The 144,179-nt window shown below is 44.4% G+C and overlaps 1 protein-coding gene and 1 long non-coding RNA gene across 2 annotated transcripts; both read right to left on the bottom strand.

Moving 5' to 3' along the window:
• Positions 1 to 16,576: 16,576 nt before the first annotated feature.
• On the bottom strand, positions 16,577 to 76,714 carry LOC110528689 (uncharacterized). The gene is made up of 4 exons (XM_021610821.3): positions 76,359 to 76,714; positions 67,944 to 68,220; positions 31,161 to 31,340; positions 16,577 to 22,309 (listed from the first exon to the last, which is right to left on the bottom strand). The coding sequence occupies exons 1-4, from the start codon at positions 76,426 to 76,428 to the stop codon at positions 22,294 to 22,296; spliced, it is 543 nt and encodes a 180-aa protein (XP_021466496.3). The 5' UTR covers positions 76,429 to 76,714; the 3' UTR covers positions 16,577 to 22,293.
• Positions 47,370 to 48,941, bottom strand: LOC149982697 (uncharacterized). The gene is made up of 2 exons (XR_016497471.1): positions 48,687 to 48,941; positions 47,370 to 48,410 (listed from the first exon to the last, which is right to left on the bottom strand). It is a non-coding gene; the product is annotated as an uncharacterized LOC149982697 (long non-coding RNA).
• Positions 76,715 to 144,179: the final 67,465 nt, after the last annotated feature.

Consider the following 144,179-nt stretch of genomic DNA (forward strand, 5'->3'; position numbering starts at 1 on the left):
TCTGTGCATTGATAACAGAGGTCTAAATTCCATCACAGTGGGGTTTAGTTACCCGCTACCTCTCATCACTACGGTGGTAGAATCATTTCACAGAGCGTGCTTTTTCACAAAACTGGACCTCAGGAGCGTGTATAACTTGGTGCGTATTTGCCAATTACTACCGGAGGTTTATCCAGGGTTTTGGCCAGGTGGCGGCTCCCATTACCTCACTGCTGAAGGGGGGGCCGGTGCGTTTACGGTGGTCAGCGGAGGCGAACAGAGCTTTTTGTCGTCTGAAGGCGCTGTTTACCGATGCTCCGGTGTTGGTTCATCCGGACCCTTCATGGTGGAGGTGGACTTGTCTGAGGCTGGGGTTGGAGCCGTGCTATCAAGCGAAACTATGATGTGGGGGACCGGGAGTTGTTAGCTGTGGTAAAAGCTCTGAAGGTGTGGAGACATTGGCTTGAGGGGGCCAAGCACCCTTTCCTCACCTGGACTGACCATCGTAGTCTGGAGTATATCCGTGCAGCGAAGAGACTGAATCCTCGTCAGGCAAGGTTGGCCATGTTTTTCACCAGATTTAGGTTCACCATCTCTTATAGACTAGGGTCCCTTAACTTCTTATGGCTGCAGGGGCAGTATTGACTAGCTTGGATGAAAGGTGCCCAGAGTAAACGGCCTGCTCCTCAGTCACAGTTACTAATATATGCATGTTATTATTAGTATTGGATAGAAAACTGGTTTCTAAAACTGTTTGAATGATGTCTGTGAGTATAACAGAACTCATATGGCAGGCAAAAACCTGAGGAGAAATCCAAACAGGAAGTGAGAAATCTGAGGTTTGTAGGTTTTCAACACAGGTCCCATTGAAATCCCCTTGAGATATGAATGAAGATGTCAACCGTCTTTGGAATTTGAATGAGGCTTCTACTGTGTTGTGGGACTGAATAATAACAGAATGAACAGGTGTCATCCATTTTCTGTTCACGCGCATTCCACATGATCCACTTGCATTCCGTTGCTCCTCAAGACACAAAGGAATTCTCCGGTTGGAAATTTATTGAAGATATATGATAAAAACATCCTAATGATTGATTCTGTACTGAGTTTGAAATGTTTCTTCCACCTGTAATATAACTTTTTGAAGTTTTTGTCCGAAGAAAAGGTCGACCAGCACCAGCGTTTGGATAGGTGTACCAAACGCTCAAACAAAAGTAGCTAATTGGACATAAATAACGGATAATTAAGCGCATAAATAATTAGTGTATTAACGACCTTTCCACAGGTGTATGTTCATTAATTGTTTATGGTTCATTGACCAAGCATGGGAAACAGTGTTTAAACCCTTTACAATGAAGATCTGTGAAGTTATTTGGATTTTTAGGAATTATCATTGAAAGACAGGATCCTGAAAAAGGGATGTTTGTATTTTTTGCTGAGTTTATGTGTTCTAACTGAGGTGGTCTATAGTATGTGTCCTAACTGAGGTGGTCTATAGTATGTGTTCTAACTGAGGTGGTCTATAGTATGTGTCCTAACTGAGGTGGTCTATAGTATGTGTTCTAAAATGAGGTGGTCTATAGTATGTGTTCTAACTGAGGTGGTCTATAGTATGTGTCCTAACTGAGGTGGTCTATAGTATGTGTTCTAACTGAAGTGGTCTATAGTATGTGTCCTAACTGAAGTGGTCTATAGTATGTGTCCTAACTGAGGTGGTCTATAGTATGTGTTCTAACTGAGGTGGTCTATAGTATGTGTTCTAACTGAGGTGGTCTATAGTATGTGTTCTAACTGAGGTGGTCTATAGTATGTGTTCTAACTGAGGTGGTCTATAGTATGTGTTCTAACTGAGGTGGTCTATAGTATGTGTTCTAACTGAGGTGGTCTATAGTATGTGTTCTAACTGAGGTGGTCTATAGTATGTGTTCTAACTGAGGTGGTCTATAGTATGTGTCCTAACTGAGGTGGTCTATAGTATGTGTTCTAACTGAGGTGATCTATAGTATGTGTCCTAACTGAGGTGATCTATAGTATGTGTTCTAACTGAAGTGGTCTATAGTATGTGTCCTAACTGAGGTGGTCTATAGTATGTGTCCTAACTGAGGTGGTCTATAGTATGTGTTCTAACTGAGGTGGTATATAGTATGTGTTCTAACTGAGGTGGTCTATAGTATGTGTTCTAACTGAGGTGGTCTATAGTATGTGTTCTAACTGAGGTGGTCTATAGTATGTGTTCTAACTGAGGTGGTCTATAGTATGTGTTCTAACTGAGGTGATCTATAGTATGTGTTCTAACTGAGGTGATCTATAGTATGTGTCCTAACTGAGGTAGTCTGTAGTATGTGTCCTAACTGAGGTGATCTATAGTATGTGTCCTAACTGAGGTGGTCTATACTATGTGTTCTAACTGAGGTGGTCCATAGTATGTGTCCTAACTGAGGTGGTCTATAGTATGTGTCCTAACTGAGGTGGTCTATAGTATGTGTTCTAACTGAGGTGGTCTATAGTATGTGTTCTAACTGAGGTGGTCTATAGTATGTGTTCTAACTGAGGTGGTCTATAGTATGTGTTCTAACTGAGGTGGTCTATAGTATGTGTTCTAACTGAGGTGGTCTGTAGTATGTGTCCTAACTGAGGTGATCTATAGTATGTGTTCTAACTGAGGTGGTCTATAGTATGTGTCCTAACTGAGTTGGTCTATAGTATTTGTCCTAACTGAGGTAGTCTGTAGTATGTGTCCTAACTGAGGTGGTCTATACTATGTGTTCTAACTGAGGTGGTCTATAGTATGTGTCCTAACTGAGGTGGTCTGTAGTATGTGTCCTAACTGAGGTGGTCTATACTATGTGTCCTAACTGAGGTGGTCTATACTATGTGTTCTAACTGAGGTGGTCTATAGTATGTGTCCTAACTGAGGTGGTCTGTAGTATGTGTCCTAACTGAGGTGGTCTATACTATGTGTCCTAACTGAGGTGGTCTATACTATGTGTTCTAACTGAGGTGGTCTATAGTATGTGTCCTAACTGAGGTGGTCTATACTATGTGTTCTAACTGAGGTGGTAGTTTCTACAGCACGTCCTTTAGCTCACCTCCCTACCAGAGTGTTTCACAGAGTGTCCCTGCCAAGTAATCGTTTATCACTCTGCAGAGCCACAACCACACGTCTGGAGCAGCTACAGTATATGAGGCATCATCCATGATTCATCCCACAGGACCTTTGTTCACCCTGTTTCCCCAGGCTTTACCCTGTTGGGATAATCATTTCACTGTGTCCTGCTGCAGAGAGAATCCTCCACACCGCTATCAACATGAGGGCTTTACCCTGTTGGGATAATCATTTCACTGTGTCCTGCTGCAGAGAGAATCCTCCACACCGCTATCAACATGAGGGCTTTACCCTGTTGGGATAATCATATCACTGTGTCCTCCTGCAGAGAGAATCCTCCACACCGCTATCAACATGAGGGCTTTACCCTGTTGGGATAATCATTTCACTGTGTCCTGCTGCAGAGAGAATCCTCCACACCGCTATCAACATGAGGGCTTTACCCTGTTGGGATAATCATATCACTGTGTCCTCCTGCAGAGAGAATCCTCCACACCGCTATCAACATGAGGGCTTTACCCTGTTGGGATAATCATATCACTGTGTCCTCCTGCAGAGAGAATCCTCCACACCGCTATCAACATGAGGGCTTTACCCTGTTGGGATAATCATATCACTGTGTCCTCCTGCAGAGAGAATCCTCCACACCGCTATCAACATGAGTTATTGTCCCAGCCAACCCCCTCCCCACTCTCGGCACACATCGGTTGAATCAACGTTGTTTCTACGTCGTTTCAATTAAATGATGTTGAACCAACGTGGAGTAGATGTTAAATTGCCACCTGTGCCCAGTGGGCCAAAGCTGCATTTCAACATGTTTTCATCGTTATGGAGGCATGGGGGGAAAAACAGCATGCCTTCAGAGAGTTGGCTGCTCTTCAGTCAGAAGCTTTAGACCCGGGATGGACAGATTAACAAGGCGTTGGACTGTTTTTAGGTTTTTAGAAGTGTAAGCCTCCTCAAACACATATAACGGCTTCGCGGGTCGTCCTTAAACGCCTCCTCCTTTATCTGCTCCTCCGAGGCCCTTAAACGTTACGTTTCTGTGTGTGAAATTAGAACCTGTCTTTTTTCCATTTTAACAGCTAGGCTTCCTCGTGCCAGTCCATCCAGATAACCTCAGAGACTGGAAACTGGTCCGGAGGGATATACAGACAGACATACCGTGGCTATACAACCCTATTCCCTCTATAGTGGTACTACTTTAGACCAGGGCCCTATTCTCTGTATAGTGGTACTACTTTAGACCAGGGCCCTATTCCCTGTATAGTGGTACTACTTTAGACCAGGGCCCTATTCCCTATATAGTGGTACTACTATAGACCAGGGCCCTATTCCCTATATAGTGGTACTACTATAGACCAGAGCCCTATTCCCTATATAGTGGTACTACTATAGACCAGGGCCCTATTCCCTATATAGTGGTACCACTATAAACCAGAGCCCGATTCCCTATATAGTGGTACTACTTTAGACCAGAGCCCTATTCCCTATATAGTGGTACTACTATAGACCAGAGCCCTATTCCCTATATAGTGGTACTATAGTGGCCTTTCTAGGGAGTTTTTCTAGGGAGTTTTTCCTAGCCACCGTGCTTCTACAACTGCATTGCCTTGCTGTTTGGGGTTTTAGGCTGGGTTTCTGTACAGCACTTTGAGATATCAGCTGATGTACGAAGGGCTATATAAATAAATTTGATTTGATACTATAGACCAGAGCCCTATTCCCTATATAGTGGTACTACTATAGACCAGAGCTCTATCTAAACCAGTCTGATCTGCAGCAGCATCTAGTCGTCTATCTAAACCAGTCTGATAAACCAGTCTGATCTGCAGCAGCCTCTAGTCATCTATCTAAACCAGTCTGATAAACCAGTCTTATCTGCAGCAGCCTCTAGTCGTCTATCTAAACCAGTCTGATGAACCAGTCTGATCTGTAGCAGCATCTAGTCGTCTATCTAAACCAGTCTGATCTGCAGCAGCATCTAGTCGTCTATCTAAACCAGTCTGATCTGTAGCAGCATCTAGTCGTCTATCTAAACCAGTCTGATCTGTAGCAGCATCTAGTCGTCTATCTAAACCAGTCTGATCTGTAGCAGCATCTAGTCGTCTATCTAAACCAGTCTGATCTGTAGCAGCATCTAGTCGTCTATCTAAACCAGTCTGATCTGTAGCAGCATCTAGTCGTCTATCTAAACCAGTCTGATAAACCAGTCTGATCTGCAGCAGCATCTAGTCGTCTATCTAAACCAGTCTGATCTGCAGCAGCATCTAGTCATCTATCTAAACCAGTCTGATCTGTAGCATCTAGTCATCTATCTAAACCAGTCTTATAAACCAGCCTGATCTGCAGCAGCATCTAGTCATCTATCTAAACCAGTCTGATAAAGCAGTCTGACCTGCAGCAGCCTCTAGTCGTCTATCTAAACCAGTCTGATAAACCAATCTGATCTGCAGCAGAATCTAGTCGGCTATCTAAACCAGTCTGATAAACCAGTCTGATCTGCAGCAGCCTCTAGTCGTCTATCTAAACTAGTCTGATAAACCAGTCTGATCTGCAACAGCATCTAGTCGTCTATCTAAACCAGTCTGATCTGTAGCATCTAGTCGTCTATCTAAACCAGTCTGATAAACCAGTCTGATCTGCAGCAGCATCTAGTCATCTATCTAAACCAGTCTGATCTGCAGCAGCATCTAGTCATCTATCTAAACCAGTCTGATCTGCAGCAGCATCTAGTCGTCTATCTAAACCAGTCTGATCTGCAGCAGCATCTAGTCATCTATCTAAACCAGTCTGATCTGTAGCAGCATCTAGTCGTCTATCTAAACCAGTCTGATCTGCAGCAGCATCTAGTCGTCTATCTAAACCAGTCTGATCTGTAGCAGCATATAGTCGTCTATCTAAACCAGTCTGATCTGTAGCAGCATCTAGTCGTCTATCTAAACCAGTCTGATAAACCAGTCTGATCTGCAGCAGCATCTAGTCGTCTATCTAAACCAGTCTGATAAACCAGTCTGATCTGCAGCAGCCTCTAGTCATCTATCTAAACCAGTCTGATAAACCAGTCTCATCTGAGGTGTTATTGTGAAGGATCGGTGACCCTGGGACTGAACTGTGTGGTTACGCTAGTTACACCCTCCCCTGACAATAAACAGCCTAGCTAGTTACACCCTCCCCTGACAATAAACAGCCTAGCTCAATACCCAGGCCAAAGCCAAAGCCACAGGCAACCAAGGCACTTTGGAGAAAAATGTGCAAATTGCATCTTTTGGCTGAAAGAAACCAGTGTTTATTTCTTTGAGCATTTATCTTTGGATTTGAGGCTTATTGTCAAACCTCCTGGAGGAAGACGAGGGCTGTCTCCCAAATGGCACCCCGTTCCCTTTATAGTGCACTACTTATCTATCGGGCCCTGGTAAAAAAAAAAAGTAATGCACTGTCTAGAGAATAGGTTGCTGGGCTGCTCCTTACATGCTTAACAAATATAATTAACTAACACACACAGCAACAAATGTCAATTCTGCATTCAACCACAACATACCGTTCAAATGTATATATTTGTTTTGTGTCTACAGACCTGAAATACATTAGATTAAAATGGAATATCCTGTGCTTTGGCTGAAAAATGTTCAGGAATAATAATAATAATAATGTGTTTTTCTTGTTCTTTTTCCAATGAACACGTTGACTTCACATGACATGTTATTACTGTGTTATAGGGGCCATTCTGTCTGTCTAAACTCATTTGTGATGTTATTAATGTGTTATAGGGGCCATTCTGTCTGTCTAAACTCATTTGTGATGTTATTAATGTGTTATAGGGGCCATTCTGTCTGTCTAAACTCATTGGTGATGTTATTAATGTGTTATAGGGGCCATTATGTCTGTCTAAACTCATTTGTGATGTTATTAATGTGTTATAGGGGCCATTGTGTCTGTCTAAACTCATTTGTGATGTTATTAATGTGTTATAGTGGCCATTGTGAGGGGCGGGGTGTGTGTCTATTTGTCAAAAACAGCTGGTGCAGCTGGTCTAATATTAAAGAAGTCTCGAGGTATTGCTCGCCTGAGGTGGGGTACCTTATGATAAGCTGTAGACCACACTGTAGACCACACTATCTACCAAGAGAGATCTCATCTATATTATTAGTAGCCATCTATTTACCACCACAGACCGATGCTGGCACTAAGACCGCACTCAACGAGCTGTATAAGGCCACTCAACGAGCTGTATAAGGCCACTCAACGAGCTGTATCAGGCCACTCAACGAGCTGTATCAGGCCACTCAACGAGCTGTATAAGGCCACTCAACGAGCTGTATCAGGCCACTCAACGAGCTGTATAAGGCCACTCAGCGAGCTGTATAAGGCCACTCAACGAGCTGTATAAGGCCACTCAACGAGCTGTATAAGGCCACTCAACCAGCTGTATAAGGCCACTCAGCGAGCTGTATAAGGCCACTCAGCGAGCTGTATAAGGCCACTCAACCAGCTGTATAAGGCCACTCAGCGAGCTGTATAAGGCCACTCAACCAGCTGTATAAGGCCACTCAACCAGCTGTATAAGGCCACTCAACGAGCTGTATAAGGCCACTCAACCAGCTGTATAAGGCCACTCAACGAGCTGTATAAGGCCACTCAGCGAGCTGTATAAGGCCACTCAACGAGCTGTATAAGGCCACTCAACGAGCTGTATAAGGCCACTCAACGAGCTGTATCAGGCCACTCAACGAGCTGTATAAGGCCACTCAGCGAGCTGTATAAGGCCACTCAACGAGCTGTATAAGGCCACTCAACGAGCTGTATAAGGCCACTCAACCAGCTGTATAAGGCCACTCAACGAGCTGTATAAGGCCACTCAGCGAGCTGTATAAGGCCACTCAACGAGCTGTATAAGGCCACTCAACGAGCTGTATAAGGCCACTCAACGAGCTGTATCAGGCCACTCAACGAGCTGTATAAGGCCACTCAGCGAGCTGTATAAGGCCACTCAACGAGCTGTATAAGGCCACTCAACCAGCTGTATAAGGCCACTCAACGAGCTGTATAAGGCCACTCAACGAGCTGTATAAGGCCACTCAACGAGCTGTATAAGGCCACTCAACGAGCTGTATCAGGCCACTCAACGAGCTGTATAAGGCCACTCAGCGAGCTGTATAAGGCCACTCAACGAGCTGTATAAGGCCACTCAACCAGCTGTATAAGGCCACTCAACGAGCTGTATCAGGCCACTCAACCAGCTGTATAAGGCCACTCAACGAGCTGTATAAGGCCACTCAACGAGCTGTATAAGGCCACTCAACGAGCTGTATGAGGCCACTCAACCAGCTGTATAAGGCCACTCAACGAGCTGTATAAGGCCACTCAACCAGCTGTATAAGGCCACTCAACGAGCTGTATAAGGCCACTCAACCAGCTGTATAAGGCCACTCAACCAGCTGTATAAGGCCTAAAGCAAACACGAAGAAGCTCATCCAGAAGCGGCGCTCCTAGTGGCCGAGGACTTTAATGCAGGCAAAAATTAAATCCATTTTCCCTCATTTCTATCAGCGTGTTAAATGTGCAACCAGAGAAATAAAAACTCGAGACCACCTTTACACCACACACAGAGACGCTCGCCACCCATTTGGTAAATCTGACCATAATTATATCCTCCTGATTCCTGCATCCAAGCAAAAACTAAAGTAGGAAGTACCAGTGACTCAGATCCGTGGTCAGATGACGCGGATGCTACGCTTCAGGACTGTTGCTAGCACAGACTGGAATATGTTCCGGGGTTCCTCCGATGTCATTGAGGAGTATACCATCTGTCATCGGCTTCTTCAATAAGTGCATCGATGACGTCTTCCCCACAGTGAATGTACGTACATATCCCAACCAGAAGCCATGGATTACAGGCAACATCTGCACTGAGCTAAATACTAGAGCTGTCGCTTTCAAGGAGCGGGACTCTAACCCGGAAGTTTATAAAAAATCCCACTACACCCTCAGATGCACCATCAAACAGGCAAATCATCCATTTAGGACTAAGATTGAATCCTACTACACCGGCTCTGACGCTCATCGGGTGTGGCAGGGCTTGAAAACTATTACTACAAAGGGAAACCCAGACGTGAGCTGCCCAGTGGTGAGAGTCTACCAGACGAGCTAAATGCCTTTTATGCTCGCTTAGAGGCAAGCGACACTGAAGCATGCAAGAGAGCACCAGCTGTTCTGATGAACTATTCAGGACGACTGTGTAATAACGCTCTCGGTAGCCGATGTGAGCAACGTTCACAAAGCTGCGGGGCCTGATGGCCATGACGTGTACTCAAATCATGCGCAGACCAACTGGCAAATGTCTTCACTGACATTTTCAACCTCTCCCTGACCGAGTCTATAATACCAGCGTGATTTAAGTAGACCACCATAGCCCAAGTAGGTGAAAGTAACCTGCCTAAATGATTACCGCCCGTGGCATTCCCGTCAGTAGCCACAAAGTGCTTTGAAAGTCTGGTACTGGCTCACATCAAGAGCATCCTCCCAGACACCCTAGACCCTCTCCAATTTGCATACCGGCCTAACAGATCCACAGATGATACAATCTCAATTGCACTCCACACTGCCCTTTCCCACCTGGACAAAAGGAACACCTTTGTGAGAATGCTGTTCATTGACTACAGCTCAGCATTTAACACCATAGTGCCCTCAAAGCTGATCACTAAGCTAAGGACTCTGGGACTAAACACCTCCCTCTGCAACTGGATCCTGGACTTCCTGATGGGCCACCCTCAGGTGTTGAGGGTAGGCAACAACACATCCACCACGCTGACCCTCAACACTGGAGCTCCCCAGGGGTACGTGCTCAGTCCCCTCCTGTGCTCCCTGTTCACCCACGACTGCGTGGCCAAACACGACTCCAACACCATCATTAAGTATGCTGACGACACAACAGTGCTGACCATAATTCTATCCTGATCACCAACAACGATGAGCCAGCCTATAGGGAGGAGGTCAGAGACCTGGCCGTGTGGTGCCAGGACAACAACCTCTCTATCAATGTGAGCAACACAAAGGAGCTGATCTCGTGTGTGCGTTTGTGTTTTATATCTGACCTATACAGTACCAGTCAAAAGTTTGGACACACCTACTCATTCAAGTATGATAGTATGGCAGCGTTGCAGTTGTTGACACAAACCGGTGCGCCTGGCACCTACCCAGTTCAAAGGCACTTCAATCTGTTGTGTTGCCCGTTCACCCTCTGAATGGCACAATCCTTATCTCAATTGTCTCAAGGCTTTAAAAAAATCCTTCTTTGACGTGTCTCTTACCTTTCATCAACAATGACTGAAATGGATTTAATAACAGGTGACGTCAACAAGGGATCAAGGCGTTCACTATGTCATGGAAAGAACACGTGGTTCCTAATATTTTGTACACTCAGTGTAGTGCACTACTTTGGACCAGAGCACTCTGAAGGAAATAGTATTTTGTGACACACCTTGTATGACAGGGTTTTTAAAATTGACAATAAACAAGACATCAGAAATACTACTGTTAACCTGGACTTTACTCAAGCCCAGATTGATAGAAGACAGATCCGTTGCAAGGGAGCATTAGTGTGACAGAGGTGGAATGCAGTGTGTGACGTGCCTCACCGCTATGATACACAGGATGAACAGAGATGTCACGTCCCTGTCTTTGAAAAGTGTTTTTTTCTTTTTCTTTCTGTAGCTGAGTGCAGATTGGCTTCTTGTGGATTATCAGCAATTACACCTAAATCATTCCACATATACTGAAATTACTCTGGGAGTGTGAGAGGAGAGCCCCACCCAGTGCTCTGGGACGGGGAGAGCCCCAGGGAGGTTGGAGGGGAAAGATTAAGATATCAGGTCATACGTCTTTTCTGGATTTAGTTGCTTTCACCACATCTTTCTTCTCTGACATTGAGTCTTAGTCTTGCCATTTTGACAATAACAAATAGAATTACTCCCAAAAATGTATAACCAAGCTTTTATGAGTTTCTCTCAGGAGAACATTATGGGAGTAGAAGAAAGGTTTAGATATCAGGTCATACGACCTTCCTACCTTGATTGTTTTCTATCACATCATTCTTTGCATATATATTTTTTTAAATAAATGCTAATAACATTGCTAATAACACCTAAAGGTCAGGTCGCAGTTGTAAATGGCTGGTTAAATAAAGGAGAAATATAAAATAAAGGTTGGTGTGTAGGGTTGTAGGATGGGGAAATAATCAGTAGTTTATATCCTGTAGTGTTTTGTATTCAACCAGGGCTGTAATGAAGGTGTTCATTAAGAGACATCAGATAATGTTGTTGGCATCAGTAGCAGAGAACAGAGCAGAGCAGCCGCCCGGGGGGGGGGCGACCTGGGTTCAAATTCTATTGAAAAAAATCATTTCAAATACTGTAGTTGGACTTGATGGAGCGTGCCTGATGCTATGTGCACACCCTGCCAATCTGGCACTCCAGGCAGGCTGAAGCAAAGATGAAAAGTATTTGAAAGATTGAAAATAGTATTTGAACCCAGGTGTGGTATCAGAGTGGAATGTACCTGAGATGCAAAGTAGCACACAGAAACAAACACGTCCATCCAACCCGCAGGATAATTACTGCGCAGATCTTAGCTAGTCTTTCACAACAGTCACCGCTGAATATCTAACTGTATTTACTGTGAGTGTAATGAAACACGATGGGAGACAGAAAGCTGGTTTCAAGCGCAGGGCACAGCAGGTGTTTATTTGTAAAGGACCACAGGGGGAGGCAGGTAGCTGGGTCCATTGGCAGGCAGAAGGTCATACACAGGAGGAGGCAGGTAGCTGGGTCCAGGGGCAGGCAGAAGGTCATACACAGGAGAAGGCAGGTAGCTGGGTCCAGGGCCAGGCAGAAGGTCATACACAGGAGGAGGCAGGTAGCTGGGTCCAGGGCCAGGCAGAAGGTCATACACAGGGGGAGGCAGGTAGCTGGGTCCAGGAGCAGGCAGAAGGTCAAACACAGGTAGCTGGGTCCAGGGGCAGGTTGAAGGTCATACACAGGAGGTCCAAAAGGGCAACAGTACAGGCAGGGAAAAGGCAAGTAACGTAGTCCGGGAGATCAGGCAAGAGGTTGACAACAGGACATCCAGGCATAAAGGCAGGGAATAGGCAAATGGCGTCGTTAGTGAGGCAGGCAAAAACTATCACACAGGATTATATCACGGGAGAACCAGCGCTCTGAAAGACGTGTGTCACAAAACAAACAATACCTCTCAGTGATTGGGTGCAAAGAACTGAACTAAATAGTGTGTGATAATGACACACAGGTGTGTGAACAGGTGATCAGAATTCAGGTGATTGGGATCTGGTGAGTGAGCTGCGTTCAGGGGATCTACGTGTTTGAGAGTTGGAAGCAGACGTTACAGTGCTGGAAAAGTGGAGGCAGCTCCTGTTTTCATTACAACTTGTGGTAATGTGTTTCTAAATCAATAGCTGTTAAGTGGTCTGAAAATGTCAGAAACATTAACTTGATTGACCATGCTGTAGGTCATTTAAATGTTTGTTACATGCAATATGCTTTTTATGTTGCTCTCCGGTTTTGTGATGAAACGAAGGTGTGGTTGAATTTATTCTTCTTATTGTCTCAGCCTTAGGCCTATATATCACAGTGGCAAGGCATGTGAACTAACAGATTATAGAACAAACAAACGAGTGTGAGCTGGAAAGTGAGCTGCGTTCAGAGGATCTACATGTGTGAGAGTGTGAGTTGGAAAGTGGGCTGCGTTCAGGGGATCTTACATGTATGAGAGTGTGAGCTGGAAGCAGACGTTACAGTAAGTAGCTGTTTCCATCTTATTCCCCACATTAAGTGTTTCCAAATGTGTTTTCAATCTACAAAGAAGAGCTCTGCTTAACTCATGTAACAGATTTGCAATCTGTGATATTCTGTTGATAAAGTGCATCCTACTGCCAAAACCAGCAGGGTTTTAACCACGAAGACACAAGAGGGAAACCAATTTATTCTACATGAACCTATGAAGCACGGAGGCCTACCTGAAAAGCTTGAGAGGTAACGGATTGTTGGGGAGATCCAGAAATAACATTCAATCCTGTTCAACCACTGAGAGGAATAGACCTGCTCACCCTCCTGTTCAACCACTGAGAGGCATAAACCTGCTCACCCTCCTCCTGTTCAACCACTGAGAGGCATAAACCTGCTCACCCTCCTCCTGTTCAACCACTGAGAGGCATAAACCTGCTCACCCTCCTCCTGTTCAACCACTGAGAGGCATAAACCTGCTCACCCTCCTCCTGTTCAACCACTGAGAGGCATAAACCTGCTCACCCTCCTCCTGTTCAACCACTGAGGCATAAACCTGCTCACTCTCCTCCTGTTCAACCACTGAGAGGCATAACTGAAACACTGTATGTGCTAGGAGCTATCATCTACCCCAAGGCCAACGTTTCCTTCCTTGATTCATATTTTTATACATTTATTTTTACAATTCACGATTGTTTACACCGATCTAAAATGACACACAAATCCGCCATTCTTTAAACAAGCGGTAAAATTCCAGAGGAAGATAAAAGAGAGAGCTACAGCTACAGGACAAAATGAATGAGCTACAGGACAAAATGAATGAGCTACAGGACAAAATGAATGAGCTACAGGACAAAATGAATGAGCTACAGGACAAAATGAATGAGCTACAGGACAAAATGAATGAGCTACAGGACAAAATGAATGAGCTACAGGACAAAATGAGCTACAGGACAAAATGAGCTACAGGACAAAATGAATGAGCTAGAGGATAAAATGAATGAGCTACAGGACAAAATGAATGAGCTAGAGGACAAAATGAATGAGCTACAGGACAAAATGAATGAGCTACAGGACAAAATGAATGAGCTACAGGACAAAATGAATGAGCTAGAGGATAAAATGAATGAGCTAGAGGACAAAATGAATGAGCTAGAGGACAAAATGAATGAGCTAGAGGACAAAATGAATGAGCTACAGGACAAAACGAATGAGCTAGAGGACAAAATGACTGAGCTACAGGACAAAATGACTGAACGAGAGAGGATCCTCATGTTGTTGCCCAGAGAAAACCTCCCTGGTCTTTGTGGTTGAATCTGTGGTTATAAGTTCACTGTGTTGGGTACAGAGATGAGGTAGTCATTCAAAAATCATGTTAAACACTATTATTGCACAAAGCGTGAGTCCATGCAACTTATTATGTGACTTGTTAAGCACATTTTTAGGTAGGCTATTTTATGATAATAATAATAGTAAGAATGATTTAAAAAAAATAATGATAATATTCATTCATAATAATAATAATAATGGATAAGGAAAATAAAGTCTAGAACTGACTATCAACTGATCGAGTCACTTTCTGTAATAAATAATATGTATAATAAAATTGAGGGTTCATATAAATAATAATATAAAAAATATTTTGTAGAGGAATAACATTTTGGGGAAATCAGTTCTAGACTTTATTTTCCTTATCCATTATTATTATTATCAATTAATATTATCATTATTATTTAAAAAAAAATCATTATTACTATTATTATTATCATAAAATAGCCTACCTAAAATATTTATTGAGTTAAACTACGTACAGGAAATGAGCTTTTCCCTAGGTCCCTCAAATGAAACAAAATCATATAATATCTCAATAAATAATTATTTGAAACAATTATGTGAAATGGGGGCCCTGGTGAAAAAAGTTTGAGAACCTCTGATGTACACCTCTGGGGGTAAATCTTTACAAATTAATAAAAAATGAAAAGCTGAAATGTCTTGAGTCAATAAGTATTCAAATCCGTTGTTATGGCCTAAATATGTTCAGGAGTAAAAATGTGCTTAACAAGTCACATAATAAGTTGCATGGACCCTGTGTGCAATAATAGTGTTTAACATGATTTTTGAATGACTACCTCATATCTGTACCCCACAAATACAATTATCTGTACGGTCCCTCAGTCGAGCAGTAAACTTATAAACACAGATTCAACCACAAAGACCAGGGAGGTTTTCCAATGCCTCGCAAAGAAGGGCTCCTATTGGTAGAAGGGTAAAAATACAGAAAAAGCAGACATTGAATATCCCTTTGAGCTTGGTGAACTTATTAATTACACTTTGGATGGTGTATCAATACACCTAGTCACTACAAAGATACAGGCATCCTTCCTAAACTATAAAAAGAACGTCTTCAAGTATAACACCCTAAAGCTTAAACAGCTTATTTTCATTGTGGATAAAAAGAGAGAACAGAGAAAAGAGCACAGGCACAATTCTTGAGGAAAACCTGGTTCAGTCTGCTTTCCAACCGACACCGGGAGACCTTTCAGCCAGAAAATAACCGAAAAGTCCAAAATACTCTGAGTGGACAAAACATTAAGAACACCTCCTCTTTCCATGACAGACTGACCAGGTCAATCCAGGTGAAAGCTATGAATCCCTTATTGATGACAGTTATTAAATTCACTTCAATCAGTGTAGTTGAAGGGGAGGAGACATGGTTAAAGAATCATAAAGAAGGATTTTTAAGCCTTGAGACAACTGAGACATGGATTGTGTATGTGTGTCATTGAGGGTGAATGGGCAAGACAACAGATTTAAGTGCCTCTGGTAAGGTAGTAGGCGCCAGGCGCACCGGTTTGTGTCAAAGACTGCAACAATGCTGGGTGTTTCACGCTCAACAGTTTCCGGTGTGTATATCAAGAATGGTCCACCACCCAAAGGACATCCAGCCAACTTGACACAACTGTGGGAAGCATTGGGGTCAGCATGGGCCAGTATCCCTGTGGAACGCTCTCGACACCTTGTAGTCCCTGATGACTTGAGGCTGTAACACTGCATCCTTTCAGTCATAGGTAAATTCATAGGGGGTAAACATCTCAGTCCCAAGGAAACAACAAACATAGAAAATACAGTCCTACATACCAGGACGATTCAGCCATACAAACTTGGACTATTCACATCCTACAAACGTGGACTATTTGCAGACCTGCAAACGTGGACTATTTGCAAGCATAGAAACTTATAATGTTAGACAATTAATTTAGAAAGGGATAGAGTTTTAAACATGATATCTGCCGTTCCTTGGCTTTGTGCTAGAAGGGCATATTGAGGGTACATTCCAAGACAACAACAATCCAGATGCTTAAGGACTAGATGAATTCTACCCCTTCTGTGGCAGACGGTAGCCCACATAGTTCCCAATCTTATTGAAACAGAGAGCAAATATTGGATAAGCTCAAAGATATTTAACTTGATTAAATTTCAGCCAGAAGTTGAGGGCTCTCAAAATTGTTCCCAGGTGTCTTAAGAAATGATTTGGCTATAGAACGAACTGCTGTGGTTGTTGTGTTTTCTCTAAGTTCTGGTTAGTTTTTTGTTCTGTAGCTACTGCTGATTCCTGTCCGTCTCACTGTACTGTAACAAATAAGAAAATTATTATTATTATTATTCAATTATTATTAAGAAATGAAAACATGAGTAAATAATCAAACTTTTTATTTGATTCACATACAGATGTCATTTGTAATTCTGGGTGCTGTATATATGTTCAGAACTTTTGTGAAACAGCACAGTTGAAAAATAAATGGCAAATAGAAACTGGATGGTCTTCAGAGATAGGGGTTAGGGGTTGAGGGTAGCTGAAGGATGGGACTAAAAACAAACAAAAGATAACTAAATAAAATATACTGCGTCTGTAAAATGTATATACTGTAGTATGTACAGGGCATTCGGAGAGTATTCAGACCCCTTGACTTTTTACACATTTTGTTACGTTACAGACATTCTACATTAATTTTTTTCCCCCTCATCAATTCACACACAATACCCGATAATGACATCACAATACCCCATAATGACATCACAATACCCCATAATGACAAAGCAAAAATGTTGTTTTTTTTTAGAAATGTTTGCAAATTTACTACAAATAAAAACTGAAATATGACATTTACATAAATATTCAGACCCTTTACTCAGTAATTTGTTGAAGCACCTTTGGCAGTGATTACAGCCTCCAGTCTTCTTGGGTGTGATGCTACAAGCTTGGCACACCTGTATTTGGGGAGTTTCTCCCATTCTTTTCTGCAGATCCTCTCAAGCACTGTCAGGTTGGATGGGAGTGTCGCTGAACATTTATTTTCATGTCTTTCCAGAGATGTTCGATTGGGTTCAAGGCTCTGGCTGGGCCATTCAAGGACATTCAAAGACTTCTCCCGAAGCCACTCCTGCGTTGTTTTGGCTGTGTGCTTAGGGTCGTTGTCCTGTTGGAAGGTGAACCTTTGCCCCAGTCTGAGATCCTGAGCTCTCTGGAGCAGGTTTTCATCAAGGATCTCTCTTTACTTTGCTCCGTTTAAACAATTTAAAATAAAATAAAATAAGGCTGTAACGTAACAAAATGTGGAAAAAGTCAAGGGGCCTGAATACTTTCTGAATGTGCTGTATAAGCTGTAAGTAGAAGCCTAAGTGTTGTTGTCCACTAACTTAAATTAGGCGGGGTGGTGGTAGGGTTAGGGAGAAAATAACAAAGGAAAATATATTTAAAAAATATACATATATTTTATATATACATTTACCCCAAAAATTGGAAATTATGCAGGCAATTACATTTATGGAAGCTACAACCTATCTGAAATATTAAAGCTGATTCAGTGTTTCCTTGTACGTGTATCTTTGAAGGTAGCTGTTGGATGTTTCAAAGACAATCTAGAATGCTCTTTCTGCTGGTAGTTATTTGGTCTATAGTTTTAAACATGTCTCATAGTCTGGTTGAACATGGTATTTATCTCCCGTATAGATGTTACATAATCTATACAATTATAACAAGCTAATATGTCGATGGCATGTGTCCCAAATGATTTCCGAATCCCTGTGTAGTGCCTTAGTCTTGACCGGAGAACTACGGGCCCTGGTCAGATGTCATTTGGGACATAGCCCATGTTAGTAACGCAAACATGCAAGTTACACAGATTACAGCAGCGTATCAATACTATACACAGTATATAAACTCACACGAGGTATTTCAGTACCTCCTGTAGCTTAGTCTCAAAGTTACATATGAGTTTTTTAAGGGAACTAGAAGTTTCCGCAGTCAACCCAAGCTTTAGTAGGATCAATCTCTCAAGATATACACCGTGCCATGCTTATAGATGTGGTCAAATATTCACCCTTGCATGATTCACAATTTCTTCTATAACAAGTTGAACTTGAAAATAACTTTTGGTGTTTATACATGCATTGTTTGATTTACCTATGATCAAAAATGAAATGGAGATTTTTCAATTAAAAGTTAAAAAATGACCTGAACTAAATTATACAAACGAATTTGGTTGGAGGCAGTAATTCTGGTTAAATGTAATTTTTCTCACCTGTGGTAAGTAGCAGGAGACTACAGGGTATAAATAGTCATTCAACCAGTTTTGAAAATAAGAAACGGAACATTCTGCTCCATTGTAAAGTGCAAGGGTGCTAATATATTTGACAGCATCTGTAACAATAATAATATCAGCACTAACGAAGCCTGGCGTGGAAGACGTTATTTCCACGAAATAAATGGACGACTCTGAGGGTAGTCCTGGTTAGGGTTTCTGAGGGGATCCATGGTCCTGGTTAGAATTTCTGAGGGGATCCATGGTCCTGGTTAGGGTTTCTGAGGGGATCCATGGTCCTGGTTAGAGTTTCTGAGAGGATCCATGGTTCTGGTTAGAGTTTCTGAGGGGATGGTTAGGTTTTCAAAATTCCAATAATTTTCCAAAAGTTCCAGTAACTTTGCCAAAATTACCAGGTTTTTCCCAAAATTCTGGTTAGTGGATTCCGAATTAACTGATTATTCCTGCCTGATTAGGAGATTCCAACCAGGATTTGGGGAAAATTACCAGAATTTTGCCTAGTGAACAGTAATCTGGTTTAAACTAAACGTGGCTTTGGTGAGTTAAGACCGAGTGAACATAACTAGTACATTTTTAAACATGGAAATTAATTTTGTAAAGTCCTGGCATTCATAACTTGAGACATTATTCGTTAAGACATGTGTTGGAATACAATAGGGACATAATATGGTTTCTATTGAATACGTATAGCATCCATACATTACAGGTCACAGCATGTAGTTCTGGTATTCGTTCTACAGGAAGAAATGATAAACTTTATATTAATGGACACCATCACTCCATTTCAAGTCTGTTTATAAAGCCACTTCCAACGCAGCGGTTAGTCATCAGTGGTTAGCCAGTCTCACTGTATCTCTGGATGAGCACAGATCAACCCCAGAGGTGCGTTCAACCAGGCGAACAGTTTGTGATTGTTAGCTAACAGAAGCTAACACATTCTATATGATTTGTGTAAGCAACAAAAATTAGCTAGCAGTCTGAAAAGATGTGGAGTGATGGAGCACAGATCCACACCAGGAGTCGTAGAGGATCACAGAGCCACACCAGGAGTAGTAGAGGAGCACAGAGCCACACCAGGAGTAGTAGAGGAGCACAGAGCCACACCAGGAGTAGTAGACGAGCACAGATCCACATCAGGAGTCGTAGAGGATCACAGAGCCACACCAGGAGTAGTAGAGGAGCACAGATCTACACCAAGAGGAGTAAAGGAAACAGAGGAACAAAGTCTTTGTGCTTATGTATCCTGGTAAAACCTCTGAGGTTGCAGTCCAGCCACTCAGATGAACATTCTGTGTATAGGTCTTTCAGCTCCAATGCCAGAGTTCTTCCCTGGATCTGACATTCCTGATTATGCAGGCCAGACAAATGACCTTTAAGTCCTAGATGTCTCTCCCTTACAGCTAACCAGTCCTCCTTCAGGTCAGCTTGTTGGGGTTGTGGACCAAAAAAAAAAAGTAGTAGTTGTCATTACATTAAAGTAGTAGTTGTCATTACGTCAGCTGGCTATAGGTCGGTTACAGGAAATGCTCACTACCACATATATCTGTGGAAATATATACGCTGGTCTGCTATATATTAGACATCTTGAGAGGAAGTTTTGTTTTTCAGGTTTCTTTCTGGAGGTATGCCAATTCCTCTAGCCGATATCATCAGCTGCAAAACAAGGCATTCAGTCCAGCAACAGGTGCTATATGAAAAATCCAATATGTCAGAAGAAATGTATGTACACTGTTCCGCCACATATCATTAAAAAGCCAAGGGTTTCCGGTTGTCTCTCTGTAGATATGTTGTTCCTTTGACTGATAGTCTGTAGTTGTGTTGTTCCTTTGACTGATAGTCTGTAGTTGAACTGTAGTTGTTGCTGTAGCAGGTATCAGTCTGTAGTTGATGCTGTAGCAGGTATCAGTCTGTAGTTGTTGCTGTAGCAGGTATCAGTCTGTAGTTGTTGCTGTAGCAGGTATCAGTCTGTAGTTGTTGCTGTAGCAGGTATCAGTCTGTAGTTGTTGCTGTGGCAGGTATCAGTCTGTAGTTGATGCTGTATCAGGTATCAGTCTGTAGTTGTTGCTGTGGCAGGTATCAGTCTGTAGTTGATGCTGTATCAGGTATCAGTCTGTAGTTGATGCTGTATCAGGTATCAGTCTGTAGTTATGTTGTTCCTTTGACTGATCGTCTGTAGTTGAACTGTAGTTGTTGCTGTATCAGGTATCAGTCTGTAGTTGTTGCTGTAGCAGGTATCAGTCTGTAGTTGATGCTGTAGCAGGTATCAGTCTGTAGTTGATGCTGTAGCAGGTATCAGTCTGTAGTTGACGCTGTATCAGGTATCAGTCTGTAGTTGTTGCTGTAGCAGGTATCAGTCTGTAGTTGTTGCTGTAGGAGGTATCAGTCTGTAGTTGATGCTGTAGAAGGTATCAGTCTGTAGTTGTTGCTGTGGCCGGTCTCAGTCTGTAGTTATGTTGTTCCTTTGATAGTCTGTAGTTGAACTGTAGTTGTTGCTGAAAGCTGATATCAGTCTGTAGTTGTTGCTGTAGCAGGTATCAGTCTGTAGTTGAACTGTGTTGTTGCTGTAACAGGTATCAGTCTGGAGTTGTTTCTGAAGCAGGTATCAATTTGTAGTTGAACTGTAGTTGTTGCTGTATCATGTATCAGTCTGTAGTTGTTGCTGAAAGCAGGTATCAGTCTGTAGTTGTTGCTGTATCATGTATCAGTCTGTAGTTGTTGCTGTAACAGGTATCAGTCTGTAGTTGATGCTGTAGCAAGTATCGTATCAGTCTGTAGTTGTTGCTGTAGCAGGTATCAGTCTGTAGTTGTTTCTGTATCAGGTATTAGTCTGTAGTTGTTCTGTATCAGGTATCATCAGCCTGTAGTTGTTGCTGCAGCAGGTATCAATCTGTAGTTGAACTGTAGTTGTTGCTGTAGCAGGTATCAGTCTGTCCTTGTTGCTGTATCAGGGATCTGTTTGTAGTTGTTGCTGTATCAGGTATCATCTATAGTTGTTGCTGTAGCAGGTATCAGTCTGTAGTTGTTTCTGTAGCAGGTATCAGTCTGTAGTTGTTTCTGTAGCAGGTATCAGTCTGTAGTTGTTGCTGTAGCTGGTATAAGTCTGTAGTTGAACTGTAGTTGTTGCTGTATCAGGTATCAATCTGTAGTTGTTGCTGTAGCAGGTATCAGTCTGTAGTTGTTTCTGTAGCAGGTATCAGTCTGTAGTTGTTGCTGTAGCTGGTATAAGTCTGTAGTTGAACTGTAGTTGTTGCTGTATCAGGTATCAATCTGTAGTTGTTGCTGTAGCAGGTATCAGTCTGTAGTTGTTGCTGTAGCAGGTATCAGTCTGTAGTTGTTGCTGTAGCAGGTATCAGTCTGTAGTTGTTGCTGTAACATGTATCAGTCTGTAGTTGAACTGTAGTTGTTGCCATAGCAGGTATCAGTCTGTAGTTGTTACTGTAACAGGAATCAGTCTGTAGTTGTTGCTGTAGCAGGTATCAGTCTGTAGTTGAACTGTAGTTGTTGCTGTAGCTGGTATCAGTCTGTAGTTGAACTGTAGTTGTTGCTGTAGCAGGTATCAGTCTGTAGTTGTTGCTGTAGCAGGTATCAGTCTGTAGTTGAACTGTAGTTGTTGCTGTTGCAGGTATCAGTCTGTAGTTGTTGCTGTAGCAGGTATCAGTCTGTAGTTGATCTGTAGTTGTTGCTGTAACTGGTATCATTCTGTAGTTGAACTGTAGTTGTTGCTGTAGCAGGTATCAGAAGTTGTACTCAGGTTGAAGATGTGTTAGGGCAGGTAGACACAAGACATGTGTTTCTCCTGTTCAGGTGACTACCGTAACCTCTGCCTGGGGAGAGGAAAGAAAGAATGGTTGATTAGATTAGTCACTTACAGTCTGTAATCATACAGTCTCTAGCTCTCCTAAATATAATAGTATCTTGCTGTCCTGGATAGAATAGTCTCTAGATGTCCTGGATACAATAGTCTCTAGCTGTACTGGATAGGATAGTCTCTAGCTGTCTGGGATAGAATAGTCTCTACTTGTCCTGGATAGAATAGTCTCTCCCTGTCCTGGATGGAATCGTTTCTAGCTGTCTGGGATAGAATAGTATCTAGCTGTCTAGGATAGAATAGTCTCTAGCTGTCTGGGGTAGAATCGTTTCTAGCTGGCCTGGATAGAATAGTCTCAAGCTGTCTGTGATAGAATAGTCTCTAGCTGTCTGGGATAGAATAGTCTCTACCTGTCCTGGATGGAATCGTTTCTAGCTGTCCTGGATAGAATAGTCTCTAGCTGTCTGGGATAGAATAGTCTCTAGCTGTCTGGGATAGAATAGTCTCTAGCTCTCTGGGATAGAATCGTTTCTAGCTGTCCTGGATAGAATAGTCTCTAGCTGTCTGTGATAGAATTGTCTCTAGCTGTCCTGGATAGAATAGTCTCTATTATCTAGATGTCCTGGATAGAATAGTCTCTAGCTGTACTGGATAGGATAGTCTCTAGCTGTCTGGGATAGAATAGTCTCTAGCTTTCTGGGATAGAATAGTCTCTATCTGTCCTGGATATAATTGTCTTTATTATCTAGATGTCCTGGATAGAATAGTCTCTAGCTGTCTGGGATAGAATAGTCTCTAGCTGTCTGGGATAGAATAGTCTATAATATATAGACGTCTGGGATAGAATAGTCTCTAGCTGTCTTGTTTAGAATAGTCTCTAGCTGTCTGGGATAGAATAGTCTCTAGCTGTCTGGGATAGAATAGTCTCTAGCTGTCTGGGATAGAATAGTCTCTATTATCTAGATGTCCTGGATAGAATAGTCTATGGCTGTCTGGGATAAAATAGTCTCTAGATGTCCTGGGATAGAATAGTCTCTATCTGTCCTGGACAGAATAGTCTCTATCTGTCCAGGATAGAATAGTCTCTAGCTGTCTGGGATAGAATAGTCTCTAGCTGGCTGGGATAGAATAGTCTCTAGCTGTCTGGGATAGAATAGACTCTACCTGTCCTGGATAGAATAGTCTCTACCTGTCCTGGATGGAATCGTTTCTAGCTGTCTGGGATAGAATAGTCTCTAGCTGTCTGGGATAGAATAGTCTCCACCTGTCCTGGATGGAATCGTTTCTAGCTGTCCTGGATAGAATAGTCTCTAGCTATCTGGGATAGAATAGTCTCTAGCTGTCCTGGATAGAATAGTCTCTAGCTGTCCTGGATAGAATAGTCTCTATTATCTAGATGTCCTGGATAGAATAGTCTCTAGCTGTCCTGGATAGAATAGTCTCTATTATCTAGATGTCCTGGGTAGAATAGTCTCTAGCTGTACTGGATAGGATAGTCTCTAGCTGTCTGGGATAGAATCGTCTCTAGCTGTCTGGGATAGAATAGTCTCTATCTGTCCTGAATATAATTGTCTTTATTATCGAGATGTCCTGGATAGAATAGTCTCTAGCTGTCTGGGATAGAATAGTCTCTATTATCTAGATGTCTGGGATAGAATAGTCTCTAACTGTCTGGGATAGATTCATCTCTAGATGTCCTGGGATAGAATAGTCTCTAGCTGGCTGGGATAGAATAGTCTCTAGCTGTCTGGGATAGAATAGTTTCTAGCTGTCCTGGATAGAATAGTCTCTAGCTGTCTGTGATAGAATAGTCTCCAACTATCTGGGATAGAATAGTCTCTAGCTGTCTGGGATAGAATAGTCTCTATTATCTAGATGTCCTGGATAGAATAGTCTATGGCTGTCTGGGATAGAATAGTCTCTAGATGTCCTGGATAGAATAGTCTCTAGCTGGCTGGGATAGAATAGTCTCTAGCTGTCTGGGATAGAATAGTCTCTAGATGTCCTGGATAGAATAGTCTATAGCTGTCTGGGATAGAATAGTCTCTAGATGTCCTGGGAAAGACTAGTCTCTATCTGTCCTGGATAGAATAGTCTCTATCTGTCCAGGATAGAATATTCTCTAGCTGGTTGGGATAGAATAGTCTCTAGCTGTCTGGGATAGAATAGTCTCTAGCTGGCTGGGATAAAATAGTCTCTAGCTGTCTGGGATAGAATAGACTCTACCTGTCCTGGATAGAATAGTCTCTACCTGTCCTGGAAGGAATCGTTTCTAGCTGTCTGGGATAGAATAGTCTCTAGCTGTCTGGGATAGAATAGTCTCTATTATCTAGATGTCCTGGATAGAATAGTCTCTAGCCATCTGGGATAGAATAGTCTCTAGCTGTCCTGGATAGAATAGTCTCTATTATCTAGATGTCCTGGATAGAATAGTCTCTAGCTGTCCTGGATAGAATAGTCTCTATTATCTAGATGTCCTGGGTAGAATAGTCTCTAGCTGTACTGGATAGGATAGTCTCTAGCTGTCTGGGATAGAATCGTCTCTAGCTGTCTGGGATAGAATAGTCTCTATCTGTCCTGAATATAATTGTCTTTATTATCGAGATGTCCTGGATAGAATAGTCTCTAGCTGTCTGGGATAGAATAGTCTCTATTATCTAGATGTCTGGGATAGAATAGTCTCTAACTGTCTGGGATAGATTCATCTCTAGATGTCCTGGGATAGAATAGTCTCTAGCTGGCTGGGATAGAATAGTCTCTAGCTGTCTGGGATAGAATAGTTTCTAGCTGTCCTGGATAGAATAGTCTCTAGCTGTCTGTGATAGAATAGTCTCTAGCTATCTGGGATAGAATAGTCTCTAGCTGTCTGGGATAGAATAGTCTCTATTATCTAGATGTCCTGGATAGAATAGTCTATGGCTGTCTGGGATAGAATAGTCTCTAGATGTCCTGGATAGAATAGTCTCTAGCTGGCTGGGATAGAATAGTCTCTAGCTGTCTGGGATAGAATAGTCTCTAGATGTCCTGGATAGAATAGTCTATAGCTGTCTGGGATAGAATAGTCTCTAGATGTCCTGGGAAAGACTAGTCTCTATCTGTCCTGGATAGAATAGTCTCTATCTGTCCAGGATAGAATATTCTCTAGCTGGTTGGGATAGAATAGTCTCTAGCTGTCTGGGATAGAATAGTCTCTAGCTGGCTGGGATAAAATAGTCTCTAGCTGTCTGGGATAGAATAGACTCTACCTGTCCTGGATATAATAGTCTCTACCTGTCCTGGATGGAATCGTTTCTAGCTGTCTAGGATAGAATAGTCTCTAGCTGTCTGGGATAGAATAGTCTCTATTATCTAGATGTCCTGGATAGAATAGTCTCTAGCCATCTGGGATAGAATAGTCTCTAGCTGTCCTGGATAGAATAGTCTCTATTATCTAGATGTCCTGGATAGAATAGTCTCTAGCTGTCCTGGATAGAATAGTCTCTATTATCTAGATGTCCTGGGTAGAATAGTCTCTAGCTGTACTGGATAGGATAGTCTCTAGCTGTCTGGGATAGAATAGTCTCTACCTGTCCTGGATGGAATCGTTTCTAGCTGTCCTGGATAGAATAGTCTCTAGCTGTCTGGGATAGAATAGTCTCTAGCTGTCTGGGATAGAATAGTCTCTAGCTCTCTGGGATAGAATCGTTTCTAGCTGTCCTGGATAGAATAGTCTCTAGCTGTCTGTGATAGAATTGTCTCTAGCTGTCCTGGATAGAATAGTCTCTATTATCTAGATGTCCTGGATAGAATAGTCTCTAGCTGTACTGGATAGGATAGTCTCTAGCTGTCTGGGATAGAATAGTCTCTAGCTTTCTGGGATAGAATAGTCTCTATCTGTCCTGGATATAATTGTCTTTATTATCTAGATGTCCTGGATAGAATAGTCTCTAGCTGTCTGGGATAGAATAGTCTCTAGCTGTCTGGGATAGAATAGTCTATAATATATAGACGTCTGGGATAGAATAGTCTCTAGCTGTCTTGTTTAGAATAGTCTCTAGCTGTCTGGGATAGAATAGTCTCTAGCTGTCTGGGATAGAATAGTCTCTAGCTGTCTGGGATAGAATAGTCTCTATTATCTAGATGTCCTGGATAGAATAGTCTATGGCTGTCTGGGATAAAATAGTCTCTAGATGTCCTGGGATAGAATAGTCTCTATCTGTCCTGGACAGAATAGTCTCTATCTGTCCAGGATAGAATAGTCTCTAGCTGTCTGGGATAGAATAGTCTCTAGCTGGCTGGGATAGAATAGTCTCTAGCTGTCTGGGATAGAATAGACTCTACCTGTCCTGGATAGAATAGTCTCTACCTGTCCTGGATGGAATCGTTTCTAGCTGTCTGGGATAGAATAGTCTCTAGCTGTCTGGGATAGAATAGTCTCCACCTGTCCTGGATGGAATCGTTTCTAGCTGTCCTGGATAGAATAGTCTCTAGCTATCTGGGATAGAATAGTCTCTAGCTGTCCTGGATAGAATAGTCTCTATTATCTAGATGTCCTGGATAGAATAGTCTCTAGCTGTCCTGGATAGAATAGTCTCTATTATCTAGATGTCCTGGATAGAATAGTCTCTAGCTGTACTGGATAGGATAGTCTCTAGCTGTCTGGGATAGAATCATCTCTAGCTGTCTGGGATAGAATAGTCTCTATCTGTCCTGGATATAATTGTCTCTATTATCTAGATGTCCTGGATAGAATTGTCTCTAGCTGTCCTGGATAGAATAGTCTCTATTATCTAGATGTCCTGGATAGAATAGTCTCTAGCTGTACTGGATAGAATAGTCTCTAGCTGTCTGGGATAGAATAGTATCTAGCTGTCTGGGATAGAATAGTCTCTATTATCTAGATGTCTGGGATAGAATAGTCTCTAACTGTCTGGGATAGATTCGTCTCTAGATGTCCTGCGATAGAATAGTCTCTAGCTGGCTGGGATAGAATAGTCTCTAGCTGTCTGGGATAGAATAGTTTCTAGCTGTCCTGGATAGAATAGTCTCTAGCTGTCTGTGATAGAATAGTCTCTAGCTATCTGGGATAGAATAGTCTCTAGCTGTCTGGGATAGAATAGTCTCTATTATCTAGATGTCCTGGATAGAATAGTCTATGGCTGTCTGGGATAGAATAGTCTCTAGATGTCCTGGGATAGAATAGTCTCTATCTGTCCTGGATAGAATAGTCTCTATCTGTCCAGGATAGAATAGTCTCTAGCTGGTTGGGATAGAATAGTCTCTAGCTGTCTGGGATAGAATAGTCTCTAGCTGGCTGGGATAAAATAGTCTCTAGCTGTCTGGGATAGAATAGACTCTACCTGTCCTGGATAGAATAGTCTCTACCTGTCCTGGATGGAATCGTTTCTAGCTGTCTGGGATAGAATAGTCTCTAGCTGTCTGGGATAGAATAGTCTCTATTATCTAGATGTCCTGGATAGAATAGTCTCTAGCCATCTGGGATAGAATAGTCTCTAGCTGTCCTGGATAGAATAGTCTCTATTATCTAGATGTCCTGGATAGAATAGTCTCTAGCTGTCCTGGATAGAATAGTCTCTATTATCTAGATGTCCTGGGTAGAATAGTCTCTAGCTGTACTGGATAGGATAGTCTCTAGCTGTCTGGGATAGAATCGTCTCTAGCTGTCTGGGATAGAATAGTCTCTATCTGTCCTGAATATAATTGTCTTTATTATCGAGATGTCCTGGATAGAATAGTCTCTAGCTGTCTGGGATAGAATAGTCTCTATTATCTAGATGTCTGGGATAGAATAGTCTCTAACTGTCTGGGATAGATTCATCTCTAGATGTCCTGGGATAGAATAGTCTCTAGCTGGCTGGGATAGAATAGTCTCTAGCTGTCTGGGATAGAATAGTTTCTAGCTGTCCTGGATAGAATAGTCTCTAGCTGTCTGTGATAGAATAGTCTCTAGCTATCTGGGATAGAATAGTCTCTAGCTGTCTGGGATAGAATAGTCTCTATTATCTAGATGTCCTGGATAGAATAGTCTATGGCTGTCTGGGATAGAATAGTCTCTAGATGTCCTGGATAGAATAGTCTCTAGCTGGCTGGGATAGAATAGTCTCTAGCTGTCTGGGATAGAATAGTCTCTAGATGTCCTGGATAGAATAGTCTATAGCTGTCTGGGATAGAATAGTCTCTAGATGTCCTGGGAAAGACTAGTCTCTATCTGTCCTGGATAGAATAGTCTCTATCTGTCCAGGATAGAATATTCTCTAGCTGGTTGGGATAGAATAGTCTCTAGCTGTCTGGGATAGAATAGTCTCTAGCTGGCTGGGATAAAATAGTCTCTAGCTGTCTGGGATAGAATAGACTCTACCTGTCCTGGATATAATAGTCTCTACCTGTCCTGGATGGAATCGTTTCTAGCTGTCTGGGATAGAATAGTCTCTAGCTGTCTGGGATAGAATAGTCTCTATTATCTAGATGTCCTGGATAGAATAGTCTCTAGCCATCTGGGATAGAATAGTCTCTAGCTGTCCTGGATAGAATAGTCTCTATTATCTAGATGTCCTGGATAGAATAGTCTCTAGCTGTCCTGGATAGAATAGTCTCTATTATCTAGATGTCCTGGGTAGAATAGTCTCTAGCTGTACTGGATAGGATAGTCTCTAGCTGTCTGGGATAGAATCGTCTCTAGCTGTCTGGGATAGAATAGTCTCTATCTGTCCTGGATATAATTGTCTTTATTATCGAGATGTCCTGGATAGAATAGTCTCTAGCTGTCTGGGATAGAATAGTCTCTATTATCTAGATGTCTGGGATAGAATAGTCTCTAACTGTCTGGGATAGATTCATCTCTAGATGTCCTGGGATAGAATAGTCTCTAGCTGGCTGGGATAGAATAGTCTCTAGCTGTCTGGGATAGAATAGTTTCTAGCTGTCCTGGATAGAATAGTCTCTAGCTGTCTGTGATAGAATAGTCTCTAGCTATCTGGGATAGAATAGTCTCTAGCTGTCTGGGATAGAATAGTCTCTATTATCTAGATGTCCTGGATAGAATAGTCTATGGCTGTCTGGGATAGAATAGTCTCTAGATGTCCTGGATAGAATAGACTCTATCTGTCCTGGATATAATAGTCTCTAGCTGTCTGGGATAGAATAGTCTCTAGCTGTCTGGGATAGAATAGTCTCTAGCTGGCTGGGATAGAATAGTCTCTAGCTGTCTGGGATAGAATAGTCTCTAGATGTCCTGGATAGAATAGTCTATAGCTGTCTGGGATAGAATAGTCTCTAGATGTCCTGGGAAAGACTAGTCTCTATCTGTCCTGGATAGAATTGTCTCTATCTGTCCAGGATAGAATATTCTCTAGCTGGTTGGGATAGAATAGTCTCTAGCTGTCTGGGATAGAATAGTCTCTATCTGTCCTGGATAGAATAGTCTCTAGCTGTCTGGGATAGAATAGTCTCTAGCTGGCTGGGATAGAATAGTCTCTATCTGTCTTGGATAGAATAGTCTATAGCTGTCTGGAATAGAATAGTCTCTAGCTGGCTGGGATAGAATAGTCTCTATTATCTAGATGTCCTGGATAGAATAGTCTCTAGCTGTCTTGGATAGAATAGTCTTTAGCTGTCTGGGATAGAATAGTCTCTAGCTGTCTGAGATAGAACAGTCTCTAGATGGCTGGGATAGAATAGTCTCTATTATCTAGAAGTCCTGGATAGAATAGTCTCTATTATCTAGATGTCCTGGATAGAATAGTCTCTAGCTGTCTGGGATAGAATAGTCTCTATTATCTAGATGTCCTGGATAGAATAGTCTCTAGCTCTCTGGGATAGAATAGTCTCTATCTGTCTGGGATAGAATAGTCTCTAGCTGTCTGGGATAGAATAGTCTCTATTATCTAGCTGTCCTGGATATAATAGTCTATAGCTGTCTGGGATAGAATAGTCTCTAGCTGTCTGGGATAGAATAGTCTCTAGCTGTCTGGGATAGAATAGTCTCTATTATCTAGCTGTCTGGGATAGAATAGTCTCTAGCTGTCTGGGATACAATAGTCTCTATTATCTAGATGTCCTGGATAGAATAGTCTCTAGCTGTCTGGGATAGTATAGTCTCTAACATCTTTGACTGAGTTGGGTTAACTGCCAGAGGCAGGGCAAGGGAGGAGAATGCACAACAAGCCTCTGCAGTATGTCTCTGCAGGCGCCGTGTTGGACAGATAAGACAGGGTAGAAGATAGATCTACTTACTGACAGCAGAATCAAAGAGATAATCTTGTCTCTAAAGCATTCAGAGGTTGGCTAATCAGTTAATATCCAAGTGTGATATGAAAAAAAGTGTCTGAAATTGAAAGGTAACATTGGATATGTGAACCCGCTGACCTGATGGGGCCTAAACCATCTAATATATAGCTGATGTGGTAGACCTAGACCTGTCAGCTTTAGCTGATGTTTGAAGACAATTTTGTAAATCTGTCATTTAAATCTGATAAAAGCCACATAAGTGTCTGTGTGTGTGTGTGTGTGCATGCGTTAAATCAATTGGCGAAGGAAAACGACATTCTAAAGTCTGCTATCCTCATTGAAACAGGCCTTGGTTGAGTGTGTGATCTGAATATCAATACTGCTGTACAGTGGAGTAGTACTTAGTCCTAAACTCTTCATTACAGCCACAGAGGAATACGAAATAAGAAATTATATCAAAACATGACTTGTCTGTGGTGTGTGTGTGTGTGTGTGTGTGTGGTGTGTGTGTGTGTGTGTGTGTGTGTGTGTGTGTGTGTGTGTGTGTGTGTGTGTGTGTGTGTGTGTGTGTGTGTGTGTGTGTGTGTGTGTGTGTGTGTGTGTGTGTGTGTGTGTGTGTGTGTGTGTGTGTGTGTACCAACCTGTCAATGCAGAATCTGCTGCACTCTATGTCCGTCTGCTCTGCACACACACAGCGCTGTGATTCCTTCCCTCCTCCTCCTCCTCCTCCTCCTCTTCCTCCTCCTCCTCCTCCTCTCTCACTGGAGCGACGTACACGCTGGGAGCTTCTGTAGCTGGACATACCGTACGGCACTGTACGCCTACACAAACACACACAGGCAAATCATTAGCATAGGGAGTGTAGGTAGCCTGGCAGTAATGTAGCTGTTAGAGCATTGGGACGGTAACCCAAAAGGTTGCTTGTTTGAATCCCCAAGGTGGAAAATTCTGCTGTTCTGCCACTGAGCAAGGCACTTAACAACTTCTCTCTGTGTGCCGATGACATCGCTTAAGGCAGCCTTCTGCATCTCTCTGATTCAGTTTCAATTAAAAGCATTCAGACTAGGTTCCCCATGTACCATACCCTACATATCAACAGGTTCCTCTTCCAATTGAACAGCTTTATTTAATTTGTTGCAAATCTATTTTTAAATAAATATTATTATATCTAGAATATCTACAACACAAGGGTGGAGGAGAAGAGGAGGGAGAGAGTGTGGAGGAGGAGGAGAGGAGGAGGGAGAGACAGTGGAGGAGAGGAGGAGAGGAAGGAGGGAGAGAGGATGGAGGAGCGGAGGAGGGAGAGGAGGAGGAGGGAGAGAGGGTGGAGGAGGGAGAAGAGGAGGGAGAGGAGGAGGACAGAGAGGGAGAGGAGGAGGGAGAGAGGATTGATGAGAGGAGGAGAACGGAGAGCGAGAGGAGGGAGAGAGGGTGAAGGAGGAGGAGAGGAGGAGTGAGAGAGGCTGGAGCAGGAGAGTAAGATGGTGGAGGTTGGAGGTAGAGAGGTGGAGGACGACGAGTAGGAGGGTGGAGGGGGTTGGAGGTAGAGAGTAAAATGCTTCCCAAGTGGCACCCTATTCTCTATATACCTGCACTACTTTTGACCAGAGCCCCATGTCCACTTTAATGAATAGGGTGTCATTAGGGACAAACCCTCTCTGCTTGCTGTACTTCACGTTACAGTCTCTGTCTTTCATTTGAATTAAATTCAAAGGGGCTTTATTGACAGGTGAAACATATGTTTACGTTACCAAAGCAAGTGAAATAGATAATTTAAAAAAAAGTGAAACAAACAATCAAAAATGATCAGTAAACATTAGACAAAGGAATAGAGACATTTCATATGTTATGTTATGTTGTGTTTTAGTGTTTTTAAAGATGTGCAAATAGTTAAAGCATGAAATGAAAATAAATAAACATAAAGATGGGTTGTATTTACAATAGTGTTGTTCTTCACTGGTTGCCCTTTTTTCTCTTAACAGGTCACAAATCTTACTGCTGTGATGGAGTGCTCGTACTTATCAACATTGGCTTTGTTTTCCAATTCTTTGTGGGTCTGTGTAATCTGAGGGAAATGTGTGTCTCTAATATGGTCATACATTTGGCAGGAGGTTAGGAAGTGCAGCTCAGTTTCCACCTCATTTTGTGGGCAGTGAGCACGTAGCCTGTCTTCTCTTGAGAGCCAGGTCTGCCTACGGCGGCCTTTCTCAAAGCCAGGCTATGCTTACTGAGTCTGTACATAGTCAAAGCTTTCCTTAAGTTTGGGTCAGTCACAGTGGTCAGGTATTCTGCCACTGTGTACTCTCTGTTTAGGACCAAATAGCATTCTAGTTTGCTCAGTTTTTTGGTAAATTCTTTATAATGTGTCAAGAAATTTAAGTATCTTTTTGTTTTCTCATGATTTGGTTGGGTGTAATTGTGCTGTTGTCCTGGGGCTCTGTAGGGTGTGTTTGTGTTTGTGAACAGAGCCCCAGGACCAGCTGGCTGAGGGGACTCTTCTCTAGGTTCATCTCTCTGTAGGTGATGGCTTTGTTGTGGAAGGTTTGGGAATCGCTTCTTTTTAGGTGGTTGTAGAATTTAGTCTCTCTTCTGGATGTTGTTCATTAGCGGGTATCGGTCTGATATGCATTATTTGGTGTTTTAGGTTGTACACAGAGGATGTTTTTGCAGATTTATGCATGCAGAGTCTCAATTTGGTGTTTGTCCCATTTTGTGAATTATTGGTTGGTGAGCGGACCCCAGACCTCATAACCATAAAGGGCAATGGGCTCTATAACTGATTCAAGTATTTTTTGCCAGATCCTAATTGGGATGTCAAATTTCACGTTCCTTTTGATGGCGTAGAAGGCCCTTCTTGCCTTGTCTTTCAGATCGATCACAGCTTTCTGGAAGTTACCTGTGGCGCTGATGTTAAGGCCGAGGTATGTATAGTTTGTTGTGTGCTCGAGGGCAACGGTGTCTAGGTGGAATTTGTATTTGTGGTCCTGGCGACTGGACCATTTTTGGAACACTATTATGTTGGTCTTACTGAGATTTACTGTCAGGACCCAGGTCTGACAGAATCTGTGCATAAGATCTAGGTGCTGCTGTAGGCCCTCCTTGGTTGGGGACAGAAGCACCAGATCAGCAAACAATAGATATTTGTCTTCAGATTCTAGTAGGGTGAAGCCGGGTGCTGCAGACTGTTCTAGTGACCTTGCCAATTCGTTGATATATATGTTGAAGAGGGTGGGGCTCAAGCTGCATCCCTGTCTCACCCCACGGCCCTGTGGGAAGAAACGTGTAACCAAACACTTGTTGTTTGTGTAAATGCATTTTATCATGTCATATGTTTTTCCCCAACACCGCTTTGCATCGATTTCTTATAGCAGGCCCTCATGCCAAATTGGTTCAAAGCTTCTTCTTTTTTTAAATCATCAAGGCACTTTGCCTTTGTTTTCTGTTTGTTTGTTTGTCAATTAGGGTGAATACTTGGTCTGCCGTACGTTCATTTGGTAGTACATTGTTTTCACTAAAGAAATTTAGAAGTCCGCTGTTAATGATAATGCAGAGGATTTAACCCAAGGTTTCTGTTTATGTATATCCCACAGTTGTTATTGGGGGCAAAAAGATGGAAGCTGTTTTTTCCATACAACTCCACTTTGTGTTGTTTGTTTAGTGTGTTCCAATTTTCCCAGAAGTGGTTAGATTCTATGGATTCTTCAATTATATTGAACTGATTTCTGACGTTCTATTTCTCTCAATCTCCCTCCCTCCCTCCCTCTCCCTCCCTCCCTCCCTCCCTCCCTCCCTCCCTCCCTCCCTCCCTCCCTCCCTCCCTCCCTCCCTCCCTCCCTCTCTCGGAGCTGCAGGCTGGAATGTTGTGATCAAGTCAAGACATTGAAGAGAACTGTTTTTGTTTCACACTAAGAGATTAACAATTACAACATTTTTGGTGTAAGAAGTAAGAGCTGGCTGTCTGATCGGAGAAGTTTTTATTATTTATGAACGTCCTGTTCTGACAGTAGACACCCTATACCCTCTTTAGTGCATTACTATGGGCCCTGGTCGAAAGTAGTGCACTCTATAGGGAATATGTTGCAATTTGGAACACTGCCCTAGTTGTAAGGATCTAATGAGAGGCCCCATTACTGGAACTAATAGCTGCTGAGTGGATCTGAGTGGATCTGAGTGGATCTGAGTGGATCTGAGTGAAGCTGAGTTTAGCTGAGTGGCGCTGAGAGGTGCTGAGCGGAGCTGAACGGATCTGAGAGGAGCTGAGTGGAGCTGAGTTTAGCTGAGTGGAGCTCAGTGGTGCTGAGAGGTGCTGAGTGGAGCTGAGTGGAGCTGAGTGGAGCTGAGAGCTGCTGAGAGGTGCTGTGCGGAGCTAAATGGATCTGAGAGGAGCTGAATGGAGCTGAGCTTAGCTGAGTGGAGCTGAGTGGAGCTGAGAGGTGCTGAGTGGATCTGAGTGGATCTGTGTGAAGCTGAGTGGAGCTGAGTGGAGATGAGTGGAGCTAATTGGAGCTGAGCGGAGCTGAATTAATCTGAGTGGAGCTGAGTGGAGCTAATTGGACCTGAGAGGTGCTGAATGGATCTGAGTGGATCTGAGTGGAGCTGAGTGGATCTGAATGGATCTGAGTGGATCTGAGTGGAGCTGAATGGATCTGAGTGGAGCTGAGTGGAGCTGAGTGGATCTGAGTGGAGCTGAGTGGAGCTGAGTGGAGCTGAGTGGAGCTGAATGGAGCTGAGTGGAGCTGAGTGGATCTGAGAAGTGCTGAGCGGAGCTGAGAAGTGCTGAGCGGAGCTGAGAAGTGCTGAGTGGAGCTGAGAAGTGCTGAGCGGAGCTGAGAAGTGCTGAGTGGAGCTGAGAAGTGCTGAGCGGAGCTGAGAAGTGCTGAGCGGAGCTGAGAAGTGCTGAGTGGAGCTGAGAAGTGCTGTGGAGCTGAATGGATCTGAGAGGAGCTGAGTGGAGCTGAGAAGTGCTGAGCAGAGCTGAATGGATCTGAGAGAAGCTGAATGGATCTGAGAGGCGCTGAATGGAATTGAGTGTAGAGATGTGTAGAGAGGTGAAACTTTATATACCGTAGAATCATAGCATCATTCACCAAGTAATTTCCTGTCACAAACTCCTGTCACAAACTCGGATAACTCCTGCGCCACAACCTGTTGCGTCAGCCTATTTTGTTCATAAGTGTTTGTGTTAACACCTGCTACCAATTAGCCAACTAGCTAGCTAGGTTTCAATGGAGACCGTTTCGCCTGGAATAGCTAACGAACGTTTCCAGCGCTGTAGAAGCTGTGTTTATTACGCTGTTGTCCGGGACATTATTGACAATCTGGAGATCCAATGCGGCAATTGTTTGCTGGTGGAGGATTACAGGAATGAGGTGGCTAGATGATTGTTGACTACAGGAAAAGGAGGACCGCGCACGCCCCCATTCTCATCGACAAGGCTGTAGTGGAGCAGGTTGAGAGCTTCAAGTACCTTGGTGTCCAAATCAACAACAAACTAACATGGTCCAAGAACAACAAGACAGTCATGAAAAGTGCATGACAACACCTATTCCCCCTTAGGAGAAAAGATTTGGCATCCTCAAAAGGTTTAACAGCTGCACCGTCGAGAGCATCCTGACTGGTTGCATCACTGCCTGGTATGGCAACTGCTCGGCCTCTGACCTCAAGGCACGACAGAGGGTAATGCCTACGGCCCAGTACATCACTGCCAAGCTTTCTGTCATCCAGGACCTCGACACCAGGTGGTGTCAGAGGAAGATCCTAAAGATTGTCAAAGACTCCAGCCACCCTAGTCATAGACTGTTCTCTCTGCCACCGCACGGCAAGCAGAACCGGTGCGCCAAGTCTAGGACCAAGAGGCTTCTAAATCAGCTTCTACCTCCAAGCCATAAGACTTCTGAACCTCTAATCAAATGGCTACCTAGACTATTTGCATTGCCCCCCACCCGCCCCATCCTTTATGCCTCTGGTACTCTCTGTTATTATCTATGCATAGTCATTCTAATAACTCTACCTACATGTACATATTACCTCAATTGCCTCAACTAACCGGTGACCCTGCACATTGACTCAGTACCCGTACCCCCTGTATATAGTCTCCACATTGACTCAGTACCGGTACCCCCTGAATATAGTCTCGCTGTTGTTATTTTACTGCTGCTCTTTAATCATTTGTTCCTTTTATTTCTTATTATTCTTATATTTTTTAAACTGTATTGTTGGTTAGGGGCTTGTAAGTAAGCATTTCACTGTAAGGTCTACACTTGTTGTATTCGGCGCATGTGACTAATAAAATGTGATTTGATTTGATTTATCCTTAGCACGCTAATTTTAATTATTTGTGAACTTACGGGGAAAAAGCTAATTAGAACTCTCTCCTATGGCTGAACGCCGATCGGGCCTGATGGATGTTTCCTCACCTTGTCATCTGTCCCTATCTGAATGGCCTGTGCTACCTGGAACTTGCCTACCTACGTAGTCGTCTCCATCTGCTTCTCCTCCTCCATCTTGTAGTGGAGTAGACAAAGAACAACAAGAGGTTTATTCAAATCAACGCAAAGTCGTGGAAACTGAAGGCGGCGGCATACTGCAAAGAAGACTGGAGTGTCTGCAAGAGGTTCAGAGCAGATTCACATGAGGAATAGCTTACTGCACTGGTGCCTGATCTACCTGAACCTTCATCACTGGGACTGCCTGTGTCTGCGATGGCGGTGCTGACTCCAACTACGCTCACTCCAACTACGCTGACTCCAACTACGCTGACTCCAACTACGCTGACTCCAACTACGCTGACTCCAACTACGCTGACTCCAGCAGCGGCTTAGAGTTTGGCTCCTTTCCCTCTATCTGGACCTGACGGGGCGCTGCCTGCTGTGGGATGAACAGATCAGTGGGAGCAATGGGCTTATATCTGCTTCTCCTGGTCCCTTGAAAGGTTACGTGAATTGTGTGAGGGTTAGGGTTAGGCAGATTGCTCTATCCCCTTCTCCGGCTTTCCAACGGTGAGAAATATTTCAGTTCCTGGAGCACAAGTACAGGACATCAATAAGCTGTTCCCTAACATTTTAAACCAGCATCAGGAAATTGAGTCTATCATAGTTAATGTGGGATTCAATGACATTATGAAGGGCAGCTCAGAACAGCTGAAGATGGATTTGAAAGAACTGATTGGTTCTCTGCTTGATACCAACAAACACCCCATAATATCTGGCCCTCTGCCCTCCCTAAATCGTGGCATTGAACGTTTCAGCAGACTTTTTGCCCTCCATAACCTACGAGATGATTGCAGTTCTGTGGGTGTAACATTTATTGACAATTTTGATACCTTCTGGAAACAAAGCTTGTTTTATAAGGAGGAAGTGATCCACCCAAATCATTTGGGCTCCTGGATCCTTTCACAGCATTATAAGGTTGTGTTGAGACAATGACTTATCAATGACCCAAACCCAGCTCAGTTAATACCTACCATTGTTTCGCAGAGTTGTCATAATGCTTCAGCAAATATACATGATCTCAGGTGTGCTGGAAGACAGAGTAAGTAACCTAATTGATGTCCCTTTAACTGCCCTGAATACATCTTTTGATACTACAGCTATTGTATGCAGTAATCATGAGCCAATGAACCAGAGTTATACTGTTAGCACTGTGTGCCCTAGTAGGAAGTTCAACTCACCTTGCACTAACATCAATAACGTGAGCATGTCTACTTCTGCTAAGCTTCCCAGTAAAGCAATGAAAACAACCAACCATCCCAGAAAAGTGCTACAAATAGCCAACGTAAACATATGTAAAATACTGTGAAATGTAGCTTAAAAATGGTATACAATGAAGCTAAACCTCTCTGGTCTGAAGCTGGTCTATACAGTAGAGCTACACCTCTCTCTAACTGGTCTGAAGCTGGTCTATACAGTAGAGCTACACCTCTCTCTAACTGGTCTGAAGCTGGTCTATACAGTAGAGCTACACCTCTCTCTAACTGGTCTGAAGCTGGTCAATACAGTTGAGCTACACCTCTCTCGAACTGGTCTGAAGCTGGTCAAATCAATGTGCTGTCTAACACAATGTTCTTTTTAACATTCTAAAATGTGACCATCTGCCGAACCCCATTTCTGCCTGATACCAGCTCACAAAGCCCCTTCATCTGAATTCATCTAACCTAGAAAAATAAATGGTCCATAATTTGTCCATGTTTTTGGTGAGAAAGTCTTAGTAGCCCCATTGTATATATAGCTATTGATTTGTGTGTTTCTCAAGATTGGACAGTTGGGCACTAAAGCTAGCATACATTGGTCCAACATCAGCAGCATTGTAGCGGATCCAGTCCAATGAGGCTGCTAACCAACCTACCTGTTTAGTGCTGCTCACAATGTTAAATGCTTTCAACACAACGCTAGTTAGCTACTTACTGTAGTAGCGCTAATGCTAACATTATTATGAGTTTTGATGAAGCAGCTGTCATTGCAGTAGCCTCCCTCACTGTGCTCAGCTGACCCAACAATACAATAGGAAGTCACTTTGTAGATAGAAAAATGGAAACATAGAAACATGATCTATGGACTGATGTCTGACAACAGTCCCTCCTAATGGTGGGTCTGCATGTCTTAATAGATTATAATTAAACGGGGCTTATATAGTCAGGGTAACCTGTAAAAATGACTAACCTGTACAAGTGGGTAATTTGTACAAGTGGGTACAGGTGTGAGGTGTGAAACGGAAATTTTGTTTTTATTGCATATCCTACTCCCCCCGAGACATCCTCAGGGGGATGGGCTCACAGTCAGGGGATCTGCCATTATTGACCGTAGCATTTATGGTTAATTGCCTTGCTCAAGGGCAGAACTACAGATTTTTAAAAACATAAATCATGGTGTCTTTCATATGAAGATGTCTGCAGGGTAGGACTGAACAGCATGCGTTAACTACAGTAGGCCCTGTCACATACCAAGGATGAAAACAGTCCTGGGAATGTGTACGGACTGGCAACTGGCTGATCCATAAATATCAAAGGCTGAGCTCTACATAATATGATCGAAGGAGAGAAGAGAGGGAGAGATGGAGAGAGAGAGGAGGCAGGTTCATATGTCGGCAAATCTAGAATCTGGGAGCACGAGAACAACTCAGGAGGAGAAGAAGAGAGAGAGGAGGAAAGAGAGAGAAGGAGAAGGAGAGGAAGAGAGGGAGAGATGAAAAGAGAGCGAAATAGAGGGAGAAAAGGAGAGGAGAGGGAGGAGAGGGAAAGAAGAGAGAGAGATAAGTAGAGGGAGAGGAGGAGAGGGAGAGAAGAGAGAGAGAGAGGACATGGAGAGAAGGAGATGGAGAGGGAGAGAAGCAGAGCAAGAGGGGAGAGGGAGAGAAGAAGAGAGAGAGGAGGAGAGGGAGAGGAGAGGGGGAGAAAAAGAGAGAGAAAGAAGTAGAGGGAGAGAAGGAGAGGGAGAGAAGGGAGAGAGAGGACATGGAGCGAAGGAGATGGAGAGGGAGAGAAGCAGAGCAAGAGGTGAGAGGAAGAGACAGAGGGAGAGGGAGAGAAGAAGAGAGAGAGGAGGAGAGGAGAGGGGGAGAAAAAGAGAGAGAAAGAAGTAGAGGGAGAGAAGGAGAGGGAGAGAAGGAGAGTAAGAGGAGGAGAGGGAGAGAAGGAGAAGGATGGAAGAAGAGAGAGAAAGAAGTAGAGGTAGAGAAGAAGTGGGAAAGGAGTGAGAGAAGAAGAGGGAGTGAAGAAGAGAGAGAGAGAAGGAGAGGGAGAGAAGGATAGGGAGTGGAGCGAGGGAAAGACAGAGGGAGTGGAGGACAGGGAGAATATGAGAGAAAGAAGATGAGGAGGAGAGGGAGAACATGAGAGAAATAAGATGAGGGAGAGGAGGAGAGGGAGAGATGAGAGGGAGAAGGAGAGGAGCATAGGGAGTGAAGAGAGGAAGAGACCGAGGGAGAGAAGGAGAGGGAGAAGAAGAGAGAGAAGAAGAGAGTGAGAGGAGGAGAGAGGAAGAGAAGGGGAGAGGGAGAGGAGAGGGAGAGTAGGAGAGGGAGAGAGGGCACGACAAAACCTATTCCCCCTCAAGGGACTGAAAATATTTGGCATGGGTCTTCAGATCCTCAAAAGGTTCTACAGCTGCACCATCGAGAGCATCACTGCCTGGTATGGCAACTGCTCATCCTCTGCCCTCAAGGCACTACAGCTGGTAGTGCGTAGGGCCCAGTACATCACCGGGGCCAAGCTTCCTGCCATCCAGGACCTCTATATGTCAGCCCCTAAATATTGTAAAAGACTCCAGCCACCCTAGACATAGACTGTTCTCTCTACTACCGCATGGCAAGCGGTACCGGTGTGCCAAGTCTAGGTCCAAGAGGCTTCTAAACAGCTTCTACCCCAAGCCATAAGACTACTGAACATCTAATCAAATAGCTACCGAGACTATTTGTATTGCCCGCCCCCCCCCCCCCAATCTGCTGCTACTCTCTGCTATTATCTATGCATAGCCACTTTAATAACTCTACCTACATGTACACAATTATCTCAATTACCTCGACACCGGTGCCCCCGCACATTGACACATTGACTCTGTACCGGTACCCCCTGTATATAGCCTCCACATTGACTCTGTACCGGTACCCCCTGTATATAGCCTCCACATTGACTCTGTACCGGTACTCCCTGTATATAGCCTCCACATTGACTCGGTATCGGTACACCCTGTATATAGCCACCACATTGACACATTGACTCTGTACCGGTACACCCTGTATATAGCCTCTACATTGACTCTCTACCAGTACCCCCTATATATAGTCTCCACATTGAATCTGTACCGGTACCCCCTGCATATAGCCTCCACATTGACTCTGTACCGTAACTCCCTGTATATAGCCTCCACATTGACTCTGTACCGGTACCCCCTGTATATAGCCTCCACATTGACTCTGTACCGGTACCCCCTGTATATAGCCTCCACATTGACTCTGTACCGGTACCCCCTGTATATAACTTCCAACATTGACTCTGTACCGGTAACCCCTGTATATAGCCTCCACATTGACTCTGTACCGGTAACCCCTGTATATAGCCTCCACATTGACTCTATACCGGTACCCCCTGTATATAGCCTCCACATTGACCCTGTACCGGTACCCCCTGTATACAGCCTCCACATTGACTCTGTACCGTAACACCCTGTATATAGCCTCCACATTGACTCTCTACCAGTACCCCCTATATATAGCCTCCACATTGACTCTGTACCGATACCCCCTGTATATAGCCTACACATTGACTCTGTACCGGTACCCCCTGTATATAGCCTCCACATTGACTCTCTACCAGTACCCCCTGTATATAGCCTACACATTGACTCTGTACCGGTACCCCCTGTATATAGCCTCCACATTGACTCGGTATCGGTACACCCTGTATATAGCCACCACATTGACACATTGACTCTGTACCGGTACACCCTGTATATAGCCTATACATTGACTCTCTACCAGTACCCCCTATATATAGTCTCCACATTGAATCTGTACCGGTACCCCCTGTATATAGCCTCCACATTGACTCTGTACCGGTACCCCCTGTATATAACTTCCAACATTGACTCTGTACCGGTAACCCCTGTATATAGCCTCCACATTGACTCTGTACCGGTAACCCCTGTATATAGCCTCCACATTGACTCTATACCGGTACCCCCTGTATATAGCCTCCACATTGACCCTGTACCGGTACCCCCTGTATATAGCCTCCACATTGACTCTGTACCGTAACACCCTGTATATAGCCTCCACATTGACTCTCTACCAGTACCCCCTATATATAGCCTCCACATTGACTCTGTACCGATACCCCCTGTATATAGCCTACACATTGACTCTGTACCGGTACCCCCTGTATATAGCCTCCACATTGACTCTCTACCAGTACCCCCTGTATATAGCCTACACATTGACTCTGTACCGGTACCCCCTGTATATAGCCTCCACATTGACTCGGTATCGATACACCCTGTATATAGCCACCACATTGACACATTGACTCTGTACCGGTACCCCCTGTATATAGCCTCCACATAGACTCTGTACCGGTACCCCCTGTATATAGCCTCCACATTGACTCTGTACCGGTACCCCCTGTATATAACTTCCAACATTGACTCTGTACCGGTAACCCCTGTATATAGCCTCCACATTGACTCTGTACCGGTAACCCCTGTATATAGCCTCCACATTGACTCTATACCGGTACCCCCTGTATATAGCCTCCACATTGACCCTGTACCGGTACCCCCTGTATACAGCCTCCACATTGACTCTGTACCGTAACACCCTGTATATAGCCTCCACATTGACTCTCTACCAGTACCCCCTATATATAGCCTCCACATTGACTCTGTACCGATACCCCCTGTATATAGCCTACACATTGACTCTGTACCGGTACCCCCTGTATATAGCCTCCACATTGACTCTCTACCAGTACCCCCTGTATATAGCCTACACATTGACTCTGTACCGGTACCCCCTGTATATAGCCTCCACATTGACTCGGTATCGGTACACCCTGTATATAGCCACCACATTGACACATTGACTCTGTACCGGTACACCCTGTATATAGCCTATACATTGACTCTCTACCAGTACCCCCTATATATAGTCTCCACATTGAATCTGTACCGGTACCCCCTGTATATAGCCTCCACATTGACTCTGTACCGGTACCCCCTGTATATAACTTCCAACATTGACTCTGTACCGGTAACCCCTGTATATAGCCTCCACATTGACTCTGTACCGGTAACCCCTGTATATAGCCTCCACATTGACTCTATACCGGTACCCCCTGTATATAGCCTCCACATTGACCCTGTACCGGTACCCCCTGTATATAGCCTCCACATTGACTCTGTACCGTAACACCCTGTATATAGCCTCCACATTGACTCTCTACCAGTACCCCCTATATATAGCCTCCACATTGACTCTGTACCGATACCCCCTGTATATAGCCTACACATTGACTCTGTACCGGTACCCCCTGTATATAGCCTCCACATTGACTCTCTACCAGTACCCCCTGTATATAGCCTACACATTGACTCTGTACCGGTACCCCCTGTATATAGCCTCCACATTGACTCGGTATCGATACACCCTGTATATAGCCACCACATTGACACATTGACTCTGTACCGGTACCCCCTGTATATAGCCTCCACATAGACTCTGTACCGGTACCCCCTGTGTATAGCCTCCACATTGACTCTGTACCGGTACACCCTGTATATAGCCTATACATTGACTCTCTACCAGTACCCCCTATATATAGTCTCCACATTGAATCTGTACCGGTACCCCCTGTATATAGCCTCCACATTGACTCTGTACCGGTACCCCCTGTATATAACTTCCAACATTGACTCTGTACCGGTAACCCCTGTATATAGCCTCCACATTGACTCTGTACCGGTACCCCCTGTATAGAGCCCCACTATTGTTATTTACTGCTGCTCTTTAATTATTTGTTATCTCTCACTTTTTGGGGGATTTTCTTAAAACTGCATGGTTGATTAAGGGCTTGTAAGTAAGCATTTCACGGTAAGGTCTACTGTTGTACCTGTTGTACTCAGCGCATGTGACAAATAACACTTGATTTGATTTTAAATAGAGGGAGAGAGAGGCAGAGGGAGAGAATGAGAGTTGGACAGGGAGAGAAGATTTGCTCCTGTAGCTCTAACTCCAACATTTTTTGGGAGGCTATAAAATCCATAGAGAATAAGAGCACCTCCTCCCAGCTGCCCATTGCTCTGAGGCTAGGAAACACTGTCACCACCGATAAATCCACTATAATTGAGAATTTCAATAAGCATTTCTCTACGGCTGGCCATGCTTTCTTCCTGGCTACCCCAGCCAACAGCTCTGCACCCCCCGCAGCTACTTGCCCAAGCCTCCCCATTTATCCTTCACCCAAATCCAGATAGCTGATGTTCTGATAGAGGTACACAAATCAGCCGGTCTAGACAATCTAGAAATAGTCTAGAAATTGTTGCAACCCCTATTACTAGCCTGTTCAACCTCTCTTTCGCATCGTTCGAGATTCCCAAAGATTGGAAGGCTGCTACGGTCATCCCCCTCTTCAAAGGGGTGACACTCTAGACCCAAACTGCTACAGACCTACAGTATATCATTCCTATCCTGCCTTTCTAAGGTCTTTGAAAGCCAAGTTAACAAACAGATTACCGACTATTTCGAATCCCACCGTACCTTCTCCGCTATGCAAACTGGTTTCAGAGCTGGTCACGGGTGCACCTCAGCCACGCTCAAGGTTCTAAACGACATCATAACCGCCATCGATAAGAGACATTACTGTGCAGCCGTCTTCATCGACCTGGCCAAGGCTTTCGACTCTGTCATTCACAACATTCTTATTGGCAGACTCGACAGCCTTGGTTTCTCAAATGATTGCCTCGCCTGGTTTACCAACTACTACTCAGACAGAGTTCAGTGTGTCAAATTGGAGGGCCTGTTGTCCAGACCTCTGGCAGTCTCTATGGGGGTGCCACAGGGTTCAATCCTCGGGCCGAATCTCTTCTCTGTATACATCAATGATGTTGCTCTTGCTGCTGGTGATTCTCTGATCCACCTCTACACAGACCACACCATTCTGTGTACATCTGGCCCTTCTTTGGACAATGTGTTAATTAACAAACCTCCAGACGAACTTCAATGCCATACAACTCTGTAGTTGCCTCCAACTGCTCTTAAATTCAAATAAAATTAAATGCATTCTATTCAACCGATCACTGTCTGCACCTGCTCGCCCGTCCAGCATCACTACTCTGGACGGCTCTGACTTAGAATACGTGGACAACTACAAATACCTTGGTGTCTGGTTAGACTGCAAACTCTCCTTCCAGACACACATTAAGCATATCCAATCCAAAATTAAATCTAGAATTGGCTTCCTATTTCGCAACAAAGCATCCTTCACTCATGCTGCCAAACATACCCTCGTAAAACTGACTATCCTACCGATCCTCGACTTTGGCGATGTCATTTACAAAATGGCCTCCAACACACTACTCAACAAACGGGATGCAGTCTATCACAGTGCCATCCGTTTTGTCACCAAAGCCACATACACTACCCACCATTGCGGCCTGTACGCTCTCGTTGATTGGCCCTTGCTTTATACTCGTCGCCAAACCCACAGGCTACAGGTTATTTACAAGTCTTTGCTAGGTAAAGCCCTGCCTTATCTCAGCTCAGTGGTCACCATAGCATCACCCACTCGTAGCACGCGCTCCAGCATGTATATCTCACTGGTCACCCCCAAAGCCAATTCCTCCTTTGGTCGTCTTTCCTTCCAGTTCTCTTCTGCCAATGACTGGAACGAACTGCAAAATCTCTGAAGCTGGAGACTCTTATCTCCCTCACTAGCTTTAAGCGCCAGCTCTCAGAGCAGCTCACAGATCACTGCACCTGTACATAGCCCATCTGTAAACAGTCCATCTATTTACCTACCTCATCCCCATACTGTATTTATTTATCTTGCTCCTTTGCACCCCAGTATCTCTACTTGCACATTCATCTTCTGCACATCTACGATTCCAGTGTTTAATTGCTATATTGTAATTACTTCGTCACCATGGCCTATTTATTGCCTATTTTTTTGTTTTCTTTTTTTCTATTGTATTATTGACTATGTTTTCTTTATTCCATGTGTTGTTGCATGTGTCGAATTGTTATGCTTTATCTTGGCCAGGTCGCAGTTGCAAATGAGAACTTGTTCTCAACTAGCCTACCTGGTTAAATAAAGGTGAAATAAATAAATTAAAAAAGAGAGAGAGAGAGAGAAGTTTGAACCGGAGTGACTTGACAAACAAGATGTTAAATGTTTCCAATCTTCAGTTCGTCCGTTTACCCGTTCGTATACGGGTAAGAGTCTAGCTACATTGTCAGATATAAGTTTCTAATTTTGTCAGTAAGTTGTTTGTATTGCAAGTTAAAGCGCACTGTTAGTTAGCTGGCTCGCTAACTAACGTTATGTGTATGATCAGTGTAGTAATATTATTAGAATCTGAAATCCATTTGAATTGCTAGTTATAGCCTAATGTTAGCTAGTTAGCTAACATTGAACCTAGATGGTTAGCTTTATCTACCTGCAGATTCATACTACAGCTATGACAAACAGTTTGTTTTGATAGTAGTATGATTTGGGATTTTGCCAGTTCCTTGTTTAACTGGCTAGCTACATGTCTAAACAAAAGACTGCCAAATGATTACATGACCAATCAAGTTAGCCAGGTGTGTCTAGGGGGTGATTACAGCCATCTATTTTATTTCATGAACATGTCTAGACAATAGTGACCAATCCACTTAGCCAGGTGTGTCTGGGGGTTGATTACAGCCATCTATTGTATTTCATGAACATGTCTAGACAATATTGATCCATCCACTTAGTTAGATGTGACTGGGATGGTGGGTATTTTCACATGACCCATCTATTTAGACAAGTGTGTAATATAATAATAATAATAATAATAATAATAATAATAATAATAATAATATATATATATATATATATCGATAAAATATGTTTTATCTGGACACTTTCTGGTTTTGATATTGATACTATGCAGGTAACCACTTCACTGTACCGTTAACACCTTCTGTATCCTCTGTATGTGACAAATAAACGTAGATGTAATTTGATATAGCGTGTGTTTAGCACATGGCCTCACATGTGAATCCTTAAAGAGATGGGTGGGACTAAGGCTTAAGAGGGTGTGAACGATGCTGAATGGGTGTAGACAAAGAGCAGCTCTGCAGTAGGTGTACCAAACATTCAAGGGCCATTTTCTCCGAAAGTGGGTTTACAAGTTTATCAACTTTCAAAGCAGAATCACATTCCCATTGTTCCTCAACTGTGGTGTATGATATACAATTTTTCTAGATCTGAGTCTCTACATCTATCCAACGTAAAAAAACAAACACATTTTCATTTATTTTCTTCTACATAAGAACAAGGCGGTCGGTCACAAATGTGGAGCCTCAGAGAGTTGTTCAACCTGGACAACTGAGCTGACCAAGGACTAGTCCTTAGATGTAGAGCCTGAAAACGTTATCCTTGTTAACCTGGGCTGACCTAGGAACAGTTATGGAGAGAGTGGCAGGCAATATGCAGTCAGTCACAAAGACAGCAGGACAAGACTGTAAACCTGGTGACCGGAGAGAAGAGAGGATACTCAGTCTCCTCATGGAGCCTGTCAGGCTGACAGGTTTTAACCTAGACTGACCAAGGAGTGGTTATGGAGAGTATAATTGTGTTAGTGGCAAGCTTGGAAAGTCCTCTATATCTGTGATTGACACCATATTGATTGACTCAGTCTCAGTAGCCTGTATATGTGATTGACACCATATTGATTGACTCAGTCTCAGTAGCCTGTATCTGTGATTGACACCATATTGATGGACTCAGTCTCAGTAGCCTGTATCTGTGATTGACACCATATTGATGGACTCAGTCTCAGTAGCTGCAGGACAAGATAAACCTTCAAACATGTTGCCCAGAGAGAGAGAGAGGATTCTCTGCCTCAACTGTAAAGTGTTACCACAGTGGACGAAACCTTTCAGGAAAACATGTCATTCTTCTCTCTATGACTGTCCGTCCGTCCGTCCGTCCGTCCGTGTGTCCATTCAGCTCTTATCTGAGTGGACACACGTTGACAATTTCCACGTGGTTTCAACCAAACTGTTTTCATTAAGTCAAGAGAGGTGCCTGCAACCCAATCACTGGATTTGTAGGTTTGCTGGATTGAATCCCCGAGCTGACAAGGTAAGGCAGTTAACCCACTGTTCCCCGGGCGCCGAAGACGTGGATATCGATTAAGGCAACGCACCGCACAGCTCTGATTCAGAGGGGTAAAATGCAGAAGACACATTTCAGTTGAAGGCATTCAGTTGTACAACTGACTAGGTATCTTTCCTTTTACATTTCCTTTTTGGTTTTAGTGTTTTGTGTCTTTAACTAAACGACTAACTGGATGAATTACACTTACACTTCCTAGCTTAGACTTGTGAAGTATTCTGAAATATATGTCCATTTTGCTCATTGCTCATCATTGCTCCAATGTATCATACCCATCATTGCATGCCGGTGTATTATCAGCTTAACTTTAGCTTACATTCAGAAAAAAACAGGGAAAAAAAAAACAGAAAGAAAAGATTTTATGGTGAAACAATTCCCACAAAACCTCTCCTCATGAAAATCATCCCCTTGGACAGAAGAAATAGCTCAGAGATTCTGGCGTCTTTTTCGCTCTGTGTGTAGCTGGATGAATTGCGTTTAACAAAGCACATTTGTTAAATTCGTTTAAAAGCTATTCAGGTTCTATGAACACATTGCCTGTAGTACTTGCACTTAAAAAAAAACTCTACCATTGTTACTCTCCCTTCCGGGATGGCTACAAAGCCTTCCCCCGCCCTCCCTTCGGCAAATCAGATTACAACTCCATTCTGCTCCTCCCTTCCTATAGGCAGAAATTCAAACAGGAAGTACCCGTGCTAAGGTCTATTCGACACTGATTTGACCAATCGGAATCTATGCATCAAGATTGCTTTGATCACGCGGACCGGGATATGTTCCGGGTTGCCTCTGAGAATAACATTGACGTATACACTGACACGGTGAGTTCATCAGGAAGTGTATAGGAGATGTTGTTACCACTGTGGCTATTAACCTACTCAAACCAGAAATCGTGGATAGACCCAAAACGCAAACCACGGCATTTAAAGGTGACTGAGAATATGGTCGTACACAAACAGTGCAGTTATGCCCTCCGTAAGGCAATCAAACAGGCAAAATGTCTGTTGGAGGGACTCCAGACAATTCTGGATTACATAAGGAAAATCAGCCACGTCATGAACACTGACAAGCTAAACAAATTCTTTGCCCACTTTGAGGATTACACTGACGAGAACCACTACCAGTGGGCTCTTGTTTTCCGTGGCAGACGTGAGTAAGACATTTAGCGTGTTAACCTTCGCAAGGCTGCTGACCCAGACGGCATTCCTAGCCGCATCCTCAGAGCATGGGCAGACCAGCTGACTGGAGTGTTTACGGACATATTTAATCTCTCCCTATCTCAGTCTTCTGTCCCCACATGCTTATAGATGTCCACCACTGTTCCTGCACCCAAGTAAGCAAAGGTAACTGAACTAAATGACTATCGCCCCGTGCCACTGACCTCTGTCATCATGAAGTGCTTTGAAAGGCTAGTTAAGGATCATATCAACCACATCTTATCTGCCTCCCTAGACCCACTTCAATTTGCATACCGCCCCAGTAGAGCCACAGACGATGAAATTGCCATCACACTGCACACTGCCCTATCCCATCTGGACAAGAGGAATACCTATGTAAGAATGCTGTTCATTGACTACAGCTCAGCATTCAACACCATAGTACCCTCCAAACTCATGGACTTTATTTAAGTGTCACATGATCTGTCACATGATCTCAATATATATACACCTCTTCTGAAAGGCCCCAGAGTCTGCAACACCGCTAAGCAAGGGGCACCACCAAGCAAGCGGCACCATGAAGACCAAGGAGCTCTCCAAACAGGTCAGGGACAAAGTTGTGGAGAAGTACATATCAGGGTTGGGTTATAAAAAAATATCAGAAACTTTGAACATCCCACAGAGCACCATTAAATAATTTATTAAAAACCGGAAAGAATATGGCACCACCACAAACCTGCCAAGAGAGGACTTCCCACCAAAACTCACAGACCAGGCAAGGAGGGCATTAATCAGAGAGGCAACAAAGAGACCAAAGATAACCCTGAAGGAGCTGCAAAGCTCCACAGCGGAGATTGGAGTATCTGTCCATAGGACCACTTTAAGCCGTATACTCCACAGAGCTGGGCTTTACAGAAGAGTGACCAGAAAAAAGCCATTGCTTAAAGAAAAAAATAAGCAAACACGTTTGGTGTTCACCGAAAGGCATGTGGGAGACTCCACAAACATATGAAAGAAGGTACTCTGGTCAGATGAAACTAAAATTGAGCTTTTTGGCCATCAAGGAAAATGCTATGTCTGGCGCAAACCCAACACCTCTCATCACCCCGAGAATACCATCCACGCAGTGAAGCATGATGGTGGCAGCATCATGATGTGGGGATGTTTTTCATCAGCAGTGACTGAGAAACTGGTCAGAATTGACGGAATGATGGATGGCGCTAAATACAGGGACATTTTTGAGGGAAACCTCTTTCAGTCTTCCAAAGACTTGAGACTGAGACGTAGGTTCTCCTTCCAGCAGGACAATGACCCTAAGCATACTGCTAAAGAAACACCTGAGTGGTTTAAGGGAAAGCATTTAAATGTCTTGGAATGGCCTAGTCAAAACCCAGACCACAATCCAATTGAGATTCTGTGGTATGACTTAAAGATTGCTGTACATCAGCAGAACCCATCCAACTTGAGTTGCTGGAGCAGTTTTGCCTTGAAGAATGGGCAAAAATCCCAGTGGCTAGATGTGCCAAGCTTATAGAGGGGGGGGGGGGGGTGAATAGTTATGCACGCTCAAGTGTTTTTTTGTCTTTTTTCTTTCTTGTTTGTTTCACAATAAAACATAGTTTTCCATCATCAAAAGTGGTAGGCATGTTGTGTAAATCAAAATGATAGAAACCTCCAAAAAAATCTGTTTTAATTCCAGGTTGTAAGGCAACAAAATAGAATAATGCAGAGGGAGATGAATAATTTTGCAAGCCACTGTACATTTTCTGTTGTAGATATGTAGTGTAATAATGTTATATGATGTTTTGTTTCACATTTTGTTTTATGTGTTTGGACCCCAGGAAGAGTAGCTGATGCCTTGGCAGGAACTAATGGGGATCCATAATAAACCCCAGGAAGAGTAGCTGCTGCCTTGGCAGGAACTAATGGGGATCCATAATAAACCCCAGGAAGAGTAGCTGCTGCCTTGGCAGGAACTAATGGGATCCATAATAAACCCCAGGAAGAGTATCTGCTGCCTTGACAGGAACTAATGGGGATCCATAATAAACCCCAGGAAGAGTAGCTGATGCCTTGACAGGAACTAATAGGGATCCATAATAAACCCCAGAAAGAGTAGCTGCTGCCTTGGCAGGAACTAATAGGGATCCATAATAAACCCCAGAAAGAGTAGCTGCTGCCTTGGCAGGAACTAATGGGGATCCATAATAAACCCCCAGGAAGAGTAGCTGCTGCCTTGGTAGGAACTAATGGGGATCCATAATAAATACAAATTCAGTGTTCTGAAGAAGGTACAACAACAAGCCTCTTCAACCTCAGAAGAAATTTGACAGTGTGGTGAACCTGAGGTGGCCCCTTCGACCCTACGAACAAACTTTTACAGATTTACAGATGAGAGCATCCTGTCGGACTGTATCGCCACCTGGTATGGCAACTGCACCGCCCCCAACCACAGGGCTCTCCAGAGGGTAGTGTGGTTTGCCCAACGCATCGCCAGAGGCACACTACCTGCCCTCCAGGACACCTACAGCACCGATGTCACAGGGAGGACAGAAAGATCATCAAGGACATCAACCACCCGAGCCAAAGCTATAACCGAGAGTCTGTATTCTAGTCAATGCCACTTCGACATTCCTCATTCTAATATTTATACATTTCTTAATTCCATTCTTTTACTTTGGGATTGTGTGTGTTGTGACCTGTTAGATATTACGTCACTGTTGGAGGAAGACAAGCAGTTAGCTACACCTGGAGAAACATCTGCTGAATATGTGTATGTGACCGATAACATTTGATTGATAGATTACACCACACACACACACACACACACACACACACACACACACACACACACACACACACACACACACACACACACACACACACACACACGTGCACACACACACACACACACACACACACACACACTAGAGCTACACAGATCTTGTGTTGCAGAGTTGTTTAATAAAGGCTGTGAAACGATTGGGTTCAGGCACATCTCTTGACTTCAGGCGACAGTTGAAATTAAGTTGAACATGTCAATGCTGAAGAGCTGAGTGGACAGATCAAAGACATACTTTCCTGAAAGGTTCTGTATTCTGAAAGGTTCTGTATTCTGAAAGGTTCTGTATTTTGAAAGGTTCTGTATTCTGAAAGGTTCTGTATTCTGAAAGGTTCTGTATTTTGAAAGGTTCTGTATTCTGAAAGGTTCTGTATTCTGAAAGGTTCTGTATTTTGAAAGGTTCTGTATTCTGAAAGGTTCTGTATTCTGAAAGGTTCTGTATTTTGAAAGGTTCTGTATTCTGAAAGGTTCTGTATTCTGAAAGGTTCTGTATTTTGAAAGGTTCTGTATTCTGAAAGGTTCTGTATTCTGAAAGGTTCTGTATTTTGAAAGGTTCTGTATTCTGAAAGGTTCTGTATTCTGAAAGGTTCTGTATTTTGAAAGGTTCTGTATTCTGAAAGGTTCTGTATTTTGAAAGGATGCTCTGTCTCTCTCTCTCTCTCTCTCTCTAGTCAACAACAGGAGGATCTTCTCTCTCTCTCTCTCTCTCTCTAGTCGACAACAAGAGGATCCCTCTCTAGCTCTCTCTAAGCGACAACATGAGGATCCTCTCTCTCACTACACGACAACAAGAGGATCCCTCCCTCTCTCTGTCTCTTTCTCTCTATGCGACAACAGGAGGATCTTCTCTTTCTCTCAAGGCAACAACAGGAGGATCCTCTCTCTCTCTCTCTCTCTAGGCGACAACAGGAGGATCCTCTCTCTCTCTCTCTCTAAGCGACAACAAGAGGATTCTCTCTCTCTCTGTCTCTCTCTCTTTCTCTCTAGGGGACAACAAGAGGATCCTCTCTCTCTCTCTCTCTCTCTCTAGCCGACAACAAGAGGATCCTCTCTCTCTCTCTCTCTCTAGGCGACAACAAGAGGATCATCTCTCTCTCTGTAGGCAACCACTGGAGGATGCATGCTCTCTCTCTCTCTCTCTCTCTCTAGGCGACAACAAGAGGATCATCTCTCTCTGTGTAGGCGACCACCTGAGAATGCTCTCTCTCTCTGTCTCTCTCTCTCTCTTTTGGCGACAACAGGAGGATCCCCTCTCTCTAGTCAACAACAGGAGGATCATCTCTCTCTCCCTCTAGTCGACAACAAGAGGATCCCTCTCTCTCTCTCTCTCTCTCTCTCTAGGCGACAACAGGAGGATCCTCTGTCTCACTAGACAACAACAAGAGGATCCCCTCTCTCTCTCTAGGCAACAACAAGAAGATACCTCTCTCTCTCTTGGCGACAACAAGAGGATCCCTCTCTCTCTAGGTAACAACAAGAGGATCCTCTCTCTCTCTAGGCAACAACAAGAGGATCCCTCTCTCTCTCTCTCTCTATGCGACAACAAGAGGATCCCTCTCTCTCTCTCTGGGCAACAACAGGAGGATCATCTCTCTCTATAGGCGACAACAGGAGGATCCTCTCTCTCTCTAGGCAACAACAAGAGGATCCCTCTCTCTCTCTCTCTCTAGGCGACAACAACAGGATCCCTCTCTCTCTCTCTCTAGGCAACAACAAGAGGATCTCTCTCTCTAGGCAACAGCAAGAGGATCCCTCTCTCTCTCTCTCTCTCTCTAGGCGACAACAGGAGGATCCCTCTCTCTCTCTAGGCGACAACAAGAGGATACCTCTCTCTCTCAATTAATTTCAATTTCAATGTATTACGGGCTTTTTTTGGCATGGGAAACATATGTTAACATTGCAGTAGCAAGTGAAGTAGATAATAATCAAAAGTGAAATAAACAATACAAATGACTTGCTTACTTGACTTGACTTTCTTGTCGCCATGGGGACATTTTGTTGCAGTGTCATGCCCATGTTTAAAGTTGTGTTTAAATACAAAACGAAATTGACAATACAATTTTCAAAAAAGTTACATACCAATAAAACATATTTTTTTAAAGACTAGCCTGCTGGCCTTACTAAGTCGATAGGAATATTAGCCCAAGCTATTTAGGAGGGATATGATTGTCTAGTTGTGTTTTTCCTGCTGAGGGGTGCCCTATACCTGCGCCCAGAGGGGAGTAGTTCAAAGTCCGGGTACAGGGGGTGGCTTGGGTCTAAAATGATTGTGAGCCTTGCGGAGGGCCCTGACCTTAAAGATCTCATCCAAGCCTGTCTGTTTGACTCCAAGTAACATGCTGAGGGCCCTGACCTTAAAGATCTCATCCAGGCCTGTCTGTTTGACTCCAGGGCGGTAGTCATTCAGGGCGGTAGTCATTCAGCACAGAGGGATTAGATGATTTAGGAATTGGTATAATTATTGAGTTTTTCCACAATACTGGCACGTGTTGCTGGTTGAGTGAGGATTGGAAAATGTCTGTAAAAACACCAGCCAGTTGTTCAGCACAGTGCTTTTAACACATGTCCACTTATTTTGTCTGGGCCTGGGCTTTTGTATGTGTTTCATCCCCTGAACAACTTCACAACATCAGACTGTTTAACAACATCTCTCTCAAACATTTGTAATGATGCTTCCATTTGTTTAACCTCTGGCAAAAAGTTGTCTGATTCAAATCTTGAGAAGAAAACATTCAGTTCATTAGCCATGTTCTGGCCCTCATGTCCCCCAAGGTCAGCACTGGTTTTTCCCCTGCCTATGTGTCCCTGGGTCTCCAGGCCACCCTTGTGTTTCCTGAGGAGAGGCTCCTCTCCACCCTTGTGTTTCCTAAGGAGAGGGTCCTCTCCACCCTTGTGTTTCCTGAGGAGAGGCTCCTCTCCACCCTTGTGTTTCCTGAGGAGAGGGTCCTCTCCACCCTTGTGTTTCCTGAGGAGAGGCTCCTCTCCACCCTTGTGTTTCCTGAGGGGAGGCTCCTCTCCACCCTTGTGTTTCCTGAGGAGAGGGTCCTCTTCACCCTTGTGTTTCCTGAGGAGAGGGTCCTCTCCACCCTTGTGTTTCCTGAGGATAGGGTCCTCTCCACTCTTGTGTTTCCTGGGGAGAGGGTCCTCTCCACCCTTGTGTTTCCTGAGGAGAGGGTCCTCTTCACTCTTGTGTTTCCTGGGGAGTGGGTCCTCTCCACCCTTGTGTTTCCTGAGGCGAGGGTCCTCTCCACCCTTGTGTTTCCTGAGGAGAGGGTCCTCTCCACCCTTGTGTTTCCTGAGGAGAGGGTCCTCTCCACCCTTGTGTTTCCTGAGGAGAGGGTCCTCTCCACCCTTGTATGCCTCCTTGTCCACCTGTATCTGTCTTTTGATCTCACGTTGTACATCTCTTACATCCTGTCTATCACCCTCAGCATAAACTGATCTCACGTTGTACATCTCTTAAAGCCTGTCTATCAGCCTCAGAATTAACTACCTTCTTCCTATCAAGTAGTGATTTTAGATGTTTTGATACCCAAGGCTTATTGTTGGGGAAGATTTTACAGGTTTTAGTGGAACAACTGACTCAACACAGAAGTTTACATTAGTCTGAAACAACATCTGTGAGTTCAACAAGATCAGAGCTGCTGTCCTCAAAGTAATGCTGTTGTCATTCCAGATCTGGACAGTTTTAACTGTGGGTTTCTCCCTCTCCAGGAGGCGACAGTAGGTTGGCCTGAGGTAGTTTTAACTGTGGGTTTCTCCCTCTCCAGGAGGCGACAGTAGGTTGGCCTGAGGTAGTTTTAACTGTGGGTTTCTCCCTCTCCAGGAGGCGACAGTAGGTTGGCCTGAGGTAGTTTTAACTGTGGGTTTCTCCCTCTCCAGGAGGCGACAGTAGGTTGGCCTGAGGTAGTTTTAACTGTGGGTTTCTCCCTCTCCAGGAGGCGACAGTAGGTTGGCCTGACGTAGTTTTAACTGTGGGTTTCTCCCTCTCCAGGAGCCGACAGCAGGTTGGCCTGAGGTAGTTTTAACTGTGGGTTTCTCCCTCTCCAGGAGGCGACAGTAGGTTGGCCTGAGGTAGTTTTAACTGTGGGTTTCTCCCTCTCCAGGAGGCGACAGTAGGTTGGCCTGACGTAGTTTTAACTGTGGGTTTCTCCCTCTCCAGGAGGCGACAGTAGGTTGGCCTGACGTAGTTTTAACTGTGGGTTTCTCCCTCTCCAGGAGGCGACAGTAGGTTGGCCTGACGTAGTTTTAACTGTGGGTTTCTCCCTCTCCAGGAGCCGACAGCAGGTTGGCCTGAGGTAGTTTTAACTGTGGGTTTCTCCCTCTCCAGGAAGCGACAGTAGGTTGGCCTGACGTAGTTTTAACTGTGGGTTTCTCCCTCTCCAGGAGGCGACAGTAGGTTGGGCTGAGGTAGTTTTAACTGTGGGTTTCTCCCTCTCCAGGAGCCGACAGTAGGTTGGGCTGAGGTAGACCACATTGTGGTCTGATGTCCCCAGGGGAGGTTTGGTGGTGGCAGACAACATTTTGGTGTTGTCCCATAGCACAAGTCAAGAGTCCTATTTTTCCTAGTGAGACATTTCACATACTGGTGGTATGTGCGCAGAACTTTGTGCAAAGTACAGTTGTTAAAATCCCCTCAAATAAATGTGGGTGTGTCGGGGGAGATGGACTAGTTTCTGTGACAGATTATAAATAATCTTTGATGCCTTTGTTATATTAGCTAATACATTAGGTATACATTACACTCACCGAAGTTCCAAAAGAATAAAGACAATTAAAAATGTCATATCTATCTAAAAACAGTGTTGTAAAGATGTACAAAAGGGAAAATAAATAAACATAAATATGGGTTGTATTTACAGCAGTTGTTCTTCACTGGTTGCCCTTTTCTTGTGGAAACAGGTCACAAATCTTGCTGCTGTGATTGCACACACTGGTATTTCACCACATAGATATAGTGAGTTTATCAAAATTGGATTTGTTTTGGAATTCTTTGTGGGTCTTTGTAATCTGAGGGAAATATGTGTCTCTAATATGGTCATACATTTGGCAGGAGGTTAGGAACTAGGAAGTGCAGCTCAGTTTCCACCTCATTTTGTGGGCAGTGTGCACATAGCCTGTATTCTCTTGAGAGCCAAGTCTGTCTACGGTGACATGCTCACTGAGTTGATACGTAGTCAAAGTTTTCCTTAATTTTAGGTCACAGTGGTCAGGTATTCTGCCACTGTGTACTCTCTGTAAAGGGCCAAAAAGAACTGTAGTTTGCTCTGTTTTTTTGTTAATTCTTTCCAATGTGTCAAATGATTATATTTTTGTTTTCTCATGATTTTGTTGGGTGCAATTGTGTTGATGTCCTGGGGCTCTGTGGGGTCTCTTTGTGTTTGTGAACAGAGCCCCAGGACCAGCTTGCTTAGACTTTTCTCCAGGTTCATCTCTCTGTAGGTGATGGCTTTGTTATGGTTTGGGAATCCCTTCCTTTTAGGTGGTCGTAGAATTTAGTCTCTCTTCTGGATTTTGATAATTTTTCGGTATCGGCCTAATTCTGCTCTACATGCATTAATTGGTGCTTTATGTTGTACACGGAGGATGTTTTTGCAGATTTCTGCATGTAATTTGGTGTTTGTCTCATTTTGTGAATTATTGGTTGGTGAGCGGACCACAGACCTCACAACCATAAAGGGCAATAGGTTCTATAACTGATTCAAGCATTTTTAACCAGATCCCAATTGCTATGTTGAATTGATGTTCCTTTTGATGGCATAGAAGGCCATTCTTTCCTTGTCTCTCAGATCGTTCACAGCGTTGTGGAAGTTACCTGTGGCGCTGATGTTAAGGCCGAGGTAGGTATAGTTTGTTGTGTGCTCGGGGGCAAAGCATGTGGTGCTGATGTTTAGGCCAAGGAATGTGTTATTTTTTGTGTGCTTTAGGGCAACGGTGTCTAGATGGAATTTGTATTTGTGGTCCTGGCAACTGGACCTTTTTTGGAACAGCATTATTTTTGTCTTACTGAGATTTACTGTCAGGGCCCAGGTCTGACAGAATCTGTGCAGAATATCTAGGTGCTCTTGTAGGCCCTCCTTGGTTGGGGACAGAAGCACCAGATCAGCAAACAGTAGACATTTGTCTTCAGATTATATTAGGGTGAGGCCGGGTGCTGCAGACTGTTCTAGTGACCTTGCCAATTCGTTGATATATATGTTGAAGAGGGTGGGGCTCAAGCTGCATCCCTGTCTCACCCCACAGCCCTGTGGAAAGAAATGTGGGTGTTTTTTGTCCATTTCAACCCACACTTGTTGTTCGTGTACATGGATTTTATAATGTCGTATGTTTTTCCCCCAACACCACTTTCCATACATACGTATTGCAGGCCCTCATGTCAAATTGAGACAAAAGCTTTTTGAAATCAGCAAATCATGAGAAGACGTTGCCTTTGTTTTGGTTTGTTTGTTTGTCAATTTAGGTGTGCAGGGTGAATACGTGGTCTGTCGTACGATAATTTGGTCAAAAGGCAATTTCACATTTGCTCAGAACTTTGTTTTCACTGAGGAAATGTACAAGTCTGCAGTTAATGATAATGCAGAGTATTTTCCCAAGTCTGCTGTTGACTTACTGTTAATACCACGGTAGTTATCGGGGTCAAATTTGTCTCCACTTTTGTGGATTGGTGTGGTCATTCCTTGGTTCCAAATATTGGGGAATGTGTCAGAGCTGAGGATGATGTTAAAGAGTTTAAGTATAGCCAATTGGAATTTGTGGTCTGTATATTTTTTCATTTCATTTGGGATACCTTCAACCCCGCGGGCCTTTTTGGGTAGGAGGGTTTGTACTTTGTCCTGTAGTTTATCTCAATGTAGTTTGACTATCCAGTGGGTTCTGGTTCTGTTTAAAAGTTTTAAGATTCTGTTTTTGCTGTTTGTTCTTTGTTATAGAGCCAAGAAGATTGGAGAAGTTGTTTCTCCGTTTTGGATAGATAACTCTTTGTTTTGTTGTTTGTTCAGTGTGTTCCAATTTTCAAAATGATGTCGCTCTTCCCTGCGGCTACGACTATAACGTTAATTTCTGATGTCGACCTGATGCTCACACTTTAAGGGAAATGTGCCAGCCAGTGAGAGATGTAAAAAAAACACTGTTGAAACATGTTACCACTTGAAGAAGGCAGGTTTTTAGACTCACTGCCAAAAAACTATTTAATATCAGGTGATGTATCACCATGGTTTATGCAACTACAGGTAGTCTGAAGTGTTTTAATTGTGGGGAGATTGGACATAAGTGGAAGGCATGCACACACAGGGAGTGGGGCGAGCAGGGCAGTGATGGATCCTCTGTTGCGTCTGGCTCCAGATCTGAGACCTGGGGGTTTCGGGCCAGGCCTCCATCCTCGGTACAAACTTAACACTAACCATTGCAAGAACCAAATCAAATCAAATCAAATTTGTATTAGTCACATGCACCGAATACAGCAGGTGTAGACCATACAGTGAAATGCTTACTTATGAGCCCCTAGGCGACAGTGCAGTTTATAAAACTATGGTTAAGAAGAAGAGATAAAAGTAACAAGTAATTAAAGAGGAGCAGTAAAAATTAACATTATATACAGGGGGGTGTGAAGGCTATATACAGGGTATTATGGTACAGAGTCAATGCGGAGGCTATATACAGGGTATTACGGTACAGAGTCAATGTGGAGGCTATATACAGGGTATTATGGTACAGAGTCAATGCGGAGGCTATATACAGGGTATTACGGTACAGAGTCAATGTGGAGGCTAAATACAGGGGGGTGCCGGTACAGAGTCAATGTGGAGGCGATATACAGGGGGTACTGGTACAGAGTCAATGTGGAGACTATATACAGGGGGTCACGGTACAGAGTCAATGTGGAGGCTTTATACAGGTGGTTCTGGTACAGAGTCAATGTGGAGGCTTTATACAGGTGGTTCTGGTACAGAGTCAATGTGGAGGCTATGTACAGGGGGTACCGGTACAGAGTCAATGTGGAGACTATATACAGGGGGTACTGGTACAGAGTCAATGTGGAGGCGATATACAGGGCGTCACGGTACAGAGTCAATGTGGAGGCTATATACAGGTGGTTCTGGTACAGAGTCAATTTGGAGGCTACATACAGGATACAGAGTCAATGTGGAGGCTATATACAGGGTATTACGGTACAGAGTCAATGCGGAGACGAAATACAGGGTATTACGGTACAGAGTCCATGTGGAGACTATATTCAGGGTATTACGGTACAGAGTCAATGTGGAGGCTATATACAGGGGGTACCAGTACAGAGTCAATGTGGAGGCTATATACAGGGGGTACTGGTACAGAGTCAATGTGGAGGCTATATACAGGGGGGTGCCGGTACAGTCAATGTTGAGACTATAGACAGGGGGTACCGGTACAGAGTCAATGTGGAGGCTATATACAGGGGGTACCGGTACAGAGTCAATGTGGAGGCTATATACAGGGGGTACCGGTACAGAGTCATGTTAGTTTCTTGTTGATGTGGGCACCAAGGAACTTGATCGGCTTCCTATTTCGCAACAAAGCATCCTTCACTCATGCTGCCAAACATACCCTCGTTAAACTGACCATCCTACCGATCCTCGACTTCGGTGATGTCATCTATAAAATAGCCTCCAACACTACTCAACAAACTGGATGCAGTCTATCACAGTGCCAACCGTATCTATGTACTGGATCTATGTCAGTCAGGGGAGCTGTATCAGGATTCTGTGCTCACAGATCTACACTTTTGGATTTTCAGACCATGTGGTAACAATTGTGTTTAGCTTGGCAGTTGTTCCTTGTCCGAGGTCTTACTAGCACTTTAGTCTTAAATTATTGTATGATGCCCTCATTTTGTGAGTGGTTTAGTGTCTTCTGGGAGAGTTGGAAAGGTAGGAAAGCTGAGTTTGAGAACCTAAGACAATTGTGTGAGGTGGAGAAAACACAAGTAAGGTTGTTTTGCCAGCAGTACTCTGCCCATGGGGCAGCTAGGATAACATCTACTATTCGTAGGTTTGAGAAGGATATCAAAGGCATCGAGGATAGCCTTATTAGGCAGAAGGATTTAGGATCAGAGAGGGAGTTGAGGGCTAAGGGGACAGATCTGGGGTCTTTTTTACAGGATCAGGTAAATGGTGCGGCCATTAGAGCATGTGATGGCTACCCAACCCTACCTAACCCTAACCCTAATGGAAGTGGATGTTCCGAGTTCGTTCTTCTTCAACCTGGAGAAGAAATCTGCAGAAGCAGATGTTCCGTCCTTCGGGGTCCTTCGGCGTCCTTCGGCGTCCTTCGGGGTCCTTCGGCGTCCTTCGGCGTCCTTCGGGGTCTCTGGCTTCGGATCCAGATGAGGAGGACGACTGTGGACGTCTACGCAGACCTCTACGTTGACAGAAACACTGATCCACATTGTGCTCAGGAGATTCTACATGGGTTGCCTAAGCTCAAGCCTGAGTTCTGGTCAGCTCGGGGATTTGATCTAGCAACCTTCGCGGTTACTAGTCCCAACGCTCTAACCGCTAGGCTACCTGCCGCCCCAAGTTAAAGAATACTGAACATTAGCTTGCTGGCTCACCAGCTAACTCTGCATATATGATCTGTGTAGTAATGTTATTAGAATCAGAAATCTATTTTAATTGCTAGGTATAGCCTAATGTTAGCTAGTTAGCTAACATTGAACCTAGATGGTTAGCTTTATCTACTTGGAGATTCATACTACAGCTATGACAAACAGTTTGTTTTGGATTGCTGGTAGTATGATTTGGGATTATTCCGGTTCATTATTTTGCTAGCTAGCTACATGTCTAAACAAAAGCCTCCATTTTGCCAGATGATTCCATTTCATGAACAGGTGTACATGTCTAGACAATAGTGACCCATCCACTTAGCTAGATGTGACTGGGGGGGTGGATATAGCATTTCTTTCACACGACCCATCAATTTAGACAAGCTTCTCTGGGTAAGAATCATCTAATAAATATAAAATATCTGGACACTTTCTGTTTTTGATATTGCAAATATGCAAGTAACAATGTCACTGTACCGTTTACACTTTCTGTATGCTGTGCATGTGACAGACATTTCATTTGATATAGTGTGTGTTTACCAGAGACTACTCACTCTGTTTAGCACAGTAATGTGAACAACAACATGACCTGCACCAAAGTCAGATAAGGATATAGTCCAAGGACTAGATAAAGTGTATTTTTACCAGGAGTTTTTCCTTATTGAAGGTTACTACTTTTACCATTTTTAGTCTTGAAATAATTGGTTGTTTACTAAACTACTCACTGTGTTTAAAACATGGCCTCACATGTGAATCCTTAAAGAGATGGGTGGGGCTAAGGCTTAAGAGGGTGTGAACGATGCTGAATGGGTGTAGACAAAGAAGAGCTCTCCGGTAGGTGTACCAATACATTCAAAACTGGTAAACAAGTTTATCAACTTTCAAAGCACAATTACTTGTTCATTTTTCCTCAGCTGCAGTGTATGATATACCATTTTGTTGGAGTCTTATACAATATATTGAAATGTTGCTACATAGGACCACATATCTCTGTCCCTCTCTCTGTCTCTCTCTCTGTCTCTCTCTCTCTCTCCCTGGGCAACAACACAAGGATACTCTCTCTCTCTCTCTCTCTCTCTCTCTCTCCCTCTCCCTCTCTCTCTCCCTCTCTCCCTCTCTCTCTCTCTCTCTGGGCAACAGCATGAGGATCCTCTCTCTCTCTCTCTCTCTCGCTCTGTCTGTCTGTCTGTCTGTCTGTCTGTCTGTCTGTCTGTCTGTCTGTCTGTCTGTCTGTCTGTCTGTCTGTCTGTCTCCCTCTCCCTCTCCCTCTCCCTCTCCCTCTCCCTCTCTCTCTCTCTCTCTCTGGGCAACAGCATGAGGATCCTCTCTCTCTCACTCTCTCTCTCTCTGGGCAACAGCATGAGGATCCTCTCTCTCTCACTCTCTCTCTCTCTGGGCAACAGCATGAGGATCCTCTCTCTCTCTCTCTCTGGGCAACAGCATGAGGATCCCCTCTCTCTCTCTCTCTCTCTCTCTCTCTCTCTCTCTCTCACTCGCTCTCTCGCCAACAACACAAGGATACTCTCTCTCTCTGGGCAAGAATATGAGGATTCTCTCTCTCGCTCTCTCTCTCTCTCTCTCTCTCTCTCTCTCTCTGGGCAACAACATAAGGATCCTCTCTCTCTCCTCTCTCTGGGCAACAACATGATAATCCTCTCTCTCTCTCTCTCACTCTCTCTCTCTCTCTCTCTCTCTCTCTCTCTCTCTCTCTCTCTCTCTCTCTTTCTCTCTCTCTCTCTCTCTCTCTCTCTCTTTCACTCTCTGGGCAACAGCATGAGGATCATCTCTCTCTCTCTCTCTCTCTCTCTCTCTCCCTCTCTTTCTGGGCAACAACATCAGAATCCTCTCCCTCACTTTCTGGGCAACAACATGATAATCCTCTCCCTCTCTTTCTGGGCAACATCATGATAATCCTCTCCCTCTCTTTCTGGGCAACATTCTGAGAATCCTCTCCCTGTCTTTCTGGGCAACAACATGAGAATCCTCTCCCTATCTTTCTGGGCAACAACATGAGAATCCTCTCCCTCTCTTTCTGGGCAATAATCTGAGAATCCTCTCCCTCTCTTTCTGGGCAACAACATGATAATCCTCTCCCTCTCTTTCTGGGCAACATTCTGAGAATCCTCTCCCTCTCTTTCTGGGCAACAACATGATAATCCTCTCCCTCTCATTCTGGGCAACAACATGAGAATCCTCTCCCTCTCTTTCTGGGCAACAACATGATAATCCTCTCCCTATCTTTCTGGGCAACAACATGAGAATCCTCTCCCTCTCTTTCTGGGCAACAACATAATAATCCTCTCCCTCTCTTTCTGGGCAACAACATGAGAATCCTCTCCCTATCTTTCTGGGCAACAACATGATAATCCTCTCCCTCTCTTTCTGGGCAACAACATGAGAATCCTCTCCCTCTCTTTCTGGGCAACAACATGATAATCCTCTCCCTATCTTTCTGGGCAACAACATGATAATCCTCTCCCTCTCTTTCTGGGCAACAACATGATAATCATTTCCCTCTCTTTCTGGGCAACAACATGAGAATCCTCTCCCTCTCTTTCTGGGCAACAACCTGAGAATTCAGTCCCTCTCAATTAAATTCCAATGGGCTTTATTGGGATGTTTCCCATGACAATGAAGGCAATGCAATTGAGACTAGAATAGGGCCTTCAAGCAGCTGTAGACACTAAGACTATAACAGGGCCTTCAAGCAGCTGTAGACACTGAGACGATAGCAGGGTCTTCAAGCATGTGTAAACATTGAGACCTCACAACCGAAGACAGACTGACGAGAGAGGGAGGGAGAGAAAAAGAGCAAGATATACAGGCGGAGAGACAGAGGGAGTGGGACAAAGAAGTAGAACTAGAGGGAGAGGGATACAGACGGGGGGAATACTGCGTGGAAAGAGGTGGGGTTTAGGGGAGGTACGGGTCAGTGTTGGGGTTAGGGGAGGTCAGTGGCAGGAATGGGGTTAGGGGAAGTAAGGGTCGAGATCAGGGGAGTTCAGCCACGCTCAAGGTTCTAAACGATATCATAACCGCCTTCGATAAAAGACATTACTGTGCAGCCTTCTTCATCGACCTGGCCAAGGCTTTCGACTCTGTCAATCACTGCATTCTTATCGGCAGACTCAATAGCCTTGGCTTCTCAAATGACTGCCTCGCCTGGTTCACCAACAACTTCTCAGACGTGTCAAATCGGAGGGTCTGTTGTCCAGACCTCTGGCAGTCTCTATGGGGGTGCCACAGGGTTCAATTCTCGGGCCAACTCTTTTCTCTGTATATATAAATGATGTCGCTCTTGCTGCTGGTGATTCTCTGATCCACCTCCACACAGACGACACCATTCTGTATACATCTGGCCCTTCTTTGGACACTGTGCTAACAAACCTCCAAACGAGCTTCAACGCCATACAACACTCTTTCCGTGGCCTCCAACTGCTTTTAAATGCTAGTCTAACTAAGTGCATGCTCTTCAACCGATTGCTGCCTGCACCTTCCCGCCCGACTAGCATCATTAATCTGGACAGTTCTGACTTAGAATATGTGGACAACTACAACTACCTAGGTGCCTGATTAGACTGTAAACTCTCCTCCCAGACTGACATTAAACATCTCCAATCCAAAATTAAATCTAGAATCTGCTTCCTATTTCACAACAAAGCCTCCGTTCACTCATGCTGCCAAACATACCCTCGTAAAACTGACTATCCTACCGATCCTTGACTTCGGCGATGTCATTTACAAAATAGCCTACAACACTCTACTCAGCAAACTGGATGTAGTCTATCACAGTGCCTTCGTTTTTGTCACCAAAGCCCCATATATTACCCACCACTGTGACCTGTATGCTCTCATTGGCTGGCCCTCGCTACACATTCGTCGCCAAACCCACTGGCTCCAGGTCATCAAAAGTCTTTGCTAGGTAAAGCCCCGCCTTATCTCAGCTCACTGGTCACCATATCAACACCCACCTGTAGCACACGCTCCAGCAGGTATATTTCACTGGTCACCCCTAAAGCCAACACTTACTTTGGCCGCCTTTCTGTCCAGTTCTCTGCTGCCAATGACTGGAACAAATTGCAAAAATCACTGAAGCTGGAGTCTTATATCTCCCTCTCTAACTTGAAGCATCAACTGTCTGAGCAGCTTACTGTACCTGTACACAGCCCATCTGTAAACAGCCCATCCAACTACCTCATCCCCATATTATTACTTACCTTCTTGCTCTTTTGTACTTGCACATCATCATCTGCATATCCATCACTCCAGTATTAATGCTAAATTGTAATTATTTTGCCTCTGTGTCCTATGTATTGCTTACCTCCCTACTCTTCTACATTTGCACTCACTTAAGATAGATTTTTATTTATTTTATTTTATTGACTGTACGTTTGTTTATGTGTAACTCTGCGTTGTTTGTGTCGCACTGCTTTGCTTTATCTTGGCCAGGTCGCAGTTGTAAATGAGAACATGTTCTCAACTGGCCTACCTGGTTAAATAAAGGTGAATATATATACATATATTTTTTTTAAGAGTTAGGGGAGATCAGGGTTGGGATTAGGGTCGGTCAGTGTTGGGGTTAGGGTTGGGGTTAGTGGAGGGGTTAGTGAAGGTCAGGGTTGGGGTTAGGGTCTGTCAGGGTTGGGGTTAGGGTTGGGGTTAGTGGAGGGGTTAGTGGAGGTCAGGGTTGGGGTTAGGGTTAGGGTTAGGGTTGGGGTTGGGGTTAGTGAAAGTCCGAGTTGGGATTAGTGAAGGTCAGGGTTGGGGTTAGGGTTGGGGTTGGGGTTAGTGGAGTTCAGAGTTGGGATTAGTGAAAATCAGGGTTGGGGTTAGTGAAGGTTAGGGTTGGGGTTAGTGCAGGTCAGGGTTGGGGTTAGTGAAGGTCAGGGTTGGGGTTAGTGGAGGTCAGGGTTGGGGTTAGTGGAGGTCAGGGTTGGGGTTAGTGAAGGTCAGGGTTGGAGTTAGGGTTGGGGTTAGAGTTGGGGTTTCGTGGAGGTCAGGGTTGGGATTAGTGAAGGTTGGGATTAGTGGAGGTCAGGGTTGGGGTTAGGGTTGGGGTTGGGGTTAGCGGAGGTCAGAGTTAGTGGAGATCAGGGTTAGGGTTAGTAGAGGTCAGGGTTGGGGTTAGGGTTGGGGTTAGTGGAGGTCATGGTTGGGGTTAGTGGTGGTCAGGGTTGGGGTTAGTGGAGGTCAGAGTTGGGGTTAGTAGAGGTCAGGGTTGGGGTTAGTGGAGGTCAGGGTTGGGGTTAGTGGAGGTCAGGATTGGGGTTAGTGGAGGTCAGGGTTGGGGTTAGTAGAGTTCAGGGTTGGGGTTAGTAGAGGTCAGGGTTGGGGTTAGTGTAGGTCAGGGTTAGTGGAGGTCAGGTTTGGGGTTAGGGTTGGGGTTAGGGTTGGGGTTAGTGGAGGTCAGGGTTAGTGGAGGTCAGGGTTAGTGGAGGTCAGTGTTGGGGTTAGTGGAGGTCAGGGTTAGTGGAGGTCAGGTTTGGGGTTAGGGTTGGGGTTAGGGTTGGGGTTAGTGTAGGTCAGGGTTAGTGGAGGTCAGGGTTAGTGGAGGTCAGGGTTAGTAGAGGTCAGGGTTGGGGTTAGGGTTGGGGTTAGTGGAGGTCAGGGTTAGTGGAGGTCAGGGTTAGTGGAGGTCAGGGTTGGGGTTAGTGGAGGTCAGGGTTAGTGGAGGTCAGGGTTAGTGGAGGTCAGGGTTAGTAGAGGTCAGGGTTGGGGTTAGGGTTGGGGTTAGTGGAGGTCAGGGTTAGTGGAGGTCAGGGTCAGGGTTAGTTGAGGTCAGGGTTAGTGGAGGTCAGGGTTAGTAAAGGCCAGGGTTGGGGTTAGGGTTGGGGTTAGTGGAGGTCAGAGTTAGTGGAGGTCAGGGTTAGTGGAGGTCAGGGTTAGTAGAGGTCAGGGTTGGGGTTAGGGTTGGGGTTAGTGGAGGTCAGGGTTAGTGGAGATCAGGGTTAGTGGAGGTCAGGGTTAGTGGAGGTCAGGGTTAGGCCTGTCACTACTCACTCTGGTGTGTTGATCCAGATGATGTCCAGGTGACAGTAGTAGACACACTCCTTGTCTCTGTAGCTGTAACACGTACAGCGCTTGTCTCTACGCCGCGCCTCAGTGATGTTCCGGGACCCATTGCTGCTGGCCCCACCTACAGCGCTGGCCACACCTACACCGCTGGCCACACCCATACTGCTGGCCCCACCCACTGTGGTTGACCTGGAGACCAAGTTCATCTCATTGGTCTCCAACTCTTCCCTCTCGACAACATCTTTACTGGGGGCTGAAGAACCTACATGGACATAGGAAGAGTTAATGATGAATACAATTAACAACATGTTGTATACATTTCTTTTTTAAATAAAATGTATTTTATATTGTAATGTAAAAGCACTTTGTGATGGTGTTAAAATGTGTCCCGTTTCAGGAAACTAGGCGTATGTCTCGGGTCACTACTTCACAGGAGAACGTAAATAAATAAATAAATGTTTTGGGGGGCAGAAATTCCTTCTCGAACATGTGCTTTGTCATGTGCTTTAATGACAAACTTGTATGCAATCTGTAAATACGAATACAATTGTTAAATTAGGAGCCAAGTTGGTTAAGTCAACGCTACCCATGATTGGCTGACATTATGAGTGGGCTGGACATGCCGAGAGATGAGTTTGGATTGGTCTGCCATGTAGCCTGCTTCTGTCTATTTGAGCTGTAATCCTATCTAACGTGTCTTTAAAAAAACAGAAGTGGGTAGTAAAACAAAAGACTCCACTATGCAAGTCTCCATTTCAATAGAACATCACTGCAACAACTGTTTCAGACCACTCTAGTCTGAGTGTACCAGAGTGCAGAATAACTGATGAATTTACGAACGCTCAACACCCGTTTAATATGGCCGGTGTCAGTAGACGTCAGCAGAAAAAGCATAGTTAAATTGTTGCCAGGAGCACAGTTACAGTCACCAACGCTCTGGATAACATTATTTAAGGAAAAGGGTTGCAGTCTGCCATGAAGCGTTCATCCATGTGTATGGGTAAGGGTCTAGCTACTGTTTCAGATATAATAAGTTTCTAATTTGGTCAGAAAGTTGTTTTCATCGCAAGTTAATAACCTCTACGGGATCGGTGTCTCTGTACCGGGACGGTTGATGCTAACCTATGCTAATGTGACTAGAATGATGATGTAAGTAACAGCCATCTTCCCAGGACTAAGACATGTCTTATATGGGCAGAAAGCTTAAATTGTTGTTCATCTAACTGTGGTGTCCAATTTACAGTAGCTATTACAGTGAAAAAATACAGTGGTATTGTTTGAGGAGAGTGCACAACAACAAAACACTTTTATCACGGCAACTGGTTTGATACATTCACCTCTGAAGGTAAATAATGTACTTACATTCAGTAATCTTGATCTGATTTGTCATCCTGAGGGTCCCAGAGATAAAATGTAGCATAGTTTTGTTTGATAAAATACATTTTTATATTCAAATGTAGTAACTGGGTTCTACAGTTTGAACCCTTGCTGTTTCTGGCTCCACACCCACCCCACCCAGCTATCTAGATGTGTGAAGGTTAGTGTATTTTCTGTAGGGAAGCTAATTATCCATCATGTATGACATTCAGATGATGAAGAGAAAAAAGAGGTTAGTGGATTATCTTTTATTATCTTGTATTATCTTTTACCAGATCTAATATGTTATATTCTCCTACATTAATTTCACAAGAATATGCATATCCTTGCTTCTGGTCCTGAGCTACAGGCAGTCAGATTTGGGTATGAACCATTTTAGGAGGAAATTTAAAAAATGGGTTCGATCCTTAAGAGGTTTTAAAGCTTACTGTTAGCTACCAAGCTAGCTAGCTGACGTTAGATGGCTGGCTCGCTAGCTAACATTACGTTTATGATCTGTGTGTAGTAATGTTATCTCAGAATGCCATTTCGCATTGCTAGTTATAGCCTAATGCTAACTAGCTAACTAGCTAACAATGAACCTATTTGGTTAACTTTAGCTAGCTATGACAATCTGTTTGTATTGCTAGTACTCCTTCGATTAGGATTATGATTCATTGTTTAGCTAGCATGTCTAAACAAAAGACTCCACTTCGTCAGATGATTACATGACCCATCAAGTTAGCCAGGTGTGTCTGACGGTGATTACGGCTATCTACTGTATAATAATGCCTAAATATCTGGAATTTGTCTTTCAGCGTCAGTAGAACACACCTGACTCTCCTCCATCAGTCATACAAGGAGAATGGTCTAATGTCTCCCATCAGAAAGACCTGTAGAACACACCTGACTCTCCTCATACAAGGAGAATGGTCTAATGCCTCCCATCAGAAAGACCTGTAGAACACACCTGACTCTCCTCACCAGTCAAACAAGGAGAATGGTCTAATGTCTCCCATCAGAAAGACCTGTAGAACACACCTGACTCTCCTCACCAGTCATACAAGGAGAATGGTCTAATGTCTCCCATCAGAAAGACCTGTAGAACACACCTGTCTCTCCTCCATCAGTCATACAAGGAGAATGGTCTAATGCCTCCCATCAGAAAGACCTGTAGAACACACCTGACTCTCCTCCACCAGTCATACAAGGAGAATGGTCTAATGTCTCCCATCAGAAAGACCTGTAGAACACACCTGACTCTCCTCACCAGTCAAACAAGGAGAATGGTCTAATGCCTCCCATCAGAAAGAGAGCTGGCCGAAGAAAGCATAGGTTACATGTGAAGCATGAGGACGTGCAGAGAGTGGTGAACTTCATCAACAACTACGCAGAGGATAATGCCATAGTGTTACCAGGACGCCACCCAGGACACCAACATTTTGGTGGAAAGCTGCTGCCATTATTTCTGTATTTGCCAGAGGGATGTGTAGTCAGGCTGTGTGTTATATCATATTAACTTCCAGTTTACAACATGATGTTTCTGATTGCTGTGCTGCTGCTCTGCACATTTGTAGGTAATTGAAACTTACCTGATAATGATGAATTAAAAAATGATATGTTTTACGTTACATTTACTTCATGTTATTTTGCTGTTTGCAGGTGCGCTATCCTTCTGACCCTATACAGCCAGGTCCCGTCTACAGTTGAAGTCGGAAGTTTACACAAACTTAGGTTGGAGTCATTAAAACTTGTTTTTCAACCACTCCACAAATTTCTTGTTAACAAACTATAGTTTTGGCAATTCTGTTAGGACATCTACTTTTGCATGACACAAGTAATTTGTCCAACAATTGTTTACAGACAGATTATTTCACTTATAATTCACTGTGTCAGTATTCCAGTGGGTCAGAAGTTCACATACACTAAGTTGACTGTGCCTTTAAACAGCTTGGAAAATTCCAGAAAATGATGTCATGGCTTTAGAAGCTTCTGATAGTCTAATTGACATAATTTGAGTCAATTGGAGGTGTACCTGTGGATGTATTTCAAGGCCTACCTTCAAACTCAGTGCCTCTTTACTTGACATCATGGGAAAATCAAAAGCCAAGACCTCAGAAATATAATTGTAGACCTCCACAAATCTGATTCATCCTTGGGATTATTATTGTGGGAAGCTTGTGGAAGGCAACCCAAAACGTTTGACCCAAGTTAAACAATTGAAAGGCAATGCTACCAAATACTAATTGAGTGTATGTAAACTTCTGACCCACTGGGAATGTGATGAAAGAAATAAAAGCTTAAATAAATCCTTCTCTCTACCATTATTCTGACATTTCACATTTTTTAAGTAAAGTGGTGAACCTAACTTAAATAAGACAGGGATTTATTACTAGGATTATACGTCAGGAATTGTGAAAAAGTTGAATGTATTTGGCTAAGGTGTATGTAAACTTCAGACTTCAACTGTACTATTTAACACCTCGCAAGTGTGGCTTGTTTGGTTTCTGCTGTGAAGAAATACCACACCAACTACTTCATTGTTGTATGGAGGGAAACACGTGTGGACTGCAGTGGCCAAAACAAGAACAAGTCTGTGCTCTGGTATTGTGCCTGGTGGACCATGCACAAGCTCCACCACAGTCTGGACCTTCACTTCCTGATCACTGGCCACACCAAGTTTGCTTCGGCCTCATCAAGCAGCGCTTCAGGAAGACCAGAGTGAACACGTTGTCTGAGATCGCTGGTGTTGTGTAGGACAGCACAGAGACGGGGGTCAACATCCCACAGCTGGTTGGACTGGAGGATGATACGGTGCTGGTGGAAAGCTACGGCTGGCAACAACACCTGACTCCGTACTTCAGGCTGCTGCCACAGATCAAGCAGTACCAGCACTTCAGGTGAACATCATGTTCATTACATTGTATGAGGTCTTTCTTCTTATCTAAACTTTGGAGTAGAATTGATGTTGGTTATTTCCTGTTTTACAGCTTCGATGCTCTGGAGTCTGGTGTTGTTGTCTCCAAGGAACATTCAGACTCAGTCGGGACCAGGTTTCAGCTGCTGCACTACGTTGAAACCCATCCCATAGATGGTTTGCCTGTACAAAGCACCACCTGGACTGGACAAACTTATGTTCCTGAGAAGATCAGGGAGTTTTGTGACGAAGAGGCTATGGACATCACATGCCCTGCACCAACAAAGGCAAGGTCAGGACAGAAACAGGGTCTCAGAATATAGATTAGGTTTGGATAGGTTTGGACACACCAGTCATCAACACTATCTGCTGTGCCTCTATTCACATGATTCTCTCCTAACACACACTCCACACGTTGCTGCTACTATTTTTTATATCCTGCTGCTCAGCCACTGATTACATATCATCTATCACTAATATTGTTTTTGATATTGTTCTTGTACATGCCACAAGAGCATTAGCGAGGTCGGGCACTGGCTCACATAGGCCTGGCTCACAGTCAGAGTTGCAATTCATCCCAATGGTGTTCGATGGGGGTTGAGGTGAGGGCTTTGTGCAGGTCAGTCAAGTTCTTCCACACCGATCTCAACAAACCATTTCTGTATGGACTTTGCTTTGTGCATTGGGGCATTGTCATGCTGAAACAGGCAAGGGAACTTCCCCAAACTGTTTCCACAAAGTTGGAAGCACAAAATCCTCTAGAATGTCATTGTATGCTGTAGCGTTAATATGTCCCTTCAATGGAACTAAGGGGTCTAGCCCGAAACATGAAAAACAGCCCCAGACCATTATTCCTCCTCCACCAAACTTTATAGTTGTCACTATGCATTGGGGCAGGTAGCATTCTCCTGACAATCACCAAACCCAGATTCGTCCGTCGGACTGCCAGATGGTGAAGAGTCAACCGAGGACAGAGGATTTTTACGCGCTATGCACTTCAGCACTCGCCGGTCCCATTCTGTAAGGTTGTGTGGCCTACCACTTAGCAGCTGAGCCGTTGTTGCTCCTAGACATTCCACTTTCACAAGAACACAACTCACAGTTGACCGGGTCAGCTCTAGCAGGGCAGACATTTGACGAACTGGCTAGTTGGAAAGGTGGCATCCTATGACGGTGCCACCTTGAAAGTCACTGAGCTCTCCAGTAAGGCCTACTGCCAATGCAATATATATATATATATAATGTTTGTCAATGGAGATTGCATGACTGTGTGATAGATTTTATACACCTGTCAGCAACGGGTGTGGCTGAAATAGCTGAATCCACTAATTTAAAGGGGTGTCCACATAACGTTTATATATATATATATATATATATATATACTGTATCTACATTCAATGAAGTGTCCTGACTCCCCCTGTATTAAAATCCAAATGACTAAATATGCAGTGATCGCTGAAGGTATTCCAAGAACGTCTATCCCACCCCTGGATGCGGGTTACAACGGATTTCTTCACACCATCCCCAGGCTAATTGCACAAAGGGGAGGAAGTGTCTGGGACGAATAGACCTGTAGTTGATTTACTAGGTTTCACACTAGGCTTTTAAGTAACCCAAAAATATTTCACAGCGATGTGCATGCACTGTGGTATCAAAGGGCACCGCAGAGTCACCGAGTAAACGTGCCCAAACCCCCAACCTTCAAAATAATTTATTTTTTAAAATCGGTAATGAATGCTCCTCATTTAAAGGAATATTCAAAATTAATATTCAATATAAAATAAATAATCTTGAAGAAAAACTTTAAACATATTTCAACTTGAAGCACTGACACTGATAGATTAAATACACATTCATGAAATCTTATACATCCATGGACATTACTGCTACTTCTTCACAGGAAGATATCCATGGACATTACTGCTACTTCTTCACAGGAAGATATCCATGGACATTAATGCTACTTCTTCACAGGAAGATATCCATGGACATTAATGCTACTTCTTCACAGGAAGATATCCGTGGACATTACTGCTACTTCTTCACAGGAAGATATCCATGGACATTACTGCTACTTCTTCACAGGAAGATATCCATGGACATTACTGCTACTTCTTCACAGGAAGATATCCATGGACATTACTGCTACTTCTTCACAGGAAGACATCCATGGACATTACTGCTACTTCTTCGAAGGAAGATATCCATGGACATTACTGCTACTTCTTCACAGGAAGATATCCATGGACATTACTGCTACTTCTTCGAAGGAAGATATCCATGGACATTACTGCTACTTCTTCGAAGGAAGATATCCATGGACATTACTGCTACTTCTTCGAAGGAAGATATCCATGGACATTACTGCTACTTCTTCACAGGAAGATATCCATGGACATTACTGCTACTTCTTCACAGGAAGATATCCATGGACATTACTGCTACTTCTTCGAAGGAAGACATCCATGGACATTACTGCTACTTCTTCACAGGAAGACATCCATGGACATTACTGCTACTTCTTCACAGGAAGACATCCATGGACATTACTGCTACTTCTTCGAAGGAAGATATCCATGGACATTACTGCTACTTCTTCACAGGAAGACATCCATGGACATTACTGCTACTTCTTCGAAGGAAGATATCCGTGGACATTACTGCTACTTCTTCACAGGAAGATATCCATGGACATTCATGTTCTGATAATTCTTGACAGGAAGATATCCATGGACATTCATGTTCTGATAATTCTTGACAGGAAGATATCCGTGGACATTCATGTTCTGATAATTCTTGACAGGAAGATATCCGTGGACATTCATGATCTGATAATTCTTGATAGGAAGATACATTTAAAAAATGTTTTTTTTTTATTGAAGTAGACTAATAAGAGTAAAAGTTCAGTTTACATCGAATGTAGACTACCAGTAGTTGATCTCTCAGTGCCCTGTCTCTCCAGCAGAGACGACAGTTTAATAACTCACAACTCAGGACTATTTGATCTCTCAGTGCCCTGTCTCTCCAGCAGAAACAACAGTTTAATAACTCACAACTCAGGACTATTTGATCTCTCAGTGCCCTGTCTCTCCAGCAGAAACAACAGTTTAATAACTCACAACTCACAACTATTTAATCTCTCAGTGTCCTGTCTCTCCAGCAGAGACAACAGTTTAATAACACAACTCAGCAGTATTAATTCTCTCAGTGTCCTGTCTCTCCAGCAGAGACAACAGTTTAATAACACAAATTATTAAATTTTCACCTAAAATCAAATACCCAAATCTAACTGCATGTAGCTCAGGACCTGAAGCAAGGATATGCATATTATTGATACCATTTGAAAGGAAACACTTTGAAGTTTGTGGAAATGTGAAATTAATGTAGGAGAATATAACACATTACATCTGGTAATAAACATGTTGGTATTTTTTGTCCTATCATCTTGAAATGCGAGAGAAAGGCCATAATGTATTATCCCAGCCCAGGCGCAATTTAGATTTTGGACAGTAGACGGCAGCAGTGGACGTGCAAAGTTTTAGACTGATTCAATGAACCATTGCATTTCAGTTCAAAATGTTGTATCAAGACTCCCCAAATGTGCCTAATTAGTTTATTAATACATTTTCAAGTTCATAATTGTGCACTCTCCTCAAACTATAACATGGTATTCTTTCACTGTAATAGCTACTGTAAATTGGACAGTGTAGTTAGATTAATAAGAATTTAAGCTTTCTGATATGTATAACATATCAGATATGTTTATGTCCTCGGATCCTGTAGAGGATAAGAACACACAACTCAGGAGTTTTTATTCTCTCAGTGCCCTGTCTCTCCAGCAGAGACAACAGTTTAATAACACAACTCAGGAGTTTTTATTCTCTCAGTGCCCTGTCTCTCCAGCAGAGACAACAGTTTAATAACACAACTCAGGAGTTTTTATTCTCTCAGTGTCCTGTCTCTCCAGCAGAGACAACAGTTTAATAACACAACTCAGGAGTTTTTATTCTCTCAGTGCCCTGTCTCTCCAGCAGAGACAACAGTTTAATAACACATCTCAGGAGTTTTTATTCTCTCAGTGCCCTGTCTCTCCAACTCAGATGAAACAGATCATTCTTCAAACTTACCATTTGCAAAGACAGCTGCTAGTCCAATTAAAAGTAGAACTCCCAGATCCATCAGAGAAACATTAGCCATACCACATCAGATATAAAAAAAACAGGAACAAATAGAGTGACTAAAATATTCAAAAGTAAAAAATAAAGATCAGACTACATAGAATCCCATAGTGAGTAGAATGTTGACTGTTGACACTGACAGAATCCTGCTGGGTTCCAGACTGCTATGTTCCTGCAGAGACCCGCATTGTTGCTGTCTGCTAAAATTCAAAGATGTCCAGTAGGCTTTAGAGCGCAGTGGTCTCTCCTCTACTGTCGGTGATGCAGAAGTAAAGGAGAACTGATATTCCTGTCTGCACAGCGGTCTCTTTATAGCTGCATTGAGCAGTGGTGATACCTGAACACTCACAGACACACACGCACACACACACATACACACACACACACGCACACACGCACACACGCGCACACACGCACACACACACGCACACACACGCACACACACACACACACACGCACACACACACACACACACACACACACACACACACATTCACACACGCACACACGCACACACACACACACACAGAACCATAGTTGAAATTGCCACAGGGGACAATGGGGACACAATATTCAGAACAGGTCGATTGCCCCCCCCCCCCCCCCCCCCCCCCCCCCAGTATTATTTATAAAAAATATATATTCCGGTCATGTGCGCCACAACAGAAGTAGCTAGTTCGTTAGCTGAGCTAGCCAGTAACTCATCCAGTGTCTGTTGACCTCATTTCACAGGATTTGTTTTTAGGCTGTAGCTGTAAACATTTAAACATTAAAAGACCTGGTATGAGGGTGCATTGATTTGCTATACAATTTAAACCCTCTATTGTGGCGTTTTTTGCTCAAAGTCGACCTTTAAAGTAACTGTCCAGGTGTCTCCAAGATTTCTATAAAATATGACCTATAATTAATTACAATATAAGTGAAATAGTTTTCCTTCCCCCAAAATATGAATGAAGTATGTTAGAAAACAACTTTTCTGTGTTGGAATGGTGTGGCTGTACCGCAACAACATAATGGTGTGTGGGTATACCAATGCGAGTAGACCACTAATTGGCCAGCTCATTCTCCTCAGGATGACATCATCCTCGATGAAGAAATTAGCAAGGTATGTTTAGAAATACAAGTTTGAGGTGTTTTTATTTATTTGTAAGTGTTGTTCTCCAATTTACTATTCTCTGGCCAAAAATATGAGTATGGGATGAGTCAACAACATTATTTAGGTATGAGAAAATTAACTTTTAAACAATCATTAAAACATTTCATATAAAGAAAATGGACGGTATTTTTCTATATAAAAATGTGTTTATCCATTAATTTTTTTATACCAAACATTTCATTATTTCTATCAAAAGTTGGAATTATTGATATATAAATTCAATTCTTGATTAAAAAAAATACAATTATTGATGTAAAAACTTCAATGACTATATGATAAAATGTATTTCCATATGTAAGTTATGGGATGATGATGATGATGATGATGATGGCTGGAGAGAGTGATTCACATCACCAAGTTTAAGTGAAAATACCTAAGATTTAATAGTCACATCAATTAATATTTTCAAACATTCAAAATATAGATCACATTCTTCACTAAGAAGAGTAGAAAGAGAAATGCCAATCATTTATATTTAAAGAAGTAATGTTTATTGAAGAAAACATGTATTCAGCTAGACCTACTCTGTTTGTTTAAAACGCCTCACAAATGTAGGCTGTGACATTTTCTCTTTGTCTTAATTAAGGGGCTTTAAATGAAAAAAATATATTATTGTCTTTATCTAAATATACACTTAGTGCTCTATTCAGTCTGTATGATGAAGCATTACAGATTTCATGACAGAACATTTAAGGTCATTTCCATGATTCATTTCTAGACATGCAGAGTTTACCGTGAAAGCAGTCTCTGCTAATGGGGGAACATTACCTTTAATGCAGTCTCTGCTAATGGGGGAACATTACCTTTAATGCAGTCTCTGCTAATGGGGGAACATTACCTTTAATGCAGTCTCTGCTAATGGGGGAACATTACCTTTAATGCAGTCTCTGCTAATGAGGGAACATTACCTTTAATGCAGTCTCTGCTAATGGGGGAACATTACCTTTAATGCAGTCTCTGCTAATGGGGGAACATTACCTTTAATGCAGTCTCTGCTAATGAGGGAACATTACCTTTAATGCAGTCTCTGCTAATGAGGGAACATTACCTTTAATGCAGTCTCTGCTAATGGGGGAACATTACCTTTAATGCAGTCTCTGCTAATGGGTGAACATTACCTTTAATGCAGTCTCTGCTAACGGGGGAACATTACCTTTAATGCAGTCTCTGCTAATGGGGGAACATTACCTTTAATGCAGTCTCTGCTAATGAGGGAACATTACCTTTAATGCAGTCTCTGCTAATGGGGGAACATTACCTTTAATGCAGTCTCTGCTAATGAGGGAACATTACCTTTAATGCAGTCTCTGCTAATGGGTGAACATTACCTTTAATGTAGTCTCTGCTAATGAGGGAACATTACCTTTAATGCAGTCTCTGCTAATGGGGGAACATTACCTTTAATGCAGTCTCTGCTAATGAGGGAACATTACCTTTAATGCAGTCTGCTAATGGGGGAACATTACCTTTAATGCAGTCTCTGCCAATGGGGGAACATTACCTTTAATGCAGTCTCTGCTAATGGGTGAACATTACCTTTAATGCAGTCTCTGCTAACGGGGAACATTAACTTTAATGCAGTCTCTGCTAATGGGGGAACATTACCTTTAATGCAGTCTCTGCTAACGGGGGAACATTACCTTTAATGCAGTCTCTGCTAATGCTTTTTTGAGAAAAAAATAAGCAAACACGTTTGGTGTTCACCAAAAGGCACGTGGGAGACTCCCCAAACGTATAGAAGAAGGTACTCTGGTCATAAAACAATTAAAACCTAAAAGTATCCTATTGAGTCATGCCCTGCACAGGTTTTCCCACAGACAGGCTCTAACCTGCCCTCTGAAAACATTTGTTGTACTGGGACAGATAATCGGCTAATGGGAGGCTATTCCGCAATTGAATTCCAGTATAAAAACAAAGAGCTCTGTGCCCACCACTGGGCTTTTGGTATTGTGGCTAAACTGGACTGTATCTACTGTCTGTATGTGTTCAAGCACCTGGGGGGGGCCAGTACCGTGGATGACAACGGTTCAGTTTCAGCTGTGCGTTGTTCTTTGTTCTACTAGAAACATTCCATTAGAGAGGTCTGATACATGACACTGTTAAGGGCATTAGGGCAGGGCAAAGGTTGTACACGAAATCCCCACTATCTCTTCACTAGATGTGTTATCTGCGTTATCCCTGGGGGTCGTGGACACACACACGTGTGTGTGTGTGTGTGTGTGTGTGTGTGTGTGTGTGTGTGTGTGTGTGTGTGTGGTCACGTGTGTGTGGGAGGGAGTTGTGTGTGTGTGTGTGTGTGTGTGTGTGTGTGTGTGTGTGTGTGTGTGTGTGTGTGTGTGTGTGTGTGTGTGTGTGAGGGAGTTGTGTGTGCCCAGTCTGTTCTTCATTAGAGCCATATGGTGTATTTAAAGAGCAGGTCGTTCCCACCTAGGTCAGGGAAGGGGTTAGGTTGGGGGAATGTTTGGTTTGGTTTGGTTTGGTTGCTGGAAGGTTAGTGTTGGTTAGTGGAACATTAGGTTAGGTTGCTGGAAGGTTAGGGTTAGTTGGTGGAAGGTTGAGATGGCCATAAATTAGCCCAGTGTTTCTCCAACCTCTCACCAGGGACCCCCAGCCATTTCCCTAGCCCAGTGTTTCTCCAACCTCTCACCAGGGACCCCCAGCCATTTCCCTAACCCAGTGTTTCTCCAACCTCTCACCAGGGACCCCCAGCCATTTCCCTAGCCCAGTGTTTCTCCAACCTCTCACCAGGGACCCCCAGCCATTTCCCTAACCCAGTGTTTCTCCAACCTCTCACCAGGGACCCCCAGCCATTTCCCTAGCCCAGTGTTTCTCCAACCTCTCACCAGGGACCCCCAGCCATTTCCCTAACCCAGTGTTTCTCCAACCTCTCACCAGGGACCCCCAGCCATTTCCCTAACCCAGTGTTTCTCCAACTTCTCACCAGGGACCCCAGCCATTTCCCTAACCCAGTGTTTCTGGGGCAAAGTTCAAAGTGGAAAATAAAAACCACGAAGGAAGCTGTATACTCGTGGTGAGTGTAACGCTAAGACCCCCCCCCCCCTTCCCCTGCCATGCCTCCTGGTAGAGCTCCCCACATCCCCCCTAACACAAACCCTCTGCCTCTCAGACACATGGTATTCTGGGAATGTGAGAAGGTCATAACTCAGGTTGTAACCCACAATATATTCTGGATTAATCTGGATTAGCCTGATTCATCTCAATGTTAAATGGTCATGGTTAAAATACACGCAGGGGACCCTTTAATGTGGTTGTTGTGTTTGAGTATTTTCAGATTTTCTTCATTTCCTGGTACATTATTTTCTAGACAGACATGCATGAAATGTAATATTTTAACCCCAACATTGAACCATGTTAAATCCATCATTAAAGCATTTCCACTGGGCATAAACTGGTCAATTTAATGTTGTTTCAACGTAATTTGTCCTCGCATTGTGATGTAGAATCTATGTGGAAAATACATTGGATTTGAAAAAAAAATATATCTCAATTTTAATAGGTTCACTGTCGCTATCAAAGTCCTTCTAGAGGTTTTAACAGAGCAAATAAAATGCAACCATACTTTATCACTCATATATCATCATTGATGCTATTTAGGACTATATAGCAATAGGGAAGTCATCAACAAGTATTGCTTCAATTCAACCCAGCGTTCAACTGAACATATACAGTACATATAGGCCCAGGGGGTTTCTAGCTCTGGTTGATTTCAAATGGAATCTACAGGTGAATAACACATCTTTATCGCAATCAAACATCACAGTTAAAAAGTAGGACTAAATCAAATCAAACTGTATTTAAACTGCATTTTAAAGTTTGATTTGATTTTAGTCGTTTTAATTATATTTTGGGGTTAGAAATAGAGATCTGAACCCAACATATCCGTTATTCATTTGTAGACTAACTTGAATTAAAGTCCGACTCAGTGGCACAGAAGGAGCTATCCAAGGAGCTATCCAAGGAGCTATCCAAGGAGCTATCCAAGGAGCTGTCCATGGAGCTATCCAAGGAGCTATCCAAGGAGCTGTCCAAGGAGCTGTCCAAGGAGCTATCCAAGGAGCTATCCAAGGAGCTGTCCATGGAGCTATCCAAGGAGCTATCCAAGGAGCTATCCAAGGAGCTGTCCATGGAGCTATCCAAGGAGCTATCCAAGGAGCTGTCCAAGGAGCTGTCCAAGGAGCTATCCAAGGAGCTATCCAAGGAGCTATCCAAGGAGCTATCCAAGGAGCTGTCCAAGGAGCTGTCCAAGGAGCTATCCAAGGAGCTGTCCAAGGAGCTGTCCAATGAGCTATCCAAGGAGCTGTCCAAGGAGCTGTCCAAGGAGCTGTCCAAGGATCTATCCTAGGAGCTGTCCAAGGAGCTATCCAAGGAGCTATCCAAGGAGCTATCCATGGATACATTGCGCTGACAACCAAACACATCACTTTTTCAATACAGTTAATAGCCTATTAACTTGTCCATCAGTTAACAAATGATATGTTGGATTCACGTCTCTAACTCAACCAAAAAATAAATGTTAAAGAATACAGTAATAACGTTTAGGCTATCTCACAAACGAAGGTAACATTGATTTTACATTGGAACTTGGTTATGCTCATACAGTAGAGGGTTGAAAGCGTAGTGATATCACATTGGGAATTCAACAAACTTTTGACTGTGGGTGAAAAGACGTTTGTATTCTCGTCAATTTTAAGCAGAATTGGTTGGAATCTCATTGATATCAACAAAATGTTACCCAAATCTCCACGTTGAAATGACATGGTATTCCCAGTGGGTTGGGGCTCCCATCAGTCTTTTGAACACTGCTGTCTGGCTTCTTATAGTTTTACGTTCATGACCTAAACGGATTCAGGAACCTTCTACTGCTCTCTCTAGCCCTGTTCATAACTGGTTCTAACATGGAGCCTTTGTCCTGATCTTGTCCTCTTTCTGATTGTGACCACATTTTTCGTGGAGAAGATTAAAAGATGCAATGTAATGTGATCAGATCTTTTAAGTGTAAACAGACAAGATCAGGACATGATCAGGATGGAGGACGCTCCTTAATGGCAGGTATAAACAGGGTTTCAGGTGTACTTGTTGGGCTCTACTTGTTCAGATCTGGGTCTGTCTAAGGTCTCTCCTATATATATATATATATATATATATATATATATATATATATATATATATATATATATATATATGTCTAAGGTCTCTCCTATATATTTATATATGTCCTTATATATATATATATGTCTCCTTTATATCTACAGTGCCTTCGGAAAGTATTCAGACCCCTTGACTTTTTCCACACATGTTAGTTATTCTAAAATTGATTAAATGTATGTTTTTCGAAAATGTATTTGTCACGTTGGTCTGAAGAAGTGGACCAATGTGCAGCGTGGTGAGCGTACATTTTAGTTTATTTGCAATGTCGCCAACAAAACAGTAACTAACGTACCGCTACGTAGTGCTCACAGGCCACTACACATAGACAACTTCCCACAAATACAGGTGGGGGAAAAGGCTACCTAAGTATGGTTCTCAATCAGAGACAACGATAGACAGCTGCTGGCCAAACACACAGAAATACAAATCATAGAAAAAGGAACATAGAATGCCCACCCACACCCTGACCAAACCAAAATAGAGACATAACAAGCTCTAAGGTGTGACAGTATTAGAAATAAACAAACTGAAATATCACATTTACATAAGTATTCAGACCCTTTACTCAGTACTTTGTTGAAGCACCTTTGGCAGCGATTAAAGCGTTGACTCAAATCAAATCAAATGTTATTGGTCACATTCACATGGTTAGCAGATGATAATGTGAGTGTAGCAAAATGCTTGTGCTTCTAGTTCAGACAGTGAAGTAATATCTAACAAGTAATCTAACAATTTCACACCAACTACCTAATACACACAAATCTAAAGGAATGAATGAGAATATGTACATAGAAATACATGGAAGGGTGATGGCCGAGCGGCATAGGCAAGATGCAGTAGATGGTATACAATACAGTATATACATGTGATACACATTTTTAAAGTGACTCTTGATTCATTTATTAAAGTGGCCAGAGATTTGAGTCTGTATGTAGGCAGCAGCCCCTCTGAGTTAGTGAAGGCTGTTTAACAGTCTGAAGGCCTTGAGATAGAAGCTGTTTTTCAGTCTCTCGATCCCTGCTTTGATGCACCTGTACTGACTTCACCTTCTGGATGATAACGGGGTGAACAGGCAGTGGCTCAGGTGGTTGTTGTCCTTGACAATCTTTTTGGCCTTCCTGTGACATCGGGTGGTGTGTATGTGTCCTGGAGGGCAGGTAGTTTGCTCCCAGTGATGCGTTGTGACTCTTCCTGGGTATGACGCTACAAGCTTGGCATACCTGTATTTGTGGAGTTTCTCCCATTCTTCTCTCTCAAGCTCTGTCAGGTTGGATGGGGAGTGTCACTGAACAGTTATTTTCAGGTCTCTCCAGAGATGTTTCGATCCGGGCTCTTGCCGTGATCCTGACTAGTCTCCCAGTCCCTCAACTAGTATACTCTACTGTAGGGCCTTATGTTGTCTTGGCTGTGTGCTTAGGGTTGTTGTCCCGTTGGAAGGTGAACCTTCACCCCAGTCTGAGGTCCTGAGCCGTCCCGTGATCCTGACTAGTCTCCCGTTCCTTGCCGCTGAATAACATCCCCACATCATGATGCTGCCACCACCATGCTTAACCGTAGGGATGGTGCCAGATTTCCTCCAGACGTGACGCTTGGCATTCAGACCAAGTTTCATCAGACCAGAGAGTATGGTTTGTCATGGTCTGAGAGTCTTTAGGTGCCTTTTGGCAAACTCCAAGCCTGCAGTCATGTGCCTTTTACTGAGGAGTGGCTTCCGTCTGGCCACTCTATCATAAAGGCCTGATTGGTGGAGTAATGATGGACTTTTTTTTCTCTTTGCTTATTTGAGCTGTTGTTGCCATAATATGGACTTGGTATTTTACCAAATAGGGCTATCTTCTGTATACCCCCCCTACCTTGTTACAACACAACTGATTGGCTCAAATGCATTAAGAAGGAAAGAAATTCTACAAATGTACTTTTAACAAGGTACACATGTTAATTGAAGTGCATTCCAGGTACTACCTCATGAAGCTGGTTGAGAGAATGCCTGGAGTGTGCAAAGCTGTCATCAAGGCAAAGGGTGGCTACTTCACTACATGATTCCATATGTGTTATTTCATAGTGTTGATGTCTTCACCATTATTCTACAAGTTAGAAAATAGTCAAAAAAATAAAGAGAAACTCATGAATGAGTAGTTGTCCAAACTTTTGACTTATATCGTTTACATATACATGTTTTCAAAACACATATGTGGGGGATTGGAAGTGATGCAGACAATTACATTGATGGAACCTATCTGCTATATTAAAGTTGATCTACCCCCTGAATAAATCATTAGAATGGTTGGTGAGCTGCGGTCTCTCCTACCAGGTCCAGTTCCTGTAGTTAAAGGGTGTGGAATGGTTGGTGAGCTGCGGTCTCTCCTACCAGGTAGAGTTCCTGTATTTAAGTGGTGTAGAATGGTTGGTGAGCTGCAGTCTCTTCTACCAGGTAGAGTTCCTGTATTTAAGTGGTGTAGACTGATTGGTGAGCTGTGGTGTCTCCTACCAGGTCCAGTTCCTGTATTTAAGTGGTGTGGAATGGTTGGTGAGCTGCGGTCTCTCATACCAGGTAAAGTTCCTGTATTTAAGTGGTGTAGAATGGTTGGTGAGCTGCGGTCTCTCCTACCAGGTAGAGTTCTTGTATTTAAGTGGTGTGGAATGGTTGGTGAGCTGCGGTCTCTCCTACCATGTAGAGTTCCTGTATGGTTGGAACTCCTACCAGTTCCAGTTCCTGTATTTAAGTGGTGTAGAATGGTTGGTGAGCTGCGGTCTCTCCTACCAGGTCCAGTTCCTTTATTTAAGTGGTGTAGAATGGTTGGTGAGCTGCGGTCTCTCCTACCAGGTCCAGTTCCTGTATTTAAGTGGTATGGAATGGTTGGTGAGCTGCGGTCTCTCCTACCAGGTAGAGTTCCTGTATTTAAGTGCTGTAGAATGGTTGGTGAGCTGCGGTCTCTCCTACCAGGTAGAGTTCCTGTATTTAAGTGGTGTAGAATGGTTGGTGAGCTGCGGTCTCTCCTACCAGGTCCAGTTCCTGTATTTAAGTGGTTTAGAATGGTTGGTGAGCTGCGGTCTCGCCTACCAGGTCCAGTTCCTGTATTTAAGTGGTGTAGAATGGTTGGTGAGCTGCGGTCTCTCCTACCAGGTAGAGTTCCTGTATTTAAGTGGTGTGGAATGGTTGGTGAGCTGCGGTCTCTCCTACCATGTAGAGTTCCTGTATGGTTGGAACTCCTACCAGTTCCAGTTCCTGTATTTAAGTGGTGTAGAATGGTTGGTGAGCTGCGGTCTCTCCTACCAGGTAGAGTTCCTGTATTTAAGTGGTGTGGAATGGTTGGTGAGCTGCGGTCGCTCCTACCAGGTCCAGTTCCTTTATTTAAGTGGTGTAGAATGGTTGGTGAGCTGCGGTCTCTCCTACCAGGTCCAGTTCCTGTATTTAAGTGGTATGGAATGGTTGGTGAGCTGCGGTCTCTCCTACCAGGTAGAGTTCCTGTATTTAAGTGCTATAGAATGGTTGGTGAGCTGCGGTCTCTCCTACCAGGTAGAGTTCCTGTATTTAAGTGGTGTAGAATGATTGGTGAGCTGCGGTCTCTCCTACCAGGTCCAGTTCCTGTATTTAAGTGGTTTAGAATGGTTGGTGAGCTGCGGTCTCGCCTACCAGGTCCAGTTCCTGTATTTAAGTGGTGTAGAATGGTTGGTGAGCTGCGGTCTCTCCTACCAGGTAGAGTTCCTGTATTTAAGTGGTTTAGAATGGTTGGTGAGCTGCGGTCTCGCCTACCAGGTCCAGTTCCTGTATTTAAGTGTTGTAGAATGGTTGGTGAGCTGCGGTCTCTCCTACCAGGTAGAGTTCCTATATTTAAGTGGTGTGGAATGGTTGGTGAGCTGCGGTCTCTCCTACCATGTAGAGTTCCTGTATGGTTGGAACTCCTACCAGTTCCAGTTCCTGTATTTAAGTGGTGTAGAATGGTTGGTGAGCTGCGGTCTCTCCTACCAGGTAGAGTTCCTGTATTTAAGTGGTGTGGAATGGTTGGTGAGCTGCGGTCTCTCCTACCAGGTAGAGTTCCTGTATTTAAGTGGTGTAGAATGGTTGGTGAGCTGCGGTCTCTTCTACCAGGTAGAGTTCCTGTATTTAAGTGGTGTAGAATGGTTGGTGAGCTGCGGTCTCTCCTACCAGGTCCAGTTCCTGTATTTAAGTGGTGTGGAATGGTTGGTGAGCTGCGGTCTCTCATACCAGGTAAAGTTCCTGTATTTAAGTGGTGTAGAATGGTTGGAGAGCTGCGGTCTCTCCTACCAGGTAGAGTTCCTGTATTTAAGTGGTGTAGAATGGTTGGTGAGCTGAGGTCTCTCCTACCAGGTCCAGTTCCTGTATTTAAGTGGTATGGAATGGTTGGTGAGCTGCGGTCTCTCCTACCAGGTAGAGTTCCTGTATTTAAGTGGTGTAGAATGGTTGGTGAGCTGCGGTCTCCTCTACCAGGTAGAGTTCCTGTATTTAAGTGGTGTAGAATGGTTGGTGAGCTGCGGTCTCTCCTACCAGGTCCAGTTCCTGTATTTAAGTGGTTTAGAATGGTTGGTGAGCTGCAGTCTCGCCTACCAGGTCCAGTTCCTGTATTTAAGTGTTGTAGAATGGTTGGTGAGCTGCGGTCTCTCCTACCAGGTAGAGTTCCTATATTTAAGTGGTGTGGAATGGTTGGTGAGCTGCGGTCTCTCCTACCAGGTAGAGTTCCTGTATTTAAGTGGTGTAGAATGGTTGGTGAGCTGCGGCCTCTCCTACCAGGTCCAGTTCCTGTATTTAAGTGGTGTGGAATGGTTGGTGAGCTGCGGTCTCTCCTTCCAGGTCCAGTTCCTGTATTTAAGTGGTGTAGAATGGTTGGTGAGCTGCGGTCTCTCCTACCAGGGAGAGTTCCTGTATTTAAGTGGTGTAGAATGGTTGGTGAGCTGCGGTCTCTCCTACCAGTTCCAGTTCCTGTATTTAAGTGGTGTAGAATGGTTGGTGAGCTGCGGTCTCTCAAACCAGGTAGAGTTCCTGTATTTAAGTGGTGAGGAATGGTTGGTGAGCTGCGGTCTCTCCTACCAGGTCCAGTTCCTGTATTTAAGTATTGTAGAATGGTTGGTGAGCTGCGGTCTCTCCTACCATGTAGAGTTCCTGTATTTAAGTGGTGTAGAATGGTTGATGAGCTGCGGTCTCTCCTACCAGGTAGAGTTCCTGTATTTAAGTGGTGTGGAATGGTTGGTGAGCTGCGGTCTCTCCTACCATGTAGAGTTCCTGCATTTAAGTGGTGTAGAATGGTTGGTGAGCTGCGGTCTCTCCTACCAGGTAGAGTTCCTGTATTTAAGTGGTGTGGAATGGTTGGTGAGCTGCGGTCTCTCCTACCAGGTAGAGTTCCTGTATTTAAGTTGTGTGGAATGGTTGGTGAGCTCCGGTCTCTCCTACCAGGTAGAGTTCCTATATTTAAGTGGTGTGGAATGGTTGGTGAGCTGCGGTCTCTCCTACCATGTAGAGTTCCTGCATTTAAGTGGTGTAGAATGGTTGGTGAGCTGCGGTCTCTCCTACCAGGTAGAGTTCCTGTATTTAAGTGGTGTGGAATGGTTGGTGAGCTGCGGTCTCTCCTACCAGGTAGAGTTCCTGTATTTAAGTTGTGTGGAATGGTTGGTGAGCTCCGGTCTCTCCTACCAGGTAGTGTTCCTGTATTTAAGTGGTGTAGAATTGTTGGAGAGCTGCGGTCTCTCCTACCAGGTAGATTTCCTGTATTTAAGTGGTGTAGAATGGTTGGTGAGCTGCGGTCTCTCCTTCCAGGTAGAGTTCTTGTATTTGTATTTTTTATGGATCCCCATTAGCTGCTGCCAAGGGGGGGCATCACAGCTGCAGCTTCCAAGGCTACAAGGCAGATCTTAATGAAGCACCTGGGTATGAAGCAATGTGTTGTGGTGGAGAACACTGGGCATGAAGCAATGTGTTGAGGTGGAGAACACTGGGCATACAGCAATGTGTTGAGGTGGAGAACACTGGGCATACAGCAATGTGTTGAGGTGGAGAACACTGGGCATGCAGCAATGTGTTGAGGTGGAGAACACTGGGCATGCAGCAATGTGTTGAGGTGGAGAACACTGGGCATGCAGCAATGTGTTGAGGTGGAGAACACTGGGCATGCAGCAATGTGTTGAGGTGGAGAACACTGGGCATGCAGCAATGTGTTGAGGTGGAGAACACTGGGAATGCAGCAATGTGTTGAGGTGGAGAACACTGGGCATGCAGCAATGTGTTGAGGTGGAGAACACTGGGCATGCAGCAATGTGTTGAGGTGGAGAACACTGGGCATGCAGCAATGTGTTGAGGTGGAGAACACTGGGCATGCAGCAATGTGTTGAGGTGGAGAACACTGGGCATGCAGCAATGTGTTGAGGTGGAGAACACTGGGCATGCAGCAATGTGTTGAGGTGGAGAACACTTGGCATGCAGCAATGTGTTGAGGTGGAGAACACTGGGCATGCAGTAATGTGTTGAGGTGGAGAACACTGGGCATGCAGCAATGTGTTGAGGTGGAGAACACTGGGCATGCAGCAATGTGTTGAGGTGGAGAACACTGGGCATGCAGCAATGTGTTGAGGTGGAGAACACTGGGCATGCAGCAATGTGTTGAGGTGGAGAACACTGGGCATGCAGCAATGTGTTGAGGTGGAGAACACTTGGCATGCAGCAATGTGTTGAGGTGGAGAACACTGGGCATGCAGCAATGTGTTGAGGTGGAGAACACTTGGCATGCAGCAATGTGTTGAGGTGGAGAACACTGGGCATGCAGTAATGTGTTGAGGTGGAGAACACTGGGCATGCAGCAATGTGTTGAGGTGGAGAACACTGGGCATGCAGCAATGTGTTGAGGTGGAGAACACTGGGCATGCAGCAATGTGTTGAGGTGGAGAACACTGGGCATGCAGCAATGTGTTGAGGTGGAGAACAGTCCTGACAGGGACAACATCAGACTGGCAGTGAAGAAGGTGTCGTCTGACCCTGTAGACACGTTTTCATGGTTGCTCACAGATGGAGTCAAAGGGGACCTGACACCGCAAGGACTGTCATATCCAGTAAGATAATTTAAGATTGTTCTTTGGCCGTGCAACAGGATTTTTCTGCGCATCCAGCAGGATCAGACAGAGGACAGACTGGAAAACAAACTCAGTGACACTCAGGCACATAAAACTCCACATAATCACAGCCTTGAAAGATGAGTCATGTGTCAAACAGCACCAGCTGCAGGCGGGTGAAACTGTTACAGCTCTTCAGCCATCGCCAACAAATATCACCAAACATGACTGCTGTGACAATTGTGCAACTCTCATGCAACTGCAAGGACGTATGTGAGGGCAACTCAAGTCCTTTGGAAAGGCATGCAGGAAAGCATTTTCAACCAAGACTGGCTGGTCAGTGAAGAGCACAGGCACTACCTGAGAGAGACAGTACATGACCTTTCACTTGAGATGGAGCACACAGGTGATCATGGCATTGTCTCTGTATATTTCGCATCAGCCAATGAGGGTAACCTTGACAAAATCACCAACAACATTCTCAGCGCAATTCCCTTAACTTATCTGAATACATGTTTTCTGCTTTGCCCATTACTGACGAGAGACATGCAATAGCCCCACTGTCTATCATCGCTGAGGTTTTTGGGGGGATGATGATGATGGCGATGAACACTTGAGTGATGATGATGAGGATTCAGTGGGGCTTTTACAAACATGACTGTGTATACATGAGGACAGTTACCTGCTGTGTTGATTAATACTGTAGGTATTGTCTCATCTGTTACTTACTACTTAATACTTCAAAAGACTTGCGATATGTAGTCTAGGCTACCCTGGGGTTGCACGGTAGCCTAGTGTTTAGCGCGGTCGACTAGTAACTGAAAGGTTGCTAGTTCAAATCCCTGAGCTGACAAGGTACAAATCTGTCGTTCTGCCCCTGAACAAGGCAGTTAACCCAATGCTCTGTCATTGTAAATAAGAATTTGTTCTTAACTGACTTGCCTAGTTAAACAAAGGTAGAAAAATAATATTATTGTTGTGGAAGAATGTATGTAGAATGTATGTCATAAACACACTGTAAGGAAATAATTTAGCTTAACCGCCTAAGGCCGATGTCCGCGCCCCCACAGAAATCGAATTAGAATTTAAAAAATAAAATAAAAATTGGATGTGTCTCAAACCACCGCAACCGCCGATGTCGCACTTGCTAGAGCATTCAGACCATGAGACATCCTGAAAATCGCTTTTCTCACAAAATCGTCTGTAGCGTCTGAATGGTTTTGGCCAGACTATTAAAACCTCTCTATGAAAAGACGATGGTGTTGTCCCTTTTTGTTCCCACAGGCCTCACAAGACTCGTCTGAAGGTCCCTAGGTACAAGTTGAAAAAAATGAATGGAAGTATACAGTGTATGGAGACTGGTTACTGCCTAAAATACGCGGTTAAATACATGTAAAAAAATATATATATGTTTCCTGATTTTTCTTTTAATTCTCAGATATGGCTCAGATATGGCACAGACACTTCAGAAACAAACTTCCGGTAGATGTTTTGGTGGGTCTATCTGTTGTTCCATGTTGTGAATCGGTCATTCAATGTGTTTGCAGGTCCGAGATACTGTTCTGAAGAAGTTTAAAGCCGGATTTGGATACAAAAAGATTTCCCAAGCTTTAAACATCCCAAGGAGCACTGTGCAAGCGAAAGGTCGCAAAGTTCAAGGGGGCCGAATACTTTCGCAAGGCACTGTAAATATGGCTCCCAATCAATGACTAACACCTGCCTCTGATTGAGAACCATATCAGGCCCAAACACAGAAAAAGACAAACAAGACATCCAACATAGAATGCCCACTCAGATCACACCCTGACCAAACAAAACATAGAACATACAAAGCAAACTATGGTCAGGGTGTGACAGTACCCCCCCCCCCCCCCAAGGTGCGGACTCCGGCCGCAAAACCTGAACCTATTGGGGAGGGTCTGGGTGGGCATCTGTCCGCGGTGGCGGCTCTGGTGCTGGACGTGGCCCCCACTTCACCATAGTCTTAGTCCGCCCCATTGTCCGCTTCCGTGGCCTCCTAACCTCGGCGACCCTTCTAAATGAACCCACTGGACAGAGGGGCAGCTCGGGACAGAGGGGCAGCTCGGGACAGAGGGGCAGCTCGGGACAGACTGACGACTCTGGCAGATCCTGGCTGACTGGCGACTCTGGCGGCTCCTGGCATACTGGCGGCACTGGCGGATCATGGCTGACTGGCGAAACTGGCGGCTCCTGGCAGACTGGCGAAACTGGCGGCTCCTGGCAGACTGGCGGCACTGGCAGCGCTGGACAGGCGGGAGACTCCGGCAGCGCTCGACAGGCGGGAGACTCCGGCAGCGCTGGACAGGCAGGAGACTCCGGCAGCGCTGGACAGGCGGGAGACTCCGGCAGCGCTGGAGAGGAGGAAGGCTCTGGCAGCGCTGGACAGACGAGGCGCACTGTAGGCCTGGTGCGTGGTGCCGGCACTGGTGGTACTGCGCCGAGGACACGTACCTCAGGGCGAGTGCGGGGAGCTGCCACCGGAGGTCTGATGCGTGGAAGTGGTACCGGATAGACCGGACCGTGCAGGCGCACTGGAGCTCTTGAGCACCGAGCCTGCCCAACCTTACCTGGTTGAATGCTCCCGGTCGCCCTGCCAGTGCGGCGAGGTGGGCTATGCAGGCGAACCAGGGACACCGTGCGCAAGGCTGGTGCCATGTAAGCCGGCCCAAGGAGACGCACTGGAGACCAGTTGCAGACCTCCCCCTACGAGGTTGCTTCTCCACTAGACACCTCCCCCTACGGCCCGTTGCAGACCTCTCCCTACGACCAGTTGCAGACCTCCCCCTACGGCCCGTTGCTTCTCCACTAGACACCTCCCCCTACGGCCCGTTGCTCCTCCACTAGACATCTCCCCCTACGGCCCGTTGCAGACCTCTCCCTACGACCCGTTGCAGACCTCCCCCTACGACCCGTTGCTTCTCCACTAGACACCTCCCCCTATGACCCGTTGCAGACCTCTCCCTACGACCAGTTGCAGACCTCCCCCTACGGCCCGTTGCTTCTCCACTAGACACCTCCCCCTACGGCCCGTTGCTCCTCCACTAGACATCTCCCCCTACGGCCCGTTGCAGACCTCTCCCTACGACCCGTTGCAGACCTCCCCCTACGACCCGTTGCTTCTCCACTAGACACCTCCCCCTATGACCCGTTGCTTCTCCACTAGACACCTCCCCCTACGGCCCGTTGCTCCTCCACTAGACACCTCCCCCTACGGCCCGTTGCTCCTCCACTAGACACCTCCCCCTACGGCCCGTTGCTTATCCGCCGCTTCTCGGCACTATCCAGGCCAAGTTGCCCACGTCCTCTGTAGTGTCTGGCTGGCTAGCTCTGACTCTGACTTCTACATACACTGACTAGGCTACATGTAACCAGCTTTTGATTCTTTATAAGTAGAGAGTTTACTTTCTGCTTGTAACATGCACTTGCATGTTGAGTTCTCTGGGGCAGCTAGCTTTTTTTAGGCCCTAACTCCGCCATGCTTCGTTGAACAAAGCCTATGCATCTCTCTCTGTATATCTATATCTCTATCTCTCTCTCTCTCTGCATCTCTCTCTATATCTCTGTATATCTCTATATATCTCTGTATCTCTCTCTGTGTTTCTCTCTATATCTCTGTATCTCTCGATAATCTCTGTATCTCTCTATATTCCTCTGTATCTCTGTATCTCTCTATATCTCTGTATCTCTCTCTATATCTCTGTATCTCGCTCTATATCTCTGTATCCGATGTTAGTAACTGTTCTGTTATTAGTATGAAATGACTAACATCCTCTGAATCAGTTTTATAGCACTACGGCACCCTGCAGAAGACTTTTTAAGATGTAATATTTTGTTCTGTCACAGTACATGAGATTAAATTATGATTTCATTTCTGTAGGATTTATTTTCCTTCTAGAAGCAGAATGTGTTTAAACAGGAAACACCTTGGATAAATAAAGTCCGGAGCTCTGAAAACCAGTGTCTGGGAGGTAGAATGGGAGGGAGAGAGTCCGGAGCTCTTCAAGACAGTGTCTGGGAGGTAGAACGGGAAGGAGATAGTCCGGAGCTCTTCAAGACAGTGTCTGGGAGGTAGAATGGGAAGGAGAGAGTCCGGAGCTCTGAAAACCAGTGTCTGGGAGGTAGAATGGGAAGGAGAGAGTCCGGAGCTCGTCAAGACAGTGTCTGGGAGGTAGAAAAGGAAGGAGAATCTGGAGCTCTTCAAGACAGTGTCTGGGAGGTAGAATAGGAAGGAGAGTCTAGAGCTCGTCAAGCCAGTGTCTGGGAGGTAGAATGGGAAGGAGAGAGTCTGGAGCTCTTCAAGACAGTGTCTGGGAGGTAGAATAGGAAGGAGAGTCTAGAGCTCGTCAAGCCAGTGTCTGGGAGGTAGCCTGGGAAAAAGAAAGTCTGGAGCTCTTTGAGCCAGTGTCTGGGAGGTAGAATAGGAAGGAGAGTCTGGAGAGAGTCAAGCCAGTGTCTGGGAGGTAGAATGGGAAGGAGAGCCCTCCAGAGGTCTGAGTGTGTACTAGGCTGGGTTTCTGTACAGCACTTTGAGATAACAGCTGATGTCAGAAGGGCTTTATAAATACCTTTGATTTGATTACTATGCGCACACACGCAAACACACGAACACGCACACACGCGATCCTCCTAACCCTCCCTCCAACAACTCCTACCCTCCTACCCCTCCTACCCCTCCAACCCCTGCAACCCCTCCTACCCCTCCAACCCCTCCAACCCCTCCAACCCCTCCTACCCCTCCAACCCCTCCTACCCTTCCTACCCCTCCAACCCATCCAACCTCTCCTACCCCTCCTACCCCTCCAACCCCTCCTACCCTCCAACCCCTCCTACCCTCCAACCCATCCTACCCTCCTAACCTGATCCCTCCTAACACTCCAACCCCTCCTACCCCTCCACACTTATGACCTGACCAGTGGTGGTGTTGTTACTAGTGGTGGTAGTGGTACTAGTGGTAGTGGTACTAGTGGTGGTAGTGGTGGTAGTGGTACTAGTGGTGGTAGTGGTACTTGTTGTACTAGTGGTGGTAGTGGTACTAGTGGTGGTTGTGGTAGTAGTGGTGGTAGTGGTACTAGTGGTACTAGTGGTGGTAGTGCTGGTAGTGGTACTAGTGGTGGTAGTGGTGGTAGTGGTACTAGTGGTGGTAGTGGTGGTGATACTAGTGGTGGTAGTGGTACTAGTGGTACTAGTGATGGTAGTGGTACTAGTAGTAGTTGTGGTAGTAGTGGTGGTAGTGGTACTAGTGGTGGTAGTGGTACTAGTGGTGGTAGTGGTGGTAGTGGTACTAGTGGTGGTAGTGGTACTAGTGGTGGTAGTGGTCCTAGTGGTGGTAGTGGTGGTACTAGTGGTGGTAGTGTTGGTAGTGGTACTAGTGGTGGTAGTGGTGGTAGTGGTACTAGTGGTGGTAGTGGTGGTAGTGGTACTAGTGGTGGTAGTGGTGGTAGTGGTACTAGTGGTGGTAGTGGTGGTAGTGGTACTAGTGGGACTAGTGGTGGTAGTGCTGGTAGTGGTACTAGTGGTACTAGTGGTGGTAGTGGTACTAGTGGTACTAGTGGTGGTAGTGGTACTAGTGGTGGTAGTGGTACTAGTGGTGGTTGTGCTGGTAGTTGTACTAGTAGTGGTAGTGCTGGTAGTGGTACTAGTGGTGGTAGTGGTGGTAGTGGTGGTAGTGGTGGTAGTGGCACTAGTGGTGGTAGTGGTGGTAGTGGTACTAGTGGTACTAGTGGTGATAGTTGTGGTAGTGGTACTAGTGGTGGTAGTGGTGGTAGTGGTGATAGTGCTGGTAGTGGTACTAGTGGTGGTAGTGGTACTAGTGGTGGTAGTGGTGGTAGTGGTACTAGTGGTAATAGTGGTGGTAGTGGTGGTAGTGGTAGTAGTGGTGGTAGTGGTACTACTGGTACAAGTTGTACTGGTTGTACTAGTGGTGGTAGTGGTACCAGTGTTGGTTGTGGTAATTGTGGTACCAGTGGTGGTAGTGGTACTAGTGGTGATAGTGGTACTAGTGGTGGTAGTGCTGGTAGTGGTACTAGTAGTGGTAGGGCTGGTAGTGGTACTAGTGGTGGTAGTGGTGGTAGTAGTACTAGTGGTGGTAGTGGTGGTAGTGGTACTAGTGGTGGTCGTGGTACTAGTGGTGGTAGTGGTGGTAGTGGTACTAGTGGTGGTAGTGGTACTATTGGTGATAGTGGTACTATTGGTGCTTGTGGTACTACTGGTGGTAGTGGTACTAGTGGTGGTAGTGGTGGTAGTGGTAGTGGTACTTGTTGTACTAGTGGTGGTAGTGGTACTAGTGGGACTAGTGGTGGTAGTGCTGGTAGTGGTAAAAGTGGTGGTAGTGGTGGTAGTGGTACTAGTGGTGGTAGTGGTGGTCATACTAGCGTTGGTAGTGGTACATGTGGTACTAGTGATGGTAGTGGTACTAGCGGTGGTAGTGGTGGTAGTGGTACTAGTGGTACTAGTGGTGGTAGTGGTACCAGTGTTGGTAGTGGTAATTGTGGTACCAGTGGTGGTAGTGGTACTAGTGGTGATAGTGGTACTAGTGGTGGTAGTGCTGGTAGTGGTTATTAGTAGTGGTAGGGCTGGTAGTGGTACTAGTGGTGGTAGTGGTGGTAGTAGTACTAGTGGTGGTAGTGGTGGTAGTGGTACTAGTGGTGGTAGTGGTACTAGTGGTGGTAGTGGTGGTAGTGGTACTAGTCGTGGTAGTGGTACTAGTGGTACTAGTGGTGGTAGTGGTACTAGTGGTGGTAGTGGTACTATTGGTGGTTGTGGTACTACTGGTGGTAGTGGTACAATTGGTACTAGTGATGGTAGTGCTGGTAGTGATACTAGCGGTGGTAGTGGTACTAGTGGTGGTAGTGGTACTAGTGGTACTAGTGGTGATAGTTGTGGTAGTGATACTAGTGGTGGTAGTGGTATTAGTGGTACTAGTGATGGTAGTGGTACTAGTGGTGGTAATGGTGGTAGTGGTAGTAGTGGTGGTAGTGGTACTAGTGGTACTAGTGGTGGTAGTGGTACTAGTGGTGGTAGTGGTGTTAGTAGTAGTGGTAGTGGTGGTAGTGGTGGTAGTGGTGGTAGTCGTGGTATTGGTACTAGTGGTGGTAGTGGTGGTAGTGGTACTAGTGGTACTAGTGGTGATAGTTGTGGTAGTGGTACTAGTTTTGGTGGTAGTGGTGATAGTGGTGGTAGTGGTACTAGTGGTGGTAGTGGTGGTAGTGGTACTAGTGGTAATAGTGGTGGTAGTGGTAGTAGTGGTGGTAGTGGTACTAGTGGTACTAGTGGTGGTAGTGGTACTAGTGGTACAAGTTGTACTAGTGGTACTAGTGGTGGTAGTGGTACCAGTGTTGGTAGTGGTAATTGTGGTACCAGTGGTGGTAGTGGTACTAGTGGTGATAGTTGTACTAGTGGTAGTGCTGGTAGTGGTTATTAGTAGTGGTAGGGCTGGTAGTGGTACTAGTGGTGGTAGTGGTGGTAATGGTACTAGTGGTGGTAGTGGTGGTAGTAGTACTAGTGGTACTAGTGGTGGTTGTGGTACTAGTGGTGGTAGTGGTACTAGTGGTGGTAGTGGTGGTAGTGCTACTAGTGGTGGTAGTGGTACTAGTGGTACTAGTGGTGGTAGTGGTACTAGTGGTGGTAGTGGTACTCTTGGTGGTTGTGGTACTACTGGTGGTAGTGGTACTAGTGGTGGTAGTGCTGGTAGTGGTACTAGTAGTGGTAGTGCTGGTAGTGGTACTAGTGGTGGTAGTGGTGGTAGTAGTACTAGTGGTGGTAGTGGTGGTAGTGGTACTAGTGGTGGTAGTGGTACTAGTGGTGGTAGTGGTACTAGTGGTACTAGTGGTGGTAGTGGTACTAGTGGTGGTAGTGGTACTCTTGGTGGTTGTGGTACTACTGGTGGTAGTGGTACTAGTGGTGGTAGTGCTGGTAGTGGTACTAGTAGTGGTAGTGCTGGTAGTGGTACTAGTGGTGGTAGTGGTGGTAGTGGTACTAGTGGTGGTAGTGGTAGTGGTACTTGTTGTACTAGTGGTGGTAGTGGTACTAGTGGTATGGTGGTAGTGGTGGTAATGGTACTAGTGGTGGTAGTGGTGGTAGTAGTACTAGTGGTACTAGTGGTGGTTGTGGTAGTAGTGGTGGTAGTGGTACTAGTGGTACTAGTGGTGGTAGTGCTGGTAGTGGAACTAGAGGTTGTAGTGGTGGTAGTGGTACTTGTGGTGGTGATGCTAGTGGTGGTAGTGGTACTAGTGGTACTAGTGATGGTAGTGGTACTAGTGGTAGTTGTGGTAGTAGTGGTGTTAGTGGTACTAGTGGTGGTAGTGGTACTAGTGGTGGTAGTGGTGGTAGTGGGACTAGTGGTGGTAGTGATACTAGTGGTGGTAGTGGTCCTAGTGGTGGTAGTGGTGGTACTAGTGGTGGTAGTGGTGGTAGTGCTACTAGTGGTGGTAGTGGTGGTAGAGGTACTAGTGGTGGTAGTGGTGGTAGTGGTACTAGTGGTGGTAGTGGTGGTAGTGGTACTAGTGGTACTAGTGGTGGTAGTGGTGGTAGTGGTACTAGTGGTACTAGTGGTGGTAGTGGTACTAGTGGTACTAGTGGCAGTAGTGGTACTAGTTGTGGTAGTGGTACTATTGGTGGTTGTGGTACTACTGGTGGTAGTGATACTAGTGGTGGTAGTGCTGGTAGTGGTACTAGTGGTGGTAGTGGTACTAGTGGTGGTAGTGCTGGTAGTGGTACTAGTAGTGGTAGGGCTGGTAGTGGTACTAGTGGTGGTAGCGGTGGTAGTGGTACTAGTGGTGGTAGTGGTAGTGGTACTTGTTGTACTAGTGGTGGTAGTGGTACTAGTGGTACTAGTGGTGGTTGTGGTAGTAGTGGTGGTAGTGGTACTAGTGGGACTAGTGGTGGTAGTGCTGGTAGTTGTACTAGTGGTACTAGTGATGGTAGTGGTACTAGTGGTAGTTGTGGAGGTAGTGGTGGTAGTGGTACTAGTGGTGGTAGTGGTGGTAGTGGTGGTAGTGGTACTAGTGGTGGTAGTGGTGTTAGTAGTGGTGGTAGTGGTGGTAGTGGTACTAGTGGTGGTAGTGGTGGTAGTGGTACTAGTGGTGGTAGTGGTACTAGAGGTACTAGTGGTGATAGTTGTGGTAGTGGTACTAGTGGTGGTTGTGGTAGTAGTGGTGGTAGTGGTACTAGTGGGACTAGTGGTGGTAGTGCTGGTAGTGGTAAAAGTGGTGGTAGTGGTGGTAGTGGCACTAGTGGTGGTAGTGGTGGTGATACTAGCGTTGGTAGTGGTACTAGTGGTACTAGTGATGGTAGTGGTACTAGTGGTGGTAGTGGTGGTAGTGGTACTAGTGGTACTAGTGGTGGTAGTGGTGGTAGTGGTAGTAGTGGTGGTAGTGGTACTAGTGGTACTAGTTGTACTAGTGGTACTAGTGGTGGTAATGGTACCAGTGTTGGTAGTGGTAATTGTGGTACCAGCGGTGGTAGTGGTACTAGTGGTGGTAGTGGTACTAGTGGTGACAGTGGTACTAGTGGTGGTAGTGCTGGTAGTGGTTATTAGTAGTGGTAGGGATGGTAGTGGTACTAGTGGTGGTAGTGGTGGTAGTGGTGGTAGTGGTACTAGTGGTGGTAGTGGTACTAGTGGTGGTAGTGGTGTTAGTAGTGGTGGTAGTGGTGGTAGTGGTACTAGTGGTGGTAGTGGTGGTAGTGGTACTAGTGGTGGTAGTGGTACTAGTGGTACTAGTGGTGACAGTTGTGGTAGTGGTACTAGTGGTGGTAATGGTACTGGTACTTGTTGTTCTAGTGGTGGTAGTGGTACTAGTGGTACTAGTGGTGGTTGTGGTAGTAGTGGTGGTAGTGGTACTAGTGGGACTAGTGGTGGTAGTGCTGGTAGTGGTAAAAGTGGTGGTAGTGGTGGTAGTGGCACTAGTGGTGGTAGTGGTGGTGATACTAGCGTTGGTAGTGGTACTAGTGGTACTAGTGATGGTAGTGGTACTAGTGGTGGTAGTGGTGGTAGTGGTACTAGTGGTACTAGTGGTGGTAGTGGTGGTAGTGGTAGTAGTGGTGGTAGTGGTACTAGTGGTACTAGTTGTACTAGTGGTACTAGTGGTGGTAATGGTACCAGTGTTGGTAGTGGTAATTGTGGTACCAGCGGTGGTAGTGGTACTAGTGGTGGTAATGGTACTGGTACTTGTTGTTCTAGTGGTGGTAGTGGTACTAGTGGTACTAGTGGTGGTTGTGGTAGTAGTGGTGGTAGTGGTACTAGTGGGACTAGTGGTGGTAGTGCTGGTAGTGGTAAAAGTGGTGGTAGTGGTGGTAGTGGCACTAGTGGTGGTAGTGGTGGTGATACTAGCGTTGGTAGTGGTACTAGTGGTACTAGTGATGGTAGTGGTACTAGTGGTGGTAGTGGTGGTAGTGGTACTAGTGTTACTAGTGGTGGTAGTGGTGGTAGTGGTAGTAGTGGTGGTAGTGGTACTAGTGGTACTAGTTGTACTAGTGGTACTAGTGGTGGTAATGGTACCAGTGTTGGTAGTGGTAATTGTGGTACCAGCGGTGGTAGTGGTACTAGTGGTGGTAGTGGTACTAGTGGTGATAGTGGTACTAGTGGTGGTAGTGCTGGTAGTGGTTCTTAGTAGTGGTAGGGATGGTAGTGGTACTAGTGGTGGTAGTGGTGGTAGTGGTGGTAGTGGTACTAGTGGTGATAGTTGTGGTAGTGGTACTAGTGGTGGTAGTGGTGGTTGTGGTTATTGTGCTGGTAGTGGTACTAGTGGTGGTAGTGGTACTAGTGGTGGTAGTGGTGGTAGTGGTACTAGTGGTAATAGTGGTGTTAGTGGTGGTAGTGGTAGTAGTGGTGGTAGTGGTACTAGTGGTGGTAGTGGTACTAGTGGTACAAGTTGTACTGGTGGTACTAGTGGTGGTAGTGGTACCAGTGTTGGTAGTGGTAATTGTGGTACCAGTGGTGGTAGTGGTACTAGTGGTGATAGTGGTACTAGTGGTGGTAGTGCTGGTAGTGGTACTAGTAGTGGTAGGGCTGGTAGTGGTACTGGTGGTGGTAGTGGTGGTAGTAGTACTAGTGGTGGTAGTGGTGGTAGTGGTACTAGTGGTGGTAGTGGTACTAGTGGTGGTAGTGGTGGTAGTGGTACTAGTGGTACAAGTTGTACTGGTTGTACTAGTGGTGGTAGTGGTACCAGTGTTGGTAGTGGTAATTGTGGTACCAGTGGTGGTAGTGGTACTAGTGGTGATAGTGGTACTAGTGGTGGTAGTGCTGGTAGTGGTACTAGTAGTGGTAGGGCTGGTAGTGGTACTAGTGGTGGTAGTGGTACTAGTGGTACTAGTGGTGATAGTTGTGGTAGTGGTACTAGTGGTGGTAATGGTACTGGTACTTGTTGTTCTAGTGGTGGTAGTGGTACTTGTGGTACTAGTGGTGGTTGTGGTAGTAGTGGTGGTAGTGGTACTAGTGGGACTAGTGGTGGTAGTGCTGGTAGTGGTAAAAGTGGTGGTAGTGGTGGTAGTGGCACTAGTGGTGGTAGTGGTGGTGATACTAGCGTTGGTAGTGGTACTAGTGGTACTAGTGATGGTAGTGGTACTAGTGGTGGTAGTGGTGGTAGTGGTACTAGTGGTACTAGTGGTGGTAGTGGTGGTAGTGGTAGTAGTGGTGGTAGTGGTACTAGTGGTACTAGTTGTACTAGTGGTACTAGTGGTGGTAATGGTACCAGTGTTGGTAGTGGTAATTGTGGTACCAGCGGTGGTAGTGGTACTAGTGGTGGTAGTGGTACTAGTGGTGATAGTGGTACTAGTGGTGGTAGTGCTGGTAGTGGTTATTAGTAGTGGTAGGGATGGTAGTGGTACTAGTGGTGGTAGTGGTGGTAGTGGTGGTAGTGGTACTAGTGGTGATAGTTGTGGTAGTGGTACTAGTGGTGGTAGTGGTGGTTGTGGTTATTGTGCTGGTAGTGGTACTAGTGGTGGTAGTGGTACTAGTGGTGGTAGTGGTGGTAGTGGTACTAGTGGTAATAGTGGTGTTAGTGGTGGTAGTGGTAGTAGTGGTGGTAGTGGTACTAGTGGTGGTAGTGGTACTAGTGGTACAAGTTGTACTGGTGGTACTAGTGGTGGTAGTGGTACCAGTGTTGGTAGTGGTAATTGTGGTACCAGTGGTGGTAGTGGTACTAGTGGTGATAGTGGTACTAGTGGTGGTAGTGCTGGTAGTGGTACTAGTAGTGGTAGGGCTGGTAGTGGTACTAGTGGTGGTAGTGGTGGTAGTAGTACTAGTGGTGGTAGTGGTGGTAGTGGTACTAGTGGTGGTAGTGGTACTAGTGGTGGTAGTGGTGGTAGTGGTACTAGTTCTGTTAGTTGTAGTGGTACTTGTTGTACTAGTGGTGGTAGTGGTACTAGTGGCACTACTGGTGGTAGTGGTGGTAGTGGTGGTAGTGGTGGTAGTGGTACTAGTGGTACAAGTTGTACTGGTTGTACAAGTGGTGGTAGTGGTACCAGTGTTGGTAGTGGTAATTGTGGTACCAGTGGTGGTAGTGGTACTAGTGGTGATAGTGGTACTAGTGGTGGTAGTGCTGGTAGTGGTACTAGTAGTGGTAGGGCTGGTAGTGGTACTAGTGGTGGTAGTGGTGGTAGTAGTACTAGGGTTGGTAGTGGTGGTAGTGGTACTAGTGGTGGTAGTGGTACTAGTGGTGGTAGTGGTGGTAGTGGTACTAGTGTTGGTAGTGGTAATTGTGGTACCAGCGGTGGTAGTGGTACTAGTGGTGGTAGTGGTACTAGTGGTGATAGTGGTACTAGTGGTGGTAGTGCTGGTAGTGGTTATTAGTAGTGGTAGGGATGGTAGTGGTACTAGTGGTGGTAGTGGTGGTAGTGGTGGTAGTGGTACTAGTGGTGATAGTTGTGGTAGTGGTACTAGTGGTGGTAGTGGTGGTTGTGGTTATTGTGCTGGTAGTGGTACTAGTGGTGGTAGTGGTACTAGTGGTGGTAGTGGTGGTAGTGGTACTAGTGGTAATAGTGGTGTTAGTGGTGGTAGTGGTAGTAGTGGTGGTAGTGGTACTAGTGGTGGTAGTGGTACTAGTGGTACAAGTTGTACTGGTGGTACTAGTGGTGGTAGTGGTACCAGTGTTGGTAGTGGTAATTGTGGTACCAGTGGTGGTAGTGGTACTAGTGGTGATAGTGGTACTAGTGGTGGTAGTGCTGGTAGTGGTACTAGTAGTGGTAGGGCTGGTAGTGGTACTAGTGGTGGTAGTGGTGGTAGTAGTACTAGTGGTGGTAGTGGTGGTAGTGGTACTAGTGGTGGTAGTGGTACTAGTGGTGGTAGTGGTGGTAGTGGTTCTAGTGGTACAAGTTGTACTGGTTGTACTAGTGGTGGTAGTGGTACCAGTGTTGGTAGTGGTAATTGTGGTACCAGTGGTGGTAGTGGTACTAGTGGTGATAGTGGTACTAGTGGTGGTAGTGCTGGTAGTGGTACTAGTAGTGGTAGGGCTGGTAGTGGTACTAGTGGTGGTAGTGGTACTAGTGGTACTAGTGGTGATAGTTGTGGTAGTGGTACTAGTGGTGGTAATGGTACTGGTACTTGTTGTTCTAGTGGTGGTAGTGGTACTTGTGGTACTAGTGGTGGTTGTGGTAGTAGTGGTGGTAGTGGTACTAGTGGGACTAGTGGTGGTAGTGCTGGTAGTGGTAAAAGTGGTGGTAGTGGTGGTAGTGGCACTAGTGGTGGTAGTGGTGGTGATACTAGCGTTGGTAGTGGTACTAGTGGTACTAGTGATGGTAGTGGTACTAGTGGTGGTAGTGGTGGTAGTGGTACTAGTGGTACTAGTGGTGGTAGTGGTGGTAGTGGTAGTAGTGGTGGTAGTGGTACTAGTGGTACTAGTTGTACTAGTGGTACTAGTGGTGGTAATGGTACCAGTGTTGGTAGTGGTAATTGTGGTACCAGCGGTGGTAGTGGTACTAGTGGTGATAGTGGTACTAGTGGTGGTAGTGCTGGTAGTGGTTATTAGTAGTGGTAGGGATGGTAGTGGTACTAGTGGTGGTAGTGGTGGTAGTGGTGGTAGTGGTACTAGTGGTGATAGTTGTGGTAGTGGTACTAGTGGTGGTAGTGGTGGTTGTGGTTATTGTGCTGGTAGTGGTACTAGTGGTGGTAGTGGTACTAGTGGTGGTAGTGGTGGTAGTGGTACTAGTGGTAATAGTGGTGTTAGTGGTGGTAGTGGTAGTAGTGGTGGTAGTGGTACTAGTGGTGGTAGTGGTAATTGTGGTACAAGTTGTACTGGTGGTACTAGTGGTGGTAGTGGTACCAGTGTTGGTAGTGGTAATTGTGGTACCAGTGGTGGTAGTGGTACTAGTGGTGATAGTGGTACTAGTGGTGGTAGTGCTGGTAGTGGTACTAGTAGTGGTAGGGCTGGTAGTGGTAGTAGTGGTGGTAGTGGTGGTAGTAGTACTAGTGGTGGTAGTGGTGGTAGTGGTACTAGTGGTGGTAGTGGTACTAGTGGTAGTAGTGGTGGTAGTGGTACTAGTTGTGTTAGTTGTAGTGGTACTTGTTGTACTAGTGGTGGTAGTGGTACTAGTGGCAATACTGGTGGTAGTGGTGGTAGTGGTGGTAGTGGTGGTAGTGGTACTAGTGGTACAAGTTGTACTGGTTGTACTAGTGGTGGTAGTGGTACCAGTGTTGGTAGTGGTAATTGTGGTACCAGTGGTGGTAGTGGTACTAGTGGTGATAGTGGTACTAGTGGTGGTAGTGCTGGTAGTGGTACTAGTAGTGGTAGGGCTGGTAGTGGTACTAGTGGTGGTAGTGGTGGTAGTAGTACTAGGGTTGGTAGTGGTGGTAGTGGTACTAGTGGTGGTAGTGGTACTAGTGGTGGTAGTGGTGGTAGTGGTACTAGTGGTGGTAGTGGTACTAGTGGTACTAGTGGTGGTAGTGGTACTAGTGGTGATAGTGGTACTATTGGTGCTTGTGGTACTACTGGTGGTAGTGGTACTAGTGGTGGTAGTGGTGGTAGTGGTACTAGTGGTGGTAGTGGTAGTGGTACTTGTTGTACTAGTGGTGGTAGTGGTACTAGTGGGACTAGTGGTGGTAGTGCTGGTAGTGGTAAAAGTGGTGGTAGTGGTGGTAGTGGTACTAGTGGTGGTAGTGGTGGTCATACTAGCGTTGGTAGTGGTACATGTGGTACTAGTGATGGTAGTGGTACTAGCGGTGGTAGTGGTGGTAGTGGTACTAGTGGTACTAGTGGTGGTAGTGGTACCAGTGTTGGTAGTGGTAATTGTGGTACCAGTGGTGGTAGTGGTACTAGTGGTGATAGTGGTACTAGTGGTGGTAGTGCTGGTAGTGGTACTAGTAGTGGTAGGGCTGGTAGTGGTACTAGTGGTGGTAGTGGTGGTAGTAGTACTAGGGTTGGTAGTGGTGGTAGTGGTACTAGTGGTGGTAGTGGTACTAGTGGTGGTAGTGGTGGTAGTGGTACTAGTGTTGGTAGTGGTAATTGTGGTACCAGCGGTGGTAGTGGTACTAGTGGTGGTAGTGGTACTAGTGGTGATAGTGGTACTAGTGGTGGTAGTGCTGGTAGTGGTTATTAGTAGTGGTAGGGATGGTAGTGGTACTAGTGGTGGTAGTGGTGGTTGTGGTTATTGTGCTGGTAGTGGTACTAGTGGTGGTAGTGGTACTAGTGGTGGTAGTGGTGGTAGTGGTACTAGTGGTAATAGTGGTGTTAGTGGTGGTAGTGGTAGTAGTGGTGGTAGTGGTACTAGTGGTGGTAGTGGTACTAGTGGTACAAGTTGTACTGGTGGTACTAGTGGTGGTAGTGGTACCAGTGTTGGTAGTGGTAATTGTGGTACCAGTGGTGGTAGTGGTACTAGTGGTGATAGTGGTACTAGTGGTGGTAGTGCTGGTAGTGGTACTAGTAGTGGTAGGGCTGGTAGTGGTACTAGTGGTGGTAGTGGTGGTAGTAGTACTAGTGGTGGTAGTGGTGGTAGTGGTACTAGTGGTGGTAGTGGTACTAGTGGTGGTAGTGGTGGTAGTGGTACTAGTGGTACAAGTTGTACTGGTTGTACTAGTGGTGGTAGTGGTACCAGTGTTGGTAGTGGTAATTGTGGTACCAGTGGTGGTAGTGGTACTAGTGGTGATAGTGGTACTAGTGGTGGTAGTGCTGGTAGTGGTACTAGTAGTGGTAGGGCTGGTAGTGGTACTAGTGGTGGTAGTGGTGGTAGTAGTACTAGGGTTGGTAGTGGTGGTAGTGGTACTAGTGGTGGTAGTGGTGGTAGTGGTACTAGTGGTGGTAGTGGTACTAGTGGTACTAGTGGTGGTAGTGGTACTAGTGGTGATAGTGGTACTATTGGTGCTTGTGGTACTACTGGTGGTAGTGGTACTAGTGGTGGTAGTGGTGGTAGTGGTACTAGTGGTGGTAGTGGTAGTGGTACTTGTTGTACTAGTGGTGGTAGTGGTACTAGTGGGACTAGTGGTGGTAGTGCTGGTAGTGGTAAAAGTGGTGGTAGTGGTGGTAGTGGTACTAGTGGTGGTAGTGGTGGTCATACTAGCGTTGGTAGTGGTACATGTGGTACTAGTGATGGTAGTGGTACTAGCGGTGGTAGTGGTGGTAGTGGTACTAGTGGTACTAGTGGTGGTAGTGGTACCAGTGTTGGTAGTGGTAATTGTGGTACCAGTGGTGGTAGTGGTACTAGTGGTGATAGTGGTACTAGTGGTGGTAGTGCTGGTAGTGGTTATTAGTAGTGGTAGGGCTGGTAGTGGTACTAGTGGTGGTAGTGGTGGTAGTAGTACTAGTTGTGGTAGTGGTGGTAGTGGTACTAGTGGTGGTAGTGGTACTAGTGGTGGTAGTGGTGGTAGTGGTACTAGTCGTGGTAGTGGTACTAGTGGTACTAGTGGTGGTAGTGGTACTAGTGGTGGTAGTGGTACTATTGGTGGTTGTGGTACTACTGGTGGTAGTGGTACAATTGTTACTAGTTATGGTAGTGCTGGTAGTGATTCTAGTGGTGGTAGTGGCACTAGTGGTGGTAGTGGTACTAGTGGTACTAGTGGTACTAGTGGTGATAGTTGTGGTAGTGATACTAGTGGTGGTAGTGGTACTAGTGGTACTAGTGATGGTAGTGGTACTCGTGGTGGTAGTGGTAGTAGTGTTGGTAGTGGTACTAGTGGTACTAGTGGTGGTAGTGGTACTAGTGGTGGTAGTGGTGTTAGTAGTAGTGGTAGTGGTGGTAGTGGTGGTAGTGGTGGTAGTGGTACTAGTGGTGGTGGTAGTGGTACTAGTGGTACTAGTGGTGATAGTTGTGGTAGTGGTACTAGTTTTGGTGGTAGTGGTGATAGTGGTGGTAGTGGTACTAGTGGTGGTAGTGGTGGTAGTGGTACTAGTGGTAATAGTGGTGGTAGTGGTAGTAGGTGTGGTAGTGGTACTAGTGGTACTAGTGGTGGTAGTGATACTAGTGGTACAAGTTGTACTAGTGGTACTAGTGGTGGTAGTGGTACCAGTGTTGGTAGTGGTAATTGTGGTACCAGTGGTGGTAGTGGTACTAGTGGTGATAGTGGTACTAGTGGTAGTGCTGGTAGTGGTTATTAGTAGTGGTAGGGCTGGTAGTGGTACTAGTGGTGGTAGTGGTGGTAATGGTACTAGTGGTGGTAGTGGTGGTAGTAGTACTAGTGGTACTAGTGGTGGTTGTGGTACTAGTGGTGGTAGTGGTACTAGTGGTGGTAGTGGTGGTAGTGGTACTAGTGGTGGTAGTGGTACTAGTGGTACTAGTGGTGGTAGTGGTACTAGTGGTGGTAGTGGTACTCTTGGTGGTTGTGGTACTACTGGTGGTAGTGGTACTAGTGGTGGTAGTGCTGGTAGTGGTACTAGTAGTGGTAGTGCTGGTAGTGGTACTAGTGGTGGTAGTGGTGGTAGTGGTACTAGTGGTGGTAGTGGTACTAGTGGTACTAGTGGTGGTAGTGGTACTAGTGGTGGTAGTGGTACTTTGGTGGTTGTGGTACTACTGGTGGTAGTGTTACTAGTGGTGGTAGTGCTGGTAGTGGTACTAGTAGTGGTAGTGCTGGTAGTGGTACTAGTGGTGGTAGTGGTGATAGTGGTACTAGTGGTGGTAGTGGTATTGGTACTTGTTGTACTAGTGGTGGTAGTGGTACTAGTGGTACTAGTGGTGGTAGTGGTGGTAATGGTACTAGTGGTGGTAGTGGTGGTTGTAGTACTAGTGGTACTAGTGGTGGTTGTGGTAGTAGTGGTGGTAGTGGTACTAGTGGTGGTAGTGCTGGTAGTGGAACTAGAGGTTGTAGTGGTGGTAGTGGTACTTGTGGTGGTAGTGGTACTAGTGGTACTAGTGATGGTAGTGGTACTAGTGGTGGTAGTGGTACTAGTGGTGGTAGTGGTGGTAGTGGGACTAGTGGTGGTAGTGATACTAGTGGTGGTAGTGGTCCTAGTGGTGGTAGTGGTGGTACTAGTGGTGGTAGTGGTGGTAGTGCTACTAGTGGTGGTAGAGGTACTAGTGGTGGTAGTGGTGGTAGTGGTACTAGTGGTGGTAGTGGTGGTAGTGGTACTAGTGGTGGTAGTGGTACTAGTGGTACTAGTGGTGGTAGTGGTACTAGTGGCAGTAGTGGTACTAGTTGTGGTAGTGGTTCTATTGGTGGTTGTGGTACTACTGGTGGTAGTGATACTAGTGGTGGTAGTGCTGGTAGTGGTACTAGTCGTGGTAGTGGTACTAGTGGTGGTAGTGCTGGTAGTGGTACTAGTAGTGGTAGGGCTGGTAGTGGTACTAGTGGTGGTAGTGGTGGTAGTGGTACTAGTGGTGGTAGTGGTAGTGGTACTTGTTGTACTAGTGGTGGTAGTGGTACTAGTGGTACTAGTGGTGGTCGTGGTAGTAGTGGGACTAGTGGTGGTAGTGCTGGTAGTGGTACTAGTGGTGGTAGTGGTGGTAGTGGTACTAGTGGTGGTAGTGGTGGTGATACTAGTGGTGGTAGTGGTACTAGTGGTACTAGTGATGGTAGTGGTACTAGTGGTAGTTGTGGAGGTAGTGGTAGCAGTGGTACTAGTGGTGGTAGTGGTGGTAGTGGTGGTAGTGGTACTAGTGGTGGTAGGGGTGGTAGTGGTACTAGTGGTGGTAGTGGTACTAGTGGTGGTAGTGGTGTTAGTAGTGGTGGTAGTGGTACTAGTGGTGGTAGTGGTGGTAGTGGTACTAGTGGTGGTAGTGGTACTTGTGGTACTAGTGGTGATAGTTGTGGTAGTGGTACTAGTGGTGGTCATGGTAGTAGTGGTACTAGTGGGACTAGTGGTGGTAGTGCTGGTAGTGGTACTAGTGGTGGTAGTGGTGGTAGTGGTACTAGTGGTGGTAGTGGTGGTCATACTAGCGTTGGTAGTGGTACATGTGGTACTAGTGATGGTAGTGGTACTAGCGGTGGTAGTGGTGGTAGTGGTACTAGTGGTACTAGTGGTGGTAGTGGTACCAGTGTTGGTAGTGGTAATTGTGGTACCAGTGGTGGTAGTGGTACTAGTGGTGATAGTGGTACTAGTGGTGGTAGTGCTGGTAGTGGTTATTAGTAGTGGTAGGGCTGGTAGTGGTACTAGTGGTGGTAGTGGTGGTAGTAGTACTAGTTGTGGTAGTGGTGGTAGTGGTACTAGTGGTGGTAGTGGTACTAGTGGTGGTAGTGGTGGTAGTGGTACTAGTCGTGGTAGTGGTACTAGTGGTACTAGTGGTGGTAGTGGTACTAGTGGTGGTAGTGGTACTATTGGTGGTTGTGGTACTACTGGTGGTAGTGGTACAATTGTTACTAGTTATGGTAGTGCTGGTAGTGATTCTAGTGGTGGTAGTGGCACTAGTGGTGGTAGTGGTACTAGTGGTACTAGTGGTACTAGTGGTGATAGTTGTGGTAGTGATACTAGTGGTGGTAGTGGTACTAGTGGTACTAGTGATGGTAGTGGTACTCGTGGTGGTAGTGGTAGTAGTGTTGGTAGTGGTACTAGTGGTACTAGTGGTGGTAGTGGTACTAGTGGTGGTAGTGGTGTTAGTAGTAGTGGTAGTGGTGGTAGTGGTGGTAGTGGTGGTAGTGGTACTAGTGGTGGTGGTAGTGGTACTAGTGGTACTAGTGGTGATAGTTGTGGTAGTGGTACTAGTTTTGGTGGTAGTGGTGATAGTGGTGGTAGTGGTACTAGTGGTGGTAGTGGTGGTAGTGGTACTAGTGGTAATAGTGGTGGTAGTGGTAGTAGGTGTGGTAGTGGTACTAGTGGTACTAGTGGTGGTAGTGATACTAGTGGTACAAGTTGTACTAGTGGTACTAGTGGTGGTAATGGTACCAGTGTTGGTAGTGGTAATTGTGGTACCAGTGGTGGTAGTGGTACTAGTGGTGATAGTGGTACTAGTGGTAGTGCTGGTAGTGGTTATTAGTAGTGGTAGGGCTGGTAGTGGTACTAGTGGTGGTAGTGGTGGTAATGGTACTAGTGGTGGTAGTGGTGGTAGTAGTACTAGTGGTACTAGTGGTGGTTGTGGTACTAGTGGTGGTAGTGGTACTAGTGGTGGTAGTGGTGGTAGTGGTACTAGTGGTGGTAGTGGTACTAGTGGTACTAGTGGTGGTAGTGGTACTAGTGGTGGTAGTGGTACTCTTGGTGGTTGTGGTACTACTGGTGGTAGTGGTACTAGTGGTGGTAGTGCTGGTAGTGGTACTAGTAGTGGTAGTGCTGGTAGTGGTACTAGTGGTGGTAGTGGTGGTAGTGGTACTAGTGGTGGTAGTGGTACTAGTGGTACTAGTGGTGGTAGTGGTACTAGTGGTGGTAGTGGTACTTTGGTGGTTGTGGTACTACTGGTGGTAGTGTTACTAGTGGTGGTAGTGCTGGTGGTGGTACTAGTAGTGGTAGTGCTGGTAGTGGTACTAGTGGTGGTAGTGGTGATAGTGGTACTAGTGGTGGTAGTGGTATTGGTACTTGTTGTACTAGTGGTGGTAGTGGTACTAGTGGTACTAGTGGTGGTAGTGGTGGTAATGGTACTAGTGGTGGTAGTGGTGGTTGTAGTACTAGTGGTACTAGTGGTGGTTGTGGTAGTAGTGGTGGTAGTGGTACTAGTGGTGGTAGTGCTGGTAGTGGAACTAGAGGTTGTAGTGGTGGTAGTGGTACTTGTGGTGGTAGTGGTACTAGTGGTACTAGTGATGGTAGTGGTACTAGTGGTGGTAGTGGTACTAGTGGTGGTAGTGGTGGTAGTGGGACTAGTGGTGGTAGTGATACTAGTGGTGGTAGTGGTCCTAGTGGTGGTAGTGGTGGTACTAGTGGTGGTAGTGGTGGTAGTGCTACTAGTGGTGGTAGAGGTACTAGTGGTGGTAGTGGTGGTAGTGGTACTAGTGGTGGTAGTGGTGGTAGTGGTACTAGTGGTGGTAGTGGTACTAGTGGTACTAGTGGTGGTAGTGGTACTAGTGGCAGTAGTGGTACTAGTTGTGGTAGTGGTTCTATTGGTGGTTGTGGTACTACTGGTGGTAGTGATACTAGTGGTGGTAGTGCTGGTAGTGGTACTAGTGGTGGTAGTGGTACTAGTGGTGGTAGTGCTGGTAGTGGTACTAGTAGTGGTAGGGCTGGTAGTGGTACTAGTGGTGGTAGTGGTGGTAGTGGTACTAGTGGTGGTAGTGGTAGTGGTACTTGTTGTACTAGTGGTGGTAGTGGTACTAGTGGTACTAGTGGTGGTCGTGGTAGTAGTGGTACTAGTGGGACTAGTGGTGGTAGTGCTGGTAGTGGTACTAGTGGTGGTAGTGGTGGTAGTGGTACTAGTGGTGGTAGTGGTGGTGATACTAGTGGTGGTAGTGGTACTAGTGGTACTAGTGATGGTAGTGGTACTAGTGGTAGTTGTGGAGGTAGTGGTGGCAGTGGTACTAGTGGTGGTAGTGGTGGTAGTGGTGGTAGTGGTACTAGTGGTGGTAGGGGTGGTAGTGGTACTAGTGGTGGTAGTGGTACTAGTGGTGGTAGTGGTGTTAGTAGTGGTGGTAGTGGTACTAGTGGTGGTAGTGGTGGTAGTGGTACTAGTGGTGGTAGTGGTACTTGTGGTACTAGTGGTGATAGTTGTGGTAGTGGTACTAGTGGTGGTAGTGGTGGTAGTGGTGATAGTGGTGGTAGTGGTACTAGTGGTGGTAGTGGTGGTAGAGGTACTAGCGGTACTAGTGGTGGTAGTGGTGGTCGTTGTAGTAGTGGTGGTAGTGGTACTAGTGGTGGTAGTGGTAGTAGTGGTACTAGTTGTACTAGTGGTACAAGTGGTGGTAGTGGTACCAGTGTTGGTAGTGGTGGTGATAATAGTGGTAGTAGTGGTACTAGAGTACTAGTGATGGTAGTGGTACTAGTGGTAGTTGTGGAGGTAGGGGTGGTAGTGGTACTAGTGGTGGTAGTGGTACTAGTGGTGGTAGTGGTACTAGTGGTACTAGTGATGGTAGTGGTACTAGTGGTAGTTGTGGTAGTAGTGGTGGTAGTGGTACTAGTGGTGGTAGTGGTACTAGTGGTGGTAGTGGTGGTAGTGGTGGTAGTGGTCCTAGTGGTGGTAGTGGTGGTACTAGTGGTGGTAGTGGTGGTAGTGGTACTAGTGGTGGTAGTGGTGGTAGTGGTACTAGTGGTGGTAGTGGTGGTAGTGGTACTAGTGGTGGTAGTGGTGGTAGTGGTACTAGTGGTACTAGTGGTGGTAGTGGTACTAGTGGTACTAGTGGTGGTAGTGGTACTAGCAGCTATAGGCTGGGATCAGTACTAACAGCTATAGGCTGGGATCAGTACTAAGCAGCTATATGCTGGGATCAGTACTAAGCAGCTATAGGCTGGTATCATTACTAACAGCTATAGGCTGGGATCAGAACTAACAGCTATAGGCTGGGATCAGTACTAAACAGCTATAGGCTGGGATCAGTACCAAGAAGCTTTAGGCTGGGATCAGTACTAAGCAGCTATAGGCTGGGATCAGTACTAAGCAGCTATAGGCTGGGATCAGTACTAAACAGCTATAGGCTGGGATCAGAACTAACAGCTATAGGCTGGGATCAGTACTAAACAGCTATAGGCTGGGATCAGTACCAAGAAGCTTTAGGCTGGGATCAGTACTAAGCAGCTATAGGCTGGGATCAGTACTAAGCAGCTATAGGCTGGGATCAGTACTAAGCAGCTATAGGCTGGGATCCACATTAAGCAGCTATAGTCTAGGATGAGTACTAAGCAGGCTGGGATCAGTACTAAGCAGCTAAAGGCCGGGATGAGTAGTATAGGCTGGAATCAGTACTAAGCAGCTATAGGCTGGGATCAACACTAAGCAGCTATAGGCTGGGATCAGTACTAACAGCTATAGGCTGGGATCAGAACTAAGCAGCTATAGGCTGGGATCAGTAGTAAGCAGCTATGCGCTGGGATCACTACCAAGCAGCTATCGGCTGGGATCAGTACTAACAGCTAGAGGCTGCGATCAGCACGAACAGCTATAGGCTGGGATCAGAACTAAGCATCTATAGGCTGGGATCAGTACTAAGTAGCTATTGGCTGGGATCAGTACTAAGCAGCTAAAGGCCGGGATGAGTACTAAGCAGCTATCGGCTGGGATCAGTACTAAGCAGCTATAGGCTGGGATCAGAACTAAGCAGCGATAGGCTGGGATCAGCACTAACAGCTATAGGCAGGGATCAGTACTAACAGCTTTAGGCCTGCCTATAAACTGGGATCAGTACTAAGCAGCTATCGCCTGGGATCAGTACTAAGCAGCTTTAGGCGGGATCAGTACTTAGCAGCTATAGGCTGGGATCAGTACTAAGCAGCTATAGGCTGGGATCAGCACTAACAGCTATAGGCTGGGATCAGCACTAAGCAGCTGTTGCAAGAGCACATTTTTCACACTCCTTCCACTGGTTTCGAACACAATGATTGACAGGCAGCACAAAAGTCTTAAATTCAACCGTTATTTGGTTAAAATACACATCAACATTTGTGAACAGCTAATCCACAACAGCCACCATTTTTAAATGCGCAAATAGTTCGATGAGAGAGCAGCATTGTGATTCACATCAATTACAGTAAGGATTACAGTTACAGCTGTTTTGTTATCCGTTAGATGTTATCCATTACTCCCTAACCCTGTGACTGCTTGTGAAAGAAAGTTAGGATGAGTGACCCTGACAGCTATTTAAGGTGCGTGTGAGTGTGTGGTTTTTTTTTTGTCGGTGAGAGTGGTAGATGTCAGTGAACAGAAATAATTTTCCAACTGTGACACGGTGCAGCTGTTTGTGCCGTGAGGAGGGAAAGCACAGTCACAGCCACAACACATCCTGTTGACTCACCGGTCCTATTCCCTGCCTGAGAGACAAACTACAGAACATTCTGAACGTATTCCTTGATTTGTTCCACATTTTTGCCATGCTCGTAATCAGTCAGAAGGCAAATTTGCATATAAATGGTGTTTTCTGTAAACGTTTAGATTATTTTTTTTTTTGCTGTTTCTGGGTTTCCACCTGGTTTTAACAAAACATTGTCTTTGGTTTCATAATATGTATTAATGACAAATTAAGAGTATAAATATAGTTTTTAAGCACATGGGTTCGGCGCATGCCAGCTTGCAACACGTCACATCAGGCTTTCATTTATCTGCGTTATCGAAACCTTCCCCTAATCATAAAGGAATTACAAACTAGCTAGCTAGCAGCTGTATGTATCACTGTTGATTAAACAGACAGAGAGCAGTAGACCTAGCTAGCTAGCTATATATTTTGAATCAAGCTGCAACAGGTTATTCAACCGGATGATTGCCCAATCACAACAGGTTATTCAACCGGATGATTGCCCAATCACAACAGGTTATTCAACCGGATGATTGCCCAATCACAACAGGTTATTCAACCGGATGATGGCCCAATCAAAGCTACTGTAATGTATTATCTGGGAGAAAACGAACAAGTTTATCTCAGGCCACGCTTTTATCTCTCCGCTCTTTAGATCTGTGAAAAACCTATAGACACACTGTCACTACTGCCTATACTCTTACCGAGCTTAGCTTTCTACTGCATCGATGGATTCCCGGGAGACAGACACACAGTCACTACTGTCTATACCCTTACCTATCTTAGCTTTCTACTGCATCGATGGATTCCCGGGAGACAGACACACTGTCACTACTGTCTACACCCTTACCTAGCTTTAGAGAGAAATCGCTAGATTTTTTTATAATAAGGTTGTGCTGGGAGCTGGTAAAGAAGAAAAGTGGCATCAACTTATTGGCGACTACTTTTTGACACCTGAGCCGGAGAGCGTCTCAGTCAGCGAATCTGCAGACAGCAGAGATAGCACCGACAGCACAGACAGCACCGACAGCACCGATACCACAGACACCACAGACACCACAGATACCACATACACCACAGACACCACAGATACCACCACAGATACCACACACACCATGTTGCTGCTTAGAGAGACCAGAGCTCTGACCCTTTATACCTCTTACCCCCTCCATTCCCTTTCCTGTTTATATCTCTCACCCCCTCCATTCCCTTCCCTGTTTATACCTCTTACCCCCTCCATTCCCTTCCCTGTTTATACCTCTTACCCCCTCCATTCCCTTCCCTGTTTATGTCTCTTACCCCCTCCATTCCCTTTCCTGTTTATACCTCTTACCCCCTCCATTCCCTTCCCTGTTTATATCTCTTACCGCCTCCATTCCCTTCCCTGTTTATATCTCTCACCCCCTCCATTCCCTTCCCTGTTTATACCTCTTAACCCCTCCATTCCCTTCCCTGTTTATACCTCTTACCCCCTCCATTCCCTTCCCTGTTTATGTCTCTTACCCCCTCCATTCCCTTCCCTGTTTATACCTCTTACCCCCTCCATTCCCTTCCCTGTTTATATCTCTTACCCCCTCCATTCCCTTCCCTTCTCTCATGTGTTTGAGTATAGTCTACACACATTCTCTGTGACATGTATTTATAGAAGATTATAAGAGATATTATTTAACCTGCTCATTCAATATTTATCCTTACAAGCGACAGGTAGCCTAGTGGTTAGAGTGTTGGAACAGTAACCGAAAGGTTGCAAGATCGAATCTCCCAGCTGACAAGGTAAAAATCTGTCATTCTGCCCCTGAACAAGGGAGTTAACCCACTGTTCCTAGGCCGTCATTGTAAATAAGAATTTGTTCTTAACTGACTTGCCTAGTTAAAGGTAAAATAAATAAGCCTTAACTAACCCTCTACCTGAAAGGTCCTTTTACCGTTTAATATAGAGTTATTGTTTGATCTTAACTGTATCCCTATGCCGTTTTGAACATAACATAGTTTTCCTAGCCACCGTGCTTCTACACCTGCATTGCTTTGCTGTTTGGGGATTTAAGCTGGGTTTCTGTACAGCACTTTGAGACATCGACTGATGTAAAAAGGGCTTTATAAATACATTTGATTGATTGATTGAATAGGGTCCAGTATGCAGCTGGAAGGTTTAGAGGCCATGACTATTTTCATCAATGTGTCAAGAGATATAGTATATCAACACTTGAGTGTCTGCCTTGATCAAAGGTCCTGGCAATGTTGTGCAGACTCAAGACAACTGAGCTTTGCAGGAATACGCAGATTTAAAGAGGAGTCCGCCATTTGCTTTCTAATGATCATTATCTTTTCATCATAGAAGTTCATGAATGTACCACTGCTGAAGTGAAAGCCATCCTCTCTTGGGGAATGTTGCTTTTTAGTTAGCTTTGCGACAGAATCCAAAATAAATTTTGGATTGTTCTTCTTTTCCTCAATTAAGTTGGAAAAATAGGATGATTGAGCAGCAGTAAGGGCTCTTCGATACGGCACGGTACTGTCTTTCCAAGCTAGTTGGAAGACTTCCAGTTTGGTGTGGCGCCATTTCCGTTCCAAATTTCTGGAAGCTTGCTTCAGGGCTCAGGTATTTTCTGTAAACCCACGGAGTTAGTTTCTTATGACTAATGTTTTTTGTTTTTAATGGTGCAACTGCTTCTAGACTATTACACAAAGTTAAATGTAGTTCCTCAGTTAGGTGGTTAACCGATTTTTGTACTCTGACTGTCACGACTTCCACCGATGTCAGTCCCTCGTTCAAGCGGCGTTCGGCGGTCGACGTCACCGGCCTTCAAGCCATCGCCGATCCACTTTTCATTTTCCATATGTTTTGTCTTTGTTTTACACACCTGGTTTCAATTCCCAATTACATGACATTAATTCCCCAGTTACAATTACATTACATTAATTCCCCAGTTACAATTACATTACATTAATTCCCCAGTTACAATTACATTACATTAATTCCCCAGTTACAATTACATTAATTCCCCAGTTACAATTACATTACATTAATTCCCCAGTTACAATTACATTAATTCCCCAGTTACAATTACATATCATTACATATCATTATTTAACTCTCTGTTTTCCCCTATGGTTTTTGTGCGTGTTTGTTTTATGTATTTCAGTCCTTTTGTGTGGGCTTGGTATTACTACATGTATTTAGGGTAATTTTGAGTAAAGTTACTTTTATTACTCAACTCTGCTGTCCAGCGCCTGACTCCTCTGCACCAGCTACACCCAGATATTTTACACTAAGGTCCTTGGGTAGGTGGAGGGAGCCTGGAAGGGCATCTAAGAATCTTTGGGTCGATCCGAGAATTTATAGCATGGCTTTTGATTATCCTTAGATTATTTGTTGCGATTGCAAACGTAATAAAATGGTGGTCCGATAGTCCAGGATTATGAGGAAAAACATTTAGATCTGCAATATTTATTCCACGGGACAAAACTAGGTCCAGAGTATGACTGTGGCAGTGAGTAGATCCGGAGACATGTTGGACAAAACCCATTGAGTCGATGATGGCTCCGAAAGCCTTTTGGAGTGGGTCTGTGGACTTTTCCATGTGAATATTAAAGTCACCAAAAATGTGAATATTATCTGCTATGACTACAAGGTCCGATAGGAATTCAGGGAACTCAGTGAGGAACACTGTATATGGCCCAGGAGGCCTGTAATCAGTAGCTATAAAAAGTGATTGAGTAGGCTGCATAGATTTCACAACTAGAAGCTTTTTGTTTTTGTAAATTGAAATTTGCTATCGTATATGTTAGCAACACCTCCGCCTTCGTGGGATGTATGGGGGCTATGGTCACTAGTGTAACCAGGACAAGAGGCCTCTGTTTAACTTCTTTCCTTTTCTGTCTTCTACACCTCTCTCCCCACCTCCTCTTTCTTCCTTGGTTCATAATGCACACCATATGTGCAATGAAGTACAGATTAAACTTGTTTTTATAATATAATATTACAATTATCATAATTATATATTATATTATCCACGTATTATGTGTGTAACATCTGGATAATGAACTTCTTTCAATAAAGTGTTTCACATTCTCCATTGATTGAAATTAAGTATCTCATTGAAATACTATCCTGTGTCCTCAGATTAATGCAGATTAAGGGAGTTAGATATGCACAGTTTTTTTTCTGTATATATGAATTACAAATCAGCCTTTACTTAAATCATGTTTCTAGTCTATTGCATAGTTACAATGTGTAATCATGTATGTCCCAGGAGCAGGAGAGGTAAACACTGTTCAAGTGTATAATTGTAATACATACATGCAGACACAGAATCATTAAAAGAATGGAGTTTGATACACCTGGTATTGGATATGACGGAAAAATAATATCTCAGAGATTTATACCTGAACCGCACCTTTATGTTCCAAGGAAGAGTACATAATCAGTGAATATATTCAATGTATCAAATCAAATCAAATTTATTTTATATAGCCCTTCGTACATCAGCTGATATCTCAAAGTGCTGTACAGAAACCCAGCCTAAAACCCCAAACAGCAAGCAATGCAGGTGAAGAAGCACGGTGGCTAGGAAAAACTCCCTAGAAAGGCCAAAACCTAGGAAGAAACCTAGAGAGGAACCAGGCTATGTGGGGTGGCCAGTCCTCTTCTGGCTGTGCCGGGTGGAGATTATAACAAAACATGGTCAAGATGTTCAAATGTTCATAAATGACCAGCATGGTCGAATAATAATAAGGCAGAATAGTTGAAACTGGAGCAGCAGCACAGTCAGGTGGACTGGGGACAGCAAGGAGTCATCATGTCAGGTATTCCTGGGGCATGGTCCTAGGGCTCAGGTCCTCCGAGAGAGAGAAAGAAAGAGAGAATTAGAGAGAGCATATGTGGGATGGCCAGTCCTCTTCTGGCTGTGCCGGGTGGAGATTATAACAGAACATGGCCAAGATGTTCAAATGTTCATAAATGATCAGCATGGTCGAATAATAATAAGGCAGAACAGTTGAAACTGGAGCAGCAGCACAGCCAGGTGGACTGGGGACAGCAAGGAGTCATCATGTCAGGTAGTCCTGGGGCATGGTCCTAGGGCTCAGGTCCTCCGAGAGAGAGAAAGAGAGAAGGAGAGAATTAGAGAACGCACACTTAGATTCACACAGGACACCGAATAGGACAGGAGAAGTACTCCAGATATAACAAACTGACCCTAGCCCCCCGACACATAAACTACTGCAGCATAAATACTGGAGGCTGAGACAGGAGGGGTCAGGAGACACTGTACAGGCTACAATGTGGGGATCTCATGCGTGGTAATAACTACAGCATATAGGACTTGCATTCTTGGCACAATAAAGTTACTATATTCTCCTCAATTCATAGGCTTCATTAATGCCATTCAGACTTGAAATCGATACAACAACTATGATAGCTGAGGTTCATACTGTAGTGTTTTATGGGGTCCATACACAGATCGGCTACATACTGTAGCAAGCTACACATCCATAGGCATAGAGTTATTTTGATCCTCCACTACACCATAAGAAAGTAAATAGTTAACTTGCTATGTTACTTCAGCTGTATTGCAAGGCAAGCTTACACAATTGTACATTCAATTTGCAGTAACTGCTTTAGCTAGCTAGATTCTTTACATCCACTGTTTCCCAAGATGACTACCTGGTTTGCTGGTTTCCTCAGGAGTCCCTAAAACATTAAACAACACGAATTACAATGTCATACTCATGTCATAACACTAGCTAGCTAGCTGGCTAATGTTAGCTAGTCAGCTAACTTGCTAAATAGAGATTTTTGTAAATTATCTTTATGACAAAAACACATGCACATCCGATGGTCTCTGTAATGTAATGTTATTCGTAATGTTTGTCAGCCATCGTTGCTGAAGAAAGTCACCAGGGACGGGTGGCTCGCGTCAAATTCGATATGATTGATCATGTGTGCTCTAACTCCCCCTTGTGGTGGTCTGGAGCAATGAAGCCGTGACGCTGGGTACCTCTAAGTTCCGCGGTGTAAGTTCGAAACTTTTAAAGCTGGAACCACTATTTTGTTTGTTTTTCAGTGCTGTTCAGAACTTGTTTTGTACATAATGTTGCTGCTACCGTCTCTTATGATCGAAAGAGCTTCTGGACATCAGAACTGTGATTACTCACCTCAGAATAGACGAAGAGTTTATCTTCAATGAGTCGGAGGGGAGGGATATACTACAGACACCCGACCAGGCCCAGATCCCAGTCATTCGCTGGAGTGGGAAACAGATTTAGTGGAAAAAGATCAGGGTGCCTTGTGAGGATCAGGTGACGAGTGGTAATCTGCTTTTTCCTTCCGTCCTGCTAGCTAACGTTCAATCACTGGAAAGTAAATGGGACAAACTGAAAGCACGTATATCCTACAATCGAAAATTAGAAATGTAATAGTTTATGTTTCACCGAGTCATGACTGAATGACGACGTTAAGAACATACAGCTGGCGGGTTATACACTCTATCAGCAAGATAGAACAGCAGCCTCTGCTAAGACGCGGAGCAAAGGCATATACATAAACAACAGCTGGTGCACGATAGGATGTCTCGAGGCTTTGCTCACCTGAGGTAGTGTATCTCATGAGAAGCTGTAGACCACACTATCTACCTAGAGAGGTTTCATCTTTATTTTTTGTAGCTGTCTACATACTACCACATACCGATGCTGGCACTAAAACCTCACTCAATGAGCTGTCTACTGTATATCAATGTGCAACCAGTGCAAACAGAGTGAAAATAATTTGAGACCACCTTTACTCCACACACAGAAACGAGTACAAAGCTCTCCCTCGACCTCCATTCGGTAAATCTGACCATAATTCTATCCTCCTGATTCCTCCTTACAAGCAAAGATTTAAGCAGGAAGCACCAGTGACTCAGTCTATAAAAAAGTGGTCAGATGAACCAGATGCTAAACTACAGGACTGTTTTGCAAGCACAAACTGGAATATGTACCGGGATTCTTCCAATGGCATTGAGGAGTGCACCACATCAGTCACTGGCTTTATCAATAAGTGCATCAAGGGTGTCGTCCCCACAGCGACTGTACGTACATACCCCAACCAGAAAACATGGATTACAGGCAACATTCGCACTGATTTAAAGGGTAGAGCTGCCGCTTTCAAGGAGCGGGACTCTAACCTGGAAGCTTACAAGAAATCCCTCTATTATCACGTTCTGACCTTTATTTCCTTTTGTTTTGTCATTATTTAGTATGGTCAGGGCGTGAGTTGGGGTGGGCAGTCTATGTTTGTTTTTCTATGATTTGGGCATTTCTATGTTTCGGTCTAGTATGGTTCTCAATCAGAGGCAGGCGTCATTAGTTGTCTCTGATTGAGAATCATACTTAGGTAGCCTGGGTTTCACTGTGTGTTGGGGGGTGATTGTTCCTGTCTCTGTGTTTTGCACCAGATAGGGCTGTTTTGGGTTTTCACGTTTCTTGTTTTTGTTAGTTTGTTAATGTGAAGTGATTCATTAAAACATGAGTCAAAATAACCATGCTGCGCTTTGGTCCGCCTCTCCGTCAATGGAAGAAATCCCTTACATCTTACAGCCCTCCGACGAACCATCAAACAGGCAAAGTGTCAATACTACACCGGCTCTGACGCTCGTCGGATGTGGCAAGGCTTGCAAACTATTACAGACTACAAAGGGAAGCACAGCTGAGAGCTGCCCAGTAACACAAGCCTACCAGACAAGCTAAATACCCTTCTATGCTCGCTTCGAGGCAAATAACATTGAAACATGCACTCCCTATATCCACTCCACCCCCTAGATAGGCCTATATCCACTCCCTATATCCACCACACCCCCTAGATAGGCCTATATCCACTCCCTATATCCACTCCACCCCCTATATCCACTCCCTATATCCACCACCTATATCCACTCCACCCCCTAGATAGGCCTATATCCACTCCCTATATCCACTCCACCCCCTATATCCACTCCCTATATCCACCACCTATATCCACTCCACCCCCTAGATAGGCCTATATCCACTCCCTATATCCACTCCACCCCCTATATCCACTCGCTATATCCACCACCTTACAGGCCTCTCTCATCTTTTTAAGTGGGAGAACTTGCACAATTGGTGGCTGACAAAATACTTTTTTGCCCCACTGTATATCCACCACCTATATCCACTCCACCCCCCCTATATCCACCCCCTATTTCCACCCCCTATATCCACCCCCTATTACCACCCCCTATATTCACCCACTAGACTGAATCCGGTGAACAGTATAGGCTTAAGGGCCTAACGGTTCATGTTGAGCGACTCTCTCAAAATGTCCATTTACCTTATGTCAAATATTTATCTGTTCACAAAAAGGAGGAAAGAGAAGTTGCGTTGAAAGTGTAGAGCACAAAACTCTGAGTCACGTTTCCTAATCACAGTTAACACACGCAACTTTCCCTCTGGTGAACTTACTTCCTGTATACAAGGGGTCTGTTCCTTCCTCAGTAAAACCCTCCCCCATGAATAATGCCTCTAATAATGTTTACATATCTTGCATTACTCATCTCATATGTATATACTGTATCTTATACCATCTATTACATCTTGCCTATGCCGCTCGGCCATTGCTCAACCATATATTTATATGTACATATTCTCATTCACCCCTTTAGATGTGTGTGTATTAGGTAGTTGTTGTGGAATTGTTAGATTACTTGTTAGATATTACTGCACTGTCGGGAACTAGAAGCACAAGCATTTCACTACACTCACATTAATTAACATCAGTTAACCCTGTGTATGTGACCAATAAAATTTGATTTGATTTTATATGTAGCCGACAAAGTATGAATTTGCAATTATTGATTACAGTTAATCAAATTCAACGTTTCACAGCAGCTTGAGTTTTAATAAACGTAATAAACCGGTAGCCACCGACATAGAGTAACTTGTTATCGGCTGGAGTGTGCAGCGGGGCCTTTTCTCTTGACCTTGGGAGTAAAAAACCCTTGATGGATTCTTACAAATATCGAAATTAGTTTCAGAAACACCTGCAGGATGTCATCTCCAAATCTGAAATCATGTGAGACCTCTGGACAAAATATGAATGAGGCAAAGGAATGTGTAGGAGTAGCTTGGCTTTAACCCGCCCAGGGGTCTTCCCCTTGGCAGTGTAACTCAATTTTTCTTAGAAAGTAAAAAAAAAATGAATCAGAATAACAAATACATACTTCACAAAAATATAAATGCAACATGTAAAGTGTTGGTCCCATGTTTCATGAGCTGAAATAAAAGATCCCAGAAATGTTCCATAAACACAAAAAGCTTATTTCTCTAAAATGTTGTGGACACATTTGTTTACATCCCTGTTAGCTAGCATTTCTCCTTTGCCAAGATAATCCATGTACCTGACAGGTGTGGCATATCAAGAAGCTGATTAGACAGCATTACCATTACACAGGTGCACCTTGTGCTGGGGACAATAAAAGGCCACTCTAAAATGTGCAGTTTTGTTACATAACACAATAGCACAGGTGGCTAAAGTTGAGGGAGTGTGCAATTGCCATGCTGACTGTAGGAATGTCCACCAGAGCAGTTGCCAGATAATTGAATGTTAATTTCTCTATAATAAGCCGCCTCCAACGTCGGTTTAGAGAATTTGGCAGTACGACCAACCGGATTCACAACCACAGACCAGGTGTACCCACGCCAGACCAGGACCTCCACATCTGGCTTTTTCACCTGCGGGATCATCTGTGTGCTCGTTGTCCTCACCAGGGTCTTGACCTGACTGCAGTTTGGGGTCGTAACCAACTACAGTGGGTAAATAATCACCTACGATGGCCATTGGCATGTTGGAAAAGTGTGCTCTTCACGAATTAATCCCGGTTTCAACTGTGCCAGGCAGATGGCAGCAGTGTGGGAGAGCGGTTTGCTGGTGTCAACGTTGTGAACAGAGTGCCCCATGGTGGGGTTATGTTATGGGCAGGCATAAGCTAAGGACAATGAACACAATTGCATTTTATTGATGGCAATTTGAATGCGCAAAGATACCTTGACAACATCCTGAGGCCCATTGTCAAGCCATTCAGCCGCCACCATCACCTGCTTCAGCATGATAATGCACGACCCCATCCTTTTGTACATAATTCCTGGAAGCTGAAAATGTCCCAGTTCTTCCATGCATACTTTATTTACTTGTTTTTTTTATTTTACATTTATTTAACTAGGAAAGTCAGTTAAGACGACCTACCAAAAGGCAAATGGCTGTGGGGACGGGGACTGCGATTAATAATAATAATTAAATATAAATATAGGACAAAACCCACATCACTGTCACACCCTGACCATAGAGAGCCATTGTTTCTCCATGTCGTAGTAGGTCAGGGCGTGACTGGGGGTTGTTCTAGTTTATATTTTCTATGTGGGGTTCTAGTTTAGTAAATCTATGTTGGTGATTTGTATGATTCCCAATTAGAGGCAGCTGGTAATCGTTGTCTCTAATTGGGGATCATATTCAAGTAGCATTTTTTTCCCCACATGTGTTTGTGGGATATTGTTTATGTGTAGTTGCATGCTAGCATGCCATTGTCGTCACGGTTAGTTTATTCTTTATTGTTTTGTGATGTGGTTCACTTACTTTAAATTAAAAAGATGTGGAACCCAGATCACGCTGCACGTGTGTCCGAGCTTCCAACGATCATGACAAACCACGACATAAGACAACAACATAGCATTTCAACAACACATGACAACACAGCATGGTAGCAACACAACACAACAACAACATGGTTGCAACTCAAACATGGTAGCAGCATAAAAACATGGTATTAACATTATTGGGCACAGACAACAGCACAAAGGGCAAGAAGGTAGTGTCAGTAAGAGTGTCCATGATTGAGTCTTTGAATGAAGAGACAGATGTGCCACCCACTATTGGGAACTCTGCTCCTCCCAATATCCATCAACTTCGTTTTTCCCCCTCATCATTCTACACACAATACCCCACAATGACTAAGCAAAAACAGGTTTATGTTTTTTTTTTTAGGAAATGTATTAAACATTTAAATATCACATGTAGATAGTAAGCATTTACTTTGTTGAAGAACCTTCGGCAGCGAATATAGCCTCAAGTCTTCTTGGGTATGACGCTACAAGCTTGGCACACCTGTGTTTGCGTTTCTCACATTCTTCTCTGCAGATCCTCTCAAGCACTGTCAGGTTGGATGGGGAGTGTCGCTGCACAGCTATTTTCAGGTCTCTCCAGAGATGTTCGATCAGGTTCAAGTCCGGGCTCTGGCTGGGCCATTCAAGGACATTCAGAGACTTGTCCCGAAGCCACTCCTGTGTTGTCTTGTCTATGTGCTTAGGGTTGTTGTCCTGTTGGAAGGTGAAACTTCGCCCCAGTCTGAGGTCCTGAGCAGGTTGTCATGAAGGATCTCTCTGTACTTTGCTCCGTTCATCTTTGCCTCAATCCTGACTAGTCTCCCAGTCCCTGCAGATGAAAAACATCCCCACAGCATGATGCTGACACCACAATGCTTCACCATAGGGATGGTGCCAGATTTCTTTCAGACATGATGCTTGGTATTCAGGCCAAAGTGTTCAATCTTAGTTTCATCAGACCAGATAATCTTGTTTCTCGTGGTCTGAGAGTCCTTTAGCTGCCGTTTGGCAAACTCCAAGTGGCCTGTCATATGCCTTTTCCAGAGGAGTGGCTTCCGTCTGGCCACTCTACAATAAAGGCCTGATTAGTGGAGTGCTGCAGAGATAGTTGTCCTTCTGGAAGGTTCTCTCATCTCCACAGAAGACCTTTAGAGCTCTGTCAAAGTGACCATTGGATTCTTGGTCACCTTCCTGACCAAGGCCCTTCTCCCCCGATTGCTCAGCTTGGCCAGGCAGCCAGCTCTAGGAAGAGTCTTGGTGGTTCCAAACTTCTTCCATTTAAGAATGATGAAGGCCACTGTGTTCTTGGGGACCTTTAATGCTGCAGAAATGTTTTGGTACCCTTCCCCAGATATGTGTCTCGACACAATCCTGTCTAGGAGCTCTACGAACAATTCCTTCAACCTCATGGCTTAGCTTTTGGTCTGATATGCATTGTCAACTGTGGGACCTTATAAAGACAGGCGTGTGCCTTTGCAAATCATGTCCAATCAATTGAATTTACCACAGGTGGACTGCAATTAAGTTGTAGAAACATCTCAAGGACGATCAATGGAAACAGGATGCACCTGAGCTCAATTTCGAGTCTCATAGCAAAAGGTCTGAATACTTATGGAAATAAGGTAAATATAATAATAATAAGGTATTTCAGTTCTTTAAACTATATATATTTCCAAAGATTTCTAAAAACCTGTTTTCCCTTCTTCATTATGGCGTATTGTGTGTAGCTTGATAAATGCATATATATATTTTTTAAAAGGCTGTAAGGTTAAAAAAATGTGTAAAAAAAGGCAAGGGGTGTGAATACTTTCCAAACGCACTGAATACGGTCCTCGTTTGACCTTGTCATATACTGCAGTGAGTGGTGTGTTCATTTATACTGCAGTGAGTGGTGTGTTCATTTATACTGCAGTGAGTGGTGTGTTCATTTATACTGCAGTGAGTGGTGTGTTCATTTATACTGCAGTGAGTGGTGTGTTCATTTATACTGCAGTGAGTTGTGTGTTCATTTATACTGCAGTGAGTGGTGTGTTCATTTATACTGCAGTGAGTGATGTGTTCATTTATACTGCAGTGAGTGGTGTGTTCATTTATACTGCAGTGAGTGGTGTGTTCATTTATAATGCAGTGAGTGGTGTGTTCATTTATACTGCAGTGAGTGATGTGTTCATTTATACTGCAGTGAGTGGTGTGTTCATTTATACTGCAGTGAGTGGTGTGTTCATTTATACTGCAGTGAGTGGTGTGTTCATTTATACTGCAGTGAGTGGTGTGTTCATTTATACTGCAGTGAGTGGTGTGTTCATTTATACTGCAGTGAGTGGTGTGTTCATTTATACTGCAGTGAGTGGTGTGTTCATTTATACTGCAGTGAGTGGTGTGTTCATTTATACTGCAGTGAGTGGTGTGTTCATTTATACTGCAGTGAGTGGTGTGTTCATTTATACTGCAGTGAGTGGTGTGTTCATTTATACTGCAGTGAGTGGTGTGTTCATTTATACTGCAGTGAGTGGTGTGTTCATTTATAATGCAGTGAGTGGTGTGTTCATTTATACTGCAGTGAGTGGTGTGTTCATTTATACTGCAGTGAGTGGTGTGTTCATTTTTCTGCAGTGAGTGGTGTGTTCATTTATACTGCAGTGAGTGGTGTGTTCATTTATAATGCAGTGAGTGGTGTGTTCATTTATACTGCAGTGAGTGGTGTGTTCATTTATACTGCAGTGAGTTGTGTGTTCATTTATACTGCAGTGAGTGGTGTGTTCATTTATACTGCAGTGAGTGATGTGTTCATTTATACTGCAGTGAGTGGTGTGTTCATTTATACTGCAGTGAGTGGTGTGTTCATTTATAATGCAGTGAGTGGTGTGTTCATTTATACTGCAGTGAGTGATGTGTTCATTTATACTGCAGTGAGTGGTGTGTTCATTTATACTGCAGTGAGTGGTGTGTTCATTTATACTGCAGTGAGTGGTGTGTTCATTTATACTGCAGTGAGTGGTGTGTTCATTTATACTGCAGTGAGTGGTGTGTTCATTTATACTGCAGTGAGTGGTGTGTACATTTATACTGCAGTGAGTGGTGTGTACATTTATACTGCAGTGAGTGGTGTGTTCATTTATACTGCAGTGAGTGGTGTGTTAATTTATACTGTAGTGAGTGACATGTTAATTTATACTGTAGTGAGTGACATGTTAATTTATACTGCAGTGAGTGACATGTTAATTTATACTGTAGTGAGTGACATGTTAATTTATACTGTAGTGAGGGTCATGTTAATTTATACTGTAGTGAGTGACATGTTAATTTATACTGTAGTGAGTGACATGTTAATTTATACTGTAGTGAGTGACATGTTAATTTATACTGTAGTGAGTGACATGTTAATTTATACTGTAGTGAGTGACATGTTAATTTATACTGTAGTGAGTGACATGTTAATTTATACTGTAGTGAGTTTCATGTTAATTTATACTGTAGTGAGTGACATGTTAATTTATACTGTAGTGAGTGACATGTTAATTTATACTGTAGTGAGGGTCATGTTAATTTATACTGTAGTGAGTGGTGTGTTAATTTATACTGTAGTGAGTGACATGTTAATTTATACTGTAGTGAGTTTCATGTTAATTTATACTGTAGTGAGTGACATGTTAATTTATACTGTAGTGAGTGACATGTTAATTTATACTGTAGTGAGTGACATGTTCATTTATACTGTAGTGAGTGACATGTTAATTTATACTGTAGTGAGTGACATGTTAATTTATACTGCAGTGAGTGACATGTTAATTTATACTGCAGTGAGTGACATGTTAATTTATACTGTAGTGAGGGTCATGTTAATTTATACTGTAGTGAGTGACATGTTAATTTATACTGTAGTGAGTGACATGTTAATTTATACTGTAGTGAGTGACATGTTAATTTATACTGTAGTGAGTGACATGTTAATTTATACTGTAGTGAGTGACGTTAATTTATACTGTAGTGAGTGACATGTTAATATATACAGTAGTGAGTGACATGTTAATTTATACTGTAGTGAGTGACATGTTAATTTATACTGTAGTGAGTGACATGTTAATTTATACTGTAGTGAGTGACATGTTAATTTATACTGTAGTGAGTGACGTTAATTTATACTGTAGTGAGTGACATGTTAATTTATACTGTAGTGAGTTTCATGTTAATTTATACTGTAGTGAGGGACATGTTAATTTATACTGTAGTGAGTGACATGTTAATTTATACTGTAGTGAGTGACGTTAATTTATACTGTAGTGAGGGACATGTTAATTTATACTGTAGTGAGTTTCATGTTAATTTATACTGTAGTGAGGGTCATGTTAATTTATACTCTAGTGAGTGACATGTTAATTTATACTGTAGTGAGTGACATGTTAATTTATACTGTAGTGTATGACGTGTTAATTTATACTCTAGTGAGTTTCATGTTAATTTATACTCTAGTGAGTTTCATGTTAATTTATACTGTAGTGAGTTTCATGTTAATTTATACTGTAGTGAGTGACATGTTAATTTATACTCTAGTGAGTTTCATGTTAATTTATACTGTAGTGAGTTTCATGTTAATTTATACTGTAGTGAGTGACATGTTAATTTATACTGTAGTGAGTGACATGTTAATTTATACTGTAGTGTATGACGTGTTAGTCAAATCAAATGTTATTTGTCACACGTGCATATACAGTGAAATGCTGAGGACAAGTATTTAACCAACAATGCAGTTTTAAAAATATAACAAAAAAAGTAAGAGATAAGAATAACAAATAATCAAAGAGCAGCAGTAAATAACAATAACAAGACTATATACAGGGTGTTACGGTACAGAGTCAATGTGGAGGCTATATACAGGGGGTACCAGTACAGAGTCAATGTGGAGGCTATATACAGGGTGTTACGGTACAGAGTCAATGTGGAGACTATATACAGGGTGTTACGGTACAGAGTCAATGTGGAGGCTATATACAGGGTGTTACGGTACAGAGTCAATGTGGAGGCTATATACAGGGGGTACCGGTACAGAGTCAATGTGGAGACTATATACAGGGTATTACGGTACAGAGTCAATGTGGAGGCTATATACAGGGTGTTACGGTACAGAGTCAATGTGGAGGCTATATACAGGGTGTTACGGTACAGAGTCAATGTGGAGGCTATATACAGGGTGTTACGGTATAGAGTCAATGTGGAGGCTATATACAGGGTGTTACGGTACAGAGTCAATGTGGAGGCTATATACAGGGTGTTACGGTACAGAGTCAATGTGGAGGCTATATACAGGGTGTTACGGTACAGAGTCAATGTGGAGGCTATATACAGGGTGTTACGGTACAGAGTCAATGTGGAGGATATATACAGGGTGTTACGGTACAGAGTCAATGTGGAGGCTATATACAGGGTGTTACGGTACAGAGTCAATGTGGAGGCTATATACAGGGTGTTACGGTACAGAGTCAATGTGGAGGCTATATACAGGGTGTTACGGTACAGAGTCAATGTGGAGGCTATATACAGGGTGTTACGGTACAGAGTCAATGTGGAGGCTATATACAGGGTGTTACGGTACAGAGTCAATGTGGAGACTATATACAGGGTATTACGGTACAGAGTCAATGTGGAGACTATATACAGGGTGTTACGGTACAGAGTCAATGTGGAGACTATATACAGGGTATTACGGTACAGAGTCAATGTGGAGACTATATACAGGGGGTACCTGTACAGAGTCAATGTGGAGGCTATATACAGGGGGTACCAGTACAGAGTCAATGTGGAGGCTATATACAGGGGGTACCTGTACAGAGTCAATGTGGAGGCTATATACAGGGTGTTACGATACAGAGTCAATGTGGAGGCTATATACAGGGGGTACCTGTACAGAGTCAATGTGGAGGCTATATACAGGGGGTACCAGTACAGAGTCAATGTGGAGGCTATATACAGGGGGTACCTGTACAGAGTCAATGTGGAGGCTATATACAGGGGTTACCGGTACAGAGTCAATGTGGAGACTATATACAGGGTGTTACGGTACAGAGTCAATGTGGAGACTATATACAGGGTGTACCGGTACAGAGTCAATGTGGAGGCTATATACAGGGGGTACCGGTACAGAGTCAATGTGGAGGCTATATACAGGGGATACTGGTACAGAGTCAATGTGGAGATTATATACAGGGGGTACTGGTACAGAGTCAATGTGAAGGTTATATACAGGGGGTACCAGTACAGAGTCAATGTGGAGGCTATATACAGGGTATTACGGTACAGAGTCAATGTGGAGGCTATATACAGGGTGTTACGGTACAGAGTCAATGTGGAGGCTATATACAGGGTGTTACGGTACAGAGTCAATGTGGAGGCTATATAAAGGGTGTTACGGTACAGAGTCAATGTGGAGGCTATATACAGGGTGTTACGGTATAGAGTCAATGTGGAGGCTATATACAGGGTGTTACGGTACAGAGTCAATGTGGAGGCTATATACAGGGTGCTACTGTACAGAGTCAATGTGGAGACTATATACAGGGTATTACGGTACAGAGTCAATGTGGAGACTATATACAGGGTGTTACGGTACAGAGTCAATGTGGAGACTATATACAGGGTATTACGGTACAGAGTCAATGTGGAGACTATATACAGGGGGTACCTGTACAGAGTCAATGTGGAGGCTATATACAGGGGGTACCAGTACAGAGTCAATGTGGAGGCTATATACAGGGGGTACCTGTACAGAGTCAATGTGGAGGCTATATACAGGGTGTTACGGTACAGAGTCAATGTGGAGGCTATATACAGGGGGTACCTGTACAGAGTCAATGTGGAGGCTATATACAGGGGGTACCAGTACAGAGTCAATGTGGAGGCTATATACAAGGGGTACCTGTACAGAGTCAATGTGGAGGCTATATACAGGGGTTACCGGTACAGAGTCAATGTGGAGACTATATACAGGGTGTTACGGTACAGAGTCAATGTGGAGACTATATACAGGGTGTACCGGTACAGAGTCAATGTGGAGGCTATATACAGGGGGTACAGGTACAGAGTCAATGTGGAGGCTATATACAGGGGATACTGGTACAGAGTCAATGTGGAGGTTATATACAGGGGGTACTGGTACAGAGTCAATGTGGAGGCTATATACAGGGGGTACTGGTACAGAGTCAATGTGGAGGCTATATACAGGGAGTTACGGTACAGAGTCAATGTGGAGGCTATATACAGGGGGGTACTGGTACAGAGTCAATGTGGAGGCTATATACAGGGGGTACCGGTACAGAGTCAATGTGGAGGCTATATACAGGGGGTACCGGTACAGAATTAATGTGGAGGCTATATACAGGGGGTACTGGTACAACGTCAATGTGGAGGCTATATACAGGGGGTACCGGTACAGAGTCAATGTGGAGGCTGTATACAGGGGTTACCGGTAGAGAGTCAATGTGGAGGCTATATACAGGGGTTACCGGTAGAGAGTCAATGTGGAGGCTATATACAGGGGATACTGGTACAGAGTCAATGTGGAGGCTATATACAGGGGGTACTGGTACAGAGTCAATGTGGAGGCTATATACAGGGGGTACTTGTACAGAGGCAATGTGGAGGCTGTATACAGGGGTTACCGGTAGAGAGTCAATGTGGAGGCTATATACAGGGGGTACCGGCAGAGAGTCAATGTGGAGGCTGTATACAGGGGTTACCGGTAGAGAGTCAATGTGGAGGCTATATACAGGGGTTACCGGTAGAGAGTCAATGTGCGGGCACAACGGTGTTGAGGTAATATAGGTAATATGTACATGTCGATAGAGTTATTAAAGTGACTATGCATAGATAATAACAGAGAGTAGAAACAGTATAGAAGGGGGGGGCAAAACGTTTGGGTAGTCATTTGATTGGCTGTTCAGGAGTCTTATGGCTTGGGGGTAGAAGCTGTTTAGAAGCCTTTTTGTCCTAGACTTGGCGCTCCGGTACTGCTTGCCGTGCGGTAGCAGAGAGATTTATACTGTAGTGAGTGACATGTTAATTTATACTGTAGTGAGTGATATGTTAATTTATACTGTAGTGAGTGACATGTTAATTTATACTGTAGTGAGTGACATGTTAATTTATACTGTAGTGAGTGACATGTTAATTTATACTGTAGTGAGTGACATGTTAATTTATACTGCAGTGAGTGACATGTTAATTTATACTGTAGTGAGTGACATGTTAATTTATACTGTAGTGAGTGACATGTTAATTTATACTGTAGTGAGTGGTGTGTTAATTTATACTGTAGTGAGTGACATGTTAATTTATACTGTAGTGAGTGGTGTGTTAATTTATACTGTAGTGAGTGACATGTTAATTTATACTGCAGTGAGTGACATGTTAATTTATACTGTAGTGATTGACATGTTAATTTATACAGTAGTGAGTGACATGTTAATTTATACTGTAGTGAGTGACATGTTAATTTCTACTCTAGTGAGTGACATGTTAATTTCTACTCTAGTGAGTGACATGTTAATTTCTACTGTAGTGAGTGACATGTTAATTTATACTCTAGTGAGTGACATGTTAATTTCTACTCCAGTGAGTGACATGTTAATTTCTACTCTAGTGAGTGACATGTTAATTTATACTCTAGTGAGTGACATTTTAATTTATACTGCAGTAAGTGACATGTTAATTTCTACTTTAGTGAGTGACAGGTTAATTTCTACTGTAGTGAGTGACATGTTAATTTATACTGCAGTGAGTGACATGTTAATTTATACTGTAGTGAGTGACATGTTAATTTATACTGTAGTGAGTGACATGTTAATTTATACTGTAGTGAGTTTCATGTTAATTTATACTGTAGTGAGTTTCATGTTAATTTATACTGTAGTGAGTGACATGTTAATTTATACTGTAGTGAGTGACATGTTAATTTATACTGTAGTGAGTGACATGTTAATTTATACTGTAGTGAGTGACATGTTAATTTATACTGTAGTGAGTGACATGTTAATTTATACTGTAGTGAGTGACATGTTAATTTATACTGTAGTGAGTGACATGTTAATTTATACTGTAGTGAGTGACATGTTAATTTATACTGTAGTGAGTGGTGTGTTAATTTATACTGTAGTGAGTGGTGTGTTAATTTATACTGTAGTGAGTGGTGTGTTAATTTATACTGTAGTGAGTTTCATGTTAATTTATACTGTAGTGAGGGTCATGTTAATTTTGGGTGTTATGTTAGTGGGTGTTATGTTAATGGGTGTTATGTTAGCGGGTGGTATGTTAGCGGGTGGTATGTTAGCGGGTGCTATGTTAGCGGGTGCTATGTTAGCGGTTGCAATGTTAGCGGGTGCTATGTTAGCGGGGGGTATGTTAGCGGGTGGTATGTTAGCGGCTGTTGTGTTAGTGGGTGGTGTGTTAGTGTGTGGTATGTTAGTGGGTGGTGTGTTAGTGGGTGGTGTGTTAGTGGGTGGTGTGTTAGTGGGTAGTATGTTAGCGGGTGGTGTGTTAGCGGGTGGTGTGTTAGCGGGTGGTGTGTTAGTGGGTGGTGTATTAGCGGGTGGTGTGTTAGCGGGTGGTATGTTAGTGGCTGGTGTGTTAGTGGCTGGTGTGTTAGTGGGTGGTATGTTAGTGTGTAGTATGTTAGCGGGTGGTTCCCGAGTGTTGCCTTATTTTTAAGATTCTTCAGGCCTCATCTCAAATTCAGAACAGAGGTCAACACCATTAAGTGAGTCTGTTCTTTCCCTTGTCTTTCCCTTCAGAGTCATTTTGACAATATTTCAAACATTCTGTGTACCACGTTTACATTGGGCTTTTCAGTCATTTTCTCATCAGGAGAAATATACATGTATGCAACCAAAATTAGGACAACAGATAATTTCGAAAGTGCTATTTGCATGTAAAGTACATTTTTTCTCACCGGTGAAGAAGCTACTAAAACCAAATGAAAAGATGACATACAATTAATCGGACACAGTATTAACACCACTCACAAATAAAAACTCATCAGCGTATTTGGTAGTGGACATTCCAGCAGTCCTGCAAGAGAAAACAAACATTTAGTTATTTTTCAATATGCTAAATCTTAAATCAGTCCTATACATTCCAAATCTTTTCATTTTCTTTCTTCCTACTCAGAACTCACTTCTCTGTTTCTTTTAACTCAGTCGTTCACTAATTCCCAACAGGAAATCCCTCTCGATTACCCTGTACATTTCTCTTCCTGTTTCCCCTCTACAGTCTTGACTATACTCTACCGCTCTATACCCTCTAACAATATCAATGTTGGGGGCACCTTGAGAGCTATTTAAGAAGAGTAGAAGAAGACGGTTTCAGACGTTTTCGAAAGATGGACAGGGACCCTGCCTGGCAGACGTCAGGGGGATCTTGTAAGGGGACCATTGGGGTGTCAGGACAGCCATGTATGAAACACAAGCCCACACCCCAGAACTCTCCACTGTTGAGCCCTGAAACCCGTCATGCACACAAAGGAACAACCGCCTTCCATCCCCTAATACCACACGCTGATGAATGTTAATTAACGGCAACACGCAGGAACCACCTGCAAACTGTTCTTTCAACTCCTAAAAACGAGGCAACCTTTGGGGTTATCCTAGTGACCTCATCTATTAATATGACTGAAGAAAAATATGTTTAGTTAATGTTAAGTAAATGTTGTGAAGGAAACTGTCTGTTCCTCCCAAACAACCCTGCGCTGATGAGTCAGAATGAGGCAACACTCGGGAACCAACCACAACTTTGGGAGCCTTGCTGCGGTCACTGTGGACCTGTGGATATACCTCGGATATAACCACCTCCTCCTCAGGACAGCAAACCATTAACCTGAACCCCAGACTATAAACCAACCACACCCTCTGGGTATCCCACCGGTCAAACTGTCCCCGTCACACTGTCCCCCGTCACACTGTCCCCCGTCACACTGTCCAGGTCACACTGTCCCCGTCACACTGTCCCCCGTCACACTGTCCCTGTCACACTGTCCCTGTCACACTGTCCCCGTCACACTGTCCCTGTCACACTGTCCTTGTCACACTGTCCTGGTCACACTGTCCCGGTCACACTGTCCCGGTCACACTGTCCCTGTCACACTGTCCCCCGTCACACTGTCCTGGTCACTCTGTCCCTGTCACACTGTCCCCCGTCACACTGTCCTGGTCACACTGTCCCGGTCACACTGTCCCCCGTCACACTGTCCTGGTCACACTGGACCGGTCACACTGTCCTGGTCACACTGTCCTGGTCACACTGTCCCGGTCACACTGTCCCCGTCACACTGTCCCCGTCACACTGTCCCCGTCACACTGTCCCCCGTCACACTGTCCCGGTCACACTGTCCCGGTCACACTGTCCCGGTCACACTGTCCCCATCACACTGTCCCCGCCACACTGTCCCAGTCACACTGGACCGGTCACACTGTCCCCATCACACTGTCCCGGTCACACTGTCCCGGTCACACTGTCCCCATCATACTGTCCCCGTCATACTGTCCCCATCACACTGTCCCGGTCACACTGTCCCTGTCACACTGTCCTGGTCACACTGGTGTCAATAAACAATTGAAAGTTCACTTCCCTACTACAGATACTTTAGATTCAGCCTCAAAACATGACTGTAGTACAATCAGAATGTGTAGATGGCCCTTATGGGGTGTAGGAGGCAATGGTAAGGAACAAGCTGACCTTGATTTTTGGGCCGGCCACATCCACTGCAGATTCTCCGTCCAACCAAATCTGTTATTCCGGAATTCCATTATTTCATAACTTCAATAGTTAAAAGACAAATTGTGTACTCTAAAATGTAAATGCTCTCATCCAGTGGAAATGTTATAAAATACCAGATTTCTTCTTATCCCTTGCAGAAATACAACTGTGTCTGTCCGGAGGTCACTGCATGGGAGACACTAAGGGCCCAGAATAGTTGATACAATGTTGCAAGACCGGACCCAGTTGAGACAATGTTGCAAGGCCGGACCCATTTGAGACAATGTTGCAAGGCCAGACTCAGTTGAGACAATGTTGCAAGGCCCGACCCAGTTGAGACAATGTTGCAAGACCAGACTCAGTTGAGACAATGTTGCAAGACCAGTCTCAGTTGAGACAATGTTGCAAGACCAGACTCAGTTGAGACAATGTTGCAAGACCAGTCTCAGTTGAGACAATGTTGCAAGACCAGACTCGGTTGAGACAGTGTTGCAGACCAGACTCAGTTGAGACAATGTTGCAAGGCCGGACCCAGTTGATACAATGTTGCAAGGCCTGACCCAGTTGAGACAATGTCTCAAGGCTGGACCCAGTCGATACAATGTCTCTAGGCTGGACCCAGTTGATACAATGTTGCAAGGCCAAACCCAGTTGAGACGATGTATCAAGGCTGGACCCAGTTGATACAATGTTGTTGCAGCCAGGAGAAGTAGCCACATTTATGTCTTAATTCTCCAGTTAAACAGGCCGCTTAAAGCGTCAGACAGGCTCTGTGCATATAGTTGATTTTATTGCAGTTTTTACCAATTGTTTACACACAACAAATGTCCCATGAGGCACAATGACCCAAACCTGTAGCTTATTAAATAAGGTACAGGACCATACACCAAATCTGCAATACTACAAGCACATGTTTTGCTTTACACTCAGATTGTAATTCTACAACAAACATTTGGCAACACACAATACTTTACCTTTGGCACAGCCTTCACAACTAAAATGTATTGTGCGTAAATTGAAAACAACACTGTTCAACAAGCTGAGATCAATTACCAATTGATCACATTCTCTGTTCACACACTAATTATAATGTTCACTTTGTAATCAGACCTTTGGTGTGGATAAAAAGGACACAGGTGAGTACTCTTGTGTTTGGAGAACAATGGAAACAGACTTGGTACAGGCAGACCTAGAATAAGGAGAGTAATCGCTGATGAAACTCTGGTGGACCATGTGGTCAACTATGGTTTGACCATGGTTTGACCTTGAGAGGGGCTGGTCAACCATGGTTTGATCTCGAGAGAGGCTGGTCAACTATGGTTTGACCTTTAGAGAGGCTGGTCAACTATGGTTTGATCTCGAGAGGGGCTGGTCAACTATGGTTTGATCTCGAGAGGGGCTGGTCAACTATGGTTTGATCGAGAGAGAGAGAGAGAGAGAGAGAGCCTGGTCAACTATGGTTTGATCTCGAGAGAGGCTGGTTAACTATGGTTTGACCTTGAGAGAGGCTGGTCAACTATGGTTTGATCTCGAGAGGGGCTGGTCAACTATGGTTTGATCTCGAGAGGGGCTGGTCAACTATGGTTTGATCTCGAGAGGGGCTGGTCAACTATGGTTTGACATTGAGAGAGGCTGGTCAACTATGGTTTGATCTCGAGAGGGGCTGGTCAACTATGGTTTGATCTCGAGAGAGGCTGGTCAACTATGGTTTGATCTCGAGAAAGGCTGGTCAACCATGGTTTGATCTCGAGAGAGGCTGGTCAACTATGGTTTGACCTTTAGAGAGGCTGGTCAACTATGGTTTGATCTCGAGAGGGGCTGGTCAACTATGGTTTGATCTCGAGAGAGAGAGAGGCTGGTCAACTATGGCTTGACCTTGAGAGAGGCTGGTCAACTATGGTTTGATCTCGAGAGAGAGGGGCTGGTCAACTATGGTATGATCTCGAGAGAGAGGGGCTGGTCAACTATGGTTTGATCTCGAGAGGGGCTGGTCAACTATGGTTTGATCTCGAAAGAGAGGCTGGTCAACCATGGTTTGATCTTTAGAGAGGCTGGTCAACTATGGTTTGATCTCGAGAGGGGCTGGTCAACTATGGTTTGATCTCGAGAGGGGCTGGTCAACTATGGTTTGATCTCGAGAGAGGCTGGTCAACTATGGTTTGATCTCGAGAGGGGCTGGTCAACTATGGTTTGACCTCGAGAGGGGCTGGTCAACTATGGTTTGATCTCGAGAGAGGCTGGTCAACTATGGTTTGATCTCGAGAGGGGCTGGTCAACTATGGTTTGACCTTGAGAGAGGCTGGTCAACTATGGTTTGACCTTGAGAGAGGGGCTGGTCAACTATGGTTTGATCTCGAGAGAAAGGGGATGGTCAACTATGGTTTGATCTCGAGAGAGAGGGGCTGGTCAACTATGGTTTGATCTCGAGAGGGGCTGGTCAACTATGATTTGATCTCGAGAGGGGCTGGTCAACTATGGTTTGATCTCGAGAGAGAGGCTAGTCAACTATGGTTTGATCTCGAGAGGGGCTGGTCAACTATGGTTTGACCTTTAGAGGGGCTGGTCAACTATGGTTTGACCTTTTAGAGGGGCTGGTCAACTATGGTTTGACCTTTAGAGGGGCTGGTCAACTATGGTTTGACCTTTAGAGGGGCAGAGAGTGCTGTACAATCTGAGCCGCTTCACCGTAGCATCCATCATACGGACGTTCCAAAACGAGAATAGGTTCTGTACTGCAGACATTGGACCGCTCTACTACTTTTCCTACTTGACAGTAGTACAACATAAAGCACAGTTAAGACTGTAGATTACAATACATACTGTAAGGGGAAACAAAGTCAATGTTTCATGTATGTATGAAATTGGGAGCTATACTACTTTGTAACGTTATCTTGTATACTGTATTACTGTTTACTGTACTGCATGCTATTTTGTTTTTGTAGAACTGAAAGACGACCACCACATACATACCTGGTGGAAGAGCGGGTCTATTTGCAGATGAACAGGAGGATGCCATTACACAAATGGTAGTTGAAAATAAAGCCATAAAGACTGTAGGAAATCCAACAACAGATGATTTAAAACGCCCTGCCATCTTCCATAACATCAGAGTGAGCTTATCAACCGTAGACTGTATCCGAAACAAACCCCACCTCCGGATGAATCACATCTACAGAGTCCCATTTGAAAGGAATTTTCAAAGAGTGAAGGATAAACGGTACGGAATATGTTCAAGTACAGTAATGTTGTAGTATTACACTCCTGAAACATTAGAGACTCGTTGATGTTGACAGTGAACTTTACTATACAGCAATTACAGTATTTGCTGTAATTTCAGCGAATCATGGAGTTGGATATAAGTCCAGTCCCCCAGGAACTCATATTCATAGATGAGTCTGGATTCAATTTAACGAAGACGGAAAGGAGAGGAAGGAACATCATTGGTCAACGCGCCATCATTGAGGTACCTGGCCAGTTCGGGTGAAATGTCACCATATGAGGAGATATGATCCACAATGTGGTCCTCCTCTGCCATGCCACCCTTGGACCATACAACACTGCCCATCTCCTTCATTTCCTGAACACCTTCCAAGACAACCTTTTTCAGCCATGGCAGAGAGGGCCAGGTGATCCTGAGCAGAGAGAGCCAGGTGAACCTGAGCAGAGAGAGCCAGGTGAACCTGAGCAGAGAGAGCCAGGTGAACCCGAGCAGAGAGGGCCAGGTGATCCTGAGCAGCAAATATATGTTCTAATTTTGGACAACGTGAGTTTCCATCGGGCTGCTCAGGTCCGCAACTGGTTCCATGACCATCACAGGTTGACAATTCTCTATCTCCCACCATATTCCCCATTTCTCAACACCACTGAGGAGTTGTTTTCAGCATGGTGGTGGAAGGTGTATGATCGCAAACCCCATGAATGCATGGCTGTTCTCCAGGCAATGGGAGAGGCCTGGGGTGACATTCCAGCAGAGTCCTGTCAGGGGTGGATGAGTTATGCCAGAAGATATTTCCCCCTGCTGTCTGGCCAAGGAGAATATCGCCTGTGATGTTGATGAAAATCTGTGTCCAGGACAAAACAACAGACATCACTGATTTTGTTTTCGCAGTGGAGTATTTGTTTCTTGACTTATGATTTAGATTTGACCGTATTTTAAGAGTTTCTTTATCTATTCCGTACAATTGATCTAACATACAATACAGTAGTACAAATAGGCCTATTTTTCTTCCTTTGCATATGCAAAATATAGTTACTTTATGTTTGCGTTTTTACTGTATGTGTGCTTACAATATGCTGTTAGTCATGTTGAAATATAAAACTTGTCTCATTTGTATTCCAAGTTTAATTTTGAGCAGCGAGTACATGATTTTGATTGCTGTGTTTCATTTTACAAGATGTCTGTGGGGTTTTGGGGGCTAATTGGCTAACTTTTTTTTGTTTAGAGTTTTGAGTACCTGAGACGTAGTTTTAGCAAACGTGTGTTAACAACTGGGAAAAACTGTAAAACACATAGTGAAAAACATGTTTTAGCATTTTGACCAAACGATTGATGGAAAGAACTGACGACTCTCAGTCAACCAATTTTTATTTTGTCGTGGACAGCCCAATAGTAATAATAACTAATAATAACTAGTAATAACTAGTAATAACTAATGATGACTAATAATAACGGATAATGGCTAATAATAACTAATAATAACTAATCATGACTAATAATAACTAGTATTGACTAGTAATGACTAGTAATGACTAGTACTGACTAATAATAACTAATAATAACTAGTAATGACTAGTAATAACTAGTAATGACTAGTACTGACTAGTACTGACTAATAATAACTAATAATAACTAGTAATGACTAGTAATAACTAGTAATGACTAGTAATGACTAGTACTGACTAGTACTGACTAATAATAACTTCAAAACATTAATGGATATTAATACCTTTTTTAATGTCTGTTTAGCTACAAATCTACAAATGTGTCATTCAATGTGTTTCTATGTGCTACAGCAGTAAATTGTCAAATTAAATGTTTCAATTATACGTCTTTTTTGGATACCTACAGGGGTCCTACAATGAAATGAAATGAAATCATCAAATCAAATGTATTTGATTTATTGTATTTTATCAGCTGATATCTCAAAGGGCTGTACAGAAACCCAGCCTAAAACCCCAAACAGCAAGCAATGCAGGTGTAGGAGCACGGTGGCTAGGAAAAACTCCCTAGAAAGGCCAGAACCTAGGAAGAAACCTAGAGAGGAACCAGGCTATGTGGGGTGGCCGGGTGGAGATTATAATGGCCAAGATGTTCAAATGTTCATAAATGACCAGCACGGGCAAATAATAGTAGGGGTGGAACAACAGATTTTTACCTTGTCAGCTCAGGGATTCAATCTTGCAACCTTTCGGTTACTAGTCCAACGCTCTAACCACTAGGCCATTTTTTTTCAATCATTCACAGTCGATGATATTAACATTTTATATGCATGCTCTGAGGTCATGACCCCAGCTAGCCAGGTGAAGTGCTGGTTGGCTTGTTGAGCTGTCCACGTGCTCTGCTCGCACGAATATGCTGCCTGTCCAGTGCGCACTGAGCACCAGTAATCCTAGAAAGAAAGATGGCATCAATCACAAAATGGCGTATACGAACGCAAGTATACTCAGTCACCAAAGATCTGGAAAATGTCTTTAATGTGTTATCTTAACTCTATATTATTGTGCTGTCTTAATACTGGCCTCTCTATGGTCCTCCCTCCATGTTATTATTACTACTGTAGCCTCTCTCTGGTCCTCCCTCCATGTTGTTATTACTACTGTAGCCTCTCTCTGGTCCTCCCTCCATGTTGTTATTATTACTGTAGCCTCTCTCTGGTCCTCCCTCCATGTTGTTATTACTACTGTAGCCTCTCTCTGGTCCTCCCTCCATGTTGTTATTACTACTGTAGCCTCTCTCTGGTCCTCCCTCCATGTTGTTATTACTACTGTAGCCTCTCTCTGGTCCTCCCTCCATGTTGTTATTACTACTGTAGCCTCTCTCTGGTCCTCCCTCCATGTTGTTATTACTACTGTAGCCTCTCTCTGGTCCTCCCTCCATGTTGTTATTACTACTGTAGCCTCTCTCTGGTCCTCCCTCCATGTTGTTATTACTACTGTAGCCTCTCTCTGGTCCTCCCTCCATGTTGTTATTACTACTGTAGCCTCTCTCTGGTCCTCCCTCCATGTTGTTATTACTACTGTAGCCTCTCTCTGGTCCTCCCTCCATGTTGTTATTACTACTGTAGCCTCTCTTTGGTCCTCCCTCCATGTTGTTATTACTACTGTAGCCTCTCTCTGGTCCTCCCTCCATGTTGTTATTACTACTGTAGCCTCTCTCTGGTCCTCCCTCCATGTTGTTATTACTACTGTAGCCTCCCACTATTTATGTTGCAATAGTTTATGTGTCGGGGGCTAGGGTCAGTCTGTTATATCTGGAGTATTTCTCCTGTGTTATCCGGTGTCCTGTGTGAATTTAAGTATGCTCCCTCTAATTCTCTCTCTCTCCCTCTCCTCCCGGAGGACCTGAGCCCTGGAACCATGCCTCAGGACTACCTGGGCTGATGACTCCTTGCTGTCCCAAGTCCAACTGGTCGTGCTGTTGCTCCAGTTTCAACTGTTCTGTCTGCGGCTATAGAACCCTGACCTGTTCATCGGAAGTGCTACCATGTCCTGGACCTGTTGTTTTCGACTCTCTCTCTACCGCACCTGCTGTCTCTTGCTCTGAATGCTCGGCTATGAAAAGCCAACTGACATTTATTCCTGAGGTGCTGACCTGTTGCACCCTCTACAACCACTGTGATTAGTATTATTATTTGACCCTGCTGGTCATCTATGAACGTTTGAACATCTTGGCCATGTTCTGTTATAATCTCCACCCGGTACAGCCAGAAGAGGACTGGCCACCCCACATAGCCTGGTTCCTCTCTAGGTTTCTTCCTAGGTTCCTGCCTTCCACCGTGCTTCTACACCTGCATTGCTTGCTGTTTGGGGTTTTAGGCTGGGTTTCTGTGCAGCACTTTGAGATATCAGCTGGTGTACGAAGGGCTATATAAATACATTTGATTGATTGATGTGGCTTGGAATGAGTCCCAAATGGCACCCTATTCCCTACACAGTGCTCTATTATCCAGATCCATGAGGTAAGTAGTGCAACTTGTAGGGAATAGGGTGCCATTTGGAACGTAGACATAATAGGAGATGTGTACCCTGGGAACTCCCCAGAGAGAAAGAACTATGATGGGAACTCCCCAGAGAGAGAACTATGAGGGGAACTCCCCAGAGAGAGAGAACTATGATGAGAACTCCCCAGAGAGATAACTATGATGGGAACTCCCCAGAGAGAGAACTATGAGGGGAACTCCCCAGAGAGAGAGAACTATGATGGGAACTCCCCAGAGAGAGAATTATAATGGGAACTCCCCAGAGAGAGAGAATTATGATGGGAACTCCCGAGAGAGAACTATGATGGGAACTCCCCAGAGAGAGAGAACTATGATGAGAACTCCCCAGAGAGAGAACTATGATGGGAACTCCCCAGAGAGAGAGAACTATGATGAGAACTCCCCAGAGAGAGAACTATGAAGGGAACTCCCCAGAGAGAGAACTATAATGGGAACTCCCCAGAGAGAGAACTATAATTGGAACTCCCAGAGAGAGAACTATGATGGGAACTCCCCAGAGAGAGAACTATGATGGGAACTCCCCAGATAGAGAACTATTTTGG

This window comes from Oncorhynchus mykiss, chromosome 7, assembly GCF_057628025.1.
Source record: "Oncorhynchus mykiss isolate SJ-2025 chromosome 7, ASM5762802v1, whole genome shotgun sequence".
In the NCBI taxonomy this organism is placed as follows: domain Eukaryota; kingdom Metazoa; phylum Chordata; class Actinopteri; order Salmoniformes; family Salmonidae; genus Oncorhynchus; species Oncorhynchus mykiss.

Excerpts from the sequence above, each read along its gene's own strand:
- LOC110528689 (XM_021610821.3), bottom strand. The coding sequence starts at position 76,428 with ATGGCTAATGTTTCTCTGATGGATCTGGGAGTTCTACTTTTAATTGGA. Across the intron at positions 68,221-76,358 it reads AGCAGCTGTCTTTGCAAATG|GTTCTTCAGCCCCCAGTAAA; the intron begins GTAAGTTTGAAG and ends ATGTCCATGTAG. Across the intron at positions 31,341-67,943 it reads ATCTGGATCAACACACCAGA|GCGTACAGTGCCGTACGGTA; the intron begins GTGAGTAGTGAC and ends GTGTTTGTGTAG.